Source organism: Heterocephalus glaber, unplaced genomic scaffold (genome assembly GCF_053883595.1).
Source record: "Heterocephalus glaber isolate CG9 unplaced genomic scaffold, H.glaber_assembly_v1.0 deba00001066, whole genome shotgun sequence".
Lineage (NCBI taxonomy): Eukaryota > Metazoa > Chordata > Mammalia > Rodentia > Bathyergidae > Heterocephalus > Heterocephalus glaber.
In genome coordinates, this window is record NW_028258186.1 from 669,706 (window position 1) to 786,633 (window position 116,928).

The following is a 116,928-nucleotide window of genomic DNA, read 5'->3' on the forward strand; positions in this document are numbered from 1 at the left end:
TATCTTCTTTCTTTCCTTTTTCCCTTTCGTTTTGTATTTACCGTATTAATGGTCACGGAATTCAAACATCAAAATGAAGAAGTTTTGAACTGAAATGCTTCCTTTCATTAAGCCTGTATAGTATTCTTGGAAAGATGCTGCCACTGTAGGAGGGACACCCCAGCCACTATGTTAGTTGGGTTTGTGGATTGTAGATCGTGCTCCAGAGTCAGTGAAATTTTTCTTTTTCCCCTATACTATCTCAACTTCATGAAGCCAACCCTAGGGACCCAGTGGTAGCTCAAGTTAATGACATCCGCAAAGTGTTTTGTCTAGGGAAGATTTCCTTGAGGATTTCCCCTTTACTGAAGAAAAATAGCGAAACCCAGACAAGAGTCCTGGGACTACGCTTCCCAGCGGCCTCCGCTGGGCGCTGGCTCCAACTTCCCTTACAGGGCTGGCCCCCGCCATCTTGGCCCTTCCCAATCCTAGCACCATGTTGCGAACTACACTTCCCAGATACCTTCACGAACTGGACCCTTCAAAAACAGTTTCCCAGCAGCCTCGCGGGAGAAGAGCCCCGCCCCTTGGAGCCGCTTCCCCAGGTCCTCCGGAGCCTTCCGTCCGCCCCACCCACATCACGTGACGCATCTCCGCCAACCGGCGCACGGAGGAGGGGAGCCGGCGGCGGTCGGGGGCGTGGAGGCCGCGGGGGTGGGGCGGACCCTGGAAGGGGGCGGAGCAGGGCCCGGGAGCCGAGCAGCCTGGCAACGGCGGAGGCGCCGGGAGCCTGAGGTGAGTTCGTGTTCGCGGCCGCCTTGGCTTTGAGCCGGGTGCCGCAGGGACCCGTGAGGAGGGGGCCGACAGGACGAAGTTGGGACTCCCGGGGCCGGCGGGTCGCGCGGAGCCTCACCGTACCCGCGGGTGGGGGTGGGGTTCGCCCGAGCGCCTTCGCTGTCCCTGCGGCTGAGGGCTGAGGCCAGGGAGCTGCAGGCAGGTGCCTCCGGCTTCACCGCTTCTCCCTGGGCGAAGGTCGGGACCGGAATCGGGCTGGCGGGCCAGGAGAAGGGGCTCGGACGTTGCAGCCGCTGTGTGTACTCGCTTTCCCGTCCCGGGGAGGCGAGCGGGCCGGGCGGTCCTTGCCCTGGTCCTCGGTGCGGGGGTGGGCACCCGTCGCATCCCCCGGGGGCCCTGCGCAGTGGCCACAGCCCAGCCCTGGCCAGGAAGCCTTGATCTTCGCCCTCCGCCGGTGTTTCTGTTTCACGCATTGGACGTTTATCTGCTTTTGCAACAGTTGAGGAAAGATCTGAGGAGGAACAGTTAGTTCCCTGATACGCAGTCGGAAGTATGCACGGGCACGAGCAAGCGCTCTTGGCTGGGTTGCCTCCCTTAACTGTCTGTTGCTGCGCTCAGGAAGTGAAAACTAATTTTAGTATTTGCCTAGGCAAATATGAAGTGAATCTGCTCTAAAGAATCCCGTTACGGGTTTTATGAACGAACACAGCGTGTGCGAGGTGTGTTGTGCCTGGATTTTAAACCCGATCGCAAAAGTGGAATTGTAGCATTTTAGAATTGACTGGGACCTTGAAGTTCGTGTAGCTCGTTTCCTGAGTGAGGAAACTGAGGCTCAGAGAGGCTAACTAACGCGAGCCAGGCGACTTAATGGCAAAGCCAGTATCACAAGCCAAGTCTTAGGGGTATCTTGGTGTCTGTCTAGTCTGGGTTCTTTTTACCATCACAGCTCAGTTTTATTCCTTGTGAAGTATCCACCTTAGAGTCTTCAAACCAAGCCAGAGGTTTTGCTATAGTTCAGACCATTTTGGATTTCCTTCAAAACCAAATCACGAAATCAGGCTTGTTACTTACATATACCCTTAAGAGATTCCACACTGTGGGGAGAGATTCAGGTTGGTGGTGTGCATGGCAGGCTCCTGAAGTGATTGAAGGTGAATAACATCCATTGGTGCTTGTAGATTTGAGTGCGGTTATTACATGATTGATCTTCTTACCTTAAATGTCTAACTTGGAGTTATCAAGTTGGTGGTGGTGTCATCCATTCGTTAAACACAGTGTGCCTAAGCACTGGGGAGACAGCAGAGTACACCTCTGATGAGGCCTTGTAGAGGTTATGCACGGGGAGGCAGACAATAAAAAATAAGCAATGATATATTTTCTGGCAGAAGTGAGTACTATAAAAAAAATAGAACTCTGAAACTCTACAATGACAAAAACAGGCTAGCATGATCAAGAGTGACTTGGGCATCACTTTGAATTGCTAGTTTTAGATTGTCAGCTGCTTCTCCATTAAAACAAGTAAATCCAAAAGTCAATCTGCCTGAATCCAAGAGATTTCTCTGGAGTCATCATTTCTCCGGTGAGTGTCTGTGGTTAAGTTTATCCCAGCCTTATTTTTACATGCATTTTTCCTTCTTGCATGCAAGCACTGATTCCAAACACCGAAGGAGGTCCTTTTCTGATCACTTGCTATTTCCCTGCTTCGATAGCACGCTCTCTGACTACAGAAGGAGGCTCTGAAGAGGTCGGTATTGGTTGTTGATTTCATGGTAGTACCTGCTGCACTCTGAGGCTGCCTTACACAAGGGTTCTCTTCCTGCATTGGGCTTTGTACTGTGAACCTGTTATCTGAACTAATTGTCAATCTGTGTGTTGTGTAGTTTGTAAAGAAACGAGTTCATTTCAAAATAGCTCCAGAGTAAAGAAGCACTCAAGTTCTTGGGAACAAGAGCACTCACTAATAAAATGGCATGAATGAAAACTCACTGAAAGTTCATGTGTTTAATACCACTCAGTTCTTTCATATTCTCTATGTTCAGTGGCTTCAAAGCAATACTCAAAGTTTTTACAGGCTCTGAAAATGATTGCAGTTCCAAAAATATTCCATTGTTCCTTCTCCAAAATGAGGGGAGGATTTATAAAATGTAGTTACTTTAGAAAGCACTGAAAACATGTGCCTCTTGATCTTGAGAACTACAAAATAAAGAGAAAAACAGTCTTCAAGACTCAGTAGGTGACATTTTTAACCAGTTGGCAGGTTCCGAAGACTGGAGTTTCTAGTTATTTCTAAAGTAATTCAATGTTATAACAGAATAATAGGTTCTTTTCATTATTCTTTAGTAATTTCTCTTCCTTGTTTCTGACCTCTTTTAAGTTCTGCTTTCTTTGTTTTCTAGTTTCTCAGTTCATCTGTTTTTCCTTGGCAGATGGGGGTTAGCAGGGACTGTCATTTGCTTACAAGGCATGGCCTCTGGATTGGGTGGTTTCCCCAGATTTTAATCCTGGCTCTATTATTTGCTATGGGACCTTGGGCACGTTACTTCTGTGCCTCAGTTTCCTTATCTGCAAAGTGAAAATAAAAGTAATAGTACCTTCTCAAAGGGATATTGCAAGGACTGAGTAATCTCTAATATGTGCTTCAAATAGTCTTAAACATAGTAGGCACTCAGAAAAGTTGACCGTTATTGTCTTGAACAATTTGGAACTCTGTTCAGGCAAAACATGATTATAGCTATGTCCTTAAAAACTTTTGGAAATCTAGGAACCTGGATCTTCTGGACATTTCTCTGCATTTCACTGTTGGTGTGAGCTTTTAATTTCAGGTGACATTGGAGCAAAGTGGTAGGAAGCTTCCTGCACTTGGATTCTAGAAGCTAGGTTCAAGTCCAAGTTCTTCTCCTTAACTCTGACTTTGGAAAGTCATTTTTACCTTACTGCTGGTGGCTCTGCCATGAGTAAGACAGAGCTTATAAAACCTGCCCTGCCTGCCTCGCCTGCCTTGTTCTAGAGTCAGATGTGCATCAGAGCCCTTTGCAAGCCACACAGCGTTATCATTACTGCACCTGTGTGTTACATAAGCCATTGCTATTTGGAGAACAGCTGCAAGAGGACAGTGTCCTTCTTTTCCTTGGCTTATTGCCCCTGTAGGGCTAGGTGTGCCTCTCTGCCTCAGTCTCCCTCTTCTCTCAGCATTGAAATTTGCTGGTCTTCTCTTGCCTTGCCCAAGTGGACCTGAAGCCATCAGTATACTTTTAGGTTTCTGTTTTATTTATCCCTAGAATGGTAGTCGTGTATAACCAGCAGCTATAGGACGATAACAAGGCAAAGCTGTGCCAGGAAACGTTACCTGCATCTTTCCCGAGTTCTAGCCGAGACCCATCTGCTCCTCAGTTTGAGGGCCTGTGGCATTCCTCAGACCACACTGGACTGAGTACATGTGCTCCTAGGTTCTGCTGAAAAGTGACGGACGCTCTGGAGAAGGAGTCCGGGAGGTAGTTGCTCTCCAGGTCAGCACCACCTTCTGTGCTCCTGCCCGACACAGGGCTCAGGATCCTTGTTTTTCTTTCTTGAACCTGTTTCTCAGTATATTGAAATGTCTCCATGCGGAGCTCCCTGCTGCAGTTCTGTGGCCTTGCTTTAGTTTAGTGTTGTTGTTCCTTGACTTGATAGGTGTCCCCTGCATATTTCGGTGAGAATTGTTTTCCTCTTCCAAGCTGTAATAAAGAGGGCTGAGGTTGGAGGCACGTTTCTGGGTGTGTGAAACAAACACAGCCAATGCACACAGTAGACATTTAGTAAACATTCATTGACTTGAACTGAATGGGGGGCACAGGTGAGAATTGTTGGGACATGTTTGTTAGAGTCACTCTGTTGTGTGCCTAGAAATCTTGCTACTCCTCTGGAAGGTGAAATGGAGCTCTCGCCTAGCCTTTCTTTGCGTGGCCAAATAGCAAACGAATAAGGCAGTTCTTTGAGCTCGGTGATGGGAGGCTCCTCACACATTGCTTTGTTACCCCTTTCTTCACAGTTCCTTGATTTTTGGACTCTGTCTTGAGCAGTCTGAGTGTAGGGGAGGTTTTGCTTTGCTTGCAGGTCTGTTTGGGTAGGAAGGGCTAAGGGAAGTTGAAAGGTGATAATTGAAAGTAAAAATAAAGGTAACTTCTTTGTAACACACTCAGCTCTCATCCCCTTGTGGAAACCTTGACAACACACAGTGGTGTCCTTTCTTTAGCATGTGAGAATTGTTATATTTTGATATAGTGTCCTTGAACTTTTGGTGAGAAAGAAGCACTCTGTTTCCCCAAGTGTCTTAAAATGGAATGGGCTGCCATACAAGTGACATCCTTGCCCCTTTGTGGGAGCGACTAGGGCAGAGGTGGTTATAAAGGACATTCTTAGCACTGGGCGGTGGTGCTTTAAATTCCCTTAAATGACCTTTATATTCCTTTATAGTCCTGAGATTACTTAGGTGGGGATTTAAGAGAATAGGGATGGCACTTAATCCCCGAAGGCCTGGAATTGGCCCCAGCAGTGACCCTAGCCATGACACAGAGCATACCTGCTGGTCAGTACTGCTTTGGGGGCACAGGGAGAGGCAAAGTTTGCCCAAGAGGGCCCTGCCGTTGACACTAGTTACATGACCAACAGGATCTGAGGAACCCCAGGCAATCCCATTTTTGAGCTTCCTGGTTCTGAGGTGTCTCTTGCACACATCAGTGATTCCAGATCTGGGAGAGAAAGCCTGTGTCCCTCCCGTCCTTAGAGGGAGGCCTTTTGTAGCTGGCCCCCACCTCTTTGGATCCCTAAGTGCAAGAGAGTGCAGAAGTTTTCAAAGTCGAGGCTGAGTCTAATTCTGCAGGACATTTCCTTCGTATTAGCAACTCTAATAATTTCCGAAGGGGTTCCCATTATCACTAGGGTATATCATGAAGGTTTTTCTTTGTTGGTAAAGGTTGTCTGGGTGTCCTTACTCCTTGGTAGCCACTCCCAGAAGCTTGTGAGAAATGCAGAATTGCAGGCCCTGGCTCATACCCACTAAGAACCCCAGCAGAATACTTCATCAGGATCTGCATTTTAATGAGACCCCAGGTGATTGTGTAAAATTAAAATTTGAAAAAAAAAAAGCCCAGCTGATCTGAGAGTGCCAGTTCACATCCTGGCTTCCTGAACTTTGGAGATGAATGTGAGCCCTATGTGTAATTTAAAATTTCTTAGTAGCTACAAGAAATAAAGAAAAACAAGTGATTAATTTTAATAGATTTTATTTAACCCAGTAGGTGCAAACTGCATTTCCACATGTCATAACTGAATTTGTACTGTCACCAAACCCTGCTTATGTTTTACTTTTACAGTGTATCTCCACTTGGACTAGTTGCCTGTACTAGTTGCTATGGTGTCAGACAGCGAGGGTTTGAGAGCTACCTTTTGGCCTTGATTTCTGATCATTTCATCTGATTGGCTGACACTAATAGCTTTCATTAACATTAGGCTTGATCCTTGCCAAGCCCTTGGCCCACTGCCTTTACATAATGTCTCATTTGAGTCCTTACCACATTTTTTTGAGGTAGGAACTAATAATATCTCCACTAAGTGTCTTCCAGAGAGGTTAGGTCCAAGGTGGGGCACCTAGGAAGCAGCACCTTCTAAGCCCAGGTGAATCTAACTTCTGTGTCACACCCTCTGCTGCAGCTTCTTCGGCTCTTGGGGTTCCAGTGTCTCTTCTGGTGTCAGTTTTGTAAGCTGCATTAAGAAGGCGAGGTTGGCATGGTTTTTTTCTTGGGAAGATAAGCACTCACTTGGAGTTCCTTAAACAGAAGTTTCCTCATCTTGGGAATTCTACAGAGCAGTGGTTTACCATGCTGGCTGCTCATTAGAACCACCTGGGGAATCTTAAATACCTGGTGCCGAGCCCCACCCACAGCCATTGGGATTTAATTAATCTGGGTGAAACTGACGTGGGCAGTTCTGACAGCCCTCCCGGTGATTATGGCTTCTTCTGGAGCCTTCTCCAGCTTCACCGCGTTAGGAATCACCTGGGTGAGGGAGGCGGAAAGAAACTCAGATTCGGCTTGTCTCCTTTCCAGCAAACTCCCGATGCCCAGGCTGCCAATCTATGGGTCCCATCAGAATGACCCCAGGGGCTTTTGCATTGCAACAGGTTCCCTGGCATCATGCCTGGAGCTTCTGAGGCAGGAGGTCTGGGCTGGGGCCCAGGATCCGTGTTGAAGAAAGTGTCTATTTTCCAGTGCGTCTTCACAAAGTATTCTATGTACTTTAGGTTGTGTGTAGATACACTTTTAGTGCACACCTCGGTGGGAGGTTGTGAGCGGATGTTGAATTTTATCCAGTCCTTTTGGTGCCTTTTGGAGACCTGTTTTTTCCCTCCTTGAACCTGTTGATGTGGTGGGCTGTTTAAGGGATTTTCTGATACACGTTTGTTTGTTGCATTGAATTCAACTTGGATTGCTGGGCTGAACCCAAGGTGGTCATAATCTTTCTTACTATATTCATACCTTGGTACACACTTGACTGCTTTGAAAGTCATCAGATTTGGTGCTTGACACATTTTGATGTGAAAATTTTGTCCCAGTCCTTGTGATTTGTTTGGCCCTCTAGGTGCAAGCTGGAACTTGCAGGCGTCCATTGTCTTGTGGCTCACCACCCTTTCCAGCCAAACAATTTGTTTAGTACTTGTCGCACTTCCCGGAGCCAATTCATGATGAGTACGAGTTACAACACCACTGTACTGGATTTGATTGGCAGCTTCTTTTCCAGGGTTTTAATATCTATACCTGTGAGTCTTGTTCTTTCTTTTCTTATACTGTCTTTGTCTAGTGAGTCCCATCATTATGCTAGCCTGATAAAGCGAGTTGTGGTATTCCCATTTCTGTTCTCTGGAAGTTTGTGTAAGATTGGTATTGTGTGTTCCTTGAATGATAGTAGAACTTGTGCATAGAGCCAGTTGGGCATGGAATATTTTAAACTCCCAGTTGATATTGGCCATATCTGTAGTTGCCTTTTCATGCCTGTATCCTACTATTTGTTTATGCCTTCTCTTTTCCTTGAGTACTCTTACCAGAGATTTGTCAGTTGTGGTTAGGGGACCAACTCGATAATGATTATGTGCATTTATTTTTGGCTTTTAAAATTAATTTTGAAATGGTCTTTAAAACTTTGTATGATTTTAAAAGTCAAACTTTACAGCAGGATACATTCAGGAAAGTCTTGCTTCCCTCCCTGTCTCTGGGCAAACATGCTGCTCCCCCGTCACTTTTGTTACTGTGTTCTTTTGCAAATTTGAACAAGCACAAATGCACACATATATATTTGTGTTTTCTCCCCTTTTTTCCATGCAGAAAAGCCTACTTCATACACTATTCACACTCTGGCTTTTTACTTAAAATACATTCCAGAAATCACCCATTTTTTTTCTTCTCTCTTTGAATTTATTTCACTGCTTGGATTTTTCAAAACATAGTATTTTCATTAGTTATAGTATATTCTAATTTCCATTGTGACTCATTAACCTGTGAGCTGCTTAGAAGTGTGTTTTTAAATTTGCAAATATATTTTTTAGGAATTTTCAAAACTGATTCCTAGCTTAATTTCATCATGGTCAGAGAATGTGAGCAGATGCTATTAGTTCTGTGCAGTTTGTCAAGGATACGTTTATATGGTCTTGTGTGGCTAGCTTCTTTCACTGAGCATAATGCTTCTGTATTTGCCTTTATGCTACTGGTGTATCAGCAGTTACTGGCTTCCTGTTGCTGAATAGTATTCCAGAGTGTGGATGTAATGTTCACTGGTCAGTGAGCATCTGCCTTGACTCAGTTTTGGACCATTATGAATGAAGCTACTGTAAACATTCGTATGGGTCTTCGTGTGAATTCATGTTTTCATTTGCCTTGTGTAAATACTGTACTTAGGCAAGATGTTGCTGGGCCATAGTCCCTTTCATTTTCTTAATTGTGCCAAAGAGTTTAATTTTGATGAAGTCCTATTTATTTTTCCTCTATGGATTGTGCTTTTTTGTTTTCTAAGGAATCTTTGCCTGACTTAAGTCCATGAGAATTCCATGTTCCCCTCTGAAACTTCTTAGTTTTAGCTCTTATGTTTGTATCTGTTGTGTCGGACAGACTCCTGGGCTGGCCCCCCAGATTCGCAGCCCCTAGTGTTCACATCGTGTGTGTCCCCTTGGCCTTGAGTGTCGGTGAGACCTGAGACTTGCTTCTAGCCAATGGAATGTTGAAAATCTGCAGATGTAACGTCAGGAGCAGTTGTCCTGAGTTAACAAAGAGTTTATCCTGGAAGGCCTGAATTAATCAGCAGAAAACCCTTAAAAGACAGTACAGGTCCTGGCGGAGGTGAGAGAGTCTCCTTATTGGCTGTTGATGCGAGCAGCTCTATTGAGGAAAGCAGAGATAAGATCTGCCAAGGCCCTCAGCCATGCAGACTCACGGGAATGAGTCCTGCCAGCCACCTGAAGGGGCTTTGCAGCAGGTCTGCCCCCTATGAGCCTCCACATGAGAATGCAGCCTCCTGTGAGATCCTCAGCAGGGACCCCAGCTAAGCTGAGCCTGGACTCCTGCCTCACAGAAACCAGGACATAATAGATGGATGTAGTTAACAGCTACCGAGTTTGTTACGCAGTAATGTAAAACTAATACATCTGTGTTCCACTTCAAGCTCACACTTCAAATGTGAATAAGTGTCAAGGTTTAGTTTTTCTTTCATAAGGACATCAAACTTCCCCAGCCTCATCTGTAGATAAAATTTATTATTTTCCCATTGGCTTGCCTTGTTACCATCGCTGAAAGTCAATTGATCTTTGGTAGGACCTCCCAAAACTGGGCCTAATCATGGACTCTATTCTGTTCCGCTGATCTATGTGTCTGTCTTTATACCAGTACTACACTGTCCTGATTAGTGAGGTATTATATGTGTGGAAATCAGGTAGTGGAAGTACTCCAACTTTGTTCTTTTTTGCCCCAAGGTTGCTTTGACTATTCTTGGTCCTCTGCGTTTCCATAGAAAGTTTAGAATCATCTTGTCATTTTCGACAACAAAACCCATTGGGATTTTGACAGGCCTTTATTGAGTTTATAGATCAATATTGACATGACAATCATGAGTCTTCTGCTCCTTAAGCATGCTGTATTTCTCCATGTATTTAGCTCTTTGATTTCTCTCAGCTGTGTTTTAGTTTTCAGTATATGGTTCTTGTACATATTTTGTTAAATGCTTCATTTTTTCTGTTATTGCAAATGGCATCTTAATATTTGCATGTCCACTTATTCATTAACATACAGATACTATTGATTTTATATTGGCCTCATGTAGCATGAAACCTTCTTAAATCTCCTTATTTTAGTAGTATTTCTGTAGTATCTCAGGATTTCTTTTTACATGTATTACCATGTTGTCTACAAATAGTTTTACTTCATCCTTCCAATATGTTATGTTATGCTTTTTATTTCTTTTTCTTGACTTATTGAACTTGCTAAGATCCCTAAAAGATTTTTCTTTTTTTTTTTTTTTTTTGGTGCCAGGGATTGAACTTGGGTCCTTGCGCTTGTGTAGCAGGCGGCGAAACCACTGAGCTAAATCCCTGGCCCCCCTTAAAGACTTCTGATGCAAATGACAAATTCCTTGCCCTTCCCGCTCTTAGTGAGAAGTCATTGCCATTTTCTCCATTAAGTGTGATGTCAGCTGTAGGTTTTTGTAGGTGCTGTTCCTACTTTGCTGAGCATTTTAAAACTCCAGATTGGATATTGAATTATGTTCATGGAGTCATGTCTTGGATGCAGCCATCAGGAAGATGGACTATGTTAGCACTTCCATGCCCATTCGCAACCACTATTCCCCAGCTTTTCCTTCTAGTGTTGATAACGGAATTTCCATCTGGAGTTGAGGAATTCTCTTTATTCCTCTGTGCAGTACTGCTCTTTTGGATGAAAATTCTCTGTCAGATCCATATGTATAGTTTTTTTTTTTTCTTTTTTTCCCCATTTAGTTTATTGGTACATTTTAGGTATACAATACAGTTACATTCATTGTTGGGATCTTGTACCTTTACATGATGTATCTCGGTTATTTTTCCCCCATTCCCCTGCCCTCCCTTCACCCCCTCCACCCTTCTGTACTTACAGAAACATTGTTTCCATTTTTTTCTTTGCTCATATTTTTTTCTTTTCCCTTCATATGTATAGTTTTAAAACTAGGGTTTCTTCATCTTCTCTTTCTTTACCTTTCTGTTGACATTAGTTTTTGTTCCTCTTTATCTCTGCTTTTTTATTTCTGTCTTTTTTCTTAGATTATTTCTTCCATATCTATGAGATCTTCTCTGCCAGTAATGCCAAGTTCAAAAAGTATTTGAGATCAGTCCTTTCACCTTCCTCTGTAAGAGATGAGTGGTTTACTTGTGTTTATGGCTGGAAAAATAGATAACTGCCCAAGTAGGAGGATGACTTTTGTCCATACTCTGTGAGTCACTGTAAGTCTTTCTGAGTCTCCTAGGATCCTAATTAAGCCAGTTTTTGGGGATTCCCTTTGGACCCTCCTCTATTACCGCAAAATGCCTGTCCTGTAAGGCAATTACCACTCCTACTGCAGATCTCTGCTAAACTCCACAGTCAACCTGCTCTTGTAAATTAGGCCTAATTGAGATGAGTCAAGTCTAACCTTTTCAAGAATTAAGAGACCCTGTGCAACATTTCCCAAACCTTTGTAAAACAAGGTCAGAAAGCACCAAATCAAAATCATTCAGTCCATTTTTTGGAACTCTTTGGAATGGATTTCAGAGACCATGGTGCCTTAAAAAAAATACTCCCAATGGTATGAGTCTTTGAGTGAGGATTCAGCATTTGGCCCTAGGCCCAGGTCACTATGAGGCCCATGTGTTAAATACAGTGTGAGCACTGGTGCTGTGAAGAGCATTATCTTTTGTTTAAAAATGGATTTGGTTTAAAACTCATGAGCTGGTATCGTATGTAGCTTTAACCTCTAAGGTCACTTTCAAAGGAAGAATTTGAAGGATACTCTAGTATCAGCATTGCTGGAATAGATGTGCACCATTGAAGGGAATTTTTTGGATGAGTAACTCATTTTGCTACCTGTGCTCTGATAGACTTTTCAACAGATGTCTCATTACATCACAGTCTCACCTCATGGGATATTTATTCTGGTTTTGCCCACTAGTAATAAAATTTTCACTTTTTAAAAATACACTTTTAATGTAGACTTCCATGATACAAGGAATATTGCAATGTACAAACAAGAAAAGGTACTGTTTCAGACCTCACGGATATGGATTTGGGAGGAAAAGTCTCTATTTGTTTACTCATCTTTAAAACGAAGGCTAAGGCTTTTCTTTGTTACTTGTCAGATTTTATTGCATGGATGAAATTCCAGAAAATCTTTTTAATTAAACAGTCTAAGCAGAAGGCCTAGTGTCCTCTTATTTGAGCATGGATTGGAGTCTTAGACTGCCAGGCATCTGTTGTCAGTTCCTAGTGGACAGGTTGTTGAACCTTCCTGTTCCTCGTGTCTGTCAGTTGTCATATGAAGATAGTAACACTAGTTTCCCTCTAAGGTTGTTGGTGGGGTTAAATGAATTCGTGTGTGCTTAGAACAGTGCCTGGTAGGTAGCAGACGATTGGGAAATGGAAAATATGATCGTTATCTTTGAGCAGATGTTCTGTTTCGCTGCTGTCAAATTACCTCTATTATTACCATCTTTATTCCTGTTCAATTTTCTTATGCCTGTTCATTACCTTTATTGCTGTGTGACTCGTCTTATGTTTGTTCATTATCTCCCCAACTCAGTTGTTAGCCCCTTGGAGACCTATCTCAGTGGGGAGGGGGGGGGGTTCCTCCATTGTGGCCCAGAGTAGTGGCCCAGCATGTATTTACTGACTGATTTTGAACCCAATGGAAACAAGATTTGGTAATAATATGTGCTGATTGAAGGAGGCTCCGAGGTGGTCATCCTGGGGCCATTTCACTATTTCTTCTAGGAAGCCATATGAATATTTCAGTACTAGTTAATCTCTGTTCACGGAGCGGTTAAAGGTGGGACAAACTAACTAGCTCTGAATGCAATCATATGTTGATATGACCAAATTGATGTGGCTAACCTTCTGGTCTTATAGGGTCTTATTGTGTCCCGCCAAAAGGTATGTTGAAGGCCTCCCTCCAGTACCTCAGAATGTGACCTTATTTGGAAAGTGTATACAGAGGTAGCTAGTTAAGGTGAGGTCATACTGGAGAAGAGTAAGCCTGTAACCTGCCATCTCTGGTGTCGTTAGAAGAGAACACACGAGAAAACACAGACTCCCAGGGACAGTGCCATGTGAAAGAATGGGTGGAGACTGCAGTGACAAGTGGTGGGTTGCAGCCACCACCGGAGGCAACATCCTGCCCTAGAGGCTGCAGAGGGCACCTGTTGGGGCCTGGCTAACGCCTTGATTTCAGACTCTGGCCTCCAGCACTGGGAGAGAATCCATTTCTGTTGTTCTAAGCCATCCAGTCTGTGCTGCTTTGTTCCAGCAGCCCTGGGAACCTAATCCACTGCCCACCTGCTCAGATTATAGTGTGGCCGGGCCTGGGATTTCATGTTAAGTGGTGGGATTGCCTACATTTTCATCATTATCTACCTTCTCCATATACTTCACGTTTTATTGTTTTGGGTTTTTTTGTTTTTTCTGGTATCAGGGATGGAACTCAGGATCTTGTGCTTGCTAGGCAGGCGCGATGCCACTGAGCTACATCCTTGACTCTTGATTTGTTTTGTTTTTTGAGACAGGGTCTGACTATGTAGTCCACGCTGGCCTTCAACTGACTATGTAGCCCAGGCTGGCTTCGAACTTGTGGCGATCCTCCTGCCTCAGCCTCCCAAGTGCTGCCATCACCGGTGTGCGCCACCATACCTAGCATGCATAGAGTTTTAAAATATCTTTGCTGCTAGATCAGGCAAAGGTATAGGAAGATCTGGCCCCAAAACCCCACTGCACTTCTTACACATATGTACCAGAAATGGGAAACATGTCTAGGAATACTTATGACAGCCCTGTTTGTAAGAGCAAAACTTGGAAGCATTTCACATGAGCAGGCAGAGGAGACTGGGACACCGAGTGCGAAGGGGACCCACTAAGCAACAGTGTAAATGGGCAGTGCCACCTCTCTTCACCTGTGCTGCTCCCACCCATCTGTGTGGAGCAAAGAGGGGCAGAAGGTGTGGACTGATTCCATTTACACGAAAGTGCAAACATGTAACGTTGGCATACTACTTAGCTCTGTGTGCATATGTTAAAGTACAAATCAGCCCCAGGGAGGCAGGTCAGAGTGCCTTTAGGGACTGGAGAATCACCGGCAATTATGAGGGTGACACTATATTTCTTTCCTGCCAAGCAGCACAGGCCCACCCTGCTGTGTTCGAGTGTCCTCACAGGAAACAGCCCTGGCCCTGAGGGAGCTCTGGCAACCCGGCAGAGAGGCAAGGTGAAGAATGGCAGTGGGCGGGTAGTGAGTGAGTACAGCAGGAGACAGGAAATGCCAGAAGCGCGCGGAGCATCCAGAGCAGTGAAGTGCGTCTGCATGTGCTGTCTGTGCATGGGGAGGCCAGGAGACGCTTCCTGTGCCTTGGGCCCGTGCCAGTGAAGTTCTGTCTTCTGTCTTCGTCTTTGACGACAGTACCTGAGGAACTGATGGGAATGGCACATCACCACCTGCAGCCTGTTTTCTTCTATGTTTTTTTAGAAACTGAACATCCACCCTAGAGTTTCTCTTTTCTTCTCCTCCCCTTCCATCACTTACTCCATTTGGGGGGAGGAATCTTTGTCATTACTGCCCAATCCCTGGGCTTTTCTTTGGGGTCCTTTATCCCAGAGCTGAGAAGGTTCTTGGAATGTAAGGAGATGTTTTGAATGGGCTCTTTCATTACCATAATAGCTATAACTCTTTACATGTGTTTACTAAACACTATTTTAGCTTTTGCTTAAGAAGATACCTTTTACTTATAAATTTACAAAGTACTTCATGGGAATAGTTCTCGCTGAGGAAAATAATTCCACAAAAGACAGTTTTCTTTCTTGGGGCAGCTCAACTGGGTTCATGAGTTTTGGAATTGGCAGGTGGATGGGAACTTGATCTTGTTCCTATTTTAAAACTTTGTTTACTGGCAGGTATCTGATTCTTACAAAATCCATTGGTGAACTTAATGATCTGTTTAAACGTCTGCCGTATTGTTAGGTAACCTTTGGACATTCAAAAAAATGACCTGATGGTAACTGACTTTTTACATAGTTTTATTTACCATACCAATTTCAATTTATAAAGGATTTCTGAAGTTACCTCATTCCATGGCAACAGCTCATGCCACTAAAGCCAATCAGCTGTCTTGAAGATGTGCCATTTGTCATGAGACTGAGAAATGGGGTGAATGGATCAGTCCAAATCCATTACTAACCACTGGAAAAAAATGATTCAAAATGCATTCTCTTCGGGGTCTAGATTATATTGGTTTTAGCCAGAGATCATTGCAACATTTAAAAAAGTTAAAGTAGATGTATCTTAAAGATGAATTCGAAATATCAAAATGACAAAGGATGAGTTTCCAAGTGAGATGCTACTTCACAATCTGTAATTTCCAAAGAATCGTCATAATCCACATACCTTTAGCGAAGATATGTAAAGCGACCAAGGCGAATTGAGAAGCTCTAATGGACATCAGTTACATGCATCTATTTGGACAGTAAGCCGCTTAATTGAGGGGGTGAAGCTAGACATTTCTTAGAGTCGATGTATTTCTAGATGACCTGGACCAAAGTAGAAGGTAATAACACAAGGTCTCTATTAGGAATCCCATGGGAAGTTACCCTAGCTGGCAAGCAAGTATATGTTTATTTTAGTGGAAATGGGGAGGCCTGGCAGGCTGTTCTAAGGCTGCTCAGAGTCTTGGTAAAATTAGATTGACCATCTTAGAAAAGATGGGTGCTGGAGAGTTAGGTCCAGCCTGGCATGTTAGCTCCAGTTTGGGGAATGGCGGAAAGTTCACCAGAAGCCGTGGTAGGGGAACTGGTACTGGGACACCTTGCTATGCAGTTTGCTGTGCTGTCCCTTTCCATCTTTCTGCTCACAGCCCGGTGACAGTAGCTGGTATCGGTCCCATTTTCCAGACAGGGAACTGCAGTTTGTCCAAGGTTGTGTGATCATTATTGTTGACAGAATTGGGATTGGAAGCCCAAACTGATTTGAATACAGAATCCCGTATCATCACACTGCTTTGCAGCTGAGAGTAGTGGCATTTTGACAAGCTATGAATGGTGAGGTTAACAGCTTATTTTGCAGGTTAAAAGGACACAATTATTATTTGCTTCGGTTGAAGAAAGTTCATTTGAAAGTAATTTATCTTAATAGTTTAGAGCAGGAGGTGACAGCCTGTTTTGTAAATAAAATTTTGCCCATTTCTGTGTAGCTACTTCAGTGCTACCATGAATGTAGCATTGCAGAGTTGTAACAAATGTATGGCCCATGAAGCCAACGATACGTACCATCTGGCCCTTCAAGGGAGAAGTTTGCCAACTCCTGTTCAAAGGGAAATGGATCAAAATGAAACACATTCCTGCTTTTGCCAATCATAGTTTGTTTTCATGAGTGTTGAGCAACCCTCCCCCCAAGAAGCACATGTTGACACTAAATTAATGGTGTCTCTGGTCTCAAAATGAGTAGGCCATGGACATTTTTATTTTGTCCAGAGTGATTTGGTTGGAGACATTACAAGGAACATTTTCATTTCCTTGCCTCCTGCGTGGCCTCCAGTCTGTGTGACCTTAATGGAAACAGTCAGGATAAGTTGAATCTAGGTACAGAACCAAGCACCCACTGGGGGTGACCCTCCACCTAGAGGCCATTGGAAATGGGAAGGGTGCCTTGGGTTTGGGTACAATGCATTGAAAGAGATGTTACTTTATTACAAATCACTGTCCTTTTGTTTATCCTGTATACTGGAGTTAAAGCAGTATATTGATTTTTTTAAATTGTGTTTCAATGGATAATACCTATAATTCTCACTTAAGCTAGGAAAGAGGGTTTTACAGAATTTTGTTTTATAACAAAAGGAGTATTGGGTCCGATAGGATCAAGCATCCTGCCCTAAGTACAATATTTGATATTTCTTTCAAAAGAGACAAGTAAGGAGAGCTACCTTCAAAAGCCTGGAATATTGAATTGAGCGGCTGCTTGTTCATAACTTTGGAAGTCGCATTTGAAGACTGGGGAGGTCTCCACAGCCATCCAGGAGCCCTCTGGAGAGAGAGCATGTTGGAATTAATTTAAATGCCAACACACAGTAATAAATCACATTAAGGAGGATCAAAAGAGAAAGCCCACATGCCTCTTGTTGATGCTTTGTTTGTACACAAAGTCCAGCAAAAGCACTCGGCAAGGGCGAGTGATCTCAAATCAGGTGACTGTGGGAAGTAGAGCTCCCCTTGGTGTGTAGTGAGGCAGCGGCCAGAATTACTTTTAATTCTGCTGCTTTCAATTTTTGAAGTAAGGATAAACATGGCCTGTATTTGTTTTAGAGCGTTTGTAGTGATGTCTGCTCTCGGTGCTTTGTGTGATCTATTTTTCATCTTCAACAGAAATGGGAAAGCAGTTTCTTAGTCCTGACAAAGGGCATGGGGGAGGAGGTTTTTGTACCTTAATTTGAAACATCTGCCTTATGGGAGAGGCCTGTAGTGGAGGATATTACAGCTCTGGCTCTTTCTGGTGCAGATCGCTTCATAAGTTGGCACAGCAGTTCTGTGCCTCGAGCCATCAGACCTCAAAAATCTTGTGTGCCCCCCTTTAATAAGCTTGCATGAATTCCTGGCCTAAGAGAAATATTGGGCAAACACCCATTGCGTTCCTTGGCCAGATCGTTATTGTCCAGTTCTTCACACATTTAGCAAATGCCTACTGAGTACCTGTTGGTGCTAGGCACCATTACAGGTGTGATGAATATAGCAGTAAATAAGTTTTAAAACCAAGAATTCTTGTCTGCATGGCTTGTACCCTGCTGGGGGCTTGTATCCCAGCTGGGGAGGTAGACAGTACCAGTTAGTATTTGAAAGGTGCTAGGAGATAGAAGGAGGGAGGGATAAGGAGAGAAGAAAGATCCACTGAAGTTGTCTTGCATTTAAAGAGAGACAGTTAAGCACATTTAAAAAAATCTGGTTTCTTCAATAATACCACCTTTCAGTAGCTTTGTTTGAAGGGGCTTAGAGGCCCTGAAGATTGATTGGCGCCATGTTTGTTCTACTGAGATTGGAACCAGCCACAGCCAACCTGGTTTCCTCCAGGACACCACCTAGAAGACTTTTCCCCAGGTGGAAAGGACCCCCCCACAGTCTTAGGGCACCTGGGGTAGAGCTGGCCCTGTCACTAGCTGACTGGAGGGCCTGTCACACACCCTCATCTCTGTCCTCAGAGAGGATTGGGCTTAAGTCATTACAAAGTTTTTCTTGAGGATCAAAAATGATAGAAGTCTACCTTGGTGTAGAATCTTGTAATTAGCATATATATAGGAAATTAAGCTTCAGTTTTTGCTTTAAAGCCAAGGTTGCCAAAAATCAATGCTTTTTTAAATAAAAAGGATTACGCTTCATTGTTAGGGGTTTGGGACAAAATGGTCTGTAAACCAAAAGGGCAGCTGGTTTTTGTAAATTTCACTCTGGCTTCTACATATTCTTGAACTGCATTTAGTCCAACATAGTTTCTCTAGAGATGAAGATGTGGACGAATGCTTCTTAGTAAGTTACAGTCAGGTCCTAGACAGGTGAGCACAGCCAATGAATCGGGCAAAAAAGTGCCACATGACTTCCCATTGTCTTATTCCAGCCATTATTATCATGAACTGTTTTTAAACAAAAGCTTTAGAATTCAGTCATACACTGTCTCTGTAAAAATTAACTTTCTGTCTCATGTTTGTAAGATCAGAGCTAATTTGTAGAAGAATTGGTTGTGGTGTTGGCATTCAGCAGTGATCCTTTCATAATTAAAAAATGTTGATAGCTTGTTAATGGATACATGGAATAGTTCTGAGCCCTTCACATGTATTAGCTCATTCCTTTTGCCTGACAATGAGGAAGGAAAATAGGAATAACAGCACCAGAAGCCCAGAGATGTTAAGTAACCTGTCCAAGGTCAACTCATTCCGAGTGGCAGCGATGGGATTTGAATGAAACTGGCTCCTCCATCTGGCCCTGTGTCTGTAGGCTGCAGGGCTGCTGAAACGGTTCACCAGAGCAGGGCTCATAGCAGAACTGCCCTGTGTCACCTGAACCCTTGAACTCTGGCTTGTGCTTGACCCAGATTTGAATAGTAGCAGTGTCTGGTGTAACTCCAGAAGTGAGCGCTTCCAACCTGAAGCCCGCTGACTGTGACCGTGCGACCCCATCTGTCTGAAATGCCCAGAATGGATGGTGCTATAGTGATCAAAAGCAGTTTCCTGGTTACCGAGGGGCTGGGACATTGGGGAGCTGAGGTTTCTCTTTGGGGTGATGAAAATGTTCTAAAATTGATTATGGTGCTATTTGCACAATCCTGAATAAACCCTTTAAATTGCACATACAAAAGGGTGAATTGTATTATACATGAGTTACATCTCAATAAAACAGTTTAGAAATGAAAGGGAAAGAAACTTTCTTCCTTCATATTCAATTGAAATTTTTCACGAGGCTTGAAGATGACAGAGAATTTCTCACTATGGTTTATGAATGAACACACGGAGGTGAAGATGGGTGGACGACCATATAACCTGGCATTTTGAGTTTCCTTTGTTGACTTGACAGTAATAACTTTGTTTTTAAATCATTGACTTATGAGATATTAAAATATTTGATCACTAACAATGAATTTCATATCGGATGCTGAAGAGAGGACCTCCCCCAATACAGAACCTTGTTGAAGTCAGTGGGGCAGTGTCAGGGCAGATCTCCCCACCTGCTGGGTCTGGCTCATCCCACCCTGTGCTCTCTCTGAGAATAAAAGATTGTCTTGCTTGGACATGCACTTAAGGTTAGAGGGGGTTTCAAAGCATAATATAATATTTTGTCTAAATTCAATTCATTTGCAGTTATTTGTAAATATTTTAAAGTTATTTTTAATTTCAGTCTGTCCTGCCTCTTAGTAGTTTCAGGGTTTTAAAATTTGAGTATCTCTATCAAGTATTTTTGGTTTGTTTTTTTCTTTTCTCTTTCTCCCTATCTCTACCCCTCTCTGTCTCCCTCCCTCTCTCCACCTTCCTCCCTCCCTCTCCGATTTCTTTCTCTCTCTCTTTTTTTTTTTTTTTTTTTGGTACCGGGGATCAAACTCAGGACTTTCTGCTTGTGAGGTAAGCAGCGGAACCACTGAGCTAAATCCCCGGCTCATTTTTTATGTTTTATTTATTTATTTTTGGTATTGGGGATCGAACTCAGGACCTTGTGCTTAAGAGGCAGGCAGCGGAACCACTGAGCTAAATCCCCAGCCCCTCTCTGATTTCTTTTCTCTCCCTCTCCCTCTCCTTGCTCTGTTTTCTTGAGATGGGGGTCTTTCTTTGTTGCCTAGGCTGGCCTTGAACTCCTGGTTCCAGCGATCCTCCTGCCTCAGCCTCTCAAACAGCTGAAGCTACTGGAGAGTACCACAGCCTCAAAGTTGTTTAAGTCTCAATGGTAGTTCCCTAGTTCCAAGATTTTGTGAACTAATATTCACAATGGTCCCATCATGATGTTACTGGATGTTAGATATTAATAATCATTATTCATCCTCTAGATAAGTATGAGTGCCATCGTGTGCCATGTTACAGCCATGGACCCAGTAGGCACGGGCTCACTCTTACAGAGCAGATGCTGTGTGAGGGCAGCCTGGCAGTCCTAATCTTGTAAGATTGCCCTCACCTGGCCATCTCCTGGCTCTGTCCTGGTGGTTGCCCTGCTCTGAATCCTGGTCACCTCTCTCAGGTTTATGTCACAGTGTGTTGATAATCTTATTGCTGAGTTTTGTTTGGGAGTGAGTGCTCTCAATGCAGCCTGGCAAAAAAAGATCCTGTGATACCCACAATCACCTTGTTGAATTGGGTATGGTTTACCTCTCAATGACTTCACATACATACATGTATATATATATATATATATATATATATATGTGTGTGTGTGTGTGTGTGTGTGTGTGTGTGTGTGTGTTATTAATTTGGTAAAGAAAATAAAGCATTACTAGTTTCCTGTTAATGTACTGTTTACAAGTCAAAATAAATACTTGCATTAAAATGGCTTTGTATATGTTCTGAATATGTGCTTTTATTTATGTCTGAATTGTGATGAATATGCATCATTTAAATGAACTATATACTTTCCCTTGAAAATACTGCTTAAATCAAATCTTGCTAATTTAATTTCAGTCAAATCTGTACCATTAAACTGCTTTCATTTGGAGAAAGCAGAATTCTTGAAGGGGAAAACAGTATAAGTTAAATTTCCCACCCTTTTATCATTCTGCTTGGCTGCCTCTAAATTACCTTTAAAAATTAAGAAGCATTGAAATTTGAAGCTGGTTGCACATTGATAAACATTGAGGCTTTTTTAGATGCCAGTTTGAGTGCTGGAAATAAAAATTCCTGGAATCTGTGTGGCATCTTCCTCGTGTATTTAGCTCCTCTTTTGTGTTCTTCCATGTTCCCTGAGCCTTTGTCAGAGCTTTTTCCATACTGTGCTCTGGTTCGTTCTTTCTATGTCTCATTCCACCAGGGCTTGGGAAGGAGGCAGGGCCTGCAAAGTAGTACTCTCTGCACTCAGCTGAAATATTTAAGTCTCTGATGTCACATATGCTTGAAATTCCAGTATCTATTCCATTAATATAAAATGTTGTCTTTCTTGCTAGAGTTTCCAGTATGGCCTCTGCATCGACTAAGTATAATTCACACTCGTTGGAGAATGAATCTATTAAGAGGGTAAGTTGAGTTTTCATTTATCTATCTCCCTGTTTTTCTCTTTTTATATTTGAATATTAGGCAATACTTGGGAGGTAACTGAATTACAATTTCATTCTCTACTCACTTAATATAAGTACATTAATCCTTGTGATTTTATTATCCCACCTCATTCTAGGAACGATTTTAGATGGCATACCTTATATGTGGGAAGTGACTTTTGTTCTTATAACTTTTCATATAACTTCATTTTTTGTTTTTGGGGGGTTTTTTGGTACCGAGGATTGAACTCGGGTCCTTGCTCTTGTGCAGCAGGCGTCGAAACCACTGAGCTAAATCCCCAGCCCCCATATAACTTCAATTTTGAGATGCTGTTTTCTGAACTGTTGCCAGACCTTACATTTTGGGTCCTAGGCAGTCCTCTGTCCTAGGCTTATCAGTAGGCCAGGGTCCACCAACCCAGTTGTTAAGCCTTCCTAAATATCAGTACTCTTTTCTGATTATGAGGATAAAAGAGTTGCATGATTAAAACAAATATGACTTTAACAGAAAATGGTTTAGCGTAGCCAGGGAGAAATTGTGCAATTTGGGGAGATTTCAGAACCTAGATTGAAAGGAAGGGTGAATTTAAAGTAAGCTTTATTCATCAGAAAGGTTAATTCACACTCCCCCGGCAGTGTACAGGATAAGGATCTCAAGTGCTCAAAGGGAGCAGAAGGCTGTCTTTTCATTTGTCTTCACTGATTGCTAACAAGGTTGACTGAAAAAAAGAAGTGTATTTATTGTTCATTTGTATTTCCTTTGCGACGTAACTGTTCATGTCCTTTGCCTATTTGCTTTTGGATGTTTGGGGAGGATTGTCTTTTTTTGATTTATAAATGTTCTGTACATCGTGACAGTTAACACTTTATAATATACAGGGTTATTTTTCCAGTTTGTGGTCAGCCTTTTACTTTTTGTAATTTTTATTTTTATTGGTCCATGTTTGCAGTACATAACAGTTACATTCCTTGTGGGGAGTTGGTACACGGACATGACACTTCTTAATTAATTTTTCATTCCCTTCGCCCTCCCCTCCCTCCCCTTCCCCCTAACCTCCATCTCTGGGTCCCGTTATTTATGGTATTTTGTTTTGATTTTGAAATCCAGAGTTTCAATGTTTTTATATAATCATATATGTCAATCTTTTATATTTTCTGCTTTGAGTGTCCACGGGGACCTTCTTCATCCCCAAGATTATATAAGCTTTTATTGTATTTTCTTTCAGTATTTTTATGGGATAAGAATGAGTTCTAAACATAAAAGTAACTTCAAGAATGTAATTATAAGTCCTTGTGTCATGTTCTCTGATATACATTATATCCTGTGTCAGTTTCGTTATCCTGTGTTAATCAAACATTCCCTTTCTTATTTGGGGGTTTCATTCTACTCTCTCCTCCTGGTCTGGAACTGTGACACTTAGAAGGTATACTGAATATGACATCTGCCCCTTCTGCTTGTTTGGTTATTGAGAGGCAGGATTAAGGGATGATAATTGCTTCTCATACCATTTCTCTAAGGTGCATGACTTGAATTCTCATTGAGGAATGTGTTCCTGGCAGGGGACAATTTGTCTTGCCCACAGCCCTCCCCTATTTTAACTAAAATGCTCTTGCAAGCACTAAAAAAACTCAAAATTGGCTGGGAATTTTAATTTTTGTATTGAATAAAAAAGATAAACCATTATAAATCCAACAAAACATCCCTCTTTGATACATTCTATGTCCCTTAAGTATGCACTTCCCGTTTCTCTTGTTCCATATCCATTTGGATAGTCCTAAGAACTCACCAAAATGTGCTGGTGTATTTGTTCCTCAGAGGGAGGAGTTGCTGACTTCACACAGGAAATGATTGCCGCATGCGTTGGAAAAAGTACCTAGAACAAATGGGATGGAGCCTAGTGATGAAGAAACCTTTGGGCCACATAGATGCTAGTGTTGTGCGCTGTATGTCGAAGATGGACCCTGCCGCATCCCATTGGTCCCAGGCAGCCAGGTCCCAGGGCTATCTGGCAAACTGGACTCTCAGAACTCACCCAGAGGTTTAGCAGTTAATACTTTGCCTGCAGAGCTGCCCAAGTGATTGGATGGGGTGCATGCCTGGGTGTAGCTCCAAAACGGAGTTTTCTGATGGACCATTCATTCTTACCTAGGGTAAGGCTCTTGGTAAAGGTGAAGAAGTCAGAAGTTAGAAAGGATCTTAGTAAAATAAGAAATCTAACCAGGGGTGGTGCCGTACACCTGTTATCACCGTACTCTGGAGGCTGATGCAGGAGGATTGCTGTGAGTTCAAGGCCAATCTGGGCTATGTAGAGGGTTCGAGGCCGTCCTAAACTACCTAGTGAGACCCTGTCTGAAAATAAAAGTGTATTTTTAGTTGCTATATTCCAGGCTGTTTTGAGACCCTATATAAACATAATGTCATTATTTCCCAAAACCTCTGCTTGATTTCCAGACATCTCGAGATGGGCTCAATCGAGATCTCAGTGAGACTGTTCCTCGACTCCCAGGAGAAACGCTGATTACTGGTAAGGGCCCTCTGATGCTAGGATCGAGTCACTGGATGAGCAGCATGGCAGGGTCAGGTGGCTTGAGTCCCACTTACTCTGTGCAGGACAGAGAGAGCTAGGCTAGTGTGGTTTAAAAGGGCCAATGGACAGAACTCTGCATTCCTGTCTTGATCAAAGAGCTCCTTCTGGAGTCTTGTGCTCACAAGGATAGCGATACTCTTGTCGCTGTACCAAGGACTGAGCATGATTTAGGAAAAAAATAAAACATGGATTATCTCTTGCAAGACTTTTACTAGAGCTGTAGGTTATCGTGCTTTAAGGTTATAAGGACAAAATAATATTAAGTTTTCCAGCCTATGATGTATGCTTCAAATTGATAAAGGCTTAAGGACTCTCCTCTTTGAGATAATAGAAGATCATACTGGTTTAAAGTCCTTCATTTGCCAGAAAATGAAAGTTAGTAATTTCGAGGTAAAATGTTGATGTGGTGTTTTCACAAAAAAATCCTATCAAGAGGAAGGTATCAACTTGGAAGGGCCAGACCTTTACACCTTAGGGCGACAGAATCACCTGTCAGCTAAATGCCAGTGTTGTGGGCATTCAGATTCAGTGTTGCAGTCCACACTCGGCCTGCACACTTCAGTGTACTGGGAGCCAGTAGGTTACCACTGTTTTAGGGACCCTTCGTGGCCTGAGATCTAGGGTTTGGCCTAAATGGCTAAAACGTGGTGCTGGTCAGATGAAGGTGCTAGGCAGAGTGCTTTTGAGAATTAGTTACCAAGCACCAAGAGACACTATTCTAGTTTTGAGATGGGAAGTAGTGGGATGTGTCCATCCCAATTTCTAGAAAAGAGCAAGAAGATATTTTACTTGTGATGGTCTTCGTGTATGACATTTTGGGCCTGGGTATCAGGGCCCAAACAATAACCAAGGTAATAACTAATTGAAGTGGCATGAAGCACTCTTAGTGTATTCTTCATTTAACACCTGAAGTGAAAGGGATTTCCAAGTCACTTTAAAAATGAAAAGCTAGTAACACAGTCAAGGACATCCTTGAGAGACAAGAGAAAGATATATTTTTATTATAATTAATTAGCTCTTCTGATTTAGTTTCTCCTTATGTTTGATTCTACCAAATATGTACTATTCTCTTGACCATCTGTTTTATATCACTGAAATGTTTGAAATGAGTCTAGTTAAACTCTTCTCTGGACTATTAAAAGAGAAAGAATATAGAGTAGGGCAAACCTCAGTGCTCAGTCTTGGGGTGAGTCCACGAGACTGCACAGGTGGATTGCCATCCACTGTTACATTAGCTCAGATAGTCACTTTACAGCCATCTGAAGGTAGTAGCAGCAGTATCCTTCACATCTGCTCTCGGGCAAGCTCAGGGAAGCTCTGCTAGCGTCCAGAGGTGACATGGCCCTACTAGCTCCCCAGCTGCCCTGATTGGACCTAGCATGGTGATGTGGGAACATTGCCAGTGCTTGCTTTCCACCTCTTCAGTGATTTCTATCATAGTTATTCTTAGCTGAATAGTTCATATTAAATTAGTGCCATTTGTTGTGTATCTTGGTATATATTTCCATTATTTTAGGGTACTTTTTTTATCTTACTAGACAAAGAAGTTATTTACATATGTCCTTTCAATGGCCCCATTAAGGGAAGAGTTTACATCACAAATTATCGTCTTTATTTAAGAAGTTTGGAAACGGTAAGTAACATGTAAGACCATAAAGATGACCCTAACTGTTAAAGATAATGCTAAACTGTTTCTCTTCTACCTTGCAAGATTGACTGTGGATCAGATTAACATGGGGGAGATACAGTCGCTTCTCAACTCTCTAATTTTTGCTTGTGCCGAAGCTCATTTAACACTAACACTGGTTTATGTAAGGAACAGAATCAATTTTACAAATAGGTTTTATCCCTCACTCCTGGGGAGAGGTTGGTAATTGTAATGATGTGCTAGTTTGGAGAAGTTAGTTTGGTGTAGAACGCACATTCTTAACCAGAAGCACAGATGAGAACCATTTGTGGGACTTAGTAGATGATACAGATACCCCAGATGTTCTGCGCCAAAACGCCCTTGCTTGTGCTCAGGCCCAGGTGTATTTTATAAAACATCACAGAGGAGGGCACTGGTGTGAATCCCTGCTAAGGCCCCTCACACTAGAACTTTCCAGGTGTTAGTGACAAAGCTCTAGGCAGCAGTGTAGAGCTGGCATGACTGTGATGTGACATCTTGCCAATCTGCCTCTTGGGCCTATGGCCGTGAAATGTTTGCCACCACAGTTCATGGAGGGTCCCACTGATGGAACAATGATACGGAGTGGAGATGCCACAGAAGGGGAAGAGAGAATGAGTAGCTGCTGTGGCTGCCACAAAAGAACCAATGGGAGTTGGGGTGGGAGGTGTTGCCCACACAGCCTGAAGGGGCAGGTGTAGCTCCATGGAATAGACTAAGGGGGAACTGGCGTGGGTACAGGGGAGAGCAGCCCATCACTGGCTTATACACAGGAGACGCTGAGATTATAGAGGTAGTCTAGCTTTTGCTTCATTGCTTTAGCCCAGCGTTTCTTTAGGACAGTTGTAATCTAAATTAGTTTGCATCTGTTGATGTTTTTCTTTATTGTGTTCATTATTCTACCTGAATTGTGGCAAATGCTGTTTATTATCACTGTTGCCTAGGCTGTGGGAGCCCACTTGTATAGCCACTACCACTCCTTGGCGTGTCCCATAGCATGGTGCTAATAGGCATGGGTTTGTGGATCAGGCCATGGGGTCCTGAGACTGGGAGTTTTCTTGGTGTGGCTTGATTCAGACTTCCAAGTAAGACCAGAGATGAGTGAAAGTCTAGTTTCCCAGAATGAGAGACATTAACAGCTGTGAGCCAATGTCAACCCTTGGCAACAACTGGTAAAACTTCTACAATTGGTTGTGTGTGTCTGTGTGTGTGTGTGTGTGTGGTTGTAAAACTTTACCGAAGGACATAAAAAAGATATGTTTGAAGACTAATGAACCACCTCTTTAGATTGCAAGAAATGGTAATAAAAAGATCTTAATGTCACAGATTCAGGGCATTTCAAACTTAAACATACAGTATTTCCAAAAAACATTTCATGCATTAAAACCAAATAAATTTAAAATAAAATGGGTACACTTGAATTTTTATTGTGGACATTTTCATAAACTTCCAAATGATTAAAGTATGAGAAATGCACAAAACAGTATTAAAAGAATGATTTATGTGCTATTTTATTTTTTATTGGTTTGTGTCTGGGATACATAATATTTACATTCATTTTGGGGAATTCATACATATATACCTTAGCTTGATTGTTTTTGATCCCCCTTCTTCCCTCTTTCTCCTCTCCCCCCTCCAATGTTATCATTTTAAACCGATGACTTAAGTACATGTAAGAGAGGAACCACTGGGAGTGTTACCGTGTGTCACCTTCACAGCTTCTAGCACACGGTAGCTACTGGCAAAGACACAGGGGAGTAATGGTGGTGGTACACCTAGGTGGAGTGACAGACTGTATCAAAGGCTCGATGCCAGCCCAGAAGTGTTCCTGGTGCAGTGCATGGCCAATATATGAGAAGCAGCAAATTAGTTAATGTGCTTGGTGACAGAGTTGGGCTTTGAAATGATCTTGATTGGCTAGGATATTGGAGCAAAACAAGGAATACAAAATCTAGCAAAGATAACTTAGTTCAATCAGTTGTGTCATTAAGGGATGCAAGACATCTGTCTTAACAGACACCTAAGCCTTTTTGAACCAAGAATTGGATGTGACTGATGAAAAAGCTAATATACTGTAGGGAATAATAACCAAAGTTAGTGACAAGACAAAATGGGACACTGAGCCCTGTCTAAAGCAGTGGGTTCAGATGCACGTCCCATGTTTTAAGAGAGCCATTGACAGACTAGAGAGATCTCAGATGAAGAAAACCAAGCTAAGGGACAGAGATATGAACAGTGATCAAAATGAATGTCCCCACACCCTGCCGAGGTCCCCAGTCGCGCGGAACACGCCGAATCGGCCCGCTGCAGACCGGCAGGTCTGTGCACACCCTACCGAGGTCCTGAGTCGCGTGGAAGATGCCGAATCACCCCACTGCAGACAGGCAGGTCTGCCCACACCCTACCGAGGTCCCCAGTCCCGCAGAACACGCCGAATCAGCCCGCTGCAGACAGGCAGGTCTGTGCACACCCTACCGAGGTCCTGAGTCACGCAGAAGACGCCGAATCAGCCCGCTGCAGGCAGGCAGGTCTGTGCATGCCCTACCGAGGTCCTGAGTCACGTGGAAGACACCGAGTCACCCCACTGCAGACAGGCAGGCACCTGATTCCACATTACCAAGGCGCAGAGGACACCAGACCACCAGACCAAGGTACTGAGTCCCACTGTTCCCGGCCCAGAGGTAGGAGCTTCTGAGCCGTCGTCCTACTGCTCCTGGTCCAGAGGAAGGGGCTTCCGGGCCACCATCCCTCCCACCGCTCCCAGCCCAGAGGGAGGGCCTTCTGAGCCACCATCCCACTGCTCCTGGTCCAGAGGAAGGGGTTTCCCGGCCACCATCCCTCCGGCTGCTCCCAGCCCACAGGAAAGGGCTTTTGGGTCACCATCCCTACCGCTGCTCCCGGCCCCTGTCCCACCTCACCCAGCTCAGAGGAGGTAATCCCTGCAGGCGCTAACAGCCCCCCGCCCCAGTTGAAATGAGAAAACACATAAATAAGTCTCAAAACCAGACTTCCAGATCACCTAGAGCAACCCCAAAGGGAAATGAGATGGAACCCTCTGATACTCAACCACCTGGACCCACTGAACTGGCAACAAAAGGGGATCTGGAAAAAATGAAATCAGAAATAATTTCTCAGATAACAGGAGAAATTGTGCCCTTAGTGCAAGACATGATTAATAATTCTAGAGAGGAGCTCAGGAACATGATGGAATCCCAACATAAGAAACAAATGGAATCCATAAAACAGATGCAAATAGATTTCCAGGACATGAAAAACTCCATTGAAAGTCTACACAGCAGAATGAGCCAGTGTGAGGACAGAATTTCAGATATAGAAGATAAGATTGCAATTAGTGACCAGGAAAAGAAAAATTGCTTCAAAATTATAAGGGAACATGAGAAATCAATCTAGCAGCTGCTAGATGATGCAAAAAAGAATAACATAAGACTGATTGGGCTCAATGAAGAAACAGGAGAGAGTGGAGATGACATAAAAAATCTCTTCACAGAAATAATGACAGAAAACTTCCCAAGCAGGGGAAAAGAGCTTGCCATACAGATAAGTGAGGCATATAGGACTCCAAATAGCCTTGATCAAAAAAAATCTACACATAGGCATATAATTGTTGAGATTCCAAAATGAATGTTGATGCAGCAAGCATGGTGACGCACACCTACAATCCTAGCACTTGGGAGGCTGAGGCAGGAGGATCACTGAGAGTTCAAGGCTATCCTGGGCTACACAGCTGTCTCAAAAAAAATGAGAAAACAACAAAAAAAATTAAATGTTGATGTTTTGTCTGAAGAAAAGAAGACTAAAGGGGCAAGTGATAGGGCAATCTTTGAATATCTAAAGTGCTGTGGGGCAGGGATTAGATTTATTCTGTGCAAATCCCAAGGGTCAAATTGTGATGCATTGAGAGAGTTTATGCTAATATAAATGAGAGTTGTCACAAATTAGATTTAAAACAAATGTCAGTGTTTTTCGAGATACCTCTGATAGGCATGCATTACTTTTATAATTGGGAAAATACTTAGCAAGTTTCATTTATTCTGTTTTCATGTGGCACCTTGCAGGACAGGGGTTAGCCTTGAGCGGGTGAGTGACATGCCCACCTGACAGTGACCATAAAACTTCTACCAAGATTTATGCAAACATTTTAAATAATTTGCCACAACATGTAGTGCCTGTACAGCAGAAAACAGCCAATAGCAGAAAACGCCATATCAGGAGTGCTATTTAAGTGGTGGCTTAGGAGCCTAGAAAGCTATTATAGTGCTTTTTCCCCCGAAGCTCCAAACAACAGCATAACTGTCGAGTTTACTGCAGAACATGAAAACATTCTTTTGTGTGTTTGACAAGAGCTGTCATCTCGGCGGCATTTTGAAGCGGACACCTGTTTGTCTCAGGTATGTAAACACTGCAGTAGGAGCCATGTGCCCAGGTGTGTGCGGCCTGACTTTGGAGTCTGTGCTCCCATTTTGTAAGGGACGCCGAGGGACCACTGTCACATCCTCGGGTTACCACAGCAGCTGCATCTACCGACTCTCGTTGCGTGGTCTCCCCCAGGGTCTGTCCTGGCCACTGCCTCCACAGTGACCGCCTCAGGCCAGACTGACCAGAGCTGCTTGGTTCTGCAGCTCTCCTTGGCTTCCTGTTGCCTGCAGAGGAAAATCAGTTCCCCTCTGTGTGGTGTAAATTCCTTGGGGCTTCTCTAGCCTCGACTCCCACAGCTCCTCCCGGAACACCTCCCCCAGAATGTATGCAGTCTTCTCACTGAACCCCAGCACCCCTTTCCCCGCCCCTTTCAAAGCCATTCTTTGTCCTCAAGAAGCCACCTCAAAAGTCACTTGCTCTCTGGAGCTTTCTGCAGCTGCCCCTGAGGGAGTCCTCCCCTTTCTGTGTCCCTGTGGCCCTTTCTTCACGAATGGCCCCTTAGCTGCACTTGATAGCTTCCTTCCAGTTCTGTCTTTTTCCTGAGTGCATGACACCATCCCCTGAGGGACACTTCTCTGCTTTGTCGTGCTCAGTGTATGTTGGAGGACGGAGATGCTCCTCTGGTTGTTCGCTGGTGCTCAGCTCTTAGATGGAGCCTGGCACATTGAAGCTGCTCAGGCAGTATGAGTTGAATGCATGAATTTTGTCTCATTTGTGTGCTTGCTGCTGTGACTGCTGCTTTAACAAGTGCTGTGTCCTGGTCTCTATGCCAGCCCGTGCAGTGTTGGTAGACACCAGATGCCCAGAAAAAGTGTATTCAGCGAGTGAGCTCAGGAGGAAGCAGACGCCTGCTTTGTTAGTGCTCCTCAGAGGGTAAAGGCCTTGTTGTGGGTTGACCACAACATTGTTAGTGCGGCCCGTACTAAGTCACGGCATCTTGAATACCAGCATTGCCTCTGGAGTTCAGAGGCACCTTTGACCTTGAGGGTGCCAAGGAACTTGTCTTTGGATTAATATTGTGACCACAGCAGGGGCCACCGTAGGCGTATGCTACCCTTTGATCTGGTAGAATAGCATGGAAACTGCTTCCAGATTCTTGTCCAGAAGTACTTTGGGTCCAGTCGATGAGAGACAACTTAAGTGTTTGTTCATCCACACATCCTTCAATCCAGAAGCGGTCCCTGACCACCGTGTGGCTTCATGGGATATGGAGAGGAGCAATTGATTGAAATAAGACTCAGCCCACAGTGGTGTGCTTAGTGCTGTGAGGAACTAAGGGAAAGGGACGAGTCAGGATACCATAGAGAAGGGTCTTGGGGAGCAGTGACAGTGGCATGGGAAGGATGGACGAGCATAGTAGGTAGAAGTTTTCCGTACCCACATGGTGCTTTCCATATGGATACAGACATCCGTGCTATGGAGATGGTTGAGTGATCTATGGGGCTGGAACATCGGTGGAGGAGGAAGTAGTAGGGGGCAGGAGGGAATGAGTCTAGAGGAAGAGAGGCAGGAGACCCATAAGTCAGCTAAGAGGTGCGTGGTGTGTGGAGAATGATGGCCCCAAGTGCAGATTTGTCTGCAGTGTGGATGATGGGTGAGGGAGAGAGGGGGGCAAGAAGACCTGCTGGGAAGTTACCTGCGGGTCCCAGGTGAGCGAGAGGGCCTGATGCCCCTTGTAGCACATGTAGATCAGAGGAAACAGCCACAAGAGTGCAGAGGATTTGAGTGGCCAAGAACGACTCCTGGGGTTTCTCGCTTGAATGATTGGAGCTGCTGCCATTCATCAGAACAGATGCTAACGGGGGAGGAGCCTGGCATAGATCAGCCTGGGGAGGGGGACAAGTGTGAAGGTGGAGACTTAGCCTGCGCAGCTAGCACATGGGACTGTCCCCCTGTGCAGCTGGGAACATGGAGATTTCCTGGCACCGCTGGGTGTCGAGAACCTTTCTCTGTGGTAAGGAGAGGAAGGGCCAGGGACAGAAACAAAGCAGCAGCTAATGAGCCATGGCAAAGCCCCTGGGAGCCACTGTGGTCACAGAGGGTGGAAAGGAGAATGTCAGGAAGGAAGGGGCGGCCTAAGGTGGGTCAGGGATCAGTAAGATAAAGAGTGAGGAGAGGCCGGAAGGGTGGCCCCAGAGACCCTGGGAGCTTGCAGATAGATACCGTATTGAACAAGCTCCTTCAGGTTTACTGACCCCTTTTGTTTTTCTTTTTCTGCATGGTACCAGGGATTGAACCCGGGGGCTTCACACTTCACACAGCTATGTCCCTAGCCCTTTTTAAAATGTTTTATTTTGAGACATGGTCTTACTCAGTTGCAGAGTTGCCCTGGCTGGGCTTGAACTTGTCATCTTCCTCTCTCAGCCTCCCAGAATATTAGGATTACAGGCGTGTGCCACCATGCTCAGCTCTGAGCCCTTTTCTACACACTTAAAAAATTTTTTTATATTAGTACATGCTTGCAGTACTTTTTCTTAGTACATTCATCGTAGGGAGTTGGTACATGTTATTTAACTCATCTTAATTCTTTTTACTTCCCCTTTCCCCATTTCTAGATCCCTTTCCCGTTTGCAAAAAGATCTGTCTCCCTGATTCCTATTATCCATCCTTTGTTTTGTTCTTTAAATTATTTATACTTTGGGTTTCTTATATAAGAGAAACCATGCAATATTCAAGCTCCAGCACTCTCTTTTGTCTGAGGCAGGCAAAGCGACACTGCCCAGGTGCATTCCTTATTCTTTCTTTCTTTATTTTTTGTGTGTGTCCCGGTGCAGACCTTTCTTCTGTACCTGTTTTTCACTTCCTACTGCGTGCCAGAGATACGATGACTTTTTGCCTGGCCTCCCAGAGTCATGGCCAAGCTGAAATTTCCCCCAGTTCCTTCATTTGGTGTTCTTAGTTTTCTTAATGGTACCACTTTTCATCCTGTCACCCTGTAGTCACTTCTGTTCCCAGCCCCACCCCCTTTGTCTGCAGTCCTCTGTGTTGTTGCAGATGCCGCATCCTCCCGGCAGGCCTGTCTCCCCTTATTCCCCGTGTGTCCGCTCCACACCCTGGCTCCAGCCGCCCCTTGCTGTTCCCTACGCTGGCCCTGGGCTTTCTCAGCCCCAGGCTTTGCTTCAGGCCATTTCTCCACCTTGCACACATGTTTACCCCCACCCTGTCCCCCACTGTTGGCCCCTGCCCCCTTTAAACGTTATTTGGTGGTAGAATGTTTATAATTACCCACCGGCCATCTGAAGAAATCCCATCCTCTCCTTTCCCTTACACCAGAGATAATTGTCATTTTAAAATCAGTGTTCACACTCCTGGCCCTTCCGCAAATTCCTTTGAAAATAGAATGGAACATAGGAGCTGAAGTGCAAGGACTCCAGGCCTGCTAGGTGAGCAGGAATTGGGCTAAGACTGCTGGCCGAATGACAATCACGTTGTGGAGACTGATTGCATTTTCTGACCATACGTTTGAGATCAGAAACATCACCTTCTTGCAGGATTAGATTTAAAAACAAATTCGGTGTTTGGCTTTTCTCTGAAAGATAGTAATGCAGTGGTTTAGTTCTTTTGGCAGAGTGTTTACCCCGAGATTCTGGAATCCCACTGAATTCTGTGGTTCTTTTATGGCCCCTCAATAGAAACAGGGCACACAGCATGAACTTCTTCGTAAGGGCACTTCTGGGAAGGACGAGGACAAGGTGGCCTGTCTGCTTTGCTTGCCTCTCGGGTTTCTAGTGTGGAGATGGGACTTGGGTGCAGAGAGGGCTGCTGAGCCTGCATGTTGTTGGGCTTTGTCTCGCAAACACCTGGTTCCAAAAAGACCTTCAGCCAGGTGCTGGGCATCATGCTGCCTACAAGTGGGGCAGCTAGCAAGTGTACTAGCACTTGGTTTCCCTCATCTCTGTTGCTGGTACCGTTAGAGCTGTAAGCACTCGGTACCAGCAGGAGGGGAAATAAGTGGACCTTCCACTCCGGGTATTTCAGAGCCAGGCCTGCGTCCTTCCCCAGAGGGAGGCCAGACCACTGCATTAGAAGTGCAAGCAAAAGGATTCTTACAGTATTTTTCTCTTTTAAAAATGCATTGGAGGGCTGGGCGTGGTGGCACACACCTGTAGTCCGAGCACTCAGGAGGCTGAGGCAGGATGATCACTGCGAGTTCGAGGCCAGCCAGAACTACATAGCAAGACCTGTCTCAAAAAAAAAAAAAACAAAACAAAAAATGCATTGGAAACTTCAAGATTGTCCTTTTTAAAGTCCTCTGTCTAGTGAATTTGATACCTCTTTTTATTTAGAAGGAGGTGGAATAATGCTACCTGGACTATAATAATAGAACCGTCCTGTTGGGTCCATAAACAGCAGTATCACTGGCAACGTAGACTCCCTACTATACATTAGCTTCCCAGATTCAAGAACTGAAATGCTCTGAAATCAGATGTCATGCTTAAAACGTTTCAGATTTTAGAGGTTTTCAGATTAGGGTTACTCAACCAGTGAGCTCTACGTAAATATTCCAAAATCCAGAAAACCTTAGAATCTGAAACACTCTGGTCCCAAGCCTAAGCATTTTGGATAAGGGATACTCAACCTGTGCAGGTAGTCTTCTAAACTCATGGGCTTACATCATCTCTGTATATTACCGCTATAAAACAAGTGCCATTTTCAGGTTACCACATTCACGACACGGCTGTGTGTACATGACTGTCCCATGCTGTCCAATGAGACAGTCCTGCATGTACCACTGGGGATTCAAGCCAGCAGGGACATGTTAATACCCAGGCTCCTTTGCTCTTTGTTCCCATGCTAACGCCCAAATCAAGGGTCTGTGGGCTGCCGAGCCCTGGTGATAAAAGTCATGTAATGGATTGAATTAATTAGTTCTACTACAAGTCAGATTCCAGCCCTCAGAAAGGGTCTCATCACTAACTCGGCAATTCTTTTCATCTCTAGTTGACATCCCCAGCACTTTGCCAATAAACCTCCTGTGAGCTTTAGCTGACCTTGTGTTTCGTGCTGTCAAAAGCTGAAAGTCAGCTTGTCTGAGCTCCTATAAATTCCCCTGTCAGCCTCTAGCAATGTCTGTTTTCACCCATCTTTTTTTCCTTCCCTCCCCTCTGAGAGGAAGGAGCTAGGCATTTCATGTTCCTCAGCAAGTCCTCTCCTTGAGCCTTTCTCCTCCTGCCCCATTCAGAGTCCCCATTCCCCACTGGTCATTCTTATGTTTTTGGTTTTCATCCTTTTTGGTCCCTCCCCACCCTGAAGATCTGCTCAAGCCTTGTTATTTTAAAACCCCCTCTTGCATCCCTGCTATCATCCTCTTTCTTTCCCTTCTTTGCTAAGCTTCCTTAAGAATGAGTCTTCACCTACTGCTTCCATTTCTGGGCTGGTGGCTCCTGGGCCACTTGGGTCTGGCTTCTGTTCCCTGTTGAAAATACTCAGTCCCTGCACCATTCCAAGACCTCAGCTCTTCCCTTCTCTGCCATGATGGGAAGTGTTTCTCTCTTCCTTCTTTCTTTGCCCCTCTCTCCATGCACTCTTGGCTCTTCTGCCTTTTGCCTTCTGTGTTCGTCCCTTGAGCTCTCCTTTGCCCTCTTCTCTCTCAGTTGTCAGTTCCTGGCCAGTTCTGTAGCTGCTGCCCCAGCCTTTGGGTGCTTGGGGAATGTGTGTGTGTCTCTCAAGGAGCGGCCTCCTGCAGCTTGGAGTCCCATGGGACAGATGGGCAACAGTCACATAATCACAGTAGTACTGACCGCAAGGGGGATTGGTGTCATGGGGGAGGACAAGAGGGTGAGTGTTCCAGGCACCTGGCATTTGTTCAGAGGCAAGGCTGCTGCACCTGCGCTGTGAAGACTAAATGTGACTTTTACCTAGATGCAGGCAGCGCTGGGGAGGTGAGAAGAAGCAGCCTGTGAGAGGGCCTGAGAGCAAAGGAAGTATGGAAAGAGGACCTGATGGCTGGAGGGGAAAGAGGCGAGGGATGACACGGGCATATGTGGTGGCCAGGTGGCCTAGGCCCTGCCAGATTTCCTAAGGGTTTTGGGGTTTACGTTGTTTTATTTTTAATCAATTTTTTTAAATTGACAAAATCAGATGGCCTGGTAGCACATCCTTGTAGGCCCAGCACTTGAGAGGCTGAGGCAGGAGTATTGCCATGAGTTCAAGACCAGCCTGAACTACATAATGAGACCCTGTCTCAAAAAATGAAAAAAAACAAAAAAAAAATCACATTTATCATGATTAACATGTTTTAAAATAGGTATACATTATGGAATGGCTCGCTGAAGCTAATGAACATACATGTTACCTTACACATATGATTTTTTTGTATGTGTGATAAGGATCCTTAAAATCTACTAACTCTGGTCACCATGCTGGACAGTGGGTCCCTTGTACTTCTTCCTCCTGCCTAACTGAATGTCATATCCTTTGACTGTCAGCTCCCCGCCCTCATCTCTCAGGGTTGGGGTCTTCAGAGTTTAGCCATGAGGAGCTTTTGGGGGGGTGGTGTGAGCAGAAATGCCAGCAGCAGTGGCTTTTCCACTAGGCAACCCTGATGCCCTGTCAGCTGTCTCTTTGCAAAGAGAAGCTGCTGGCCGAGCTGGGAGAAGTTGACAGATGCGAGACTGATTTAAGGGTGGAGACAAGAGGGACGCAAAGTGTCCCTTGGTTTGTAACTTTTGAAGCCGGGACACGCAGATGAAGTGCCAAGCCACCAAGATAGGAAACCTGGTAAAAGGATGTCATTCAGCTCTGGACAGACTTAGAGGGAGGTGTCTTTGGGATCTCTTCCGGTGCTGCCTGCTGCATGTCTGCATTTGGTGCATTGGTCCTACTCTCCAACCTATGGGTCTGTCTTTCTGCCAAAGCCCTGCCTCTGTTCTTCCCATCCTTTGTGGGACCACTGTGGTCCATCCCAGAGATCTGGGCCCGAATCCAAGTCCTGTTTGCTTCCTCCCAGGCTCACCCAGTCTGCTTTCTCCCTCAGGTCTCCCCTCTCCCAGTCCCTCAGAGCCTCTCGTGGGCATGCAAGCATCAGGCTCCACAGTTCGGCCAGTGGGCCCAGCGCTGCTGGCTGAGTCCTCAGAAAGCCACTCGATCTTGGCCTACCTCTCCTCCGAAATCATCCTGTGGCCCTCACTGGTCTAGTCCTGCTGGACTCCCTTGTGCAGTGATGGCGAACCTTTTAGAGCTTTCAGTAATAAACAGCCAGCTGTAGCATACGAGCTGTAGGTTCACCCCCACTGCCCTAGCAGATTCCTGGTGCCCGCTCTTTGACCCGAGCACTTGAGTTTTGACAAATTGCACGTATTTTCCCACATGTGCTGCTGGGAAACCCTTACCTGTGTCCAGAAGGTTGGCCCTTTAAGGGTCATCTTTAAAGCAGCCATCGCCTCGGAACTCTCATCCTCTCGCTTCCCATGCCGCTTCATATGGACTCTTCTCCCCGCTCCCGGCACTTGCAGCCTGGCATCATGGCTTCTTGGGCGCCTGTGTCTTATCTCCGGGTAGAGCCACGCCCTGAGCTCACAGGGGCCACTCTGCAACTTGTCTTTGGGCCCCATCAGCCAGGACAGTCCCTGTCACTCCCTGGACAGTGTGCTGTTTTAGGTACTTAGAGGCACGGAATTCTGAGTTAAAATGGACCTCTGAGATGCCTTCAATATTTAATGATATTTAGATAGTGATGACTCACGTTCCCAGGTAGTGGGGCTAGTTTTCCTATTCGTGGATCTTCCTGTTCGGCCTGCTGAGTTGTCAGACCCTGAACGTGTCATTCAGGGAGAACGTGGTAAAGAGCTTGATTAGACTGTGGCACCTGTGGCCAGGAGTGGCTGCTTCTCCTTGCTGTCCCGTGTTGTGCTCTGTGCTGGGCTGAGACAGTCTGAGCTGTACAATTTCATCTGTATAGAAACAGAGAATGGTGGCACACACCTGTCATCCCAGCCCTTGAGAGGCTGAGGCAGGAGGATCGCAGCAAGTTCAAGGCCAGCCCGTACTACATAGTGAGACCCCGTCTCAAAAGTGAAAACAAAAAAAGGACCAGACAACAGCAGGGTTTCTTCTCACTTTTAATTCTTCTGCCTTTAAAAAATATCCCTGCAGGGCCGAGGATGTAGCTCAGTGGCACTGCGCCTGCCTCACAAGCACAAGGTCCTGAGTTCAATCTCTGGTACCAAAAAAAAATAAATATTCTAGCCTCCATGTTGGCATTAGACTATCAGACTTTTATGTATTGTATGTAAATTGACATTTAAGAGTATAATTCACAGGGCCGGGGATTTAGCCCAGTGGTTCCGTCGCCTGCCTTGCAAGCGCAAGGACCCGAGTTCGATCCCTGGTACCAAAAAAAAAAAAGAATATAATTCACAGATGCTCATAAATCTCCATGTGCTCTAAGGATAATAACAGACTACCTGATAGTATGTTTTTCCAAACTAGTCTGCAGCAAGGGGGAGGCAATACTGTATAATGTGGACCTGTGCATGTACACTTTAACTAAGTAGCATTTTTCTCTTCAGGCAGCCCTGTTTCAGTCATGTAGTGAGATGCCTCACTCCATGGCAGCAGCTACAAAGTGCTTCCTTCAAGCTATAAACAGAAAGAACTGTCAGATGCTAGCTAGAGCTGGATCTGCTAGATTTGCAGAGCACAATTACATCTTCCAAACACTTAGGTGTTCTTTGACATCATAATAATGATCACAATGACTTTCATTGTTTTCTGGCTACCAGTGACAGGCATCACGCCAGGTACTTTAAATCCATTATCTCAAATCATCCCTACTTTGCAAGTATAAGAGATAAGAGTAACATGCCTAAGTCATCCAGCTAATAAATGTCAAAACTCAGATTTGAGCCAATTTTGTCCATATTTAGAACTTGTCTCTAGTTGGGCGTGGTAGCACATGCCTGTCATCCTAGCTCTCGGGAGGCTGAGGCAGGAGGATCGCCATGAGTTTTAGGCCAGCCTGAACTACATAGTGAGACCCTGTCTCAAAACAAACAAAAGAGCCTGTATTTTTTCCCAAATAGCTATACTTACACTTTTTTGACTTTTTATTTTGAAATAATTATGAACTTGCAAAAATAGTACAGAGACGTCTCATGTACCTGTTGCCCAGTGCTCCCTAGCAACGGTATTGTTTTATCAGAGCCAGGAAGTTGTTGGCACAATATAGTTAATTAGACTCTGACCATGCTTGCCCACTTTTCCTATGTTTCTGTGCACAGTCTGTGACATAGGGGCCCAAGTAAGCACAAGACATGGGATTGTCACATCACCATAGAAGAGTTCCTTCATGGTCGCACCCTCCTCCCCTCAACCCTGACGACCACAACCATGTCTCCCTGAACTATCTCTGCATTGGTGCAGTCACATGACATCTGTCCTTTTGTGGTTGGCTTTATTTACTCAGCTTGATGGCCCTAAAGTTCTTCCGGGTTGCATAGATCCTCAGGGCGTTCATTTTTATTGCTGAGTAGTATTCCAGGGAATGGATGCATCGTAATCTTCGACTTTCTGAATTCCTAAATATCCCCTGAGCTATGTTTATATTCTATGAGGAAGTGTTTAATGTCTGTATTGTCTTTGAAAAGGAAGGATTTAAAATCAAAGAAATACTTTCTTTGTATCCCCTAAAAGGACATTTTTAAAGGGCAAAAACTCAAAAACCTTTAAAAAAATTTTTTTTAGCCGGGGATTTAGCTCAGTGGTTCCACTGCCTGCCTCGCAAGTGCAAGGATCTGAGTTTGATCCCCAGTACCAAACAACCAACCAACCAACAAAACAAAAAAAACAGTACACTTGGGCCAGAGATTTAGCTCAGTGGTGCCAGCGCCTGCCTCGAAAGCTCAAGGTCCCGAGTTTGATCCCCGGTACCAAAAAAAAAAAGAAAAATTTTATTGTCAAACTCATCTAATACAATATTAAAGAAATTTTTGGATTAAAAGTTATATATCCCATCATACCTTCATGCATATGAATATATATTTTAGGACAGTCTATTTTAGTGTATTTTGTATGCTGCTTTTTTCCACTTAAACTTGTTTGCCAGATACCACCGTTGTTAAGTAGCTATGTATTTCTTCCATCGAGGCAACCCCTCAAGTAGCCTCACACACATAGCTTTCTCATGCTCAATGATCACTCTTGATGTGTGCCCCTGGCCCTTGGCTTGGATGTCAACCCTGCCCCATGTTTACTGCGCATGTTACTGAAGGTTTTACAAACCTCCATTGGCAAATCAGGAAACAGGAATACTTTCCCTTCTCCCTCGAATGGTTGTAAGGATAAAATGAGACAGCGCATGCCCAGACCCTATGGCAAGCAGAACCTGGCACAGGCAAGGTCCTCTTATGTGCAGCCACCACCTGACTAACATGATTCCATCATGCCAACAGTCTTACGGGTTGCAGTCAGCATTGACTTGCAAACCCGGAGAAGCTTTGTACCCATGCTACTTCCAGGCGCTTAAATTCTAGTGGCAAATACAAATGCATATAGTATGAAGCAGGTGGTGTGACAGAAACCTATCTCAAGCACCGGGGACCTTGGGAGAGGAGGTGGTTCATTGTGCCTGTTCTGATTGGGAAGCAAGGCTTGGTGAACAGGGAATAGCTTGAGCAGAGCAAAGGGTTGAGATCCAAGCCAGGGCCTGAGACACACACCAGGAGTCAGTTGTGTCACTCCTAACAACTTAGAGTAATCATTTAGCCCAAGAAGCTCTGTGCATGAGGAAGCTTGGGCAAGTGGCCTATTGTGGATGAAGTGTTTGAAGGATGGGGAAGGGTCTTGCTTAGCTGGAGAGCACGGTATTGTGGGAGAGACGCCATACAGAAGTGGGCTTCAGGCGATGTCACAGCCCTCTGGAATTATGGGCCTAGAGGAGTTCTCTCTGTCCCATAGGCACTGTGCAATGGCCAGTTCTCAGTGCATACTCGACTCCTCAAATGCTTGCTTTTTCATGTGTGATCTGTCCTGTATTTTTGTTCATAAAGAGTAAAGGGCTAAGACGGAAAAAAAAACCTTGAAAGCTTATGGTTATTTTACGTGTTTTTTGATGTTTTAATTACAGTGACAGAAATATTAACTTTTATGTTTTTGTCCATTACAGGATTCTGCTCTAATACTTGATGTTCCTCTGGGTGTGATCTCAAGAATTGAAAAAATGGGAGGCGCGACAAGTAGAGGAGAAAATTCCTATGGTCTAGATATTACTTGTAAAGTAAGAGATTCAATACTTTCTTACACAAAGAAAAAGGCACAGTAGTGTTGAATAATAGTAGAAAGTTAATGTGGGCTTAAAGCAATCAAAATCTCCTGTACAGAGCCAGGGATGTAGCTCAGTGGCCCTGCAGCTGCCTGGCAAGTGCAAGGTCTTGAGTTTGATCCCCGATTCCAAAAAAAAAAAAAAAAAAAAAATCTCCTGTACATCCGAGATCCTAGAAATGGTTCTCCTTTTATGCTTTGAGATTTCCCAAAGCACTGAGGGAGAGAGTTCCCATCCAAGGGACCCACGTGGTCACCACGAAAGAGGCCTTGAGGAACTGGTCAGCTTATTAGCTTGACTGAGTAGAAAGAAAACGTTATTGATAACATTTTTTAAACCTTTGTAGTTCTTGCTCCAGTCTGCTCTGGGTGACCCTTCATGTCATGTGTCACCAGCTACACACCTTCATACAATGGAAGGAATAGACTGCCTTCTGCGAACAGGATATGTCTTTATCTCTGACAACCTTTGTAGCTTTTGCTGAGTTTTTAGAGGTAGTGATCTAATATTTTGTTTGGGGATGATGATCAGGAGAAATTTAATGGTAATTAAATATAATCAGTTATATTAGTAACCATTGATTGAATATCTGTGTCCACCCAAACACATGCTAGGTGCTTTGCATCCCCCCAGCACAACCTTCAAAGATGGTCATATTGTAGATGGGGAGCCTGAGGCTCAGAGGGGTCACATTGCTGAGTTCACCCTACAAATGGCAGAGCCAGACTCCAAATCCAGTGAGGTAAACAGTAGGTCAGTCTTCTGGCAAGGGATCCTGCTTTCCTGGTGTTGGGTTTCAGGAGATGACTATCTGTAGCATCATGGCCAAGTCTAGAACAAGCTGCGAGGGATTTGGAGATCATCTGTCCTCCTAGTTCTCCAACCCAGATATGTATCAGGACAATCTGGGAAGCTTTTTAAAAATGTAGATCCCTGGGCTGGGGATTCAGCTCAGTGGTTCCAGCGCCCGCCTCAAAAATGTAGATCCCTGAGATCTACCCCCAGATCCTACTGTGAGATCATCTCTGGAGGCTGGAGCCCAGAAGGGTGGAACGCTTCCAAGTGTTTCAGGTGACAATGCCAAACATCTTGAAGGACCTAACAGCAAATATTTTAGGCTGGATGAGCCGTGTAAGATTTGTGTCACATGTTCTTTTTTGTGTTTTGGGTTGTCCACCTTTTTAAAATGTAAAGTAATGTTCTTGGCTTGGGAGCCATATACAAAAAGTGACCTTTGCTGACCCCTTGCCAGTCCAAGTCCTTCCTTCTGTGGATGGGGACATGAAGTCTTTGCCTACGGCTGCCCAAGGAGCCAAGGGAAGAGCCAGAGTTAGAAACTCTTGTCCTAGTCTTGTGGACTGTAATGTCACACAGTCTCTGCTTATGTTTGGATTATGAATCCAGTGAAGACACTCTGCCAGAAACCAAGAGGTTATATCATTATTAAACTTGGTCTGAAATTCCCCACTACATCCCGCCTCATCTTTTTGTTTTTGTTTTGATCTAAGCTACCTGAATTCACGCCTTATCTATTATCCCAGCTACTGCCTACACTTTAGACCTAGAAGTGTGGGTGTTTACGATGTTGGAAGGATTCTGCATTTCACATAAACAGATTTGTGGGAGTAATGTTTTAAAGTCCTCAAGGGAATGTGGCTGATAATTTTAGTGATTTTGAAGTGACGTTAATTCTAATGAAGCTTTTTAAAAAAAATCCCATTTGCTGTCTTATCAATAGGAAAAGTTGTATTTAAATATTAATCCCCCAAAATTAATAAGACAAAGCATGTTCTCACCTTTTGACTCTTAGAAGAAAAGGCTTAGCAACAACTCTCCAGGCCTAATTCTCAAGTATTACATATGTGTATTTCTTGGAATTAGCCTGCGTTCAAAGATGATGGCCTAGAACAATGTTGTAGCACAACTTTTAACTAAATGATCTCCCTGGAAACACTCTCCACTTTCTGTCACAGACCTGGGTCGATAGAGGGGCTAAGGCTCGGACCCTGTCTGTCTCGCCTCTGGCCATAGTGCAGGCAGTCCTGACACCCCTGCGTGTGTGGCCTTCAGCGAGCATGCCAAGGTTTCTGCTTGCCAGCAGCAGTGCCCACAGGTGCATAATAGTCCCAGAGGACGTGTCCAGCAGCAGGGGAGGAATTTGCTCTGAATGTGGGGTTGTTCCCGTGCAGGCCCCGTACCAGCCCCTGCTGGCCATAAAGGAGCAAATCCACACTGCCACAAAGCCTTCTGTCTCCTTCCCTTCCTCACTCCCCTTACTCGGTGTCGAGACAGTGCCCTACTTTGAAGTGAGCAGTGTTTTCCTGTTTAGAAATGGGTTCGGAGAGGGGCCTGGGGAAGTAGACCTGCTGGTAAACAGGGCTAGGAGGCTCTTCCCCCGAAGGGTGCTTCCCACGTGCCCTTCCCTGACTCTTCAGGTCTGCGGAGACCAGGTGGAATGCGGTTGTCGATGTGTGCTCCATTTCTGTCACAGATTTGGTGATCTGCTGCCTGTGAGTCATTTGCCTTTTCCACTGCAATTTTCTCCTTGGCAAGAAATAATTTTGTCTTTAATTGCATCTGTATCCAATGGCAAAAAGAAGTTGCTTGGATTACGTGTTCCTTGGCAGATGAAAAGCTTATTGGAATCCCTGATACATAAGCATAAATATTTGATGTAGAGATGGTCTCATTTCTGGCCAGGTGTTTAAGAGAAAGATGTTACAGTTATCATTGACTTGTGGCTGTTAGGAAGAAAGTTTCTCCCAGGTCCTTGAGCCCCAAGGCTCTGCAGCCATCCCATGTTGGGCCTGCAGTGGGTTGTAGACCCTTTGAACATGTCCCATCCCATTGAAATGATTTTCTTCTGAGCTCACCACTGCTCTGCATCCTGAACCAATGACTAACATCCCTGAATTCTTGGGACACAATGTCAACTGGTTGTTGGACTTAATTTACATGCTTTAAAAATGAAAAGCTGGACTGGGGACATGGCTTGATGACAGAGCACTTACCTGGCATATGCAAAGTGCTGGGTTTCATCCCCAGCACTGAAAAAAAAGAACGAAAGAAATGAAAGCAGCAGGCTTAGGACTGTGATTAGGTGGTAGAGCATGTTCCTTACGTGTGTGAGGCCCTGGGTTCCAGACCCAGTGAGTAGGACCTGTAGAGAGAGTCTCCTGTCTCAGGGCAGTCATCAGAGGCCGGGGCTCCACTGCACACTCCATTTGCCCTTTGGGGTGTCTTAAGGGGCAAAGCCTTTGCTGATCCTTTGGGCCAGAGACTTACGAAGCTGTCCAAGTACTTTGGAGGTAGTAAGTGAGGAAGTGCTCTGAACAGTGAGAAGATTGCGATGCCCAAGGGGACACAGACTAGGTCTGCTCACTCCCGAGGTGGCCCAGGCCCCAGCACGGTACTTGTCTCTCTGAAAGGAGAATTGAAAATGTATTACTAAGTCGAACTTTTTTTCAGTGCTTAGCTACCACTCAGCCACAGCACCATGTTTGATTGTTTTAAAGAGACAACCTAAAAAAATGTAGCTTTGAAAATAAGCTAGAATATACTTTTATCTATAATTGACATTTAAAGGAACTTACTTTGTATTCAATTTAAAGAATCTTCCTCCCTGTTAAAGAGATGTGTATTGGAAGGTACCTTTAAGAGCTGGTTTTGGTCATTAATGTGTAGTTCCTAAAAATAAAGTTATACTACTCTGAGGTACTTTCATGTGGCTTATTTTGAACCTTGTGAAAGTAAACTTGGATAGTAAAAATAGATTGCTTGCGTTACTTGGATAAGAGTTTAAAATGCCATTTAGGGAGAGAACTTTTGCATTTTAATGATGTTTGAGAATGTTGACATCATATCTGATAGCAGGTACTCTTTTGAAAAGCTGTATGAATAAAATACTATTTGATAATTTAAAATATCGTGGAAACCATGAACATAGACACAGATGTGCAGGCATGGGTTGATTTCTTTCTTTTTATAAAATGCTATGTAGCTCTGTCTTGCCTTTAGCACTAGTTTTTGTTTTGTTTTGTCTTTGTTCGTTTGCTTTTTTTTTTGAGACAGGATCTCGCTTAGTTCAGGCTGGCCTGGAACTCACTATGTAGCCCAGGCTGGCCTGGAACTCACAGGAATCTTCCTGCCTCAGCCTCCCAAGTGCTGGAATTGCAGGCGTGTGCCATCACACTCAGCTCTAGCACTAGCTGTTTTGTCATATCTTTACCTTCATGGCTACAATGGGAATATTTTCAGGTGCTCCTAAAGTGGATATTTTAAAAGACCATATATGACAAAGTAATTTCCTTAGTCTAGCTTAATTGCCCTTTTAGGTAAGTGACTCGTCTACTCCCGAAGTTGAATAGAAGTTTTTTTGCTAATTAACGTGACTTTATTTGTAGACTGAACTGTCCCATTTCTCCTCTGCCCCCAGGATATGCGAAACCTGAGGTTCGCACTGAAACAGGAAGGCCACAGTAGGAGAGACATGTTCGAGACCCTCACACGCCACGCCTTTCCTCTGGCACACAGTCTGGTAAATTCCAGGGCTCTTCCTTGCGGCTGTCTTGGTGGAAACTGCCCGTGGGGCTGGATGCTCTCCATTCAGTCTGTGCTTCCTGATGATGCGTATGCAGGGCATGTATTAAGCCTGATTTAATCACTTCCAGAGGGAAGTGACAGATGGGGCACCCCAGATGACTGATTTTTGGTATCAGAACCCCTCGTGAACCTGTGAGTGTCACTGGGGCACCTTGTGCTCTGGCCCTGAGCATGCCCTTCACAATGCATGAGACAGGGAAAGGATGAGGTCAACTCCTGGAGTTTATTGCCCCTCACTTTGGCGCTAACCAATGAGCGATGCAGCTCAGGCTTACGTGGCTCTAGATATTGATGGGAACAGATCCTCTGATTAAGCCAATGCACTTCTGAAATACAGATGTGTTATGTAGATTCCACAGCCAGCAGCTACGTAGGATAGGTTTATTTTGGAAAAGAATGGCACTTTGGGGCTGAGGATGTAGCTCCTCAGTGGTAGAGCACCTGCGCAGCATGCACAAGGCCTTCAGTTCAATATCCAGTACCAGGGTGAAAAGAGAATGGTATTTCAAATGTCATTTGATAGCATTTAGTATATATTTATAGGATGTATCATGCATTTAATTAGTCATCCACTGTGGCTCATTCCAAAAGGTAATCCAGCAGCATGTGTACCTAAAACTTTTCCTTCCTCTTCACCAAACCTTTGAAGTGAGCTTCCTTTGGCCACATGGCTGAGCCAACCCTTCCATGAGTCTTGCTCTTCAGTCTTTCTTTATAGTCTGCCTTGGCCTTGACTTCCTTTTTCTGTCATGCCTTGCTTGCATCTTCTTACCTGATTGAGATAAAAGCCTACTAAGGAGAGAGCAAGGAAAACATTCTTTACAAAAGACACAACCACCTTGATTTCAGTAGAGGATAATTACACTGCATGCTAAAGTGAAGGGAGTGCATGCTGGTGAGAAGAGCTGCTTTGTATGGTCGCTTTTCTTCCTGTAGCTGTCTGTTAATATGTCCAGGGAGTTTGTTGGGTTTTGTTTTTTGAAATAAAAGTCTGAGATTTTTTTCTAGCGAATCACAGCCCTTCTCTCACCAGATTTCACCAGCAGTTGTTTCTGCCACGGGAAGGTCGTTGGTAGAAAGGAGGAGTTTTCCGTAGCAGCTGTGGAGATTAGGAGGGTATGAAAGTACTCATCTTGAATCTTGTGTTGATCACAGGTAGAAACTTAATGCTTCCATACAAATCCACAGATACTATATCTTTGAATCCGTGTTCAGCCTTTTCCGAGTTTCTGATTAAACATGTGATCCAAATAATATTTCTATAGTAAACATTTTTAAGTGACTGTGGACTGAAACCTCTACAAACTGTGTCAAGAGTTAGGCTAGCTTTCCTCTCAGATATTCTTTCTCTCACTTGCTTGGAGCTCAGACCAAATCTGGCAGCTCATTTCCATCTTCATTCTGTCTGATCTCTCCCTAGCATCCAGCACATTTAATTATGCTCTTGAAAATCCTGGCTTCTGTGTGCCTGTACCATCGTGATTGTCCCCTACCAGTCTTTTCATCCCTCTACTCTTCTCACCCCCTTTGCCTTAATGATTTCCTTTATGCCGGTGACTCCACCTATTCCTGCTGTGTAGATGACTTATAAGTCTAGCCCAGACAATGTCCTTGAATAAGTCTGTGTAACCTTCAAACTCCTCCCCCTGGAAAGTCCATGTGAATTACTGGGTCACTGGTACCCTAACCTCTTTGTAATTCACAAAACTTGCTCTTTCTTTTCTGTGTCCTGCAAGTTTGAGGGCCCCCAGTTATTCAGGTTCCACACTGAAGTCACCATTTTTATCTTCCCCCTGCCTTGTGTCCCATAGGCACATAGGTTCCACCTCCTAGAGGATCTATTTCTTAGTAACTCTCCACCCTTTCTTCCCATTTCCACTTGTGCTTCCCTTCTTCCAGTTTCCTCCCCTTCCAACTCACCCTATGCAATGCTGCCAGTTGGTTTTGTTTTTAATTTAAATGCAGTCATGGCACTGTGCCCCTCCCCCTAAAGAGGCCCTCCATGACTCTTCTAGCTTGTACCCTACACTATAGCTGTGCAGGGCTGCCCAGTGGTTCTCTGCCATACACGGCCCTTTCTCTTTGGCTTTTGCCATCGCCATTACCTGCAACATCCTTGTTGCTCTAATGCCCATCCTGAACACCCTCATCCTTCAGTATCTTGCTAAATCCCAGGTGTAGATCCGCTGTGGGGGCTCGTCTTACCTCTCTCTTTAGACTTAGCAGGTCCCTCTGTTTTAGCGGTTACCTCAGTTTGCCTTCTGTAATAATCATGTTGTAATTGCCTGCTGCCACTAATCCCTCCTGCCCATTGCACTGGGAGCATATCAAGGCAGGGATTACCATTTATCTGTTTCCCTAGCTTCAGCATCATGACTTCTGCACAGGAGGGATTGCGTTGTTGTTCTTGTTGTTTTGCAGTGCAGGGGATGGGTCATGGGGCTTCATGTTTGTTCGGAAGTGCTCTGCTTCTCAGCTACACCCCCAGCACCTCCCCGAGAGTTTTATATTGAACTCAGAAAGTGATGGAACAATCATTATATGGCAAGAGAGGGGATGAACGTTTCTGGATATTGTAGATCTAGTTCCAGAGTCTAGAACTCTGTGTTGCTGTCATTAGAGTCACCCATAGAGGACTTGATTTCTCGATGCTGTGGTGCTTGGCTATATATATTTTTTTCCATATCTATGCTGGGAATCCCTGCTTCTCACGTTAGGATGTCAATAAAGTAACAAACTAGAGAGAAATGTGAACTGAGTTACTCATACAAAGTTGTAGAAAATTGCATTCTCTTAAGTTTTAACCACTGAAAGTCATCCTTAAAAAATGTTTAAATCGGTCACTGAAACAACACTATAAAATGGGGATGAAACCAGGGCAGCTATTGACACTGCTTTTGAACATCAGGCCCTGGCAAGGTGTCTACAAGATGTTTCCTAAATTGAGTTCATTTCAGAGTCAGTGTTGGGCAGTGTCAGGTGGCAGTGAGTTCAGTTGAGTAGTATAGGATGGATGGTACCTAGCCCCATCCAAGGATGTGAGTGTCAGCTTTGAAAGCAGTGTGATGAAGACATGTGGACCTGACATAGGAGCATTGCAGACCAAGTCCCGGGGAAAGTCTCACAGGAGGGAGACTGGAAAAGCCTTTGTGGAATCAGTTGGTGTTCGTATTGGGCCTTGAAGGATGGATTATGGTTACCAGTGGGCAAGGAAGGTGGAGGAAGTGGAATTTCAGGCAGAGACAAGGGTGTGTATGAGGGTAGGCAGTGGTGCTGGCTGGAGTTGGGAGGAGATGTGGGGCCCTCTGCTGAGGGACCAGGCTAGGGTGGGGAGCTTGTGCCTCCAGAAATAATGGAGACCTGCTGAAGGTTTAGAAGTAAGTGAGGATTAAAGACAATATTGTACAGGACAGAGGGGAAAGGAGAGATGCATGGGACATCCAGGTGCGGACACAGGTGGAAAGAAAGGGTGGACAAGAGGCTGCACAGACCTGGGCAGGAGTTTGATCTGACAGGACACAGGAGAGGGATAGATTCGCCCTGGTTCTCAAGTTCCAGGCTTGAGTTGTAGGAAGGGCAGGGCACTGCCAACAGAGTGCAGAAGCCAGAAAAGGGGCTCATTTAGTAGCCAGGTGGAGGAGAGAAGGGAGGGAAGCCTTCTTTCATTACCTTTGCATCCTCAGTGTCTGCTTTGTGTGTTGAACTTTTGGGAATGCAGGAAAGTGATTTGAGTGCAGGGGGCAGAAGCCACTTTACAGAGGTTTAAAGGGAGAGCAGGTGGTTAAAAAAAGAAAAAGCAAAGTTAGCACCGTGTCCGGGGAAGAAGTTTTCCTCCTTTCGAATCTGAGAAAGGTGGGTGAGTGTATCTGTGGGCAGGGTGGAAGAAGTCTCGCCCCTTTCAAGGGAAGAGCAAGAAGAGATCCTTCCTAGAACGGGCTCCTGGAGAAGGCAGAGGGGGACGGGATCAAGTCTCATTTATAGGGCAGGTTTGGAAAGGAGAAGGGACAATTATTCCTCTGAGACAGGAGGGGAAAAGTTTCCAAACTGCCACAGTGGGGAATGTGTGAGTGTGCCAGAAAGGGATTTCCTGGAAGCATAATCTAAGCCTGATTGCATTGAACAATACAAAGGGCCCCTGCTTGAAAAAAAAATTCCATAATATTACTGAAACTGTGACAGGAGCTGCAGATGAACTCAGTGATTTTTATCACCATCCAAAGTCAGGAGCAAACTTGCTGTTTTGTCCGTGAAGTGGTGTCTGGAGGCCAGGAAGGCTGGACTGTGACTCCAGCTGTGGGGTGAATGGGCTCTGACCGTCACCCTTTTGGCTCCTCTTGGCTCCTTCCCCATTAGTATTTTCACCACTCTGTGTTGAAGTCAGAACTCACACTTGGAATTGAACTTGAGCTGTTGAGCAACAGAGTCTATCTCAAACCACCAGCTTGATTATTTCTGTACCGTGTCAATCTGGTACAATGTACATGTTTTTAGATAACATTTTCTACTTCTGCCAAAGCATTTCTTTTCTTGTTTTATCTTTGCTTTGCTTGCTAAACACTCGAAAGTGTACTGAATTCTCATAAATTGCATGTAACTCAATACTAGTTTTAGATAAATGATGCATTTTTATAAGAAATGTCACAATCTTTTTGATATTATGACAGTTTTTTTTTAAGGCAGAAAACAAAATTGTATACAGATGAACCAGGGCTGATAGCACTACAGAAAAATAGTTTGTTAGGCTGATCATGTTCAGTGGCAAAGTTCCTTCATCGATTTCCTTTGTTTGCTCATTTTGTACTCTAATGGGACAATCAGAGATAATGTAAATTTTCAATGAGCATTTGTTCAACTGTCAATCCCAACCTATTTGTGAGTCATAAAATCAGTGTACTTGGTGGCAACCAGCACCTTAAAATGGAATAGAGTAGGAAACAGGAAAAGCATAACACGTAATATAGGTGAGTTTTCTTTCAGGTGTGTGTGAGGGAGGTGTTTACGGGGTCTTGGTGTTCGAGTGCATGCTTACCATTAAGGTCCAGAAAGTTTGGAAAGCAATCTATTTTAGGTAATAGAAGATACATGTAGAAGAAAGTGTATTCCAAGTTAATGTGAATTAATTAGTTATAATTAATTATAATAAAATCACTAAGCACAAATCCATCTTTACAGCTGTAGACACATGTGATCTTCTGGATTTTAAGTGAAGGTTTTGAGCTGACAAGGAGACTTGTGGGATGCAGACTCATATAAGGGGAGGCTGGAGCTAGAAGAAATGAGGTGCCAGGCTCTCAACAGCTGCTGATGGGGACAACAGGAGGGGACTTGTATGTAGAGCCCTTCCTTCGTGCGGTTACTAGCATAGGTCAGGGAGTCTGGTGGCCCATGTCTGAATCTGGCCCAGTCACTTCTCTGCTTGGTGACCTAGGAAGTCACATAATATTTATGTGCTTCAGTTCTCTCATCTGCATTGGGGATAATAATGGTCCCTACCCCATAGGGCTTCTATGAAGATTAAATGTAAAGTGCTTACCACAGTGCCTGGCATGTGACAAGTGCCCAGTAAATGTCAACAGTCCCATTCTTAGTGTGCCATTTTCCCAGCAGGTGTCAGGAATAAGGATGATTCCCCCAAGACTATTAATAAAGTAACTGTGATAATATGTGGAACACTTTAAGCCCTTAAAAGAAAGATGCTATATAAAGATGAGTAGTATTATTAACAAACCAATGGGTTATACTTTGATAAAGGCTTTGTCAAAAGTTTTTAATTTCAGAGTATTAAACCCATAAAGTATGTGAACTAGAAATGGGATATATGGGAAGCAGTGCTAAGTAATGGACAGAATTCTTCAGAAGTTTTTCTCCAGCTTTCTCTTCCCATTTCTTGACCCTGCTCATTCAGGGGGAACCTTTCTGGGGACATGCTCATTCCGGTTTGTGTTTCTGCATGTTCCATTGTCCTGTGACATTCTGGATCTTTAGCACTGCAGTATTTCTTACTTGTTATTTTAGGAGCTGAATAGCAGTCATGTAGTTGAAGTGTTTTTGTTTGGGACACTGGTAGATTGACCTTCTGTTAGTTGAAATAGGCACAAATGAGGGGACTTGATCTTGTGAGCTCTCATTTTGGGAGAGAAGCAGCTGGATCGCAGGACTCTTGCTGTAGAAAGTAGCAGCCTTCCCCAGATGGATGGCACGGTGCTATGACACCGCCTCTTCGAAGGATGGAGGCAGTGACTTCGGCAACTGCACAGCCACATGATGGGCGTCAGCCATATTGGTCATGGCCTTTGGTTTTCACAGTGTTTGCTGCTTATTTCTAAATATAATTTTAATTTTAACTAACACATAGTAATTGTACACATTGTATTTATGGGGTACAGTGTGACATTTCAGTATGCGTATTCATTGTGAAATGGTCACATCTGGGTCATTTGCTTTGTCTGACCTTGGTCACATCAAACTCTGCTGTATGTCTTAAGCCCTGGCCTATTTCTACCTCGTGTCCTCTCTTGTTCTACTCCAAGTGTGCTGACTTTTATGAAAGTAATCACATAAAAATTAGTAAAGGGGGTTATGCAGTCGTACATCTCTTTTAATCATTTGAATGAGAGGCATGAGTAATCCGGTGAATAGAAAATTAACATAGGGAGCGTCATTCCATGCCTTTGTTTTTCATGGAAATTTTAAATGAGGCCAAAAGCGAGTGGTCTCTTCCTTTCTAGGCTCATTACAGACTTAATAGATACAGGGAATTGAAATGAGTACTGCCTGCACACACATTCTTACTTTCCACATAGATGCAGCCTTAACACTGAAGTATGCCTGAGTTTTCTATTTTCTTTTGGCCAGGACTTTTCCTGTTTTCTTAAATAAGCAGTAACTTGGCTAATTGAGAAACTAAGCTTGCTTTTAAATCTCCTTCCTTCCTGCCTCCTCCAAGACTTGGCCCTCCATTCTCTTTGATCTCTCCCTCTCCACTGCCGTCTCTCTGTAAGCCTCTGGACGTGCTGGGTCCTTCTCCCCACTGCCCTTGTCCTGGAGCTGTCACCCCATCTGAGCTCCCCGGCAAGCGCAAGCTGACCCTGCTTGCCTACCACCAGCCACTCACTCCATAACTCACTGTGACCAGACTTCTGGCCTTCCTGTTCCAGTGGAACTGTTCCACGGGAGGAGACTCAGGACCTTACAAATAGGCCTTACCCTCTTCGTTTGACTCTAATCAGCCCTTCCTTTCAAAGTTGTGTTGTTTTCCTATTGAGCAGCTATCACAGCATCCTCATAATGTGTGGAAAAGGTAAAGAATACCAGTGGATGAACATCACTTTGGCTCCAGGCATGCAAGTGATGTCTTCCACTTTGTCTTCTATTTCCACTATGCCTGATCTGAGTTTTATTTGCTGAATCTTTCTTTCCATTGTTACATTTTTCAGTTTCACAGTGTTCTGTTTGGTTCACTTGACCATTTTTATTTGTAATCTCTTCCTCTTAAGTTTGCCATCCCTTATATTGCCTTAAACACATTAAAGCTATTTTACAACAGGTGGCCCATCATTCTAATACCCAAAGACCCTGTGGCCTTTTTCTACAAAGAGGCTGGCCCATGTTGCTTGGTTTCCTGTTGTGTTTTGAGATCATCACCTGGAAACTCCTGTTCCTTGGAACTTTTATCTGCAGGAGTTCTCCAGGGCCTGGCTTGAGGCAGTTTCACTGAGAGATTGGCATTATCCTTCCACTGGGCATTTTGAGGTGCTACCAGCTCAGGAGGGTTAGAAATGAATTCTCTACTTGATATTTTGGGAACCATCCAGGTTTTATACTTTTGGCCACCAACTACTTAAAGACTGACTTGTGGCTGCAAGTTCCCAGCTACTGTTCCCAACCGGGACTGGGGTGGAGATTTGTTTCCTCAGGTGAGTTCTCTTAGGTCTCCAAGGTGGTCATTCCCCCCAAGTGGCAGCACTCTGGGGGCCAGGCTTCCTTGAAGGGCACTTCCAATCTGACCCTATTTGGGGCAGGCCTAGGACTTCATGTCCTGTCACTCGAACCTCATGTGGCCATGAAGACCCAGTGTGGAGCGCCCTGAGAGGAGGCCCAGTGTGTTCTCCTGCCCTCTGCATTCCCATTTGCTGTAAGTGTTTGGCTTCTGCCTCACAGGTCTCCCTCATTAATACCGTAAAAAGTTTCTGGATGTGCTCAGCAGAAGCCTCGTGATGCTGTCCAGAATATCACGTTTCCATTCTCCCTCTTGTTTTGAACCTGAACTTGCTCCTTCTACTTCTCACTTCTTTTTGGGTTCCTCTGCTTGCTTTTGCCATCTAAGTGTAAGTTTTCTAGAAAAGTCTATCCCCTTCTCCTGCTTGCTCTCTGCTGCGTCTACCAGCATTGCCTGTCAGAGCACAAGCTCCACATGTGTAGCTTCTATTTCTCCATAGCAACCCCTAAGTGCTTGTTTCTCCCATTCTTCCTTGTTGTGTTCCTTAGTCGCGCTGAATGTCATCCTTCTCTTCTTCATTCACATTTTTTTCTTTTTTTAAGACAGGGTCTCGCCGTGTGGTCCAGGCTGGCATTGAACTCACTGAGTCCAAGCTGGCCTGGAACTTGCAGCAGTCCTCCTGTCTCACCCTCCTGAGTGCTGGGATTCCAGACCTGCACCACCACACCTGGCATAATTCACATTTAAAATGCAGGGCGTGGGAGTTTTCTCTGTTCCTCAATGGTTACCAAATCCACGGGGTTCTTGGTCCCCAGCCTGACTTGCTTCAGGACACCTCCCGCCCTCTCCCAGTGGTGCTTTTGCTGGTCTTCCTACCTCTGTTCTGCCTCCTCCACCACCACACACGTCAGTCTTGCGGGCACAGGCTCTGATCATCTTTCCCCTGCCCCGGAACCTCTTCTTCCCTGCCATGTCCCCTCAGGGTGGTCCCACCTGGCTCTATTTTGCAACCTCCCTACGTTCTTGTGACACCCTAAAGTATTTGCTGATGGCCACGTGTTTTCTGAGCGGGTTTTTGTTGCCATCATTGTTGTTATCCTGTCCACAGTCACCTTATCCTTCAGGGTATCATAGAAGCCATCCATTTCCCTTGGGGCTGTCAGGAAGTCACCGTGGCGTTCTCTGGGGCCTACTGTGCTTTCCCTGTCCCTCTCATGCCACTCACCACCTTCCTCGCCACGTGGTCCATGTTTGTGCCCTTTTTTGCCTCTCTCCTCTGGAGATTTCTGACTCCTCAAAGCAGCGGCCATGTCTGTCTTGGCTTTTCCTGTACTTGATACTTCCTCGTTCATAGTGGGCCCTCCATACATTTTGATTGAGCAAATATAGTAAGGTAAATAGTGTGAATAAATAGGAACCAGGCCATCAAGAATATTCTGCTGTTCAGAAAGAGCATTTATTGAATGGGCATTTACGTTTTAATTTACTTTTAAAACAGCTCTGACCTGCCCTTGAATGCAAATTGAGACAGTGTAAGGGTGTACAGTGTGAGCTGTCCTCCCGTGCACCAACCCTGGCCCGTGCACACAGCCACCAGTGTCTTCACTCCGTCCAGTGTGTGTCCACTTGGTGGCAGTTTAGGCCTGTGCAGGTCTAGTGTCCCTTACCCAAAGTGCTTGGGACCAGAAGGGTTTCAGATTTGGGCATTTTGGGAGGAAACATTTGTGTAGACTTTACAGGTTGAACATTCATGATCCAGAAATCCAAAATTTGAAATGATCCAAAATCCAAAACTTTTTGAGCACTGATTTGACTCAAAAAGTTTCGAATTTTGGATTTTCAGATTAAGGGCACTTGGCCAGTACAGGCAACTTCTTAATCATCTTTCCTCCTTTGACCCTAATGGTAGCATGCAGTATATACTCTCCTATACCTTACTTTCTCCTTCACCAGCAGGGACTGCCTAACAATGGGTTTCTTCCCTTGGCTTTTGACTACACAGTACTCTTTGATCTTATCATAATTTATTTATTCAATTCTTTATTGATAACTAGATTGTTTCTAGCTTTTGCTGTTGTGTAAACACCACAACGAATAGCCTTCCATATGCATCATCCTGTATGCATTCCTGTATATCTTAAACTAAATTCTTAGGAATAGAACTACTCTTAGTGCTAGATTTCCTTTGATAGCTGATGTTCTGGTTTTCACTCCCAGAGTGCTTGTTCCCAGGCAGCCTCTCTGGTGAATTACTTTCTATTGCTGTTATAACAAATTACTGAAGACTTGCCACCTCAAAAACCAGTGATCTCTCATATTCAAGTCCTGGAGATTAGGAGTCTAAAGTAAGTAGGGCCATATTCCTTCTGGAGGCCCTGGGTAGGTGTCGTAGTTAACTTTTCTCATTGCTGAGACAAAATACCCGACACCCAAAGTTAAAGGAGGAAAGGTTTAATTAGTGCACAGTTTGTAGAAGTTTCAGCCCATAATCAGCTGGCTCCAGGACAGGGTGGCATATGGCAGGGGGTCAGCAGTTCATGGTGGGCAGAAGGTAGCAAAGCAACAAGGGACAACCACAGCTCTTTCTAACCCTTGTATCTTATCTAGGCTACTTAGGGCAGGCAGCACTCACACCCTTAATCCTAGTGCCCTTGGTCCCAGCATTTCGCCAGGAATCAATCCCAACACCATACATTCCAGACCCAGCCACGTGTGAAAAGCCCCACCTATGCCTGCATGAGGCTTTGGGGGGACAGCTAGACCCAGCCGTAACAGTGGGGACTCAGTCCCGTGACTTTCCCAGCTTCTAAAGGCCGCCACATCCCTTGTTTTGTGGTCCTTTGCTGCTCTGACTCTGTCTCCTGCCTCCCTCTACTACTTGGAGGACCCTTGCAATTATATCAGGCACACCCAGATAATGCAGGGCGCTCTTCAACTGCAGCAATCTTAATTCCATCTGGAACCTTAATTCTTCGCCATTTGTGGTAACATAACAGGTTCCAGGAATTAGGACATGTTCATCCATGGGATGATTATTCTGCTTACCTTACCAACTTCATACATTTCCTAATTTTTAAAATCTTTGCCAGTATTAAAGATGAAAGCATAGCTTTGTGGTTTTATTTTATATTTCTCTTATTTGAGTGAAATTATTCAATTTCACTTCTTGTGTGAGCCATCTGTATTTCTATTTCTACATTCTCTATTTTCTACCTATTTTCCTTTGGGACTTTTGCCCTTTTTCTTATTAAGGGTAGATAGTCTTTATGTAATATCTATATTGACTTGTAGTATGAGTTGCAAATATTTTCACATACACCTTTTGACCATACTTATGGTGCTTTTGCTGTGGGGATTTTTTTTTTTTAATTTATTTGGCGGTGGGAGGGAATCCCTAAAAACACCCCTAGGTGCATTGATTCACCAGGAGCACTTGACATGTGGTTTTACTCGTGGATATGATTTATTACAGCAAAAGGAAACAGACCAAAGCCAGCAAAGGGAAAGGTACTTAGGGCAAAGTCGGGGGAAACCACCCACAAACTACATAGTTCTCTTCCACAGGAGTCACGACAAAGGCACTTGGTTCCTCCAGCAACAGGTTATGCAACACATTCAAGATGCTGCCAGTTGGGGAAGCTTATTTGAGACTCATTGTCTAGGGTTTTTCTGGGGGCTGGTTTCTTAGGCACCCACTGCCTAACACATGGCAGAATTTCTGACTCCCAGAAGGAAAGCAAGGGATCAGTGGAAACCACATTATTTATACACTCAGGCACACAGTAAACCGCTTTTATCAGGAAAGGAGTGGTGGGAACCCCCCAATATCCACAGTCAAAGGTGCCTGCCAAGCTGCAGCCCCTCCTAAGGACAGCAGCCTCAGGCCTGTGATGTTAACTCTTTTCTTCATACTTTTCCTTTATAGTTCCTGGATTTTGTGTCCCAGTTAGTAAAATCTTCCTCAATCAAGACCATAAAAGAACTATCTCATGTTCTTCTGGTGCTTTGGTTTCTTTTTAAAGACTTAAATATTTGATCAATTTGGAATTTATTCAGGGTTAAAGTGTGCATATGGATCCACTCTTTCCTTCCCATGTTGTTTTAACACCATTCGTTGACTAGTCTGCTGATGCGGGATACACCTTCATCCCACTCTGAGTTCCTCTGTGTGTTTGCACTTATTTCTAAGTGTCCCTCTTCTTGCGTTGACCATGCTATTCGTGTTTTTACTACTGAAATTTTATAAGATGTTGCAGTGCTCTTCTTTTTCATTCCTTTCTTCCATTTTTGCTAGGAATTTACAGAATGCCTACATTATGACAAGGCTTGGGGATCAAGAGCTGATATTCAGTGCCTGTGCCCACGGAGTGCCAGGATCTGGGTGATGTGGACAAAGAGATGCACATGGTTCAGTAGTATATGGGACACCATGGGATCACGAAAGGAGGCTTCATAGAGGGCCCACATCCTGAACGATGATCAGGAGTGCTCCCCAGGAGGAAATGCACCTGCCACACTGAAGGAGCAGTCTGTGGCAGTGTAAACAGGCCACATGAACTGGACCATGTCCAAGACACAGTGTGCATGTGGCCGCCAGAGGTGGCGCTGCAGACCTAACCTGCCCCATCAAGAAGTTTCCTTTCATCTGAAGGGGAGGGAAGCCATGTTTTAAGCAAGAACAGGAATATGATTGGATTTCTCTTTCAACCAGATGGCAAGGGCTGCTGTGTGCAGGGGTGTAGGTGAGACAGCAAGTGGACATGAAGGGAGACCATTTCTAGGGATCTTTATTAGTCTCTTCCATGAAACGGGGCAGTGAGAGGGGCAGGAGGGGACGGATTTCAGAAAGATCTGGATGAGAAGCTGAGTAGAATTCAGTGACTGACTGGATCTAGTTATTAGAGGATACAGTGATGGGGAGGGAGAACCCAGACTGGACAACCAGGGCGATGGTGGGGCAGCAATTGAGCTGGGCAGACAGCGAGGAAGAGCTGGGGGGTTTCACTTGGGATCTGCTGAGTCACAGGTGTTTGTGGGAAACCAAGCATGAGAAGATGGTGAATGTTTAAATTTCCATTTTTTATTTCAGTAAAAGACACACTGCCATGAATCCCCCTCAGAATCTTCCCCCGGCTTCGAACACACTTAGCCCATTGTTCTTGCCACTTTCTGAAGCGGCTCTGGAAGTCCTCTTTCATGAGTGTCTTTAGTCACACTGTCTTAGGTGCCTTGATGACCTGAATCAATTCAAAACGTTTACATTTCGTGGCCATTTTGACTTTGGTGAAGAGGCAGAAGTCACACAGTGTCAGATTCAGTGAAGAAGGTGGATGAGGACACAGTCATGATTTTACAAGCTCCCTTTCTGTTGAATGGCACTCAGCAGCGGTATTTTCCAGTTTTGATCACACCTCACAAAGACACAAAAGAGGACTTTGAGAACTGCTTCAGAAAGTGGCAAGAGTGATGGGATAAGGGTGTTCTAATGGAGGAGGAGGAGTTTGAAGGAGGTTAATGGGAACTTGTCTTTTCCAGTAATAATTTTTTAAATTTAAACATTCATCATATATTTCGATCACCCTTATAGATGTTAAAGAGGCAGGTGACTCCGTAGACCCTGGGTTCTGGCCCGGGGAAAGTTTTATTTGGTGGGCCTGGATATGATCACTGGCCTTTTATGGAAGTGGCCAGAATTGCTAGGAGAACTATAATGAGAAGTGCAACAGATGAACCCTGAGAAATGTCAGCCTTAAATGATTATGATGGTGGAGGAGTTGAAAAGAGTATTCTTCTTCCAAAATGGTTTCAAATGACATTTCAAATGTGCTTTTATGGTACTTTCTTGAATAAATAAATATGTATATTTACATATAAAAGTAAGTGTGACCATGAATATTAAGCTATTTTTTTTTAGCATCTTTATTTTGAGAATTTAAAACTCCAGACAGGTAACAATTCCAAGTGTTGATATATTTCAACCTTTACAGAAAAAAAAATTATATATATGTATATATATATAACTCCCTCACTGATTCTTCCAATCATATCCAAATGCCCACCACACTTAGCCTCTTTCCCAGAGAGCTCATTTCTCCAATTAAACATGCTGTTTTCCTCAGGGATCTCCTGCACCCAAGTTTTCTTCACAATTCTTTCCCGGACAGGATCATGGCTCTAGCTGGAGACAGGGTGAACAGATGACAAAATAGCACCCAAGGCCTGGTTCACAAAGTCCATCATCCATTTTCAGCACCGAACAGCAAGATCTTCCTCAAGTCTTGTGTGTTAGCCCCCAGTGGGAGACAGCACCAGTGAAAGTTCGCAAGACTGCTGAGTTCAGTCAAGTATTTGACAGTAAATATATAGCACCGATAGAGGATGAAGGGCCTATGGCCCACACTTGCAAATCATCGCCTCCACAGTTAGCCTGGAGCTGGGGTTATAACTTCCAACACACAGATCAATACAGAGGGAGAAAATATGAAACCAGAAAATTTTGGCCACTTTATAAAATCTAGAGTGCCCCACGGCACAGATTTAGCCAATATTTAAGAAAAAAGCCATCAAAGCCTCAACCTTTGCTTACCATCTTTATTGAAGTTATACAAAAAGAATCCCCAAAAGTGAAAAACTACATTCTATACAAAACACTTTTCCCTGGGAGGAAGGTTCTGCTCCCTTTCTTAACACGCAGTGGTTTCAACTGCAGCTCCAGCCTCCACTGTCCCCTCCACTGTGGCCCGGCTGTCAGCCTGTTTCTCAGCCTTCTTTCTGACAAGGTGAGAAATATCAGTCACACAATTTGATGAGGATGCACCATCTGTTGTTCTTCTACTGGCAATCATGGAGACTGAAGAGCCCTCCCCTGCTAGGAGTGAAACCTGAAGTGTAGAGCTCTCTACCAGAGTAGCTTTCAGCACCCATTCAGCTATGTTTCCACCACTCTGGGACTCCTTTGCATCTTCTATCTTCTCTCTGATTTCAGGTAGCAGTTCCTTCCACTCCTCAATTTCTTTCTCATATTCAGTAGATGATCCTTCAGCTTCCTTTATCTGCTCGTTTAGTACAACCATTCTCTTCTCAATGACTTCAGTAGATTTGCTAAACTGCGCCACTGCCTCATCATACTGAGTGTTGTATCCATAGGCCAAGCCCAGCTTGTAGTGAGTCTCTGCAAGGAGATGGTCACGGGCTTCCAAGTACTGCTCCTGCAGGGTCAGGCAGGCCTGGAACTCCTCCACAGCCTGATGTTCTCAGATTCAACACTAACTTCTCCAAGTTTAAGATGTGCCTGTGCAACATAAAGCTGAGCTTCTTTTGTTTCTTGCCTTTTAAAAATTATCTTTGCTAAGTCCAGCATATCCCAGGCAAGCTCTAGGTTCCCAATGTCCTCCTCTTCACTTTCTTGAAGAGACTTGTTTTCAAGAATGGATTCATTTGGTGCTGCTTCAGCCTTGTCATTTTCTTTATCCTCCTCTTCTGAGCCTTCAGTTTCATCTGTGTTATCATTATTTTCTACTACAGATTCATCTTCTGTTTTTTCTCCTTCTTCCACATGTACACCTCCCAAGGCATTTCCCAAAACACCATTCTCCATTCTTGCCAATTCCAAAAGTGACTTCCCATAGAAAAAGAAGGCTTCTCCACACTCATTAGCTGTTTCTTCATACTTCTTACCTAAGAGGCTGGCTGCTTCCTGGAATGCATTGACAGCTGCTGGAATATTTCCCATCACCAGATGCTTCTGTCCCAACCCTAACAGCTTCTTAGCCTCATTATCCTCATGCAGACTTTCCACTTTATCTGAAGAGGTAGAAGGAGCAGGAGCATCTTCAATTGTTTCGGTGGAAACTGGCTCCGCGATGGCAGCTGTGGCTTTGGACTCTGTGGCCATCGCTCCCCTGAGGTGGTGAGCCAGTGGATGGAAATGAGCCTGTGAGGAAAATGGAGGGAATTTGGGGAACCAGAATCTTAACTCAGGAACAGAAAATGGCAGGTTGGACAATATTAAGCTATTTTGCTGAGGGTTATGGATTTAGTCAGTCAGTGGTAGAAATAGGGTCAGGTGAATTATTTACGTGAACAGAAGTGTAAGTGGTAATTTATATGTTGGCTGCTTTTGACCTATGAAACTTTTGTCAAGGTTTTAGAATAACTGCATGAAGCTAATTTAAATGAACTTGCTATATGATGTTGAAATACTTGCAATGAAAGCACTATCTTGCATTAAAGTGTTAAAATTACAGACTTGGGCAAATTTCAGAACCTCCTATAGTTCTTTAAAGTTTTAGGCCTTCCTTCAACTTAAAAAAAACAAACAACTATTTCTTACATGAAGTGATCTTGTTTAAGTGTAATTTAAAGTTAAAAATGGGGTAATTATACATTGTTATGCCCCTAAATGATAAAGAAGGAAGCCTTTAAAAGGTGAATGTGTTCAGTTTCAGGAATTAAATCAGAAAAAAAATCCACACTTAAATTCTCATTCAAATATAGCAAAATTCAATCAGAAAGAAGCAGTACGTCTACAGTCATGGGAGATGAACACACCCAATCTCACCCATACTCAAGCCTGGATAATATGTGAGTGGCAGAAAAGGCACAGAAAAGGCTTCCCTGAAATTTTAAGATTAGGTGTTCAGAAGTCCAAGTGTGGGCCGGGGATTTAGCTCAGTGGTTCCGCTGCCTGCCTCGAAAGCACAAGGACCCGAGTTTGATCCCTGGTACCAAAAATAAAAAGAAATGCAAGTGTGTTTGCTTGCTAAAAGGGGCTGATCTTCCTACAAATCGTGTCCATCGATGAGTGGGCTACTGTTTGAATGTTTTTTCTATTTGTTTGTTTGTTACTTTGAGACAGGTTCACGCTGTGTACCCTAGGCTGGCTTCGAACTGGGTAATCCTCCTGCCTCAGCCTCCCCAGTCCTAGGATAACAGGCATGTGCCCCCCGCAATACCAGGATGCATCAACGTTTTTTAAATGAACAAGGCCTATCAATTTATTCCCCTGAATACTGTAGAATTGATGCTCTTCTTTAGCAGTCTCCGGTTCAAAACAATGCTGAGTTTTTTCCAGTCTGGCTTTCAGACATTTGTTCTGCGTTCCCACTGCATGTAGTTAAGAAAGGGGACTTGTGAGTCAGGGACAGACACCTGTCCCTCCCATCAGAGGACACTTAGGAGCCAGTTGAAAAGTTATAGATTCGCTAAATTAAAAGAAATCCCAGTCTAGATACTTTAATTAAATCAGTGCATCTTTATATAGATGGCATTTAAAAATAATGGCTAATTACATGAAAATCTGTTGTCATTTTGAAGTTTTTCCCTCACAAGACACAACAATGCTAAATGTAGCTAAATTAAAACAAGTTCTATTCCCTGTGTCAGAGCTGTTTTTATCCTGAGTGTGAAATGAGAGATTTTTCATCTCAACTTTGTCCTTTAACATTTTTCAAATGTTACACTGTGCTATTTTTATCCTGGAAAAAATGCAGGGTTGCTTTTTTAAAAATCTCCATGCATTATGTATTTTTACTAGTTGAGACTGGAATTTATGAAATGCACAAATAACAACACAGACCAAAAATAAGAGAAGACTTGCTCATGAGGAAGCCAGGGCTGGATGCCATGGAGTATGTTTTCTGATGTCAGTCTCCTAGTGTTGCTACTGTGCTATGAGAGAGGCTGGCTGAAGGGCATGTGGAATCACCCTGTGTATTTCTTTGCAGCTACCTGTGAACCTGTTGTTACTACTGCAGATGACTTGAAATAAATGCAAATCACCCCCCCCAATAACTTGACTAGAGCTTTCCCAAGGGTTTTGGTGGGGTCCCCAGTGGCCCTTCTAGGACCAGGCCGGTACGGCTGTCACCCTGGAGATTCTGGCTCGAAGGGCTCCCCACCGTCCGCCTGCAGCTAACGCCCCAAAGAACACCATCCCTGCCCTAAGACTCTGCTACGCTGGGGCTGAATCGTTCGTGAGCCTTCTGTAGGCCCAGGAATGAAATCAGCGCTTGGACGGTTCACGGAGTAGACTTTCTCATCACCCGCTGGGCAAACGAGCTCCCTGCTTGGCGCTTAGGATGGAAAATGCTCCACCGTGGCTCTCTCCGCCTGACTTCCATTTCCCAGACCGCCCGACCCGAGGTTCTGTCTAGCAGCGATCATTGCAACATCAACCAATAAAGCACTAAGACATTCAAAGCCTTAAAAACATTGCCTGAAAGAGAAAATAAATGGCATCTAAAACCCTTAAGACGTATAATCCACTAAGTTCAAGTTTGAGCAGTTTTCAGACAGGAGTTTTAATTGGGTTTATAACAGGTTACCACTTGTAGGGAACTTTGCACTTTTTGGGGGGTATCGGGGATCAAACTCAGGACCTTATGCTTGTGAGGCAGGCGTGGTACCACTGAGCTAAATCCCTGGCCCAACTTTGCACTTTTTAATAATAATGTGCGGATGAATGGGTTTGGTTAGTCTCATTTTAATACTTAGTGTTTGTTTTGCTTTTGTAGTAATCTTTCTTTACGTTTCTCCACTGAGACCTTATATTTTAAAATTCTTTGTTCTCTTATCTGAATCTGTAAAGAAAAATTAAAATATCCAGAAAGTAAGACCTAGTACATTCCACATTCAAAAATATCAGAATTACTTCTTTTAGAATACTTGCTTCAGCTGGGCATACTGGTACACACCTGTAATCCCAGCACTTGGGAGGCTGACACAGGAGGATTGCCTTGAGTATGAGGTCAGCCTGGGCTGCATAGTTCAAGGTCAGCTTGAACTACATAGTGTGACCCTGTCTCAAAAAAAAAAAAAGCTTGCTGCACTTGAGCTAAGTAGCTTATAGAAAACTCAGTCTTTAAAGAAAAGCACAGCATAAACACTCGCCAGTAATTTTTTAAAAAAATGTTTTCCCTTAATTGTAACTGAATTTATTTGGATGGTGAAAATTTTAGTTTAAACACCTGGTCTTTTCCACCCTCATCACCTATGTAATATCAGATTCATTGCTGTGTTATTTCATAATGAGAAATGTTTGAAAGTTAGGTGACTCATAAATTTTCCCAAAATATTTGGGGTTGAAACCCGACTCAGCTTCAAGAGCAAACTGTTTCTGTCACCACTTCGTTTTTAAAAGGCCACCGTGTTTTCTTGAGTTTCATGGGAAGGATGCAAATTACTAAAAGGAACCCAAATCACATAACACTCAGGAACTTATTTCAAGGAAGCAAGTTCTAGGTTTGCTTGTAAGGTCAGTGACTGTCACCTTCATCTGCTGCTGTCTGCAGCACAGTGCTCAGCGCCATTGAGTGCTTCCCTGTGCCAGATGTCATATCAGATGTTCAGAGTGATGGTCCTGTCGCCAGGGGAATGCTTCAGCATGTCCCGTGGATTTGAGCGAAGGACACCTACCATTTTAATGCTCTTTCACGCAAAGCTCCTCTGTCTGAGTTCAACTTCTTTCTTTCCCCAGCGGTACTGAATAATTGAGCATTCCCAGGGATTCAGTGTCAGGCCAGAGCCTTGGTGCGCTGCTTAGCGAGGTCAGTGTCATTCCTAATGCATGGCCAGTGGTGGCCACTGTGGAGGACACAGCACTCAGGCTCCCACTGCCCAGCGTTGAGACCCGCAGAGGGTGCGTGGAATGTTGGAGAAGACGGTATGCTCTGGCGTGTTCTTGATCGGTTTTTACTCTAAACCCCTTCAGATCCAGAAAGACGGCACAGCATGCTGTCCAAGATGCTTTCCCGACAGTTCCCTGTAATGCAGGGGAGTGAACATGGATTCAAAGTGCTGGGCTAGCGGAGGACAGTAGGTGCAGAGGGGTGGATCTACGGGGACAGCGCCTGAGCATGGGACCTCCAGAGGAAGCTCTGTGTTGTTATCCGGTCCACAAAGATGCGTTCTGCCTACCGTGGACCGAGTGCTCTCTATGGTAATTTTTGGGCATAGAGGATGTGAACAAGGCAAAGATCTGCCTGCATGGAGCCCGTGTTGCAGGCAGGGGCCAGTGGGGGCCAGTAGTGAATAAGTACACATATGACACATCAGATGGTCCTAAGTGATGGAGGGGACAGCAGGGGTGGCCTTGCGAGGGTAGCATGTTGGTTTTCTGTAAGGTGTTGAGGTGGCTACTGATGAAGGTTACTTTTTTATTTTAACTTTTCTTAGTCCATGCTTCCAGTATATAATCACATTCCTCGTGGGAAGCTGGTGCCTATGCAGGAGACACCTTCATTCTCTTTTCACCCCCAATTTCTCTCCCCCCAATCTCTTGGTCCCCTTCCCATGTGCACAAGATCGCTCTCACTGTTTACTATGACTTATCTTTTACTTTATTCATCCTCTGGATCTCTCACATAAGAGAAACGATGTGATATTTAAACTTGTGTATCTGATTTTGTTCACTTCACATGATGGTCTCAAGGTGCCTGCATTTCCCTACAAATGGCCCCAGAGATGTGCAGAAAGTGAAAAGGGAAGCTGTAAGAAGGAAGAACTACAGGCAGACACAAAGGCCCTGAGGCTGGTGTCCTTGGTGCTTTTAGGCCCAGGAAGTCAGTGTGGCTGGGGTGCAGTGCACAGGTGGACAGCAGAACCTTGGTGGCAGGCAGGTGACCAGATGGCCACCTTGACCATTGGAAGGACTTCTGCTTTTACCGTAAGCCAGACGGAAAGCCACTGGAGGGCTTTGGCAGGGGAATGCCTCAATGTAACTTATGTTGTGACACCATTACTCGGCCCTTGGAAGTGTAAAGACGAACAGAGGAGCAGTTAGAGGTCATACAAAGCTGGGTGGTAGCTGGGTGGTACAAAGACAACTCCCTGGTTTGTGGCTGTCACCTAGAAGGATGCGACCATCCTGGGCTTCACAAGGAGCCAGGGAAGAGCAGGACTGGGGAGGTGGGATGGCACCTTTGGGTTTGGGTGTGTTAACTTCAGCGTCCATCCCCAAAGGTACTGAGGGAGTCAGGGCTAGAGGGGGATGTGACACTTGGAGAGCTGTGTGCATCCGTAGACACTTGTGGTCACTAGGGTGCACATGGTATTTGGAGTTGGGAAATTCATCCATAATGCATTGTTTCAGAATGCACAGACAGCAGTTCATTATGAGTTTCCCTAATGTCCCATCTCTTTGATATAGACAAACATGTCATTGTACTCTTTGGAGTTGCACTGTTTAGTAGTCATTGTTGAATTTATTTTGTTTTCTTAGTGGCTTTTACCTGATCAATTGCAAATGCTGTTTAAAGTCAACAGACACATTTTGATCTGGAAATCTGATTGTTTTTCTTTGTAAGCACCATTTTAAAAAAACAAATTAAAAAAGGTGTTTGTAGCCATAGAAAATTGAGGTCTCAGAAGTAATTCTTCCTCAAGATAGAAGTTAGTGTAAGTCTGGTCTGAATTTTCCATGGTTGTTTATTTGTTATAAGTCTCAGTTTGGGTTGTAATTTCATGGTTGGCAAATCTGGCATGTTTGATTTTGTGAAAAACCAAAGGATGCACTATTAATAGACTGTTTCTTCATGCTGAACTTTAAATTCTTTTTTCCCTTCTCTAGCCACTATTTGCATTTTTAAATGAAGAGAAGTTTCATGTGGATGGGTGGACTGTTTATAACCCAGTTGAAGAGTACAGGAGGCAGGTAAGTCCGGTAGATGCTATTGCCTGGTTTATGTTGGACCTCCAACATGCATAGCAACAGAGCGTTGTCAGCCATGCTTCCTGAGAACCAGTAACACCATTGCTAAAAATCTTTTTAATGGCAGTGGTATTCTCCACATTGTATCACCGTGAAACTTAGGAGCTCACTCTATAGCCAGGTTCTGAAGGCTAGGTGGTTAACTTCTGTTTCCTTCCTTACATAAGGAACATCAGTTTTGTGTTTAAGAACTAAAAGCCACTTGGGGTCTAGAAAAGGCAAAGCTTGTGTTCCTTACTTTTTAAGAGTGAATGTTGCTATTTATTTGTATGTTTGGGAGCCTAGATATTACTGCACTTACATTTAAATTATGTTCGTTCTGAATGGCAGAGCCAAATAAATTAGAACTGTTTTCCCATAATGATGTCTTCTCCGCAGAAGCTTGGATGAGTGTGTGTTGCAGTTGCCTTACTTCTGTCTTCTGTAAACTTCACCTACATGCATGTTTATTTGTTATAAAAAAAGGCAAGAGGCTTGATACAGCTTTACTGTTCAGGGACAAAGGTCCCTCGTGGCATTTTTGTGAAGATCATGGGCATATTATATACAAGAACCACATTTTGACCTGTGGTTGAGCCAAAGCTGTAAAACAACTGGAAGTTTCGCAATGGATTTTTCACAATTCTTTTTCTACAAAATTCTTGAAATAATTGGGAAACTTTGTTGAATGAGCTTTGAGCATTAAATCAAGCCCACTTGCTTTGTATGTAAAGGCTGCATATGTAAACCCACAAAGCTAGGCTTGAAGAAGCCTCTTCTAGCCACCCTTTCTACAGCCACGAGCCCAGGTTGATCTCCAGTTTCAGTTTTGCCCATTTGTAAGCACGTTTGCTGCTCTGGGATTTTGGTGTAGGAGTTTCACTCTAGAACACATGTGAGGTTGTATGTTTTGTTTCTTGCACAAACCAGCTTTGAGTTTTCAAAGCTTATATGCCTCTCATTTTCAATGTCCTCTATTCTGGATCAGCTACTGAGGTGGAAAAAAGATGATTCATTTTGCAGTGGCTGTGGTGGCACACACCTATAACCTTAGCATTCTGGGAGGCTGAGGCAGGAGGACTGCACTTTCCAGCCTGGCCTTGGCAGCTTAGTGACTTAGCAAGACCCTGTCTCAAAATTAAAAGTAAAATGGGGCTCAGTGCAGGGGCCCTGGGTTCAATCACCAGTACCACAAAAAAATAGTTTGCATGTTTTTGAGACCTCTGTAACATTATGCATTAATATATCTTATTTCTGGAACATTATTGACAATATTAAGACTTTCCTTTAGTGCCAAGCTTCTAGCTTGAAACCAAACGGTTCCTGTTTTTAAGATTGCATGTATATATGAACTGTCGAAGGTATTTTGTTTGAGATTGCCATTATTTTCAATCTTTTTTTCTTATAACTTTCTGATGGGCCTTAAAACTCTAATTGGACTCAGCATCAGACTCAGCTTCTGGTCCGTGGTACATAGGGCCAGACCTAAAGAAAAGGTACAATGTCTGTCCCCAAAGCACACACCCACCGAGCTCACTTCCGTGTGTATATTTGTGCGTCTGTGAGAATGGGGAGAGAATGTTCGACCACCCCAGGCCTTGTTCGTGCACAGTGGGGTTTGCTTCTTCGGCAACTTCTCCCACCCCCAGAGGGCAAGCGGCAGTGCCAAACTTGATTTAAAATCTCATCGGAGGTGGCGAAATGAGCCTCCCCAGAGGGGTTTTCCTTTCCATCCCCTCTGTGATTTTTCTCCATGAGCCTAGCCTCTTTCTTTCTGGGGGCAGACTAAAGATTCACTGTTCTGAGTGAAGAGAGGAATGTGCCTGAACTCTTCTACTGGCCAGTAGAGGCGGGTTAAAATTACACATGGCACCCAGGCATGGTGGTGCACACCTGTCATCCTAGCACTCAGGAGGCTGAGGCAGGAGGATCACCATGAGTTCCAGGCCAGCCTGGGCTACATAGTGAGTTCAAGGCCCGCCTGGACTGCATAGCGAGACCCTGCCTCAATAAAAACAAAAATACACTTGATACTTGTCTTGGGGTGGAGGAGGTGCATGGGTGGGGGATGCACTTGGATTTATGTGTATTGTACATGTAGTGAAGAATATTGATATGAAGTAAAAGAAGATTTCCAAGAGCATCTGTATTTACAAAGATAGGTTAGAATTGTGGAAACCACCAGTGTTTTGTCTTGTGTTCTTATGTTGTCTGGATCCTGAATTTGACCCCCTGGTGACAAGCAGACAGCCACCATCACCTGTGGTCACAGGAATGTGCACCTAACACTAGAAAAAAGAGAGCCTGGACAGAGCCAGGGACAGGTCACAGGAGCTGACCTCGCCTTCTTGTCTCCCTGCAGGGCCTGCCCAACCACCACTGGAGAATAACTTTCATCAACAAGTGCTATGAGCTCTGTGACACGTACCCAGCCCTCCTGGTGGTTCCCTACCGCGCCTCAGACGAAGACCTCAGGAGAGTCGCCATCTTCAGATCCCGAAACCGAATCCCAGTGAGTACTTGAGGGAGGGCTTCACTAGCAGAGCAGCAGCCAGGGAGGGAGGACAGGCTCTCTGTGACTCTCACACTGTCCCGCATCCCGGCTGCCATGTCCTCTCCGTGTTATTAGGCTGAGTTTGTCCTCGTGACCTTTGCAAGCTGCCTCAGACCTTGTGCTCGTTCACAGAGTGCCCTTGTAGTTCTTAATATTTATGGACATGTCATATGCTATCTTCTGCATCTAATTTTGTTTGACTAAAAGTTGCAAGATCATTTTTTTCCTCTTAATTTTCATGGTCTGTCATAATAAGTACATTGGGTTTTATTTCAGAGTAGTAGATTTTTAAAAGCAGAAGTGGAAGAAATTAAGATTTAATGTCGTCTCTCCTTTAACTCGCATGTCTAGACATTCTTGTCCTTACAAGGATACTGGTAAGAAACTTTTGCACACTGCCACCTTAAGATGAGTTGAAGTTCTTCAAATTCTCTTGCTTCTCTGGTTATTAGTGTGTCTGCGCATATCTTCATGATATATATTGTAGCGGAAAGTATCCTCTTAGCTTGTTGAGTTGGAACGCGGTGCTCATGAAGCTAGGGTTCCAAGTTGCATTCTCTTGTGCACCATTTGGATGGGTTTTTCTGGGCCAGAGCCACAGTCATACCGCTGTCCTGGCCAGCTGCCCACGGGGAGCCTGGGTGAGGTTGGCATGGATTGGCTTTGTCTCCTGATTCATTTAGCATTTATTGAGCATCTACTGCATCAAAGTGTGTGTGTGTGTGTGTGTGTGTGTGTGTGTGTGTGTGTGTATGTAAGAGAGAGAGAGAGAGAGAGAGGAAAGAAATGAAATAACTGTGCTCATGTCACTGGGTTCAGTCTGCCATCTTGGCCCAGTGATCTCCCTTGTTCTAACTGTGGAGCAAATAGCATTTTATCGGCCCTTCTTACTTTGTAATGGCCACACATTAATCTTCTGGAAAAGAGAAAAACTAAGGCTAATCTGTCCATCACCTGACTATATCCCTAATGATCTCCTAGTAGATAGTGTGAAGCCTGGCAGGTAGTGTGCTCCTCCCGGTACACCTTCCAGCCACCTGATTCTTGCTTGGCAGAGTCAGAGTTTGCCCCCAGGAAATGGATGTGCCTCTGAGGTGAAAGCATGAGTATTTTTATTTCAAATTAAAACACATAAAACACAACAATAATTGATGAGAAACATCATGTTATTTTGCACATCAATAAGATAGAAACTGTACTACAGTATCATGGGGTAATGAAATAATCCACATGCATCAATGTTTCTATTAATCAACACATACTCCTTTGTTCTCAAACAAGTTTGTCTTAATTTTATGGAAGTCTATCTCCAGTGTTTTAAAAATACTGAAAAGCAGAAAGGAGCCTGCCACCTAGTGAAGACCAGCATTACCATTTTGGTATATATCTTTCCAGAGTTTCTTCTGTGCTTTGATGTATTTATTCAGGAAATGAAATTATTTTATAATTTCTGTTTCTCTGTTTTGTATATCTAATAATACCTTTGGATCTTTGTGGGGGGCAGAGTCTCCCTTTGTAGTCCAGGCTGGCCCTGAACTCACCATGTAGCCCAGGCTGGCCTCGAACTCATGGTGATCCTCCTGCCTCAGCCTCCCAAGTGCTGGGATGACAGGCGTGTGCACCACGCCCAGCTAGTAATATCTTATTTCTTTCTTTATTCTTATTAGCCCATGTTTGCAATACACAGTGTTTGAGGAGTTGGTATGTGTCCATAACCCATTTTCATTCCCTTTTTCCCCCTCCCTCCATCTCTGGATCCCCTTCCCACTTGAGAAAGATCTGTCTCCCTGCTTCCTATTACCTCTCTTTTGTTTTGCTGAGCAGTGTCTTATGACCAACATTCTGCACTGATAAGTACGATCTGCTCATATGCCAGTATGTTGATGTAGCAAGAGTTCGCATTTTTCTGTTGTGAGACAGCTGGGTTCTTTTAATCTTTCTTTTCAGTTTTATTTTTTCCTAGTCTGTGTTTGCAGTTCTAGTGATGACACTCCTCGTGGGGAGTCAGTACATGGACAGAACCCATCTCCATTCTTTCTTGCTCCCCTTCCTTTCTGCAAAACGTCTCTTTCCCTGTTTCCTATTCCCTCTTTTATTTTGCTCTTTATTTCTATTTTGGGTTTCTTGTATAAGAGAAACCATACAATATTTAAACTTTTTAATCTTTTGCTGTTATATACAGTGCTGCGCTAGCGTCTTTCAGTGAGTAAATTTTTGTGTACATTATATGTGGCTTCTGGATAATAATTTAAACATGAATAACATAATGTAGCGGCATGTACTTTAAGAGGTCCCATAGTAGTTGATATTTTGAAGTGAGCATTATTGCACCCATTCAGCTTTACAGTGGGCATCCTTTGAAAGTGTAGTTAGAATGCCCCCCAGAAGGGATTGAGGAGGTGAAACAAGCCATTTCCTAGCAGGACACCACAGAGAGGAAGGGGCAGGGAATGGAAAGCATTGGCAGAAGCCAGTGTCTTGCCAGTGATGTGATTTAAACTCGATGAGAGGCTTTCTCAAGGTGCTCTCCCTTCTTTTCCTCTCTATCAGTGCCAGGGCCCAGGAGGTGCTCGGGCTGCGGCAGGTCAGGGCAGGCTACTGCCATTCCCGGGGACCCCAGCTCTGAGCTTCAGACCGCTGGGCAGGGGCCACAGTGGTGTCCAGTTGGTGTTTGATGTGGTGAGGGAGTCAGACCCTGGCTCTGAGAATGAAGGAGTGTTCTTTATTATCATACCATCTTTCCTCCGACACCCACTGTCTCATCACGAGGTGGGGAGGTGACTTGGTTTTACATGAAGCGAGCCCACATGCTCATGCTTCTGTCCCTCTTGGGTCTGTGTGTCATCAGTGTGGCCTGACCTTCCGAGCTGCCGGGCCTGTCATTTTAGAAGCAGAGGCAAGTGCGCACTTATTGCCTGGGACGCTCTTCCTCCTTCTTCCCTGCAGCCCACTCAGGCCAGGGAGTCAGGTGCCTGGGCTCAGAGGCACGCTTGACAGCTCTGCCTGTTTTTGTCATGTGTACAGACATGTACAATGTGTATGGACACACATGCACACACCCACGTGTAGCATTTATTTACTTATTTATTTTGAGACTATGTAGCCCAGGCTGGCCTCAAACTCATGGTGATCCTCCTGCCTCAGCCTCCTGAGTGCTGGGATTTACAGGTGTGCACCACCACACCCAGCAACTGTGGCATTTATTTTTAAGTGCGCCATAGTAATTGTACATATTTATAGGGTACGGTGCACCATTTCACAAAGTGTCTACAACACATCCTGAAAACATCAGGCTAAGTGACACAAGCATCACCCATAGATATTTCTCTCCCCTTTGTGTTGGGAACATTGGAAATCCTCTCCAGCAGCTCTTCTGAAGTGTTCAGTGAATTGTCATCCTGTGACAATAACTGTCGCACTGTGCTAGAGAGTGGAAGAAGCTGGGCTTCCATGTTTTTCAACAGCTTTCTTGCAGTCTGCGTCATACACTAAGCAGGTCCCTGTCTCAGGAAGTCCTGCCAGGAAAGCCGGGAATCAGTGGCAGACTTGTGAATAAAATGCCAAGGAAAGGCTCGACCAGTGCTTCTGGGCTCCATTCTGCAAGCTGCCCCGTGGACACTTGCAGCTCTCTGGCTGCTCCAAGACCTTTGCTTCCCTGCATTAGATTCTAGACTTGAGACTGCTTGGAAAATGACCAGAGATGACTTCCGTTCCTCTCGCTTTTGACCGAAGTTGTTTCCGTAAGACAGTGAGCCCAGTGCGAGCTATGGGATTCACATCAGAATGCTTCTGTTTCCTTTAAGTGAAACAGCCTTTTTTGAAGTAAGCATTTCATCTCTGTTAGATAGGGTGCTGCCACAGCAGCTGGTTGATCAGCTGTTCCTGTGAGTCCTAAGTGTTTCTGGGCAGTCCACATTGGTGAAATTGCAAGTTGAGTGAGTCAGAGTTGCTTCTTCATCATTAGCAGTGCTTTATTTTAGGTCCAAACTTTTTTTTTTGGTTCTGGGGATCAAACTCAGGTCCTTGCGCTTGCGAGGCAGGCAGAGGAACTACTGAGTTAAATTCCCAGCCCTCTAGCAGTGCTTTATTTTCTAGCTTTAATTGTTTTGGTTTTGGTTTTTTGAGACATGGTCTCACTATGTAGTTCAAGCTGGCCTTGAGCTCACAGTGTAGCCTGGGTTGTCCTCAAATTCACAGCGATCCTTCTGCCTCAGCCTCCCGAGTGCTGGGATGATAGGTGTGTACCACCACACCTTGCTTTATTTCCTTGAGACTTGGTTTCTTAAACTTTCTGAACTAATTGTAGGTGCTGTCATGGATTCATCCTGAAAACAAAACAGTCATCATGCGGTGCAGTCAGCCTCTTGTTGGTATGAGTGGAAAACGAAATAAAGATGATGAGAAATATCTCGACCTCATCAGGGAGACTAATAGACAGATTTCTAAACTTACCATCTATGATGCAAGACCCAGTGTGAATGCGGTGGCCAACAAGGTAAGTATATTCAGTGACATAATAGAAACCTAGTTTATATATGGTGTGATGTATTTTCTGTGAATGCTTTTGCCAAGGTTTATCAATACCTGGGTATTTATTCATTAATTAGAGAAAGGGGTCTCAATATGTTGCCCAGGCTGGTCTCAAACTCCTGGCCTCAAGCAATTCTCCTCCCTCAACCTCTCAGATAGCTGGAACTATGGGTACATGGGCTTAAATTAATAGTTAAGGAAACTAGTTTTCTTAAGGAGCAAGTAGTTTTGGTTTTCTGAGACAGGGTCTCTGTGTTCAGGCTGGCTTTGAACTCATATTGATCCTCCTGCCTCAGCCTCCTGAGTGCTGAGATTACAAGCATGTGCTACCACACCCGGCTAAACAGAAAGTAGTTTTCATTTTTAAAAAACTTATATTAAGGGCCGGGGATTTAGCTCAGTGGTTCTGCCGCCACCTGGCTTGCAAGCCCAAGGACCCGAGTTTGATCCCCATTTGATCCCGGTAACAAACAAACAAAAAAAAACTTACATTAAAATCAAATGAAAATAAACAAGGTAAACAGATATGCTTCGAACTGCAGCAAACTTGGATTTTGTCCAGAATCTTAGGCAAAAGTGAGAATCTCTTTGAGGTCTTTTGGCTGGGGAAGATCACTCTCATGGTATGCACTAGGAATTGTGTAAGAAACTGTGAGAAGCTACAGTTACTAAATCTGAAATTTGTAGCTTTAGGTAGACGTTCCCTCCCCCATAGCCGTATCCACTCAGAATGTGTATTCTCATTTGCTTGAGATTTTAAAACATGTGTAGATCTATGTGTGTGAATTTTCCAGTGAGACACACATACACACACACACAAATTTAGTGCTTTCTGAGAAGTCTGTGTCAGTTGTCATTTTGCCTTCTTAACCACTTGAAATTTATTAGTGTCATCACTGTGAACACCCATGACTGTATGGTGTCACCTTCCAAAGCTGGTGCAGGCAGAAGGCCAATTGGCCCAGACTGATACAGTTTTACCTCCAGTGTCTCCTGTTTGTATTTTTGCTTCTTTCACCCTTGCCAGCTGTGGCTCCCGCATGCTCACAGCAGGTCTGGCCCCAGGTTGCTCAGTCCCATTCTGCCTTGCAGATTTATGGCTTCTTGCCAGCTGTGGGCTTCAATTCCATCATCCCGAATACTTGGCTTATCCCAAGGTTATTTATCTGACATCCTTAATTATTGAGAGCACACAATGAGAACCCGAAAGCAAAGAAGTCCTTCAGTGGCCCAGAGAGCTGCTGCCACTGCTTCTCAAGTGGCATCTGTGTGACATCTGGCTGCACTAGGGCATGTCACACTGTGGGCACGCATGGGGCACGTGGGTCATCTGTCCCACACATTTAACTCGCTCCCCCTCCTAGCCCCACGCATGTTCTTAGAGCAGCTATTTGTTACCACAGTTGGCTTGGGTTTAGGGATAATTTTGAACTTAAATGTAAAACAATCAGGAAGTTAAAAGGATGAGTCCATTAGGAATTATAAGTAAAACATTTCGGAAATTAAATCCAAATAGCTTCTTGGATTATCCTTAATTTTTTATATTTCTGTTCCTATTATCCTTCATATATAATTCAGAGTGAATACACGCATAAAACACAGCATTTCCATGTACAGCTCTAGGCCTGAAATAGGATATAACATTAAAATGAAGTATTTAGAAAGAATATTTTAAAATATTAAAATGTGTGAAATGAATACCTTAATTATATTAACCCTAAAGCTCATTATAAGCAGCAGAATTTTTGAATGCCTTTTTAACAGTCAGGAAATAAGTCTGTTTCTAGTCCTTGAAGGAACTGGGGAAAGGAAAAAAGCCCGAGCTTTAAAGAGCTCTGGGTCATTCTTTGAGAGACCCAATTCGGGTTCCCTCCTCCCCAGATGGATCTCCCTGCTCGTTATCTATATCCATGGCAATAGACCCTGGGACCTTTTCATCATCGTACTAGGTAATTTAGGCTGTTTCTTTTTGTCATGGAAAGGAAAGCTGAAGAGAAGACTTCAGAAGTAACCAGAGACAGAGAATTTGAACTTTGGGGAACTCAGTCTTTGCTTGACTGATTTTTACCGTTTCCCACTTCTCTTCTCTTTGGCCCTAATTGTTCCTCCCTTGTGGGTATTTAGAGATCTACAATCCCAGATGTAACCAGCAACATCACATTTTAAATTAAACAAACAAAACTGGGGTCAGGAAGATCTAGCATCGAGCTGCTTCTATTTTTGTAGCAGTACTATGATGAATTAAAGGGCAATTGTATTGTCTGTTTTGACTAGAAACGTTAGCAATGAGTAAAAAGTGTGCACCCCCCCATATCATTTTCAGTTACCTGGGAAAGGAACTCCCAGTGTCAAGAATCTCTTTGCAAATCATAATTGTTTAAGAACCCCACGTGCAGAGCAGCAAGTTATCTGTCTGTGCAAAGGTGACAGGTGTCGTCGCATTGGAGGCTTTCAGGTCTAGCGAAACGCAGGGTGGCCCTTTCCTCCAGGCCCTGTGGTTACAGTTGCAGAAGTGACTGCCAGGAGGGCAGGAGCAGTCCTGGGACACAAGTGGCCAAGTGAAGGGGAAGGTGTCCCATCTGCCTGGTTGGTTACGGCTCGAAGCTTCTTAAGAATAGCAAAGTGTTCACGGTCTTCTTACCACTGAAGCTATTTTGTCCCAGTGCTGAAGAAATGTGTTTGCCTAAATATGTACCCTCCCCTAGAATCTGTGCAGAGCAAGGCCTCTGGCTTGTCACAGGGGTCTCTGGACTGAAGTTCAGGTGCAGGAAACTTTCAGTGTGACCGAATCCAGAAAAACCCATGGTGGCTTTGACCTTCCAGTCCTGGCTCCAAGCATACATTCCTTGTGCAGTCATAAAGAGAAAGCAAAGAGGCACATTGTAGCGATGGCACAGTTGTCTGGGGCTTTCACTTTCCTCCCCAGTGCCAGGCAGGTGTTTCCCTGTGCTCTTCCTACGGGCAGTCGGTACTTAGCCTGATGTGGCTTTCAGCACAAGTCTCAGAACTGGGTGAGTTTTTCTTAAAGGGACAGAGGCCACATGTCCTGTGCCATTTCAGAGCCTTCAACATGTTCCTAACAACTTGAACCTCCCAGTGGCAGCTCCCACTGTCCCCACCAGCGGCACCTCAGTGCTGTCACAGAAGCGGCGTCTGAGTCACCCTTTGCGTTCTGCTTTCACTTTATTTTCTCTGCAAATGCACCTATCCCAAAGGAGTAAAAATATCCATGAAAAGGGACTTTGAAGTCTGTGTTACTCATTCCCTGGTCCAGAGTTCCTTTGATTAAATATTATTTGTGTTGCACTTAACTTAAATGCAATTAGGTAACCCTTCTTTGAGTTTTGTCTTTGGCTCTGTTGATATGGTGTATTACAGTGGAGCAGCTTGTACCACTGGTGTTATCAATAGATCTAATCACTTCTATTGGTCTTTTTACTAATAAAATTAATAGAAAGCTGCCCAATGGGACAGTCACACACATACCACTGGTGGTTTAAACCACCCGACAGGACATACAAATTATGGTCCCATCATGAACATGTTAAGCAGAGTGCCACCAGGTCCCTAACCCACACTGTAGTGCCTCATTTTGTCAGTATGGAAGACAGGTGCTCTTCAGCATGCTATGGAGGTGACCCAAAACCTTCCCTGGTACTGCAGTGGGTGGCAGCCACCTGTTCCCTCTCAGAACCCTATATTCGTGGCGGGCTATGTGCAGTGCTCTGTCCCTGGTGTGTGCAGAGCAGGAAAATCTGTGTGATGTAATAGAAAAGGTTTGGGACTGGAAGTCAGATTAAACTGAAATTCTGCTCATTACCTGCATGACTTCGGTAGTGATTAAATAGCATCTCCAGGTCTGTTTTCTTGTCTGCAAAATGAAGATAGCAATACCTATCTCGTCACATCTGTGTAAAAGAGAAGCTTTCATATAGCAAGAATCACAGTACCTGAGACAGTAATAATGGCTAATGGTTAGTCCTGCAAGACCCAGGGAGTAGCATCCACCGTTTTAGAGAGAGGACGTCAGGGCTCAGGTTAAGTGCCTTGCCCTGGATCACACGGGGAGGGGAGGCTGAAGCTGAGCTGTTGGCTGGGTCTGTCTGATCCAGAGCTTGTCCTGTGTGAGCGCTGTAACAAAGCCAGGGTGCCTGCTGCCACCTGAACTGGGATGCCTCTGTGCCCCCTGCCCCAAAGGTGCTGTTCTAGCTACAGAACTAATGGAGGATGAGGACCTTTCTGAGCTCCTCTTGCCCTTTGATCCAGTCGAAAAGCCAGTAATTATAGAGCATTTTAAAAAGGATTTTTGTCTCCTGAACAGAGTCCCCAGCAAACTGCTAGCCTTCCACCCAAGCCAGATCAACTATTTATTTAAGTTGGAAGGATTTGAATGAGATTTGGAGGACAAATAACTTGAAATATTTGGGTAAGTTACTAATGAAATAGAAAACCCAACTTTGTTTATGTATCTTCTTGTCTCATAGGCAACAGGAGGAGGATATGAAAGTGATGATGCATATCACAATGCTGAACTGTCCTTCTTAGACATTCATAATATTCATGTTATGCGGGAATCTTTAAAAAAAGTGAAAGACATTGTTTATCCTAATGTAGAAGAATCTCATTGGTTGTCCAGTTTGGAGTCTACTCATTGGTTAGAACACATCAAGGCAAGTATACTTTTAAAAAATATTTGCACATATAAAACCAAATGCTTATTTAGTGGAATAGGGACTTTTCCTTATATATTTAAAAATTGAAAACTAAAAGAAAAACTCTGTAGTAGAAGACTCTACAGTTGGCAGTTTTGCACTTTTTTTATAATGTGCTTACCTAAATTAATGAGTTCACATCATCACTCCAGCTTATTTTTAGAGTTTGTAGAGATTTCTTTTTCATTCTTGTCAATAGCAAATAGTTCGATCTTCTATGGAGGTTTATTTAGAAGTAGACAATTTATTATCTTGCCATTATTGGGTGAAGCCCCCACGGACCTAGACAGAGGAAGGTGTCTTGAAACTAAACTCACACTGAGTCATTTTAAAGAGTGGGCTTTGTGTTTTTACTGTGGTTAATCCTTCTCCTGAAAGAAGCATCTCAAATCCTCTACTGTTTTAAAAGGAGAAGTACGTGAAGCTATCTGAGGGAACCAGCACCTTTAGAAACCGTTTAGTTCTGTAAACCATCAAAAGGCCTACTTTAAATAGGTGAACTATTGAGACAAGTTAAACCCTACTGAAATTTTATTTTCTAACTCGGGTATAGTTTAGTTCTAAAATGTCCTCTAAAATTGGTGCTCAGAGGTAGGGCTTTTGGAAGGTGCTTAGATCATGAGAGTCCTACACTATTGATGAGTTCATAGCTGAGGGTCTTGTTAGGAGGTGGGGCCTGGTCAGTAAAGGTAGGTCCCTGAGGGTGTGAGCTGGAAGGATGTTTTTGTTTTAAATTTTATTATTAGTCCATGTTGGCAGTGCAGAGTGTTTACATTCATCCTAGGGAGTAGGTACATGGACTTAACATATCTTAATTCTTTTGATTCCCCTCCCTGCCTTCCCGTTCCTTCATCTCTTCCCATTTGCAAAAGATCTGCCTCCCTGTTTCTTACTGTCTTTTATTTTGTTTATTTTAAAATTATTTATACTTTGGGTTTCTCATATAAGAGAAATTACATAGTATTTAAGACGTATGTCTGATTTATTTCACTTAACGTTGTGGCCTCAAGGTGTATCCATTTTCCTACAGATGACTCAAATTCATCCTTCTTTATGGCAGAGTAGCACTCCATTGTATGTAAATACCACATTTTCTTTACCCATTCATCTGTTGATGGACACTTCCAATCTTTAGCTATTATGAGTTGTGCTGTGCTATAAACATGGGTATGCATGCATCACTGTAATATGACATCTTTAGCTCTTTTGAGAAGATACCAAGAAGGGGAATAGCCAGGTCAAATGGAATTTCTAGTTTCAGTTTTTTGAGGAATCTCCATACTGATTTCACTAGTGATTGTACGAGTTTACATTCCTACCAACAGTGTAGAAGTGTTTCTTTTTCCTTTGAAGCCTTGTCAATATTTATCGTTATTTGGATGGTGGTCATTCTTTCTGAAGTAAGATAGAATCTCAATATTGTTTTAATTTTCATTTTTCTGATGGCTGGAGATGTTGAGCATTTTTTTCATGTATTTATTGGCCATTTGTACTTTTTCTGAGACGTGTCTATCTCAGTTGTCCATTTTTTGATTGGGTATTTTATTTTGGGGAGTCTTTTTTTTTTAGGTTTTGGTAAATTCTTGATATTAGACCTCTGAAGAGTAACTGGAAAACATTTTTTCCCATTCTGTGTTGTCTCATCACTCCATTGATTATTTCCTTTGCTGTCCAGAAGCTTTTTAATTTGATATGATCTCATTTGTTGATTCTTGGTGCTATGTCTTGTGCAACTGGGGTTCTGTTTAGAAAGTCCTTTCCTGTACCTTATGTCTTAAAGTTTTACCTAGTTTATCTTCCAGCAGATTGTTTCAGTTTTAATATCTATGTCTTTCTCCATTTTATTTTATTTTGGTGCATTGTGATAGATATGGGTCTAGATTCAATCTTCTGAATATGTATAACCAGTTTTCCAACTCCATTTGTGGAAGTATTTATCTTTCCTCCAGCATATGTTTTTGGCCCCTTTTCAAAAATCAGATGCCTTAATGTGCTGGGGATTGTTTCTTCATCTTGTCTTCTATTCCATTGTTCTGAATGTCTGTTTTATGCCAGTATCATGCTGTTTTTATCACTGTAGCTTTGTGGTATAACTTGAAATCTGGGATTGTAATCAATTGCAAAAGAAACCACAGAAATTTTGCAAATGTCTGGACATTAAATAACACACTCCTGAACACTCAGTAGGTCACAGATGAACTCAAGGAAGAAATAAAGCAATTCCTAGAATCAAATGATAAAGCCAGTACCACATACCAGAACCTGTGGGACACAATGAAAGCGATCCTAAGAGAGAAGTTTATAGCTGTGAACTCACAGTTTATAGCTCACATTAGAAAAACAGAGCAAGCTCAAATAAATAACCAAATGATACCCCTCAAGTTTCTAGAAAACTAAGGACAGTCTAAACCAAACCTAGTACAAAGAAGGAAATCATAAAGATCACAGAAAATATTAATGAAATTGAGACTAAAAAAAATGTGAAGAAACAATGAATTGAAAAGCTGGTTCTTTGAAAGTATAAACAAAATAGACAAACCCTTAGCCAAACTTGCCAAAAGAAGGGACGAAAAGACCCATATCAGTGCAATTAGAAGTGAAAAAGGCAAAATCAAAAAAAAAAAAAAAAGGCAAAATCACTACCGACATTGCCAAAATCTAGAAGATCATTAGTAACTATTATGAAAAATTATACTCCAACAAATTGGAGAATATTGAAGAAATGGGCAGATTCCTAGATACATATGAATTACCAAAACTAAAGAAAGAAGACGTAAAAATCCTGAACAGTCCAATAACAGACAGTGAAATTGAGGCAGTAATGGAAGAATGCATTCGTGTTTCTGGCGCCTTCCCTTCTCTCTCTACTTTCTGGTTGCCATGGGTTGAGCAGCTTTCCTTCACCATGTCCTTCCACCATGCTGTTTCTGCCTTGGAGCCAGGCTACCATGGACTGAACTCTGAAACTGTGAACCAAATGGACTCTTTTAAGTTTTATGTCGGGTATTTGGTCCTAGCAACAACAAAAAAATAATCTGACCAATACAAACTTGATAGGAATTGTGTTTTATTTTACCTTTTATTTTTTTTTATACTTTATCATCCTCAAAACTAAATGGCAAGAATAAATTTAATCATGACAAGTAAGTATAATCAGGTATCCTAGATGAGATTCTGGATAAATGACAGGTAAAAACTAAGGAACTCTGAGTAAAATATGGACTTTTAAAATAAGTTAATAAGTTTGTTAATAAGTTAATGTATCAGGGGCTGGGGATTTAGCTCAGTGGTTCCGCTATCTGCCTCGTAAGTGCAAGGTCCCGAGTGCGATCTCCGGTACACCCCCCCAAAAAAAATCCTCAAATAAGTTAATGCATCAATATTGGTTCATTATTTGTGACAAATATACCATATGATGTGACATATCATAGTTTTGGCAAATGTACCATAAAATGTCAATAAGAGTTGAGTATATGGAAACTTTCTCTAGTAGTACCTTTACAGGTTTTCTGTGCATCTCAAAACTATCCTAAAATATTTTTAAAATTTAGACAAAGGCTTGCCTCCTTTTTTGGTGCACAAATGATAGACCCTGTGAATAGAAACAACCTTTAAGGGGGTTCATTTATGGTTAAAGAGATGATATATGTGTGTGTGTGTGTGTGTGTGTGTGTTAAAAAAAGAAAAAGCAGAGTATTCTAAAGTACCATGTGTTCAGTACCAAGTGGAGCTTCTCAGCAAAGTCAGTGAAAGGAACAGGCCCCTTGGGAGCCAGTGAGACTTGATCTGGTCCTTGAAGCAAGCAGAGATGGGATAATCTGTTCTAGAGAAAGAGGCCAGCTGAGACAGAGCCCAGAAACAGGCATGGGTGAGAGTGTGTTAGCAAAGAGTGGGGATTTCTATAGATGCAGGTTGCTGTAGAGCTCTGGGGGAAGCAGGCAGTCAGGGGTCCTGACTGCCAAGTTAGGCTGTGGGAAGTCTCAGAAGTTTGGGATTAAGATACTAGAGAAAAATGTTCTAGCAACTGCTTACAGAATGGATAAGAGAGGGAAGAATGTGAAGACAGAGAAAGCAGAACCATCTCAGGAGTGAAAACATGGGGATAGAAATGGTCAGTGTGGGGATGAGGGATCTACAAAAGACACAGACACAAGATGTGGCCAAGAATGGGCCTGCAGTACTTGTGGACAAGCTGGATGCAAGATCTAAACAAGCGGAAGACGATACCAAGAGAGTGAGCCTAGCTAACTGAAAAGATGATGGGTAACCTTACAGATGATGAAGGGCAGCCTTGACCAGGATCTTGGCCTAGAGAAACACCATGCATTTGGCATAGGTGGATGCCCTTGGGAGCATCCAATAAGCAGTTTTTCCTGCACAATGGAACTCAAAATAGATGTTTAGGGCTGAGGTGTCTGTTTGGGAATTAGCTATTGGGCAACATATGGAGGTTGAGCACTTGAATATGGATTCTGAGAGAGAGGACATATGGGGAGAAGATTAAAGAACTGAATGTGAATGGGGCTTTGGCCATGTTTGTATCCAGGACAGTAGGCGAGAAGTGGAGCTTAGTGGGCCACATGCAAGAGAGACCTGGGAGATATGAAGAAGCTATTGGGATGCCAAGAAAGGGCCTAAGAAATAGCCATTGGTACTTGGAAGTAGAGTATTAGGGAGATGCTTGATGACTTTGGAGGTGGACCTCCATGAGTGTCTAGTGATGAGGTAAGGAAATAGAAGTAGTGAATGTTGATACTATTTGGAAAAGCCGGATAGTTAAAAGAACAGAGAGGAGAGGATCATATGGTTGTCAGAAGGGCTTTTCAGACCTGGGAAAGTCTGAGCCTATTTTGCAGACAAAGAGAAAAGATTCAGTTTAGGCATTTTTTAAAGGAAATAGTCACACAGGTCTGAAAAGCCCTGTTTACTAGAATGTTTATAGTAGTGGATAAACATTGGGAACAATCTAAGCATTGGGAACAATCTACAATTCTTGTAGATCTACATGAAACAATCTATAATAAAATACTATAAGATCATTAAAAAACTGTGTAATGCGGTATCTGAGAACATGAGGAAATGCTCATTGCATAAAAGTGCAGAGGGCTTCCAAAGCCCTCAGTTACAGGCCTATCTTTATAGGTGTGGATACAGAGAAGTTTATAAATATGTCTCCCAACATGTTAACACTTAGTTCTGAATAATAGGACCCCGAGAATTATTTTCTCCTTTGTCCTTTGGTTTTTTTCTGTTTTTCCATCAAATATGTATTACTTCAGTAAATAAGGGAGAAAGAGTTTTTGAAAGAGAGAGCACAGTACAGGTACAAGTGTTATTGGCAAGGTGGTTCATCTCCAGCTCTGAGCTAGTGAAGGAAGAGACTGGTGGAAAGTAGGTCTTGTTAGGGGCTCAAGTGTCTGAGGAAATTAGGAGGAAAGGCTGTCACATGGAAGTTAGGACCTTAGAAACATGAACATTGTGAAAAGTCAAGTTTTAGTTTTATCCATTCTGAGGGTGATGCACAACAAATGAAAGAAACTGCCACTACTGTCACTGTCCTCTGACGAGTCCAGAGATGTGAGGCAGCCGGGAGCCAAATGGATATGTGTAACCCCATGTGACCCAGAGCTCCTCGGACAGTCTAGACAGTGGAGCAAAGATGGCGGCATCTTTGGGCAGGGCCCTGCTGACTGGGTGGGAGACATGGATTGTGTTCCCTCCGGAAGCTCCAGGAAAGCATCTGTTCCTGCCTCTTCCAGCTTCTCATGGCCACTGGCATTCCTTGGCCTGTGGCCACATTGCTCCAGCTTCTGCCTTTGCAGTCACATTGCCTTCTTTTCTGTCTGTGTGAAGTCTCCCTGTCTTCCTCTCATCGGGATTCATGAAATTTAGGGTTCACTGAATAATCCAGAATCATCTCCCCATCGCATCCCCACATCTCCAAAGACCCTATTCCCATGGAAGGTAGTATCCCCAGGTTCCAGGGCTTGAGACCTGAACATCTTTGGTAACCTTATCCTACTCTGTCATACAGCCCCGTTAGGGCTTGGTCATCACTAGCCCACACTACAGCAAAATAGTCCTAGCACTCAGTGCCTGACACCAGGCCAGGCCTTTTGTAGTGAGAAGACCACCATCCTTGCCGTGCCTCCCAAACTCTCATGCAGTCCACTGGCAGAGCTGAGACAAGGTGGAAGGAAGGCGCAGTGGTGTCCAGAGCTTACATTTCCACTTTGTCCTTTTTAGTGCTCTTCCCTGGTAGTCCTCCTCCTGACCTGTTACTAAGCTGCTTGGAGGGGAGCTGTTCAGTAGCTAGTGTCCTTCACGGGGATTGTGTTTTAGTGCAAGACAGACTGGTGGAGGTATCGACCTCTCCTTGCAGTAGAGAGAAGCAAACTATAGGTCCAAGGATAAGGTAGCCAAAGGGGGTCAGGAAGTTTCACATGCAGGCTTCCAGCCCCACAGCCAGTCCCCTTAACCATCCCCACATGGACTGCTCGATGACTCTTGTTTCTTCTCATCACTCACAAGTCTGTCAGATCATTGACGTTTCCAGTGATGCATTTTTTAAAGCCTGATTTATGTCCATTAGAGAATTACAGCTGTTCCTGTCAGAAACGATTGTGGGAATTCATCCTTAATTGGAAACCGTCTAATATTTTAAGAACATAATTGACTAAGATTGAGTCCCTTCTTATTGTGAGAGGAGTATCAGGGGTGGTACTTCTCTGTAAAGATCTGTAAAGATGGATTAGAACCCCAGGTTCATTAGGTTGACCTTGAGTGACCTAGCATATTACAATGCCTCTCAACAGCCCTTCCTTCACAAGTACTGCAAAGTAGTTGTCAACAATTGCAACAATACTTGAAATACTTGAAGAAACAAATTGCACTAGTCATTTAGGAATAATGAGTTTTCTGCAAGTGATTGATGGCCTGTCATCCTTAAGTCCCCTAACCTTTCCTCATCAGTTCTACCTTGCCCACTGTTTATGTAAATCACTAAAGTTACATTTCTTTAAAATTACTCTGTATGTCAGATCTTTCACATGGCCTTTTCCTACAATTCATTTAAATAACTGAGCATTTCAATTTCCTTGAATTAGTTGAAATAACTTTATGTCTATATATGGCTGTCAGAACTTTGGGAGCACCACGGAATAAGTCTTTTTAAAATCAACTTAATAGGATGTAAAATCAGCATTTAAAAATCAATAGCTTTTCTATACACTAGTAATGAACACACTGAGAAAGAAATTAGGAAAACAGTTCCATTCACAATACCTTAAAAAAAGTAAAATACCTTGGAATCAACCTAACCAGAGAGGTGAAAGACCTCTACCATGCAAATTTCAGAACACTGAAGAAAGAAAGTGAAGAAGACATGAGAAGGTGGAAAGACCTCCAGGTTCAGGGATTGGCAGAATTAATATTGTTAAAAAGGTCACGTTACCAAAAGTGATATACAGATTCATTGTAATCCCCATCACAATGCCAATGGCATTCTTCACAGAACTAGAACAAACAGTCCTAAAATTGACAAAGAAGCACAAAAGACCCAGGACAGCCAAAGCAATCCTAAGCAAAAAAGATAAGGTTGGAGGGACCACGATACCTAATTTCAAATTATACCACAAAACCATAGTAACAAACAGCATGGTATTGGCACAAAAATAGACATGCGGTTCAGTGAAATAGAATAGAGGACACAGAAACAAACTCACACAACTACAGCCATCTGATTGGAGCCAAAAACATACATTGGAGGAAAGACAACCTCTTTAACAGATGATGTGGGGGGAAATAGATATCCATGTGTAGAAGATTAAAACTAGATCCCTAACTCTCACCCTGTGCAAAAAAAATCAAAGTGACTCATGTAATGGTACAAGATCCCAATGATGAATGTAACTGTATTGTATACCTAAAATGTACCAATAAAGTTAATGGGGAAAAAAAAATCAAAGTGGATCACAGGGCTGAAACTTTGAAACTGCTAAAAGAAAAGTTTGGGGAAACACTAGAAGCCATAGGCACAGGCAAAGACTTCCCGAACAGGACTCCAGTAGCACAGGAAATAATAATGAGAATCAACAAATTAGACTACATCAAATTATAAAGTTTCTGCACAGCAAGGGAAACAACTAACACAGTGAAGAGTCAGCCTATAGAATGGGAGAAATCCTTTGCCAGCTACTCTTCTGACAGAGGATTAGTATCTAGAATATATAAAGAACTCCAGAAACTTAACACCAAAAATCCAATAGCCCAATCAGTAAGTGGCCAAATGAATTGAACAGACACTGCTGAAAAGAACTACAAATGGCCAATAAGTGTATGAAAAATGTTCAACATTTTTAGCCATTAAGGAAATACAAATCAAAATTACATTAAGATTCCATGTCACCCCAGTCAGAATGGCTATCATTAAGAAAACAAAAGCAATACAACCAAAACTAAAAATAGAGCTACCATTTGATGGTCCAGCTGTACCACTCATGGCATATACCTGTTACGGCTTATGTCTAGATGTCCACCTCCAAAGCCTCATGTGCTCATAGGTAGGAGTTTGGGGAGGTGGCTAGATCTAGGGTGTGTGATACTGGGATTAAGGGTGTGTGATTACTGAATTAATCCACTGATTGGTTTAGCATAGTTCTGGGTGCAGAAAATGGGAATACCCACCCTGGGTATAGGTGGTACCACCCCAAAGGTGGGTAGCATGAATGGATAGAAAGGAACAGAAAGAAGCTGCCTCACTGCTTGCTGCCATCTGCTTGCCATGCTATGAACTATTTCTCCTCTGCGGTGCCCCTCTGCCATGCCACCCTGCCTTGGCGCCAGCTGACTATGGACTGAAACCTCTACAAACTGTGAGCTGAAGTAAACCTTTCCTCCTTTAACTTTGGGTGTTGGGTATTTTGTCTCAGCAACGAGAAAAGTAACTAGGACAAATTTCCAAAAGAACTAAAGTCTACATAGTACAAGGCTGCATGCATACCCGCGTTTATTGTGGCACAGTTCACAGTGGCCAAGATTTGGAACCAACCTAGGTGCCCATCAACAGATAAATAGGTAAAGAAAATGTGGTGTATACATATAATGGAGAATGAAATAAAGAATGAAATTTTGTCATTTGCAGGAAAATGGGTGGATCTCTAAATTGTTTTGAGCAAAATAAGCCAGACTTAGACAAATATGGCATGTACTCCCTAATATGTGGAATCTAAGACAAGAAAGTAGAAAGAAAGACTATTGTTAGATAAGAGGAAGGGATTAAGGGGGAGAGGGTGTGTGAGGGAGGATAATAGAGAGGATGCATATGATCAAAATATATTATACACTTTGAACTTCCCCAAAAATGTAGAACTAGAGAGGGCAGGTCAAAGGGAGTGATAGGACATGCAAATGATCAAAGTACATTCTGTGCATGTGTGAAGCTGCCAAAATGAAACCCATTAATCTGTGTAACCAATATGCACTAATAAAAAAGGTGTAAAAAATCAACTCAAAATGATAGACTCTATGCAAACTACTGATAAGCACATAAAAAGATGAAACCCTCATATACTTCTGGTGGGAATGCGAGTTGGTACAACCATTTTTAGAATTAGGTTGTAATAAAAATGCTATGTCTCTTCAAATATATTTCTGCAAAAATTCACAGCAGCGTTATTGGTTATAAGCAAGTGTTCAAAACAACCAAATGTCTATCATCTGATGAAATCTAGATCCTAAATGAATGAAGCCAAATATAAAAGGCCACATATTGTTTGATTCCATGTATATAAAATTTCTAATAAAGACAAAACTGTAGCTACTGGAAATAAATCAGTGACTGCCTGGGCTACAGGGATGGGGGCATGACTTCGGATAGTGTAAAGAAACTTCTTGGGGGATAGAGTGTTCTACAGTTGGATTGTGGTGATGGTTGCATAGTTGTATAAATTCACTAAATCATCAAAGTGTATACTTACCACGCATAAATGCTGTGGTTTGTGAAGCATACCTCTGTAAGGACCTGGATCACCAAAAGCAATACTTCACATACATAAATTCAGTGGTACTTCTAAGTCTCACATTTTTACTAGGTTATCATTTTGCCTTTAGGATAAATACTCTGCTGTTTGTGAGCCAAATAAGAGCACATATTTTGTCAATTTAAAAACCAAGATGTGACTTCCATTGTACCATACCTTTAAGGTCTGGACTAGACTTGTTCAGCCAGTGATTTCTCTGATTTGATCACTATTACAGGTCAGATATTATCCCCTCATGTTGAAGTTCTGGCCTCCAGTACCCCAGAATGTGACATTATTTGGAGATGAGGTCTTTGCAGATGGAATGAGTTAAGGCTTAGGGAGTAAGTCCTTGCTTCAATATGACTGATGTCTTTACTAAAAGGGAACATTTGGTCGCAGACAGGCACAGGGAGCATGCTATGTGAAGACAGGATGCTGCCATGAAACCCAGCTGCTGGGAGAGGGGCTGCAGCAGGCTCCTGCAGGAGCATGATTCCACCAACGCCTTGATCTTGGACTTCTGCCTCCGGAGTTTCTGTTATGAAAACCACCCAGCTTGGGGGCCGGGGATTTAGCTCAGTGGTGCCACCGCCTGCCTCACAAGCATAAGGTCCCGTGTTCGATCCCCGGTACCAAAAAAACAAAAACAAAAACCACCCAGCTTGTACTTGGTTATGGCAGCCCTAGCACACTACTGCAGTCACATCCACGAAGGTGTTTGGCCTTGTTTTTAAAATCTGAGCACATCCAAATGTGGTGTGTGTGGACAGGGGAAGATGAACAGGCCCCATGGTTCCTGGTGTTCCATTCTCCTCTCTCTCTCTCTGTTCTAGTTGCTGATTGATATTTTAAAGCAGGATTTTGCTAGAGTTAAAAAGCACACATTTGACTGCAAGCAGGCCTTGAGTGCTCCCTCCTGACGCACACGTTTTTCTCTGCAGCTGGTGCTGACAGGAGCCATTCAAGTTGCAGACAAAGTTTCTTCTGGGAAGAGCTCCGTGCTCGTGCACTGCAGTGACGGCTGGGACAGAACCGCTCAGCTGACCTCCCTGGCCATGCTGATGTTGGACAGCTTCTACAGGAGCATTGAAGGCTTTGAAATCCTGGTACAAAAAGAGTGGATAAGTTTCGGACATAAATTTGGATCTGTAAGTAAACAATAAAGTTATTTTTAAAAAGCCAGGTCACTTCCATTTGGGGTTTAAAAAACTAATTTTTGCACCACATAGTACTAAAATGAAAATCCGCAGAGAGTAAATGAAAATCACTTTACAGGTGTGCTGTCTTGGGTGCTGAAAATCTTGAGAGATCTGTGTTTCACTTGACAGTAGTAATACAGACTCTTCCCAGAAATGCTTACACTGAAATTGCATAACAGGAAGAAGATAGGATGATAATTTTCTCTAAACTAATATTTTAGCTACTAGGCCAAATGTATTTTATAGAAATGTTAGGACTTTTGATTGAAGTTTTATATTATCATTACCAGGGCCCGGGATTTAGCTCAGTGGTTTCGCCGCCTACTGCGGAAGCGCAAGGACCCGAGTTCGATCCCCAGTACCAAAAAAAAAAAAAGTATATTATTATTACCAGATACATGATTTTTACATTGTTGACACAACCTGTTAAAATTCACCTTGTCAGGTCTTATTTCCAGATGCCCCTTGAATGAGTGTTTTTAACCAGTTCCCCGGTGATCCATAGATCACTTTCGGAAACACTGCTGTGTCATCTTTTAGCCTTCATCCAAATTTCATATCTAGTGCAGATGCATTCTCAAGCAGGAAGAATCATTGCTTAGTAAATGAATGCATTGTGAGATTTGGGTTTTGTCTTTTTTTAAGAGAAAAATAACTTTTAATTCTAATAATGATACTTTGACATGATTATAAGTCTTAAATCTTTGGAGTTGGTCTATTCATGACTGTAAGAACTTCTTTAGATATATTGGAATACACTGTCCAGAGCAATCTAGGCCATTCTACCTGCAGCTGTGCAGGACTTGTACCAAATTCTAATCTATGAAATCATTGTGTCAACCACAGAGGATGGATGCTTTGCCAATTTTTATTTGTATTTTATAGAAGTTTATATGTTTAATTTCCATTATTATAAAACCTACTGTTATTTATGTATATTTCCGTGGAAACATACCCTCTTTACTGTCCAAGAACTTTACCATCTAGAAAGCAGATTTCAGAGTTGTATTGTCACATTTTGTGGATTATATACTTTCTTGGTTTTGTACCCATGAATTAATACAAATCATCTTCACCAATTCATTTCAGAGAATAGGTCATGGTGATAAAAACCACGCCGATGCTGACCGATCTCCTATTTTTCTCCAGTTTATTGATTGTGTATGGCAGATGTCAAAACAGGTAAGGAATATATGGAATGAAAATACACTCGACCCAATGGTTAGATTAAATATTTTGTTATAATATCTGGGATTTGGCCCCAGAATGATGCAGAGCAGAGATTGAGATGCAATAAGATTGGCCATAGTTGTTGAATCCAAGGGATGGGTACATAGGGGTTCAGTTTGTTTTTATTGCTGCTACTATTACTATGTCTGGAATTCTCCATAATAAAGTTTGAAAAATTAAATTGTTAACTGCATTATCTCTACTAATGGAAGATCAATGGAACTGAAAATACCAAGTTGTCTTTTGTACACATTCTACACTGGCATTTGTATATAGGCATGTCTGCTAACTTATAATACCCTAAATAATTAAACTACCCAGGGAAACCCAGAAAATTGGACTTTGCCCACCTTTTTGTCTTTATTCATTTATCTGACCCTTATCTAAACTTCTCAGTCCTATAAAGTGGCACAAAATGAGCACAAGCCTTTGCTGTCCTTCCCAGAGCACACAGTATGGCCACGTTTTGTCACTCCTACCACATGTCTTTGCAGTTCTAGAGAGATTAGTCTCACTCTTTTATGCTTACTTGCTTTTGTTTGTTTAGTTCCCTACAGCTTTTGAATTTAATGAACGCTTTTTGATTGCAATTTTGGATCATCTGTATAGCTGCCGATTTGGTACTTTCCTATTCAACTGTGAATCTGCTCGAGAAAGACAGGTGAGTAAAAATGCTAATGTCCTTTGTAAAGAGTCGCCAAAGTGTATCTAGTTTGCTGTGCTGTGCGATAAGAATATGATTGCTCATAAGACATCAGCTTTACCTCAAGGAGCAGGATGACTTTGAAAGTATGTTACTTCTCCCTACTGAAACTCCATAAAAATGTCAGTAAAGGGAATTTTCTAAAGGACATGAACCCGTAAGGATAGAGAAAAGGAGAAAGGAGACAGTACCAAACTTTTAGAAACTGGAAAGCCAGGAGATAAGTGGGAAATAACTGAGCTTGGGAAAAGTAAATCTCAAACCCACTGTGTACATAACGTGGAAGCCAAGAACCAGCCCACCTTGCACTGCAGGCTCTCCGGGATGCACTCTGCCAGGGAGAGATCTGGGACAGAAGGGGACGATAACTGAAGTTCTGTTTCTTTCAAATGAGCTGCGCAGGTCTGCTCCTTCCCTCTCTGCACCTAAGGACTCGGCCACGGGCCCCTTCCTGATAGGCTGGATGGAGAAGTGCTGCCCTGTGCCAGCCCTAGCTCTCTCCCCACTCACTTCCAGCATTCTGGAACCAGGTCCTTATTGTCCAGCTAGGGATGAAAAGAAGCATCTCTGGCAGTGGGGATGGTGACCCTCAGAAATGGCCAGTGGGGATGGACAGTGGTGCAAAACAGCTTGGTGGTTCCTCAGGAAGCAAAATAAAGACCCAGGTTATCATGTGACCCAGAAATTTCACTCCAGGCATGTACTCAGAAGAACTGAAAACAGGTTGAAACAAAAGCTTGCACATGTGTGTCTTCACAGTAGACAAAGGATGGGAACCCAGATGTCTGTCAAGGAGATGGATGACCAAACAAACTGGTCTATCCATGTCCATATGATGGAGTAGTATTCAGCCATAAAAAGAACTGACACACACTACAGTGTGAATAAACCTTGAAATCATTATTCCCAAAGAAAGCAGCTAGGTACAGAAGGCCACATACTGTACAATTCCATCTACGTGAAATATCCAGAACAGGCAAATCTGTAGGGACAGAAGGCAGATTGGTTTTCAGGGTCTGGAGAAGGGAGAATGGGTAGCATCTGATTAAGGTGTGGAATTTCTGATGGAAAAAGAGTGTTGAAAACAGAGAGGTGGTGACTACATAGCATTGTGAATAGATTAAAAGCTGCTCAAGTCTATAGTGTTCAAATGAAAACTTTTGTAATATGTGAATTTTACCTCAATTAAAAAAATATCTCTGGAGACACTGAGTTTTATAACAAGAAGGACCTAAAGGTACCAGCAAGTAAGGTATTCCCCATAATGACACCCACAGACGATAAGATTTATGATTTCAGAGCTCCCAAGAAATTCTTCACTTCCCTGCTCTTGAATAATAGCAGACAGCCAAGATGGAGAAAAAGGTACCATGTAGGGATAGAGACATAGACAAAATACCACCATCCAGCAGCCCAAGAAAGATAAAAATACTGGCACCACAAATTAGATATTATTTGGAAAGAACATTGAGAGATCAGAAATGAACTTTGAAACTAAAAAACTCAGAAGAGTTGCAAGGTAAAGTTGAAAATATTGGCCGGGGATGTAGCTCAGTGGCGTAGTGCCTGCCTGGCAAGTGCAAGGTCCTGAGTTTGATCCCCGGTACCAAAAAAAAAAAAAAAAAAAAAAGTTGAAAATAGCTCACAGAAAGCAGTGAATACAAACAGAGAAAATGAAGAGAAGGAAATTAGGAGACTGGTCCAAGAGGTCCAATATCCAAATAATAGGAGTCATACAGAGAAGAAGTAGGGAAACCAGAAGGCAGGAAATCACAAATAATTTGAGAGTATTTCTCAGAATTGAAGTACATGAGTTTCCATATTAGAAGGCTTGTTAAGTGTCAAGCAGGGTAGATGAAAATATTATTTTTGTGAAGTTTCTGATCACCAGGGCCAAAGAGAAGATCCCATAAGTTCCGAAGAGAAAAGGAATGGGTTATAGGTTGAGCATCCCTAATCCAAAAATTCAAAATGGTCCAGAATCCAAAATTGTTGAGCATGGACATAAAACAAGTAGAAAATTTTACACCTGACTTCATGTGACAGGTCAGAGTCAAAACATGGGCACGTTAAAATGCTGTATAATGTTACCTTTAGGTTATGTGTGTAAGGTATATAGGAATCATCAATGAATTTTACATTTAGCCTTGGGTCCCCTCCCCAAGAAATCTCATTATGTGTATATAAATGTGCTCAAATCTGAAAACACCTAAATCCAGAACACTTCTGGTCCCATGCATTTTGGGTAAGAGATATTCAACCTATATATGCAAAGAAACAGAAATAAGGAAGACTTTCTTCAGTAGCAATATTGGAAGTTAGAAGTTAGTAGAGCAGTGCATTCAGAATTTTAAATGAAAATGTCTGCCACCTAGCTTTCTATAGTGTTATGGTTGAGATCTAAAATGCCCCCCAAAAGTCTCATGTGTTTGGAGGTAGGGCCCGGTTTGAAGAAGTGGGTCACTGAGGGTTGTGGTCTGGAAGGGTGTATTCTTTTTTTCCTTTTTTTTTTTTTGTACTGGGGATCAAACTCAGGACCTTGTGCTTGTGAGGCAGGTGTGGTGTGGAAGGTGTATTCTTATCCCTGGCTCCTCCCTTCTCCCTCTGCTTCCTGGGTGTCATGGGGTAAGCAGCTTTCCTCCACCATGTCCTTCCACCCTGCTCTTACTGCCTTGGAGCCAGCCAGCCATGAACCAAACCCTGGAAACTGTGAGCCACGTTAAACCTTTCCTTCTTTAAGTTGTGGGTGTTGAGTATTGTGTCCCAGTGGCAGGAAAGTGACTAATACATACAGCAACCAAATTGTCAACCAAATTTGAAGATAGAACAAAGATATTCTCAGAATCGCATGGTATCAAGGATGCCTCCCATGTCTCACCCTTTCTCTGGAAGCAACTGAAGTATGCACTCCTTGAAAAAAGGAAGACTGCCTAGGGCAGTGGTGGCACACCCATGGCACATGTGGCACAGCAGGCTGTTTGTATCATTGAAAGCTCTAAAAGGTTCACCATCACTGGCCTAGAGCAAGGCAGAGGGCGCCTATGGAGTGACACGGAAAAGAGACTCTAGAGGAGAACTGACCACAAAGCTCAGAGCAACTGGTACAGGTTGGAGTCCCTCTGAAGATAAAACCCAGAGTACCCCATGTGCCTAATCGTCTTAGGGGCAAGTGACATATGGAAGGGAGAGTTTGAGTTTGAGTCAGTAAGTGCCAAGAAAAGTAAACAAACAAGACCGTTGTGAAATCAAGTGGAAATGAAAAATGTGTGCAGGAAAAGGAAAGTAATTTTTGAATGGGGACTGCATGCCCCAGCTGTAAATAGCATTTGCTCAGTCATTAGAATCTGACTGCTAAGAGCGAATCTAATCAAAGCTATGCTATGTATTGGTGATAATGTGGCAGGAAAAATATAGAAAGCATGCGAGTGTGGCAGGAGTGGGAAAAAAACACACTCTCCTTGTGACAGCGTCAGAAGTTAATGCCTATAACTAGGGGTAACAATAAAAGCATGTTATTCAGAGAGATGGAGAGAAGTACCCAATAAACCACTTAAAAACAAAAATTGATGCAGCCATTATGGAAGATAGTGTGGAGCTTCCTCAGCAAATTAAAAATAGATCCACCGTATGACCCAGCAATCCCACTCCTGGGTAGATACCCACAGGAAATGAAAACAGTCTGTGGAAGAGACATGTGTGTTCCCGTATTCATTGCAACACTATTTGTGGTAGCCAAGAAATGGAAACAACCTGAATAGTATTCAGGTATAAAAAAGACGAAATCCCAGTTTTCAGCAACATGGATCAAAATGGAGTCCATCGTGTTAAGTGAAATAAGGCAGGCACAGGAAGACTCCTATGTGGAATCTAAACAGTGGATTCCATGGAAGTTGAGAGTAGAATGGTGATTACTGACGCTGGGAGAGTAGGCTGGAAGGGAGATGAAGAAAGGTTGATCGGGGGTACTGTGTCACAAGTCATAGATAGGACAAGAAGTTCTGGTGTGCTGTTGCCCAGAAGGGTGACTGAGAATAACTGTTTTTCAGAAACCTGCTTGTGTGATTATGTCACAGTATATGTGTATATCAAAACAGCGTAGTTTCGTCGCCTGCTGCGCAAGCACAAGGACCCAAGTTCAATCCCCAGTACCAAAAAAACAAAAAAACATCGTGTTGCCCAGGCACACCCGTAGGCCCAGCTACTGGGAAGGCTGAGGCACAAGGATCACTGGAGTCCAGGAGTTCAGGGCTAACCTGGACATCGTAGCCAGACCCTATCTGCAATCAATCAGTCACTCAGTCCATGAACTATAAATAAATCATGTTGTACACCTTAGACAGAAGGATGTTTGCATGTAAGTCACACTTCAGTAAAGCTGGAAAAAAACGCAGTTGCTTCTGGGGAGAGGTGAGAGATTGATTTTTTTTTCCACAACAACATAGTTAAACTGTTTAAAACTGTGTACACATAAAAATAAACAAGAACACATAAACACAATGTGACCCAGATTTTTACATGGGAAAGGTACCTGTTTTAGGAAGATTCAAAGGAAGGCAAAAGGATGCTATCATTAGTATTGTTTGTGTTAATGAACATTTGTTAAAGAAGTTTCTTTATTCACTTATTTTGAGTGTTCTTTTTAGCTTTCGATTTTTAGTTTATTGCTATTTCCTTATTGAAGTCATTACTAGGAACAGTTTCAAATTTCACCATTGATAATTTTAATTCTTGTATTTTTTTTATTTCCAAGCTTCATTGTTTTCTTCAGTTTATAGTCAAAATCCAGTAAAGAGCTCTAATTCAAAAGCGGTGAAAATATGACTATTTTTATGAGATAATGGATACCGAGTTAAAAAGTGAAGACTGTGCAGTTAGTTATCCAGATGTTTGCTAAGATCTTGATGTTGATATGATGTAGATTAAGCATCTGGATGTTTGATTAAAATAACTTTATGTCCAAATGCCTGCTGTCGAGGAGACACTGGCTAAGATTTCATCATTCTGCAAGAAATAGACAAATTTTTAAAAGTCAGTGGGTCCTTGTGATTATTTTTCTTTTTGCTGAATTAAAAAGAACGTGCTGCCCATCTGTTCGTAAGTGTTTTGCCTAGCCAGGAATAGTCTCTTTAGGTCAGCAAATTGCATTTAATAGTGTGGCGTCCTGCTCCCGTCTCCTGGCAGAAACAGTGGCTAGGCCATTACCTATGCAAACATCGGTAAGTGTCTGGGAGCTTTTAGGGGCAATGGAAGTGTGCACGATTCCACTTGGTTCTGAACTGTATTGCCGTGGGCTGCAGAAAGGTTTGTGCATTGACAAGTTTACTTAGGCTTCCCGCTTTCTCTCCCTTTCTCTTTAGAAAGTCCCAGAAAGAACAGTTTCGTTATGGTCAATGATCAACAGCAACAAAGACAAATTCAAAAACCCCTTCTATACGAAAGAAATCAATCGAGTTTTATATCCAGTTGCCAGTATGCGTCACTTGGAACTCTGGGTGAATTACTATATTAGATGGAACCCCAGAATCAAGCAACAAGTAAGTGAAATAAATAGCACTGGTAATATACAGCCAGAGCACCTGAATGCTTATTTCTGGATTTAGCATTATTTAGTGTGTTTTTTCAAGCATGAAGAGAAATATCAGAGTCAGATAGTTGTTTTTAAACTCAACTTGAACATTGTTTTAAATTACTGAGCCGTGTATTTTGAACTTAAATTCCTCTGCCACTGTGAATGCTATAATTGTTATTGTTTTTGTTTTACATCACTGGAAATTAAACCTAGGGCCTCACACATGCTAGGCAAGCACTCTAGCGCTGCACTACAGTCCCAGCCCTTTCTTTATTTTTTATTTTCACACAAACTCACAGAGTTGCCCAGGCTGGGCTCCAACTTATGCTCATCCTGCCTTAGCCTCCTGAGGAGCTGGGATTACAGGTGTGCGCCACCGCACCTGGCTGCCGCAATGTTTCACTGTAACATACTCTGGTTTAAAGCTCTAGAAAATGTCTGCATTTTCGTAGCCAGAGGTTTCCTGTAATCCCTTGAAGTGGCTACTTATCATAGGGTACATCACATCCATCATCAGAATGTTCTTTACATCAGCTGGACTCTGATGATCTTGGTAAGGGGAAAAAACACTTTTTACTCTCTGGTTCAGGTGTATGTATTAGGTCAGCTAGCTTTAAATATGTGGTGTGGGGCCTTGGGGGGGGTACCGGGGATTGGACCCAGGACCTCTGTACTAAGCTACAACCCTAGCCCCTTTTAAATTTTGTTTTGTTTTGTTTTGACACAGGGGCTTACTAAGTTGCCCAGGCAAGACTTGAGCTTGTGATCCTCCTGCCTTAGCCTTCCAAAGTGCTGGGATGACAGGCGTGCACCACTGTTTCCAGCTTTAGTGATTTTTACTGAGGATTTCTGTCTGAAATAAAGACACTGGGCCTGTCAATGGGTATCAGAATCAGCTGGCAACTTGTCAGTCAAAAGTGCCAACAAAGGTTTTTGAGTTGAAAGGCTCCATGTTTTAGTACAGATCCCTGGGGCTTCCATTCTCCCACCCACACTGCATCCAAAACCAGAAGACAAAACAGCCCATTTGTGCTGGCCCAGAACTGCTTTCTCTTACTGGGCTGTTCCAAGCATTATAAATGCCCAGTCTCATACCCAGTCTCCTCAGCGGCCTCTTACGAAGGCTTGCACATTGCCCTGCAGTTTGGGTGCCCCAGCACCTGTTCTCACGGTCCAGCCCCGGCTCCAGTCCTGCTGGCAGTGGCTGGCAGCGAAGGTCTAGAGCTGCTACCCATCCCCGGATTGCTTATTCTGCTCATACACTGGCCCCTCCTTGCTGGGGAGATGCCTGCTTCAGGCTGGCACCCGAATTTCAAAGTCCCTGCCACTCTTATGAAAGGCTTTTGCAATTTGGTAATGTTTGAAATGTGACAGGGTCCAAGGCTTCAGAACGTTTACTTGTTTCATTTGGGACTTGAGCAGCACGTTGAGAGAATTTACTTAGCAGTTGTTCTGGTATTTAGAATCTCAAGTTAAAAGTACATGGGGGACCAGGGATTTAGCTCAGTGGTGCCGATGCCTGCCTTGCAAGCGCAAGGTCCCGAGTTCGATCTCTGGCACACACACACAAAAAAAGTACTTGGGACTTTGCCCAGGGTTCTAACTGCTCTTATGGAAGACATGCGCTTTTTCTAATTAAAAATACTTTCTAAATGAGCACGCATTGTATATGTCCTATAAAATAAGCCTTTTCTGTCCTTATTGTGGCTTTAAAAATCCTTGGCATTTCTCAAGTATTGACAGTTTCTGTACAGATTCTGCAATCTCTCACCCATTTGTGCTTGGAGAGATTCTTGAAATTCTAGGAATTTACAGCAGTTCATTCCTGAATATAGAAAGGTAACAATGGTAATTATGTGACAAATCAAGTTTATTTTTTGATTTTGGGGGGGTTGTGTTTGGTTTTTGTGGGTTTTGTTTTTGCCAACAAAGTCAAGTTCAAAGGAAAAACTTACTATGATATGTTTATCTCCCTTATCCTCATAGTGCTTGTATTGATTTATTTATTTACTTTTTTTTTTTTTTTTTTTTTTGGGTACCAGGGATCAAACTCAGGACCTTGCGCTTGCGAGGCTGGCGGCGGCACCGCTGAGCTAAATCCCCAGCCCTACTTACATATTTCTTGAGACAGGGTCTCTCTGTGTAGTTCAGGCTGGCCTGGAACTCACTGTGATCCCCCTGCCTCAGCCTCCTGAGTGTTCGGGTGACAAGCATGTGTCGCCATGCCCAGCTCTCCCACAGGGTTCACCAACATGAAACGGGTCGAGATAGGAATACCCATCTGCTAGTAGAGGTTTTTACTTTGACAAAGTCATTGCTCTATATTATGATCCATCCATTGGCATTGCCTCAAAAAAGAAAATATCTCCTGTATGTCTTCTAAATATGAAGTGTCCTAAGCACACCCATGCACTTCATGGTGTCATCTACTGGGGTGATACAGAGATTAGGAAGAGGTGGTTGCTGGGCATGGTGGTGTACACCCTGGGAGGCTGAGGCAAGAGGCTCACAAGTTCAAGGCCAGCCTGGACAGCTTAGTGAGAGCATGTCTCAGAAAATGAAAAGGGTTGGATATATAGCTCAGTGTGAAGGCTCTGGGTTGAGCCCTGGCTGGTACTGCCAATAGGAAAGAAGAAAAATGAAGGAAAAGAAGGAGAGAGGCAGAGAAACAAGGAAGAAAAAAGACAGGAAAAGAAAGGAAAGGTGGCTCCTGCTCACATGGAACCCGCGGGCTGGCGGGGGCAGGCAGGAACATAAGCCAATGATTGTAATACACAGGGACTGATCCCATAATAGAGGTGTGAATTAACTACATTAAGTTTTCTTTTTTTGTTTGTTTTTTGGTTTTTTTTGGTACTGGAGATCGGACTCAGGTCCTTGCGCTTGCAAGGCAAGCGACGGAACCACTGAGCTAAATCCCTGGCCCTACATTAGGTTTTCTTAAAGATCTGCTTATGTGGAACAATATTTCATACAGAAATAGATTTAAGTCAAATCACATAGGACTTTTAAAATCATATAATGTATGAACTGGGAGTGTAGCTCAGAGGTGGAGTGCTTACCTAGTATGCACGAGGCCCAGGGATTAATCCTCACACCACAAGATATTTACATCTATATAAATATATGTGTATGTAAATGTAGACCTGAAAGAATGTACTTAGTCACATAAATGTTTGTTATCCAGGCGTTTGAGCCAGAGTGTACAGTTCCTGGATGCCTGCAATATTCAGTGCTCTGTAGTCTGCTATCAAATGTTGAAAGATACAAAGCATACACAGCCCCACTCCTACTGAGCTGTCAAACTTTAAAAGCAAAATCCACCAGCCTTTGCTGAGACGTAAGACTCAGCGGATCTTACGGAAAAACCAGTGCATACATTTGCCAGGCTATCGATAGCAACTTTAGCACTTATAATATGAGGAAGTGACTCATGCTGGAAGTCACATGATCAGCCTGAGTAGGACTTTCGGCTGCCAGTGACCCTCATAGGTCACTTTGGGAACCACTGCCTTCCATGTAGCTGCCTGCCAGGGTTAGACAGGATATGTTTAGATTCTTTACAGCAGGAACGAAAGGATGAGAACTGAACAGACAGATATTAACAGGCTGCCATGATGGTTTTGAAGTCACTTCTAGAAATGTTAAAAGGCATCTGAGTAGGAAAATGTTTGAAGTCTGAAATACTTGTATAACTAGCTGATTGCCTGCTCTGCCACCATACTGAGTTGACCCACACTTTCCTTCCTAACTCATTTCCCAAGTGAAAAGTTGACATAAAAAGTTTCAAGTCACTGGACTTCAAATTCTAGTTATTTTGTCTTTATTCTACAACAGATGGACTCCAGTTACATCCTCTTAAGTGGTTTTTGTCTGTAGGCTAATGGCTTCTCTATATTTTGTACCTATTACTTGGCTGAATTTTTATTTCTAAAACTTTTTGCTTCTTTCAAGTTTTCTAATTGTACAGTCACGCCACCGAGACAAATGATTTTTTCTGATTTCTTTTTCTTGTCTCATACTATGGGAACCACCACATGCAAATTTTAATATTTAAACTGATTCTGAATTCTGATATTCATGTAAAAAAGGAGGTTTTCAAAAGTAAGCAAGCCCATTTTAGAGGAGACTATTGAGGAAGAACTTAATTGCCTTACTGTATGTCAAGACTTACATGGAACAGAACAGAACCCAGAACTAGACCCACGTAGATGTAGAGACTTGGTACAGCAAAGAGGTGGCATCGTAATGCACAGGAAAAGAACAGACTGTTCATTCAGGAAGTGCTGTTGCGACTGCAAATCAAATTTAACATGTCCAAACAGAACTCCTCAGGTGCCCCCACTGCCTCCCCTCCTCCTGGTGTCTTCCCCACTTCCATCCACAGATCCATGCTAATCGCTCTAGCCAGAGTCTTCCTGGACCCCTTTCTCTCTCGACCCTCACATCAGTTGTCAGGAGAACCCAGTGGCCTTTGCCTTCCCAACATATCCAGAATCGCAGCACTTCTGAGCAGGCCTCCACCACCTTCTGCAGGCCCCATGCAGCAGTGGCCCTCTAGATGGAAGCTGGGGCTGCCCGTGCTTCCTCTGAGTCTGCTCTGCATCACTGCCGAGGCAGTCCTTGCAAGTCAGACCACAGGTCACACCACTCCTCCACTCGGAACTGGCCGGGCAGCTGCTCTCAAGGCCCAAATCCTTACAGCAGCCACTGAGCCCCTTGGGGCGCCCATCCCACCCTCTGCCACTCTGATCTCTTGGCTCCTTCCTCTTTCTTCACACGCTTCCAGTCACACTGGCCTCTCTGCTTTTCCTCAGACACTCAGATATCTACTTGGCTCCCCTCTTTCTTCAGTGCAACCCCCTCCATATGCCCAATTGAGAGGATAACCAGTCCCCCACCAGTCCCCACCCTCTTGCCCCGCTTGCCTTTTCTGTGGTACAGATCTGGTTCAAACATTTCCACGCAGGGTATTTTATTCCTTGTTTGTCTGGCTCCCCCTGCTGGAAATAAGTGTCATGAGCACCAGCTTTCTTGTTCACTGGTCCTGAGCACCTAGAACAGCATCTGACCCTCTCTTGACTACATAGAGAGAAAAAGGGACAAAAGAGCTCAGTGGGCAGAATTTGCTGGGTGTTAGGAGCATTCCTGTTCTGATGCTGTGTATTCACTTCTGGAAAACTTCACAGTACAAATCCCCATGGAGAACAGCAGTGATTTCAGGAATAGGATTAGGAAAAGAGAGCTAATGGACAGACTTTGGTGACCAGAGCAGTAATGGAGACAGCAATCCTAGTAGATCACTGGGTGTCTTGGTTACTTTCCTTGTCGCTGAGACACAGTATCCAACACCCACAACTTGAAGGAGAGGTTTATTTTGGCTCACATTTTGTAGAGGTTGCAGTCTAGTCATCTGGCTTCAGGTGGAAGCCAGCCTGGGCAGAGGAATGCTGCTCACTTCATGGCATTCAGGAAGCAGAGAGAGTCAGGGGAGGAGCCAGGGCGGGAGATTGGACCATCTGTGCTAGGCCAGCCGTGACTGCCTCTTCTACCAGGCCCCGCCTCCTAGCAGCAAGTCAGCTATAATGGCCCCTTTATAATCCAAGCACCTTCCATGAGGCTTTAGGGGGGCATCTGGATATAAATCATAACATCCTGCCCCCAGCCCCTCAAAGACTCGTTTACATCTCTTTGTACAAATTGCATTTGGTCCATCTCTAAGAGTCACCAAAGCCTTAACAGTTCCAGCATTGCTGAAAAATCCCAAGTCCAAAGTCTCCTCTGAGACTTAAGGCAAACTATGAGCTATGAGCACCAGTAATATTAAAAAGAAAGTTAAACATTGCTGACATAACAATGGCACAGGGAAGAATAGGAGGATAGAGACGAATTGGACCAAAGCAAGAACTAAACTCGGTGGGGCTGGGGATTTAGCTCAATGGTTCTGCTGCCTGCTGCACAAGCACAAGGACCTGAGTTCGATCCCCGGTACAAAAAAAAAAAAAGAACTGAGTTTTCAGCAGGGCAAACATTGCATCTTATAGCTCCATGTCCAGTACTTAGGGCAAGCTGTGGCAAGCTGTGAACTCCAAAGGGCTTGGGTAGCCCCACCTGTAAAGCATTGCTGGTGGTTGTAGCCCTATGGCCTCTCTTTTGGGCTGGCTTTGCTCATTCTCTGCGGCTCTCCTCAGACATTCCTGGCTTTTCCAACTGCCTAGGGTCTCCACTGCACTTTCAGCTTCACTCTCACAGCTGGAAGCACTGCCCTCTCAGGGGCACACTGCCTGGCCTCCCAGGCCTTCTTCTGAAATCTAGGTAGAAGCCTCCCCAACCCCACAACTCTTGTATTCTGCATGTGCATACAGCCAGCACCACATGGATGACACCAAGGTCTGTTGCCAGCTCAAGAGCCAAGCCCCCTTGGATCATGTGTCTAGAGGCCTCTGTGTGCCTGGATGGCTAAATTCTGTGCAGTGGGGAATCAGTGCCCTATGCAGCTGTTCTCCAAGAGTATGCCCTGTAGCTTTAGCTTTCTTCTCAAAGCAGAATCCTTCACTTTTGCAACCTAGAGCCTGTGAAGGGTAGATCTTACTGGTTCCTGTGATGCCCTTAAGCCATCTTTTTTATAGTCCTATTGTAAAGTACGTAGTTTCTTTTTATTTTTTATTTTATTTTATTATCATTTTTTTGGTAACAGGGATCAAACTCGGGTCCTTGCACTTGTGAAGCAGGCAGCAACTTAGATTCTTTTTAATCTTTTCTGTAACCCCGCTCTTCAAGATACTACCTTTGCATGGACTTCTTTTCTGGCCAAGCCAAAAACCTTTTAAATGGTCTTTTTACTCCTGGCTTTCATTATAAACCTGGCCAGAAGCAGCAAACAGTATCCATGCTGCAGCCTGAACATTAGGCTGCCTTGAAATTTCTTTCACTAGATTAATTAGTCTACCACCTTAAATCTCAGTCTTCCCAAAGTCTCAGGACATGAGCAAAATGTAGACAAATTTTCTTCCTAAGCATAACAACACATGCCCTGGGATCCAACTGCCAGTGAAGTCCTCCGGATACCTCCTGAGCCTGGTCTTTACCATCTGCCTTTTTATTAGCCTTCTGATCTTCTGAGCTCTGACTAGAATCTCCTATTGAACACATCTTACAGCATTCTAGGACTTCTTCTCCAACCAGCATCTCCATACCTTTCCAAACTTCCACAAACCAGTTCCAAAGTCTTCTAAACCTCATGGCCAGGTAGCATCACAGCAATGACCCCACTTTTCTGGACCAAAATCTGTCTTAGTTACTTTCCTTGTCACTGAGATACAATACCCAACATCAACAAATTAGAGGAGGAAAAGTTCATTTTGGCTCACGTTTTGTAAAGGTTGCAGTCAGCTGGCTCCAGGGCAGAAGCAGCACGGTAGAAGGGCCTGGGCAGAGGAAAGCTGCTTATCTCATGGATTCAGGAAGAAAAAGTGTCAAAGGAGGCTCTAGGAAGGGAGATATAGCCTTCCCAGTTATGCCCACATTGACCTGCCTCTTCCACCAGGCCCCACCTCCTAACAGCAAGTCAGCTAAAAGCCCCTAAAATCCAGTCATCTTCCAAAGGTCTGGCTTATGGTCACATGAGGCTTTAGGGGAGTCATCTAGATATAAACCATAAGAGTTACATTTATACTTGCCCTTAGCCAGTTCACTCCGAAGCAACCTATAGTGAGTTAAATGGCACCACTTCCCCCCATAAAAGCCATTTCTACCCAGCAACTGTGAATGTGACCTTATTTAGGGAAATGGTATTTATACTTGTAATTAAGTTTGGAATCTCAAAGTGAGATTCATCCTGTATTTAGAGTGGGCCATAAATTTCATGATGAGTATTCTCCCGAGATAGAACAGAGGGACACTTGGGACACAGACACAAAGCTGGGGCTCACAGCTCTGGCAGAGAGTTGAGTGTAGCTGAATGCAGGACTATTCTTCAGGTTTTTTCTTAATGTCTTCACATGATGCTCAGGCTTTCTGGGAAGCTTGCTCCTGATCACTTCAAAACATTAACTTTCTGGGGATATGTTCTGTCATATCTCTTGCCTAGGAAACTGATTACCTAATGTACCAGGTGTGATCAACATATACAGTGTGTGTTTAAATTTTTTAAAAATTACAGTAAAAGACACATTGCCATGAATGCCCCTCAGAATACTTCCACTCTCTTCAAACACACTTATCCCATCGATCTTGCCACTTTCTGAAGCATTTGTGGAATTCTTCTTTCTTGGGTGTCTTTACAAGGTGTGATAAAAAAAAATACGGTGAGTGGGCTGGGGATGTAGCTCAGTGGCACCACACCTGCCTATTAAGCACAAGGTCCTAAGTTCAGTCCCCAGTACCACACACACGCACACACACACACACACACACACACACACACCCCCAAAAAAATAGCACAGTGCTGCTTTCCAACAGAAAGAAAGGCGGGCTTGTTATGACATGGTGGTGTGTCCTCATCCATCTTATTCACTGGATCTGGCACCGTGCAGCTTCTGGTTGTTTCCCAAAGTCAAAATGACCATGAAAGGTCAGTGTTTTGAATCAGTTCGGGACATCAAGGCAGCCATAACAGTGCAAGAGGACTTCCAGAAGTGTTTCCGAAAGTGGTGAGAACAATGGAATAAGTGTGTTGGGGGTGGGTATTCTGACGGTGATTCGTGGCAATGTATCTGTTCCTGTAATAGTTTTTGTTTTTGTTTTTGGGGGGTACGGGGATCGAACTCGGGACCTTGTGCTTGCGAGGCAGGCGCCAGAACCACAGAGCTAAATCCCTGGCCCAATAAATTGTTTTTTATTAAAACATTCACTGTGTTTTTCTATCACACTTCAGATACTTCTGTAGAGATTAGTTGAGCTAAACATTTTAAGATGTGCACACTGTGTGTGATTTATATCCCAATACAAAAGTTTAAAAAATGAACATGCTAGGAAGAATCGCATTATGCTGCAGCACAACTTCTGCCTTTAAACCATCAGTCCCCTACTTACCCATCAAAGAAATCATAGCAAAACAGACTATTAACTCATTTCTCTTTCACAACGACACTGTAAGGCTCATGCAGTTTTGATTCCCATTTTCCAGATAGGTCAGTGGAGGTTCCAAGAAGGTTAGTTGTCTGGTCGGTAAGGAACCATCCCAGGACTCACAGCCATGTCGAATGTTAACACGGGCAGTAAGCTCCTGGGCAGGTGGTGGTGAGAGCCATGCAGACTCAGCCCACCATGATGTACCATAGAATAGCCCTTGAGTTGGCTAAAAAAAAAGTCTGCTCCCAAGTTCTGGTGAGTGTGCAGGCAACAGGAGCTGCCATAGAGCAGGAAGTGATGGCCCCACCAGAGGCAATTTGGCAGTACATAGTGAGGTTGAAGAGATCACACTGCTTCTCAGTCTCACGCCCTAGGAAGATTCCTTGGAGAAATGCTCGCATGTGTGTGCAAGGAAATGTAAGTAAGGAGATGTGTGTGAGGGTGCTCAGTACAGCACTGCATGCTGATTACCCTCAGCATGGCCACACAGGGATCCACTGATCAGTTCCTTCAGTGGGATCCAACGGGAATTGAATTCAGAAAGCAATATTGGATCAGAGTATTGCTCATAAATACATGGCAGGGGCAGTGATGTAAAATGAATAACATCTAAAGGACACATACTGTGTTTCTGGATACTCACTTCTTGGAGAAGAGTCACAAATCTGCACAGGAAAGAGGGCCTATGCCAATTTGAGAACTGTTGTCCTTCACAGTGAAAGAGGGCAGCAGGTCTGGGGATGGGGACATGGGAGATCAGAGCACTCTCTGGGTTGATAGAGTTTTAAAGACTGCAGTGCATGCATGAGGGAATGCATACATTGCTTATTTCTTGGTGATGAATAGCTGGGTGTTTTAGGACTCCAAGTACCGTTCCTGTATGCCAGCGGTGCAGTGTGAAGGAACATAGGTATCATGTTAACCCTTGGTGGAAAGGGTTTATTTGCAAGGTAGCGGCTGCAGCAGATCTGTGGGCAGATGTGTTCCTGGCGTGTGGCTGCATAAAGTGTAATTCATGTCCGTGGTTCTCTCCAGCAGCCAAATCCCGTGGAACAGCGCTACATGGAGCTCTTGGCCTTGCGTGACGACTACATCAAGCGGCTGGAGGAGCTGCAGCTCGCCAACTCTGCCAAGCTTTCGGACCCCCCGACCTCCCCTTCCCAAATGATGCCCCATGTGCAAACTCACTTCTGAGGGGGAACCCCAGCACTTCATTTGAGCTCAGAATAAAGGAAACAGTTGTAGGCATCTGCACAAAGTACATTAAAATATTTGCCTCCATGTAGAACTTGAACTAACCTTATCTTAAACTCTTGAAGATGTGCCTTCTAGAATACCTATCACAAGAAAACTACATTGTCCCCACAGCAATCAGAAGAAAGGAGCCAAGAGAAGGTTCTGGAAAATCCTAACACCTTTAGAAAGCAGTTTTTGAAAGATAAAATTTAATTTATCTCTATAGAAATGCTACATATACGATACGTATTTTGTGGGCTTAATTGCAACAGCGTTATTTTAAGTCTGAGGGGGAAAACGTTTGTCTAGGGGGTTTTCCTCATGATGCTTATAATACATTAGTTGCTTTGGGTTCTCTGAAATGAATCCAAATGTGAAAGGCGGGTTCTACTGCTCAAACCAAATTAAGCTCAGCTTCCTCGGCATTCTCCAGAAGCAAGGTGTAAAATAATTGCCAACTTTCATACCATCCATCCTAAGTGGTGACTTAAGGAGAAATAGCTGTCTCTGTAGGTGAGTTTTCCATTATTTTGAAATTTTGGAATATAAAAGGTTTTCCCCTAATTTTCAAGAGAAGCATATTTTTATATTAAACTGATGGGACCCAGTTAAATATGATTTGATTTTTCTTCATGTTGCCAGTTCTACTTTCCAGACCCTCTCATGAACTTGCCTCTGAATTGTTTTCAGGTTGTGGCAAACCCCATATATAGCACTATTTGATAGGCAGCACTGTGCAAATGTTGGGTTCCTCCTGCTGCTTTGGTGAGTGTTTTCGCAAACATGGCTCTAGTCAGTGCAGCCAATCTGCCAAAACATAGGGTTAACCTCGGATGTGTGAGCTACTGCTAGAGCATCAGTCTTTGAAATAAATGCCCCGGGTGTACATTTGTTGAGTGTATTTGAAAGTATTTTGTTTATGTATTTCAGTTTAAATGGTGTTGGGTTTCCCTCCCCCAAAACATGCATAAAAACTGGTTCTACAAATTTTTACTTGAAGTACCGGGCAGTTTGCTTTTGCAGGTTGTTTCGTTTTGTTTTGTAGTATTAAATGAAATTTTAAATGCACAGTTGTATTTGATATTTGAACTAATTCATTTAGTAAGTAAATTTGTAAAAGCTAAGGCTAGAGTTAAAACAATGTGTTTTACAGTGATTTGTAAAGGACTATTTATAGCTAACATGGTTTTGATTTCAATGAATTAAGAGAGATTAAATATATCTTTGTAAATTATTTTATGTCATAGCTTAATTGGTCTACCAAGTAAGACATCTGAAATATAGTAGTATAGTGTATGAATTTTGTAAGTATAAGAAATTTTATTAGACATTCTCTTGCTTTTTGTAAACACTGTAAATATTTCATAAATTAACAAAGTGTCACTCCGTAAAAAGAAAAAAGGCTAATACTAATTGCTTAAAGAATTTTTGTGAAATTTCCTGAAAACTTTCATGGCAATAATGACTAGAGACCTGCTGTAATAAATATATTCACTAAAACCTAACACTCTTTTCCCAGGGGTGTAACTGTCTGCGTTGGAAATGTGCGTGGTGCCCATTTTCTTTTCTTTTCCTGTGTCTACTCCACATGTTCTTTATCTTACCAGCAACCTTTGTTTATATTTTTGACTGACAAATGGCCAGTGGAGTTTATGACCCATTGGCAGCCCCAATATTTTTATTTTAGATGCAGAGACCCTCAGTAAAAAGTGCTGTTATGCCAGCTGACCAGGACGTACACCTGATGCGGAGTAGAAAATGCTTTCTGTGTAGTCCACATGAAGACCATTCTAATGGCATAAGTACCTGTGATGTGTAACCACTTACATAATTCCAAAACCCTGGCTATGACCACTCAGACATTTTATAGAGATTTAAAGCAGCTTCCGTTGTAAAAAATTTTAAGGTAGAAAAGTCTAGAGTTCTGATGTCATCCTGAGGGTTATATTTAGTACATTTGAGATTTTTGCTCAAGAGGAGATTTTAGGTATTCTCAAAAGGGAGTAACTGTGAGATGAGATACAGTAGTTTGCTACAGTAAGCATGTCACTATGAATATCAAAAATAACATGTATGTCTTAAATATATAAAAACATTTAAAGACTATTAAAAAGGCAAGAACTCGGTGCCTTCTGTCACTAGGGAAACGGACACTGAAAGCACAGTGAGTTACGACTGCACGCCAGCATATGGTGTTCTCGCGCACTGCTGTGGGGAGCAGTTGGCATTATGTGGAAGACCAAGGGTTACCTAGCCCATGGCATAGCATCTGTACCCCTGGGTATAGAGGGAACCTTGAGAAATGAGAAGCTCTGTGCACCCAAAGACGTGTGCAAGAATATTCATAGCACCCTTGTTTGTCATAGCCAAAAACAGCCAACTGGAAACAACTGGAATCTCTCCAACGGGACAGATGGACAGACGGTAATGGCGTATTCACACAGTGGGATGCAACATAAACGACTGAACCGCAGGCACGCACAGCTCCGGTGAATCTCATTAGCATGCTGATTAGAAAAGGAGCCTCTATCATATGTGTCCAGAAACAAACTAAGCACTTGTGCAAGGGAAAACATAATAGGCAAAGAGAGCACCGTGAGTGGGAACAACATGAGCAGAAGCATCCAGTGTGCTAAATAGGGTGCAGTGTGTGTGGACCCCAAAGCAGGTCAGTACTCCTGGACTGCAGTGTGGCGACAAGGGCTGGGCATGGGGCACCTTGGGGTCCAGTGAGGCTGGGGACAGAGAGACCAATTGGAGGCCACTGTAAGTTGACTCAACAGAGGGGACTGAACCAGCAGTAAAGACAATAAGAGTTGCAGACTGAGAAGAATCAGTAGGACTTTGTGACTGGGAAACAGTGAGGAAAAAGTATCCTGCTGCCAAAGTACTTGAGACAGCTGTTCTGATTCCAGAGCATTTTAGGTTTCAGATTTTTGGATTAGGGATGCTCTCAGCCTGTGCTGAGGTTTTTGCTTACTGCAGCTAGGTGGCAAGAGGTACCATTTTCAGAAATAGGGACTATGGGCCGAGGAGCAAAGGAGGGGTGGTGCTGAAGCCAGTATGGGACCTGCTGAATATGAGGAGGTTAAGTGTCCAAGATGAGGCTGAGTTTAGGCCTGAGGCTCACAAAAAAAGTCAGGTAACAGATTTGGCCCACATGTGGTGCTACACACCTAAAATCTGAGCACTTGGGAGGCTGAGGCAGGAGGATCGCTGCAAGTTCGAGGCCCGCCTGGGCTACATAGTAAGTTCAAGGCCAGCCTGAACTACAAAGTGAGACCCAGTTTTTAAAAAACCAAAAATTAAAAAAATAACAAGATTTGGGGATAAACCCATAGAAGTGGGTGACTTTTCCCATAATTGGGGCTCACTGCCCCAATTCAAGGCTTGAAGGGGCAGCTGAGGAAGAGGAGACCTGAAATGGGGCAGAGAAGTATGGTCAGAGAAGCGCAGAAGCAAACAGCTCATTGTGGCAAGTAAGGGAAGATCATTCCATGGAGCAAGCGTTTGGCCTGGTGATCTCGCAAACTAAGGATGAAAAATCATCTGATTTGTACAGTAGGTCCCCGGAGGATGGGCCTAAGAGGTGCTTCACTGAGGCAGAAGTTAGACAGCAGTGAGTGAAATAATCATTTCATTCAACAAGTGCCTGTGGCCTCCATCAGCTTCAGTGTCCTCCATCAGCTTCAGTGTCTCCCTCCCCTCGATGCCAGCTCAGGCCCCATGATCCCCAGCACCATTGCACCCGCCATAGTTGGCTGAAACTCTGTCGCATGCCTTTCTTCCTCTCTGTGCTCTAGGCTTAAGAGGGCAGGAGCCCTCTCTGCCGGTTCTGTGCCGTGCCTGGCATATGGCGGGTACATGATACAGTCATTGGAATGCACAGATGGGTCAGTGAGTGAATGCAGGGTAACAAATGTAGGCTGTTCTTTCTAGAGAGGTAACTCTAAAGATAAGAGAGATTGGATAATAACTGTTGAGAGATGAGACCAGGAGAATGGGCTTTTGGAAGGAAGGGGCTTCCTCACGACCATATATTAGGAGGAAAAACTCAGTGGAGAGCAAGAGGTTCATGCACAGAAGACTGGTGCCTGATCCATCATGGCCCTAGAGTGGGCATGAACTAAAGGACACAGGCCAGAAGGGACTCGACCTAACCACAGGAGAGATTTCTTTCCCTGGCAGTGGAGAACAGGAGGGCAAGTTCAGAGGAAGAAGCATTTGTGGAGAGCTGGGGAATACAGAGAAATGGCTCCCCAAAGATGTCCACATCCTCCTCTCCAGAACCTGTGAAAATGTGAGATTGCTTAGCAAAGGAGAATAGGGTAGCAAGTAGAATTAAGCTTGCTAATCAGTTGACCTTGAGATGAGATCATCCAAGGTTATGGAGGTGGGCTCAGTGTAATTACCAGGGTCCTTAAAAGTGGAGAAATGTAAATTAAAACAACACCGAAATTCCATCTTACTCCAGAGAGAATGGCCATCATCAAGAAATCAAATAATAATTGCTGGTGAGGCTGAGGGGAGAAATGAGCCTTTCTACTTGTTGGTGGGAGTGTAAACTGGTACAACCACTATGGAAATCAGTATAGAGATTCCTCAAAAAACTGAAATTAGAAATTCCACTCAATGCAGCTATTCCCCTTCAAAGAAGGTGTCTTCTCAAAACAGTTAAGGCATCATTCCACAGTGATCCCTGCACACCCATGTTTATAGCAGCACAATTCACAATAGCTAAATCTTGGAAGGGGCCTATATGTCCATCAACGGATGGATCAAGAAAATGTGGTATTTACACACAATGGAGTACTACTCTGCCACCAAGAAGGATAAACTAGAGTCATTTGTAGTACAGTGGGTGTACCTTGAGACCATAATGTTAAGTGAAATAAATCAGACACACAAGCTTAAATAGCATATGGTTTCTCTTATATGAGAAACCCAGAGTATACATTGAAGAGCAAAATAAAAGATAGACAAGAAACATAAAGATAGGTCTTTTGTAAAAGGGAAGAGAACCAAGAAATGGAGGGAGGGATGGGGATGGAAAAAGAATTGAGGTGTGTTATGTACATGTACCAACTCCACACAAGGAATGCTATCATTATGTACTGCAAGCATGGACTAATAAAGATTTTTAAAAGTGGGAGAGGGAGACTGGAGGGTGATGTCAGCCTGGCCACTATAGGATGCTCTGGTTGCTGCTGGCTTTGGAGGGCAGCAGCCTCTGAATGCTGGGAAAGGGGAGGAAACAGTTTTCCTCTAGAGACCCCAGTAGGACTGAGGCCCTGTAACTGTCTTGATTTTAGCCCAAGGAGACCTGTCTTGACTTCTGACCTCCAGAACCACAATTTATTTATGCTGCCTGAGCCACTCAGTCCATGGGGATTTGTTACAGCAGCCGCAGGAAACATGTGGGAGGCCAGGGCTCTCTGTTCTTCCACACTTCCCACCACAGCCTGGAGGCAGCTGCAGGAATTTCGCCTGGGCCAGAGGAGAAGAGGACTCATGCTGCATGAAGTGGTGGCCAGCAGGTGCCCTGGCAAATATGGTCCAGGTTCACTTCCTCTCAGTGGACCCAAATTCCTCCTGATAAAGGAGGTAGGGCGAGCCCCCACTGGCTGGGGCCATGTGTGGACCTTCTCCCGGCTCCCTGAACATATGGATGGACATAAAGGAGAAGACAGCCAGGAGGAGCCTGCTATCGTGACTCTGCATGTGATCTTTTAGTTTTGCTCTTTTTCTTCAGCCCAAGTTTGTTCTGCAGAGCCAGTTCTTCCCTTACACCTTCACCTCTCACCCTTGAAACAAACTTTTGGCCCTGTTTTTGGCTTGTCTCGTCCATTTCTTTGTCCGAGGCAAGAAGGACCTGGAATACTTTTGATTGACGAGCTATTTCTAAAGGAACTACCCGACAACACTCCCTTACCAGGCGCGGGATACCCCTGGTGCTGTCTAGAGAAAGCTGCCTTCACTCCAGACTTCTGCAATTCTCACAAGTCATTTTCCAAAAAAATGAATAAACAGCTCACAGGAAAAGAAAAAAGAAAAAAAACTGCAAAGGCAGAAAGCCTCAGTGAATGCAACACATACAGAAAACACAAACGGGACATCTGAAAGACTTCCTTCAAGCTACTGGAATTACCAGGCACAAGCAGTCAGGTATTGGAGTTGGCTCACATAGGTGCATGAGGGCCAACAGTGAGGGTCTCTTCCCAATTCTATGCTCAGTGACATCAGGTTGGCACCTTGGAATTGGCCAGGCTAGGGAGATTTACACCACCCAGCAAATGCTACAAAGATGGGCTTTTTTTTTCTTCTTCAGAGTGTTAAGAATTAAAACATTCCCAGAACATTGCTGGCTGCAGTTAGTAACATTAGTATGCATATTATCTTCAAATAAAATCTAGATGTCCTTGAGTTTGGCATTGAGTTTTCAGATAACAACCAAAGCATAATCCATTGAAGGAAAAATTGGCCAAATGGACCATATTCAAATGAAAAGCTTCTGTGAAACACACTGTTAAGAGAATGATAAGCCAAAGACTGGGAGAAATTCTTTGGGAAACACCTATCTGAGGAGAGCCTGTTATCCAAAGTGCACAAAGAACAATACAAAACCAACTTGATTTAAAATGGGCAAAAGACTTGAATAGTCTACTTCTCTAAAGAACATGTACAGATGGTAATAAGCATATGACAACACTTTCTACTCCTAAGTCACCAAGGAAAGGCAAATTGCAACATGCCATCGTACACCTACTAGAGTGGCTAAAGCCCAATGATGGGCCACTCCAAATCCTGGTGAGGATGTGGAGCAATAGAAACACTTATTCATTGCTGGTGGGAATGCAAGATGGTGCAGCAACTCAGAAGACAGATTGGCGGTTTCTTACAAAGCTAAACAGAGGCTTACCGTATGGTCCAGCAATCATACACCTTCGTATTTACCCAAGTGTAATGAACACAGCCCAGGAAAAACCTTCACACAAATGTTTACAGCAGTACCCACATGTTTATAGAATAGTTGCCACAATTTGGTAGCAACCAAGATGTTCTTCAATAGGTGAATGGATAAGCAAAACTGGTACATCCAGACAACGAAATGTTATTCAGCACTGAAAAGAAATGACCTACCAAGTCAGAAAACCACATGGAGAAACCTGAAATATGTATTGCTAAGTGAAAAAAGTCAGTCTGAAAAAGGTTTGTACTGTATCATTCCAGGTATATAACACTGGAAAAGGCAAATTCTAAAGACAGTGAAATGATCAATGGCTTACAGAAGTTTAGAGGGGGAGGAACGGAGGAATGAGTAGGTGGGGCATTCGGGAGGGACTTTTAAAGCAATGAAACTATTTTGTATGATACTGTAAGGACTGCTGATATCAGCTCATCAGTTTTAACCTACATATCATACTAATGCAAGATGTTGATAATAAGGAAAGTAAGGGATCCTGTCAGGGAGTGTATGGGAACTCTTTGTACTCTGTACTCGATTTTTCTGAAAGCAAAAAGTGCTTTTTGAAAAGGAGCCTATTCATTTTTTCAAGGGCACCCCAGGTAATCTTATACACTTATGAGGCGTTATTGAAATTGACAGAGAATGTTTAAATTAAATATTGCAGTAAAAGACACATTGCCATGAATGTCCCTCAAAATCCTCCCTTGCACTTTGAACACAATTGTCCTTGCCACTTTCTGAAGCAGTTCTGGAGTCCAGTTTCCTAGGTGTCTTTGGGTGTGCTGTGCTGGTTGCTTCAGCATCCTGAATCATTCAAAACGTTTGTGGCTTTGGGGAAGAGCCAGAAGTTACATGGTGCCAGATCCAGTGAGTAAGGGGTATGAGGACACAACATAATATTTTATTGGACAGAAATTACCATTTTGAATTGATTCAGGACATCAAGGCAGCCACAGAAAGACATGAAAGAGGACTACCAGAAGTGCTTCGGAAAGTGGCAAGAATGACGGGATAAGCGTGTTCAAAGTGAGGGGGGAAGATTTGGGGGGTGGGATTAATGACATGTGTCTTTCAGTGCAATTTTAAAATTTGAACATTCACCGAATATTTTGACCACTCTTGGTAGTCCAGCACTAAGTGTTTAGAAATGACTGTTTTAGACAATACCTACATATTGGTCAAACTACACCCTTAAG

The 116,928-nt window shown here is 43.5% G+C and overlaps 1 protein-coding gene and 1 pseudogene across 7 annotated transcripts; one reads left to right on the forward strand and one right to left on the reverse strand.

Annotated features, from left to right (window-relative positions):
- The first annotated feature begins 694 nt into the window (after window positions 1-694).
- On the forward strand, window positions 695-110,270 carry Mtm1 (myotubularin 1). Of its 7 annotated transcripts, none has more exons than XM_021251646.2 (16): window positions 695-774; window positions 21,670-21,739; window positions 24,212-24,284; window positions 25,886-25,980; window positions 41,555-41,665; window positions 44,146-44,220; window positions 46,146-46,247; window positions 67,819-67,902; window positions 70,301-70,450; window positions 74,799-74,987; window positions 79,507-79,692; window positions 90,698-90,904; window positions 92,045-92,137; window positions 92,733-92,846; window positions 98,246-98,422; window positions 108,565-110,270. In XM_021251646.2, the coding sequence occupies exons 2-16, from the start codon at window positions 21,680-21,682 to the stop codon at window positions 108,721-108,723; spliced, it is 1,875 nt and encodes a 624-aa protein (XP_021107305.1). In that variant the 5' UTR covers window positions 695-774; window positions 21,670-21,679; the 3' UTR covers window positions 108,724-110,270. The 7 variants fall into 7 exon arrangements, with proteins under 7 accessions (XP_021107305.1, XP_021107306.1, XP_004874174.1 ...); XM_021251647.2 differs by having other exon boundaries at window positions 702-774; window positions 108,568-108,880; XM_087209763.1 differs by lacking the exon at window positions 695-774 and adding an exon at window positions 14,249-14,271.
- LOC147828488 (nuclear autoantigenic sperm protein pseudogene) lies at window positions 60,882-62,327 on the reverse strand (annotated as a pseudogene).
- Window positions 110,271-116,928: the final 6,658 nt, after the last annotated feature.

Coding starts and splice junctions, on each gene's coding strand:
- Mtm1 (XM_021251646.2), top strand. CDS start 21,680: ATGGCCTCTGCATCGACTAAGTATAATTCACACTCGTTGGAGAATGAA. Junction 46,248..67,818: donor TTCCTCTGGCACACAGTCTG/GTAAATTCCAGG, acceptor TCCCTTCTCTAG/CCACTATTTGCATTTTTAAA. Junction 70,451..74,798: donor GATCCCGAAACCGAATCCCA/GTGAGTACTTGA, acceptor AACTAATTGTAG/GTGCTGTCATGGATTCATCC.